Source organism: Lolium rigidum, chromosome 5 (genome assembly GCF_022539505.1).
Source record: "Lolium rigidum isolate FL_2022 chromosome 5, APGP_CSIRO_Lrig_0.1, whole genome shotgun sequence".
In the NCBI taxonomy this organism is placed as follows: domain Eukaryota; kingdom Viridiplantae; phylum Streptophyta; class Magnoliopsida; order Poales; family Poaceae; genus Lolium; species Lolium rigidum.
The window spans coordinates 237,275,465-237,418,305 of record NC_061512.1 but is presented as its reverse complement, the minus strand read 5'-3'; the positions used below and the strand labels follow the sequence as shown (position 1 = coordinate 237,418,305).

The following is a 142,841-nucleotide window of genomic DNA, read 5'->3' as shown; positions in this document are numbered from 1 at the left end:
ATATGCCGAGCGCACGGAGAAAACGCCCTTGCGCTCATAGTGCCAAGCCCAAAAATCGTCGTGTCTCCTGCTGGATAAAGGAATCTCCTTAATCACGTCGACATCCATTGGTAAGAAACACTCCCTAAGCTTCTCCTCGTTCCATGTTGCAGAGGTCGAGTCGATGAGATCAGCCACTACAAGAGGCGGGTTCCTGGCCAGGCACGCCATAGGCCGAAGCATCCCATCTCTCGGTAACCAGTTGTCATTGCATGGATCTGTATGTTCCCCCGTGCCAATTCTTCTCACCAAGCCTTGTTTCAGAACTTGTATCCCTTCATGAATTCCACGCCACACCTGCGAAGGGGAGGGGCCTAACACAGCGTGCAGCATATCATTTTCAGGAAAATACTTCGCCTTTAGTATCCTTGTGCTCAACGCCGTCGGGCTCTGTAGCATGCGCCACCCCTGGCGTGCAAGGAGCGCCAAGTTGAACAGCTCCATATCCTTAAACCCCAAACCTCCCAAGCTTTTTGGTTTGCACATCTCCCTCCAGGAAACCCAGCAAGGCTTTCTCTCGCCCTCGCGACTCCCCCACCAGAATTTCCGAATGAGACCATTGATGTGATCACACAGCCCTCTAGGCAAGAGAAAACACGCCATCGAAAAAATCGGCACCGCCTGAGCCACCGACTTGATCAGGATATCTTTCCCTCCCGCCGAAAGGAGCCTCTCCATCCACCCTTGGATTTTGCTCCAGATTCTATCCTTGATGTATTTAAACGCTCTCCCTCTTGAACGCCCCACATCAGTAGGCATTCCTAGGTACTTCTCCTGGAGTGTCTCGTTCTGGACACCCAAAACAGCTTTCACCTCTTCCTTCGTCCCGCTCGGGCAACCTTTGCTAAAGAATATAGCAGACTTGTCCCGATTAATCCGCTGGCCAGACGCCATACAGTACCGATCCAGAATAAGCTGGACCTTCTCCGCACTCTCCGAATCCGCTTTGAATAGCAACAGGCTGTCATCCGCAAAGAGGAGATGGCTAACCGCTGGAGCGGTGGGCGCCACCTTTAGTCCGTGTAGCTCCGATGATAAACTGTGGTGTTTTAAGAGGCACGAAAGGCCCTCTGCTGCCAACAAAAACAGATATGGGGAGATAGGATCCCCCTGTCGCACCCCTCGTGAGGGAGTAAAAGGCTGTAGCTTCCCTCCATTGAAAAGAACCTGGAAAGAAACCGTTGTTACTAGTCTCATAACCATGCGAACCCATAACCGGTGGAAACCCATCTTGATCATGACGGCTTCCAGGTAATCCCATTCCAACATGTCATACGCTTTGCGCATGTCCAGCTTAAGCGCACAGAAGCGATTCTTCTTCGCCTTATTCCGCTTCATAAAATGCAAACATTCATACGCGGATATAATGTTATCCGTGATCAATCTCCCCGGCACAAACGCTGACTGTTCCTCTGCGATTATGTCTGGTAACACCACTTTCAGCCTATTAGCCATCACCTTGGACGCAATCTTATAAATGACGTTGCACAAGCTGATAGGTCTAAACTGACCCAACTCCTCTGGACTCGCCACTTTCGGTATTAGCACAATAAAAGTTTGGTTCACTTCCCTCATGTCATCCAGGCCCCTGAGCACCCGAATTACCGCTGAGGTCACTTCTTCTCCACATATTTCCCAATGAGTCTGGAAAAAATGTGCCGGGAAACCATCCGGCCCCGGCGCTTTGGTGGGGAACATCTGAAAAAGGGCAGTCTTCACCTCTTGCTCCTTAATGGGCTGCAGTAGGGCATCATTCATTTCTGCAGACACAGATGAGGGGATCACATTGATAACCTCCTCCATATTTGAGACCCCTTCCGATCTGTACAGGTTCTCATAAAACCTTGTAGTCACGTTTGCCATTTCACGGTCATCCTCCGTCAGAGTCCCATCGGGCCGTTTCAGCCTGATGATTCGGTTCCGCTTCTTCCGCTGGCTCGCCCTTAGATGGAAAAAGCGAGTATTCTTGTCGCCCTCAGCTAGCCATTGCACTCTCGACCTCTGTCGCCACATCACCTCCTCCCTTTCATATAATGCAATGAGCCGCTCAGTAACCTTCGTCTCCTCGTATGACGGTTGCACCCGTTGGGGCTCCGCTCTTAACACCGCCAATCTGTCATTCAACTGGCGTATCTCTCTCTGAACATTGCCAAACGTGTTCCGGCCCCAGCTGCCCAGGGACTCGGACACTCGCGCCAGCTTGTCCCGAAGTTGGGACATATTAGTGGCCTTCCCATCCTCCTTCCAGGCATCCTCCAGGAAAGGTTTGAACTGGTCATGAGTCTCCCACATCAGCTCATAGCGGAAGAGCTTGTCCTCTGTCGCTCGCCGCTCCCTCCTTGATTCTCTCCATCGCAAGAAAATCGGTCCATGGTCAGATGACGCGCCAGTGAGGTTGCGCACAACCGCCAGAGGGAACCGATTTGACCACTGCGTCGTCGCCAAGGCACGGTCAAGACGTACCCTGCAAAACGAGCCTCCCGCCACCCGTTTCTCGAATGTCCAGGCGTTGCCTTCGTACCCCAGATCAGCAAGCTCACACACGTCAACCGCGTCACGAAAGCCTGCTATTTGCGCCAGGCTTCTCTCTCCCACACCGTCGTGTTCATGTCGGTGTAGTACTTCATTGAAATCCCCAATGCACATCCATGGCAATGATGAGGTTGGACGGATCCTTTTCATCATGTCCCACGTCTTGTATCGCTCCGACGTCTGGGCCTCCCCATACACGCACGTCAATCTCCAGGGCTCGCCCTCCCCTTCAGTTATCCGAGCATCTATGTGATACCGAGAATACGGCAAAACTTCTAACTTTATTTCATTGTTCCAGAAAATACCCAGGCCGCCACTGCGGCCCGTACTACTTACAGCAAAGCCATTATCATACCCTAGAGTTCTTGCAAGTGCTTCTACCCTCGCTTTTGGCAGCTGCGTTTCAACCACGCAAAGAATGGTTGGACGAAATCGCCTCACGAGGTCCCGGAGCTCTCGAACTGTCGCATCGCTCCCCAAACCGCGACAGTTCCAACATATGCAACTCATTGCTCCTGGCGGCGCCCCTCCACGGAGCCCGCCTCAGTAGCATTGTTTCCTGACATTCTTGGCCTTTTTGGATCAGGCTTCCCTGGCGAGGCAACCCCCGCCTTGGTTCCGTCCACCTCTGCTGCCAACACAATTGCCAGATTCTTCTTTGCATTGGGTTCCTCCTTCCCATCATGCAGCATTAGCCGGCCGTCCGACCTAGGGGGGTCTTCTTCTCCCTCTCCTGGCCGCGGTGGTGTGGCAACCGGCGGTCTTTTCCGAGAGTCAGCCACCCCATGGCCCCGGCCTCCTCCTCTTCCACCTCGAAAATTCTCCCGTGGCGGCTCCCTCATACGCACACCCGAAGAGCTCGGATGCCAGTCCTCCATCGGCGCAATCATCCACGCCCCATACTGCAATGCCGATTGCTCATGCACACCGTCCTCACACTCCTCAACGCCATGACCAAGGAGCCCACATACATCACAGAATTTGGGTAGCTTCTCGTATAGCACTTGGAACATCATTCGTTCACTTCCTTCCGGATGCAACCCAACCACTCTGGTCAGAGCCTTGTTTACATCTAGCTTGACCCTCACCCTCACGAAGCTCGTTCCGCTGGCTCCCAGCGCATACATCTCTGCTCCAAGCACCTCTCCGATCCGTGCGGCCATGTCACGCACAATGTCATCCTTCCGAAACAACGGTGGAATCCCTCGCACCTGAACCCAGGCATGGAGGCGATTCAGAACCACCGAGGCCGGGTCTGCCACCCCATCATACGGCTCCACCATCACTCCCATCTGGCGGAAAATCCAGGGGCCATCATTCATCACCCTGTTCCAGTCTCCCAGGCAAGACACCTGGAGGATAAACAGATTATCTTCTACAGGCCGTATAGTCCATGTCTTGGCGAATCCCCAAGCTACGTCCATCTTCTGAAAAAAAGGCTGATTTCCAAAATGCCTAGCAGTGTGCACTCTGACCACAGCCATCCACCGAGCACCTTCCCTCAGGTTCACCACCTCCTCCTTCGGAAGGACGACATCATCAAGCTCCTCATCTTTCAGGACTAGCTTCTTCAACATCTCCTGCAGGTCTGCCGGGGGTTTTGATCCCGACGCGCCTCCCTCTTTTGGCATCTTTGCCGCCATCAGGTCCTCTTCCCAGATCGGATCGCCGCCGCTCAAACCCCCCTTCGTCGTCCGCCGCCGCCAAGGCCGGGTAGACGTGCCAGGACGTCCCCTTGGTCAGCCCGAGCGGAGCGGAAGGCAGGTGAGGAGGAGCAAGACGTCGATCGGAGCCGGTGTCCCCTCTCGCCGCGGTGATCGCCTGCGAGATCCAAACCCTAGACGCGAGAGGCGAAGAGGTATATAATAGCCCGGTGCAACAGCCTCTCATAACTACTATATATAGAGTGCTTCGTCGTAACAGCCTTCCACAGAACAAAGCGCACACACCAACACTTCCTCCAACATCACGCAGACAGGAGCCAAGGTAGCTACGTACTTCAGCTGTCGGTTAATTAAGCTTATTCTTGCTTAAATCCACAGCCAGCGCGCGAGCTCCATCGTTGCAGCGAATCAATCTGTACTTATCGTCCATCGCACGATGCCGCCGGCGTCGAGGCCGCTGGTCGTTGCCGCCGCCGTCCTCTGCTTCTCCCTGCTGTTGTTGGGGGCGGAAGCCAAGGTGCGTCACTACGATTGGGAAATCTCGTACCAGCACAAGTCCCCCGACTGCTTCGAGAAGCTCGCAGTGGCCGTCAACGGCGAGGCTCCCGGCCCGACCATTTATGCCACGCAGGGTGACACCGTCGTCGTCACCGTGCATAACAAGCTCGAGACGGAGAACACCGCCATCCACTGGCACGGCATCCGCCAGGTACGTACAGATCAGTCAGACATGGCAGGAATTGCACCGGCATTACTGTTCCCTATTCAGGACTATATGTTGACGTACAGTGCCGCGTTGCAGATAGACACGCCCTGGGCTGACGGCGTCGCCGGCGTGACACAGTGCCCCATCCTGCCCGGCGAAACATTCACCTATAAATTCGTGGTCGACAGGGTAAGAAATTGAACTACGAAATCTACAATACTCTCTCCGCCCTAAATTAATTGGCACCACCATATACTTACTATGTCTGATACAAGTGTATCCTTGAACTGCGTCAATTAGTTTGAGTCCAAGGAAGTACAATGTTCAACAAGCGTATAGAAGCTCGTCGTTTTCTACATATGCATGATCACTGAACGAAGTGTTTGCGCGATTTTCAGGCGGGAACGTACTTGTACCATGCCCACTACGGCATGCAACGCGTGGCGGGGCTCAATGGCATGATCGTCGTGACCATGCCAGAAAGCGTCAGGGAGCCCTTCAGTTACGACGACCAGCACACCATCCTCCTAGAAGACTGGTGGCACAAGAGCGTCTACGACCAGGCCACCGGACTCTCCGCCAAACCCTTCGTCTTCGTCGGCGAGCCCCAGTCTCTCCTCATCAATGGCCGAGGAACGTTCAACTGCTCGATGCTTGCTAACTCCACCGGATTGTGCAACAACTCCCATCCGGACTGCGCATTGCCTACTCAATTCACCTTAGTGCCGGGGAAGACCTATCTCCTCCGCATCGGCAGCCTCACGTCGCTCTCGTCGCTCAGCTTTGAGATCGAGGGCCATTCGATGACAGTGGTGGAGGCTGACGGGCACTATGTGCGGCCATTTGTGGTAAGAAACATCTTCATCTACTCCGGTGAGACATACTCTGTGCTTGTCAAGGCTGACCAAGACCCGACGCGGAACTACTGGGCCACGTCCCATATCGTCGGCCGCAACCCCAAGACTCCAAGCGGCAAGGCCATCGTGAGCTATGCCGGCAACGACCCGCGGAAGCAACCGCCCACTGCACCACCGACTGGCCCGGCATGGAACAACACAGGTATTAGGGTGGAGCAGAGCAAGGCCATCATCGCTCACCCGGGCTACGTCGTGCCAGTGCCACAAAGAGCTGACCGCACATTGCTCCTGCTCAACACGCAAAACAACATCAATGGCCACATCAAGTGGACCATCAACGGCATGTCCCTCCACTTCCCGGCAACACCCTACCTCATCTCGATGAAGTACGGCCTCACCGATGCGTATGATCAGCGCCCACCCCTAGACACGTACGACCACAGGGGCCACGACATCTCCTCACCGGCGATGACAAACGGGACTATTGGCAGCCCGGTCTACCGGCTGGCATTTGACTCCGTGGTGGACGTGGTGCTGCAGAACTCCAATGCGCTTAACAACATGAGCGAGACACACCCGTGGCACCTCCATGGGCACGACTTCTGGGTGCTCGGCCACGGTGACGGCAAGTTCAATCCGGCATCGGACACATGGAGGCTTCTGAACGTGAAGGATCCGATTATGAAGAACACGGTGCCACTACACCCAAACGGATGGACGGCGCTAAGGTTCCACGCGAACAACCCGGGGGTGTGGTTGTTTCACTGCCACGTCGAGGCGCATGTGTTCATGGGCATGGGAGTGGTCTTTGAGGAGGGCGTCGAGAGGGTCGGCCCCCTCCCTCCATCCATCATGGGTTGTGGACATTCCAAAGAACTTCATTGAGTCAATGAGCTAGTTGTGAAGATAATACAGGTGATGGATAGATGCAATTGGCTCATTTTTTCTCTTAATGTATTTAAATAAATAATGTATTAAATGAATTTTTTGAATTATAAGTGATGATGTTGTAATGTCGGAACGATATGTGAAAACGTATATACATATATATGTCCATCTTCGGTTGTCTATATGTTTTATATTTAAACTTTGCATAAAGGTGGGCACTCCGTCGGGCCGGGAGGTTCATCAACCTTTTCAGAAAACATATTTGTTTTTTTACGTACTTACTCCATTCGTGAATAAGTGGTTTTAACTTTATTTTAAATCAATATTTTTGAAAGAGGATGACGCTTCGGCCTCTGCATCGATACATTGCATGTGGCGTTTTATTACTTTATTTGTGCTCAAGTTTAAAAAAGACCGCATCATGGATCGCACAGGATCGATACATATGTGAACCATGTAAAGTAGAATAACATGAAATGACTCAGCATCAATGTGCTACCCTAAGATCAAAATGCCGGCTACACTAGATGTGTAAACCACGCGCACCCAGTTTCAGCCGGTTGCACAAAGTATCCATATTCATTTGTTTCTTAGTGGGCTGCAGGTAAGATGACATTAACGAGTAGTCATAGGTATAACCTGCATGAATAAAGTTGTTGTTTTTTGTACATTATAGATGTATTCATTATGTACGTTCATAAAGCCCATAATAAAGCACAAACTTCTAGTCAGATTTAAAGTTTTTTTTTTTGTTACCAACTCCTCTCAACCAGTTACCAAAGAAATGAGTAATATTATTTGGGGTTGTGATGTTTTTTCTTTTTTGAAGTGGCATGTTGCGATGTTACGGCTATATGTACAATCCACCAAACAATTTTTGCAAGAGGACAAGATGTAAATAAATGTTGGATTATTTCATCTTAATCACAAAAACAACATTTCATAGTACCCTGCCATTTTCTTTTGAGAAAGTTATTCTTTGTAATTAGCACCTTGTGATATACGAATCACACAGAAATCCTGATTTTAAGTGGTACCTTAATTTTTCATAAATATTTTCTCAAGAAGTTAGTATGATCATTCATATAATCTAAATACATCGACTTGACTGAAAAATATCCCAATATTAATGAATGAAAAAAAGAGAAAGTTCCTTTAGCTGTTAGCCTAGGCACAATATGACATCTCATCCATTTGCACTCCGTTAAAGCCGTCTGAAAAATACATTCATCGGTGCTTGGGACAAAACATGTGTCAGTGAGTCATCTTTGTTTTAGACAATATTATATAATGATGGATATTGGAATTATGGTGAATTTCCTAGCCACATAACCTGCCAGCACCGCGTCTGCTCGCCATCACCAACATGAAACAATCCTCTATTAAGGAAGACATCCTTCACTTTTGTTCTTGGTCGCTCCATTTTCATCCATGTCTCAAAGTCCATCACGAATATCTAGTTGTTGTTTTTTTGAAAACTCAAAGCTATTTAAATCTCCTAACTTTATGTCAATTTTTCTTCCCCGATTTCAGAAGGTTACATGCTTGTAGATGTTGGTATTAGGTGTTTGCAGTTGATGCTAAATATTTCTTCATATTCTCAGTTTACGCACAATAGACTACAAAGTTGGTAGTCTCCTAGACAATATTTAGTATAACTTATGCTAAATCAGTGACAAGCAATATGGATCGAAGGGAGCACAACATTTCGGAATACATAATATATTATGCTTTTGTAACTTAATCTAGATATCCGTACGATATAAACAATATTATATGTAGAATTGACTTTATATAGCCACTCAATTAATAGCATCACATCATCCATTATCATCATCATCATACGTACGGGGTACAGCTAAACTTGCACCGCGGATCATGGAAGGTACAGGACTGTACGTCACTTATTCGCAGCAGCAAGCCTACGATACAGTGCATAGGCTGTATGATACTGCACTGACGTACTCCCTTCCTACCAGACTCTTTTGGGCATCAAGCAAAGCAAGTAGTCTTGACATTACATCGATCACAAAAGTTTTCATCACACAACAGACAGAACTATGGACGCGATAGTCGCTACCTGGCCGGAATATACGTAGGTAGGATGCGACGACTGTAAAGCGTCGTCGTCGCATGTATTTATTAGTTTGCTGGATCGTGGTCGATCACATCCCCCTTACGTCTTCAAGGTAGCCATGTCTGCATGAAGGACGTCACGCACGAGTTGCTCAGCTGCTCTTGAGTGTACCTGCAAAACTTGCGAAATGTTAGCACGGTAATTAACAGCATCGTTTCAGGATGAGAGAGAGGTGCAAGCTGTATACACGTACGTACCCAATTTGCAGTGTGGGCTCGGCGGCGGCGTCCAGAGGGTGGAAGAACCCGTTGCCGGCGTGGTGTTGCGGCTGCTGTGGGGACTGTCGCTGGTCGTAGCCGAGCAGCAAATTGACCCCGTGCTGCTGCTCCCACATATGGTGGCCATGCACCTGCTGCTGGCTGCTCTCCTCCAGCTTTTCCTCGCCAAAACAGATGAACAGATCAATCATCTTTCATTCAGTTACTTTCTTACATTTTACTGTGCATAAAAAGTAATACATTGATGCAAATTCCATGAGTACAAAAATCAACAGATGTACTGATGTCCTAATTAATATGCTAATTCCATTAGTACAAAAATCAACAGATGTACTGATGTCCTAATTAATATGCTAACTGAATTCTGTTTGGCCTTTGAAGCATTAGTTTGTGTAATGAACCTGCACTATTTTTAGATGTGTAGACATGTTTGTACCGTCCTTGGTGTGCCTGCGTTTGCAAGCATATGCAAAAGAAGCAACTGCCAGACGACACTTATGTACAGTGTACTGTTCGCAGCATTCAGTATATATAGGTTCGAAACAGGTAGTACCATATATGACAGGTACATCCAAACATAAGTACAGATGGCTTCAACTTCAAAACAAGGAAACCAGATGCATGCTAAAGTACCGAAATTCAGTTAACTTTATCCGTGGGAAAGAAGTTAACTGAACGTGTACGGGGCTAGGGGCAGGGAAACTTACTTTTCTTCTAAGGCACTTGTTTGCTTCGCACAGCATTTGCTCCTGCAAAATCATACAGTGGTATTGTTGGAACAGTAAGCTCTATTTACTGGAAAAAGCAACAAAGATTCAATAACATAACTCATGCCTATTTGTTTTTGTCAACAGCATACCTTCCTTTGGAGGTCAGTGAGCTGATCAAGCATGTGTTGTGTCTGCAAGATTAGAATTTTGATCAGAATTTTTGTAAAAATGTTCCAACAAAATATCCAAACATGAGTATAGATAGCTAGAGCTAGCTAGCATATACTCGATAGCAAACTCCAGGCTGACTGAAGCAAATTGTGTCTAGTTTTTCAGGACATGTCTGACTGTATGATGGTTAACATTACGAGATCAAATTTATTTAATGCACAACTTTGCATCCCTGAAAATGATGGCGTATCAAATAATTCAGACAAATACGGTTCAGTAAATAATTATAACCTAGCAGAGTTGCAACCGATATTTTAAAACTGGTAATACCCAGTGCCAGAAATGCATGCTAAGGGGAAGTCCTAACGAATTTGGTCTGATGAGAAATAGTTCATTACCCTTGTCGATCTTATGTGCCTCAAGGATGAATCAAGTTGCTTCTCAAGCTGCTCGAGTTCTTTGATGCCGAGTGTTCCAAGATCTTCACCAAGCAAATTCCTGTGATTGCCACCAAGTTAGACGATCATTATAAGTAGTTCCACACAATTAATTAAAACATACAACAACTACAGCAACTGACTACAACATATGATGTATATATTTCTCCTGGCTTTATTTTGTTTTTTAGGAGCTTATCGCGATCTATGTAAATCGTCTTAGCGACATATGGATATATTCCAGTCCATGAGAGTAGTGCGTAATAAAAATGTGTGTATATATGTTTTGATTTTGAAACATTCCTCTTACAAATGTGAATGCTCATTAAGTTTAATTCCTAATGAAGGATGCTATAGGTTTGCCCTTTCAGAAGATAATTTCATGTCACAATAACTAGTTCCTGGTAGTATCTACATTTTTTCCGAATCACTGGTAATTAACCAAATAAAATATGCCAAAAGGTGCAAGCATTGAGTTTTGGACTTCAGAAAATTATTTCACTGAATGTATCTTATTTCAAAGTTCAGATTACACTTTATTTATACTATTTCCACTGGACTTTTTTTTCCAAGTTAAGTTGGATTAGAGGGACACTTCATCTTTCAAAAACTTAAGAATTTAAGTAAGCAACTTACCTTTGTGTTCTCTGTAAATTTTCCACTCGGGCTTTCAGCTTGAGATACTCGTTTCGACTGCTTGCCACTAACTGAAAAAAAAGTGCTACTTCAGTAAAAAAAAAATAGTTTAACAAATTGCAAAACAATAGAGGAATAAAGCCAACAATTTGTATATGTGCATCCATTGAAGCAAACTAAGCTTACTTTACATGAAATGCTATTAGTTCAACAAACAAAAAAATCTGACCATGATTTTCATCTTTCATGACAACTCAATGCATGGTCACATCATTCACATTTTGTTCTGTCATAAGTGATTCTAGTTCATCTTCAGTTAGTGCAGATGCAGTATCACACAGAAAGAAAGAACAATGTGCACTAATAAACTTGTAGAAGAAAAAAATAAACCATTGGAACTACACGAAATTAATGTTCAACTTATCAAAACCAGCATATATGTTTACTCTTGAAGCTTAAATTCAAATTAAGAAAACATTGAAACAAGGTTTTTTCTTGTTGTTGTACAACATAGTTCCTGCAGTGCTCTCATTCCACAGAGAACTTCAAGATCTTTTCTGGAGTGTAGTTCCATAGAGGTAGGCAGTAAACATTGCTTGTACTTATTAACTACCTAATATATAGTTAAATGTCAGTAAACTGGTATAAATCACTTGTAATCTGATCCATTTATACTAGATTGAAACTAGGTTGCTTAATGAAATCAGCAAACTAGCGGTATCTTTTAACGAAAAGGATTTTAGAGCACAACTTCATCTCATGCGCTTCATCAGAACTCACCACTAAAATTATCACGCATAAAAAATGATCAGAACTAAGTAACAGAACTTACCTCATTCTCCTTATTCTGCAATGCAGTATCTGGACCACCATAACTGCATTTTTGGTACCTCTCAAGTGTTTTGGGCATGCTACAAGTTCAAAATATGAACAAGGACCAATTAAAAGATATATATTAGTAAAAAATATCATGGTGTTTGAAAATGTGGAATTTAAACATACAGATGGCAGATTCCTAATTAAGTGGAGCTAGATGGTATGTGTGCCACTTCTAACGAAATGGTGCTTGAGAAGGGGACAAAAAATGTAAAGCAATAAATATTATAGGGCTATAACAAAATTTTGGTTGCACGTTAATTTGCTAAATATACTTGGCAGGCCACAACTTTGAGGGCACGGTACTGTTAATTATATTGGCATTGGTAATTTATGTTCATAGATAATGTTTCCATAATCTTTAAAATTTCACTGATTTTGATAAAAAATAATTTCGAAATGGAGGAATAGCCCCAGCCTCTGCATCCAAAGGATGTTTCCATAAACTGATTTTGGTAAATGTACAGAGAAGTAAAACAACTGGAAATAAAACATAAAACAGTATGAGTTAATAACAAGAGAAGAAGTACAAGAGATCGCCAACTGTCAGAGTACTACCAAGTTTCAGATTCAGAGGAGCGTACTGTGAATTCAGCTTGCTGAGCAGATTTCTAGACTTCTAGCTAGCTACGGTAGGCGTTGACAATATGCTGATCTGCCAGCATAAAATACTGGAGCACTGGGTAGCAATCGTATAGGTTCTGAAGTGACATCTGATAAAAGTATATTCTCTTCTAACTGAAATGAAAAGACTACTCGACCAAGAGAGCTGGGCTGACAACTGAAGCCCGGCATATTACCCTACATGTACTTCGCAGTCAGTCCTAGGAATCTTGTGTACCATTACCTTAATTATCCTGGACTACCCCAGGAGCCTTCTATATTAAACAGGTGAATCCCTCTAAAATTATACAGTGCCAATATAGCCCAAAATTCTAGACGCAATACAACCAAAAAAAAGTTTGAGTGCAGATCAAGCATTTCTTTTATCCACATATGTTGGTAAATCTAACTAATATGGGAAGGAAGTGCTACTCTATTAACACTACCCATTTACGAAGAGTAATACACTACCCTGCTTTGCAAAAAATGAAGCCCACATACTTTGGCTTATCATGCCTTTGGAGCCAAAATCAAGTTAAATGGTGCTAGGTCTGGGCACAGTACTATAGTAGTTTATTATGGCACCTCATCAAGTTACTGGTGTGCAAAAACAGTGAAAACACACACAAAATCTGAATACACATTGAACATGTAATAAATGTTAGAAATATCTTTACCAAAAATATATGCAGCAGGGATATGGACTGACAAGTCATTTATGAGGAAAAGTTCTTTTTTGATTTGTAAATATCAGGCAAACATAATATGTTTTCCTTAAGTTTGAATATGAATATCTCAGATCAGATGAAAGCATGCATGCATGAAATGGGGCATCAAGTACTGCATAAAACACCACATATGAATCCTCTTAATTTTTCCTATGGTGCTCACTGAATATGAGTTCTGTTTGTGAGAAAATAGTGTTTAATTACCAAAACCATAGTTGAAGAGAAATTGTCCTGAAAATATCATAAGTGAAGAGAATTCCACATACATAGTGACGATTTAAGCATTACTACTCCAAGATTATACCAATTAAAGCTATGTCAGCGACTTCAACAAAACACAAAAACACAGATTTGCCATTTAGTCAAACAGTGATAGACATAATTCATGTCATCATATGTAGGGATACCCACATATAGGGCCCTATTTAAATTTGAGATATTTTCCTATTCTTGCAGTTTTTTGTTTTAAAAAGCATTTACATTTTTTATTAGAGAAACTCAAATTGGATCTATGAGGAATTTAAAATATCGCCCAATTTGTTTTTAACGTAAAACACTTTTACATGTTTTTTAGTTAGGGAAACTAAAATTGGAGCCTACGTGGATTTTGAGGAGCTGATATCTTGTGTGGTGACATTCCACAACTCATGTTTTCCCACCAAAGCGAACTAGGTTCACTTCATTTTCCCAATTCTCGTGTATATGGATTGACTTCTATTCATGTTATGGAATATTTGTACATAAACAGCAACACTTCCTCTATCTAATCAGATGGCACATCGAATGCTTTTAACCTGGCAAAAGAGATCATGAATCAATTTTCATTAAGGCATATTCCTGTCTGAAAGTAGACCAGTGTTGTGATTTAGCTACAGAGTTGGATACATATTTTTTGTGTGCCTGAAAACCAACTCGTGTGGACCATTACTAGTAATGCCCATTTCTATTTATATAATTTTTGTGAGGGAAGACACATGTACATGGTTAGATTTTCTTGCTTATTACAATACAAGCATTCTAACTAACTTGACAACCGCAAAAGAATTTCTGTATCTTGGATCGAGGATCAGAAAATTTTATTGTCAACAAATGTGCAAATGTTTTTTATCAGTTAACTGAAAAAGGAATATATAGAAGGTGTTGATATCGCTTGATTTGAGGTAGCTAGCCACACAACACAAGCAATAACTCACATGAAAGCTCAAAAAAAATCGAAAACTAATTCTCCCTGGAAACCGGCAGCAAACCAGCGACACGACATGCATGCAATAAACGATGCTGCGAACCTCGATGCAAGAAACTAGCAGGGGTATGCTAAGAATCCATCAGTCGCCACACGGATCCGGTATCTAGGTGACGCGATGGCTAGCTGAAGCTAGCACCAGAGCGAAATTCACATCCTAAAATACTTTTGAGCAACGATTTGACCAGATCCCAAAGGAAAAACGCTGTCCAATCAGGAGATCGGTCCAGTAATAGCACAGTAATCACGTAACCCCTGCTTATTAAATTCGCTACAGCTCTCCCATGCATGCAAAATCCAACGAAAAAACGCAAGGAGCGCGCGCGCCATCTCTCGGATCGGGCCCATGGATTTGCAACGGCCATGAGAGCCGGATCCGCAGATCTAGCGAGCAGATCGACGATGGAGGCAGCAAGTAAGCAGCCTAAAACCCTGATCCCTGGAAGAAACCCAACGATTTCCCACTCCCAATTGATTCCCGGGGGGGAAAACGCGGTGCCTGATCGATCGAGCTTGCCCTCACACGGATCGATCCGCCGTCTCTCACCCCACCCAGATCCCCCAGCTCGGCCAGATCTGCTGGACGCCTCGGCCAGCAGAGTCCATTTCATGCGCGCGCCTAGCTAGCTAGCTTTGAAAACACTACGCGCGCGCTCAGAGAGCTTCGCTCGGTATAATATACCTCTGGCCGCTGCAGAACTCGTAGAGCTTGCCGCGGTTGGAGAAGATGATGAGCGCGACCTCTGCATCGCAGAGCACGGAGAGCTCGTAGGCCTTCTTGAGCAGTCCGTTGCGGCGCTTGGCGAAGGTGACCTGGCGGTTGATCTTGTTCTCGATCCGCTTGAGCTCGACCCGGCCCCGCCCCATGCCGCCGCCGCCGGCCCCGCCCTCCGGAACAACCGCCGCAAGCTCCAGAGCTTCGCCTCTCCCGCACGAGGTGCCGCCGCGCAGCTGCTCCCACACCACCGCCGCCAAGTCAGCCAGCTGGGAGAGTAGAGCAGAGCGAGGAAGAAGAAGGGGAAAGCTGGGGAGGGGGCTGGATCGGATGGGGTGGGGAGGATGGGGGGAGGTGGGTTAAAAGGGCCGCGGTGGTGCGGAGTGATTAGGGCTCGTTGCCATTTTCGGCATGGTGGGAGCCCCGAAACCCTAGAGCGGGCAGAGCGCCGTGCCCTCTCTCGCGATGAGCTCCAATCAATCAGTCCGTCGCTGTCGCGGCTCGTACTACGTACACGCCACCTTGCTCGCTCGCCACCTTTTTCATCTGTGGCTGCTGACATTTCTGGGTGGGTGGACGAGTCGGGACTCGACAGGTGGAGAGAGAGAGTGGGAAAGAAAAGGTGGGGATGGAGGAGGGAGAAAAGTCTGGGGCTTTTCCGGATGGAACCTCGGGGAGTTGTGATTTCGGGCAAGGCCCTCCTTCGTTCGTTCCGGCACGGCGGAAAGCTGGGATCCGTCGGTCGATGTATTCCCATTCCTACCTGGTATACTATACCTATCCGTGAACTGAACTCTCGCTCGTGATGCTGCACGGGGTTACCATAGTTTGCGCAGACAGCAGGGGGCTCCTCCGCGAGAGCGCGTCAGTCTTGGCTCCAGAACCAAACTTGCCGCGATCTAGCTACCTGCTGCGTGTGCGTATGTGGTATTTTCTGTGCAGTTTCGCGGAAGCTCATCCGGAACCGTATGGTCTTGGCCGGCTTCCGTATTGGCGTGCGTCCAGTGCGTGCTCCGTGTTCTGAACATATCTACTTTCGGGTCAAATTGATCTACCTGGCTAGGACATGGCCATGCATGCATACTCACTTGCTGTCTAGTAGTGTCTACTTACGTGTTAGTATAAGTAAATTAAGTAAGGCTCCCAAGCGACACCTTGTTGCCCTATTCGTTTTGCCTTGTCTCGGTAATTTTACCTTGTTGTTATGAAGGACACACCTTTTTTTTTTGACCTACCTTGTATGTACCTGATATCTGATTACTGGTATTAATACTTTGTACATACAATGGTAAAGTATTTCCTTAACGCAACGGAAAATTAGGGGAGAGAGATAATTACTTTTAAAAGTGTCAATATTGGCTCGGATGAATGTTTTTATGTTCACAAAATGTAGGGAGGTTAGAGAAATAACTGCGCAATTTATAAAATTTCATAATAACCATCGGTTTGCTTTTTTATGTATACATTTCATTACAATAAACAACGTAACAATACATAACAATATTGTATTTCCTAATTCGGTCAATGTTTTTTTGTTTCTATCATGTCTAGATTTTCTTACTAATAATACCATATGATTCACACGTATTCCGGTTAGGGCAAACAAGGAACTGCCCTTCAATGTGAACCTTTCTTGCATCTCTAGACCTAGGAGTTTTTTTATGTAAATATGGATGCACGCATGAATCCTTTGCGTTGAATTTTATGACTTTGATGCATTGAACTTTTCTTTGCTCAAATTATATTACACATTGTTGGAACTAAATGCATGATTAGAACCATATGCACGAATGCGGTGAACACTTCAATTACGTATCATGATCGAAATGTCTAATCCTAAGTGAATTTCTAACATAGCATATGTAAATACAAGGGAATGCATGTTTGGTTTGGCTAAACTAAAATCACGAAAAAAAATTGGTGTTCTCTTAATCCCTCTATTTTTATTTAGTTTCCCTTCTAGGATTTGTCAAAATCAATAGTTGTAAACTTTGACCTAGAATATAAGAAAGAATATCAAAACATATAATACCAAATATATATAATATAATAAAAACTTTATGATGATTTGAACACAAAAAATGTTGATATTTTTTGTAAATATTTAGTCAAAACTTTTTAAAGTTTGACTTTGACCAAATCCAAAGCACGAACCAATTGTGAACGGAGAGAGTATGAACACTGCATGCAAAGGCACTAACACACATGGCATGTTAATTAGTAAACCTGTTATGCAGGGCTTCAAGATTGATGAAGTCATCATATACACTAGTAGGAAACTTCTTATAGGGGTACGCATATCGATAGCATGGCCGGTCCTCCATGGGCCACCAGTATTACCGGTGGCACGATACTATCAACTATGTCACCGCTAAAGCCATATTGGTGGTGCGACAACTGTGTGGGCCCTACATGTTCATATGGAAGGAAAATGTTAGTGGTGCGGATTTTATTTCCAACGCCACTAACTTTTGTTAAACATTATTGTGGCCCTGTGACACGCCACTAGGTTTTAAATAATTTATTGTTTTCATGGAAAATTAATTAAAATGAAAAAAGGAAAAAAAAAAAGGAGAGATAGTGAACTGGCCACACACGTGGATCACACAACTCCTCTCCCATTTATCTCTCAAACGCTTCGCAAGCACCATGTCGATGCCCCTCTCTGATTCCCCTCCACTCTGTCACCTCCCATCATGTCGCCGCCATCGCAAGCACCATGTCGATGCCCCTCTCTCTTCCCCCCCCCCCTCTTCAATCCTCTTTTCTGCCCTGTGACACCGATGTCCCCTCCGCTACCTCTTCTCTCCACCCCCATTGATTCGTTTCGTTGTTCTCTCAGAGCCACCGCCGCCCCATCGCAGCTACCGCCCAATTCTTTCTCTCACTCTCCTCTTCGCGCTACCCTCGCTATGTTGCCGTCCCTCAACCCTCCGCTATATCTTCTCTCTGCTCTCGTCGATCCGTGCCATCGTTCTTTCGGAGATGCCGCCGCCGCATGTCGAGCCACAGCCCCATCCTCGTCAGCATCGGTGAGACGCACCTCTTTTTTTTCGCGAAAACGCAAAAGACTTGCGTTTCGATGCATTGATAGATAGGAAAAAGGTTATATGTACAAATCCACGAAGGGACCAACACCCCGCACTACAACTCGACCCAAGAAAGAGGCCCTAGTCTAGGGGATGATCTGGCGGACGCCTCGGGCCCCCGCGCTCACCCACTGTTGCGCCTCGGTCTTGATGTCGTTGAGCAGGGAAGGCACCGAGGGTTGTGCGTTATCAAAGATCGCAGCATTCCGGTGCTTCCAGATCCACCATGCCGTGAGCATGATTACCGACGATGTCCCTTTGCGCAACTGGCGGGGAGCGGTCCGCACCGCTTGCGACCACCACTCCACGAAGTCCCCCTCCGAGTCCGGAGGCCCTGCGGTAGATCGGATCCACGAGAGGACCTCGAACCAGATCGTCCTGGAGAATGAGCATCCGGTGAGCAGATGCGCCATAGTCTCCTCGGATTTGTCACACAGCGGGCATCTGGGCGCATGTGGTAGACCACGACGCGCCAGCCTCTCACCCGTCCAACACCTGTCCAGACAGGCCAGCCATAAAAAGAATTTCACCCTAGGAGGCGCCCAGGATCTCCAGTTCAGCTCCCATGATGCTGAGGTGATCCCCCCCTGAAAGAGGGACTCATAGCAAGAATGGGATGTGTACTGGCCGTCCGTCGTCCACAACCAGGCCATCGCGTCTTGCTCCTCCGAGAGCTGGACATCCCTCAGTCTGACCCATAGTTGCACATATTGCCATAGTGCTAGGGGACTCGGTGCTCCAGCTATGTCGGGGATCCAAGCGCGGTCTACCAGTGCCTGACGCACCGTACGCACCTTCCTGCGCCGCTTAGGAACTAGCGCGAACACCTCTGGCGCCATCTCCTTGATGGACCTGCCGTCCAGCCATCGATCCTCCCAGAAAAGCGCGGACTCCCCATTACCCAGAATCATCGAGGTGGAAGCCGCGAAGATGTCCAGCTCCGCCTTCGAGAACTGCATGTCCAGCCCGCGCCATGGCCGTTGGGGGTCCGTGCGCATCCTCCATAGCCAACGCACCCTAAGGCTTATGGCCATCCGTGCAAGGTCGGAGATCCCCAACCCCCCCAGGTTAAGCGGCCGGCACACCCTTGCCTAGTTCACGTGGCAATGACCTCCATTGGCCTCTGCCCGGCCCACCCAGAGGAACCCTCGCAGGATCTTGTTGATCTGTTTGAGGGTCTTCTTGTTCAGGGCCAGTACCATAAGCTGGTGCAGCGGGATTGCCGCGAGCACCGCTCGGATCAGCGTCAAACGTCCAGCTTGCGGCATCATGGATGCCCGCCATGTCGGCAATTTGTCAGCTAGCCTGTCCAACAGCGGCTGGAAAGTCTCGACCGACAGCCGCCTAATGGACAGGGGAATGCCCAGGTACTTCACCGGGAACGGCGCTAGCTGGCACTCCATGTGCCCCGCCGCAGCCACAGCAACCTCATCCGAGCAAGCAATAGGAGACACCGAGCACTTAGCGAAGTTGGTGCGTAGACCGGAGGCTTGCCCAAAAAGCTCCAGGATCCCGCGGACCGCACCCAACTCTGCCTCATCCGGGTGACAGAAGATCACCACATCATCCGCATATAGCGACACCGAGGTCGCCAGGTCCCGTCACGCCAACCGTCGCAGCATACCCAGCTCAGCTGCCTTGGCGAGCACCTTGTTGAGCGAGTTCATCACTAGGACAAACAACGACGGCGACAGGGGGTCCCCCTGTCTCAGTCCCCTCCGATGCCAGATCGGGCGGCCTGGCTCGCCATTGAGCATCACCCGGGTACTAGCCGTGGCCAGCAGTAGAGAGACAATCTCTCGGAACCTCGGCCCAAACCCTAACTTCTGGAGAACCTCCATGAGGAATCCCCAGGATACTGAGTCGAAAGCCCGAGCAATGTCCAGCTTCAACATCACCCTCGGCTCCTTCCCTCTATGTAGGAAACGAGCTGTCTTCACGTACCAACATGAAGTTGTCATGGATGCACCTTTGCGAATGAAGGCGCATTGGTTGCGATCCACCAGCGACTCCATCCGGGGTGCCAGCCTAGTGGCCAAAGTTTTCGCCACCAGCTTGGCAAAGATATGAATCAGACTTATCGTCCTGTAGTCGCCTAGCGCCATGGCGTCCGGGCGCTTGGGCAGCAGGACCAGCAGGGCCTGGTTAAGGCCTTGGAGTCCGCGCCCGCACATCGTATAAAGCTTGTTGAAAGCCGCCATGAAGTCAGCCTTGACCACCCCCAACATTTCTGGAGGAACTCAGCCGTGAACCCGTCGGGGCCGGGCGCCTTGCCTGGTGGCAGGTGCCTGATTACTTCCCACACCTCCTCCTCCGTGAACGCTACCTCGAGCTCGGATAGGTCCTCTGGTGTGGTGCCCAAGAAGTCCAAATCCAGCGAGTGCGCCCTCGCCACCGAAGTGCCCAGCAGGCCCTCAAAGTGCGCGAAGGTAGCTTCAGCCATGGCCGCGTGGTCGGCAAGAATAGCGTTATCCACCCTCAAGCTATGGATCACGTTCTTCTGGCGCCTGTAGGCCGCATGCTGGTGGAAGAAGGCCGTGTTGGCGTCCCCTCCCTTAGCCATGCTATCTTTGCCCGCTGGCGAGCCATCGTCCGCTCGAGTGAGGCCAGCCCTAGGTAAGCTTGCTTGAGGTGTGCCCGGAGTCGACGCTCATCGGAGGTGAGCAGTCGGGATTCCATGGCGGCGTCCAACCTCAAAACCACCTCCCGCGCTATCATAAGCTGCAGTTTGATGCATCCAACCTTTTTGTCGCTCCAGCTCATAAGACGGCGCGCAGTGAGTTTCAACTGAGCGGTGAGCCGCCGGAAGGGATCAGTGTCACCTTGGACCACATCCCAGGCGCTCTGGACCACCTCGTCGAACCCATCAATCCGCAGCCAGAAACGTTCGAACTGGAACCTCTTCCGCCCCGTCGACTGCGTGGTGCAGTCAAGGAGGAGGGGGCAATGATCAGCCACAACCGTCGCCAAGCAGCGCAAGCTGTAGCTACTGTGGAGCTCCTCCCAAGCCACCGTGACAAACACCTGGTCAAGCCGTACAAGCGTGGGGGTTTCACGCTCGTTCGACCATGTGTACCGACGACCATGCAAGTAGATCTCCTTCAACTCTCGCAGTCATTCAGGAAGCGGCGAAATCTGCCCATCATCCTAGATTACCGTTGTTCTTGTCCTCCGCTCGGTAGATCATGTTGAAGTCCCCACAAAGCGCCCATGGGCCTTGGTGGGTTCCGCGAATATCGCGAAGCTCATCCAGGAAGGCGATCTTGTCCGCCTCCGCCTGTGGCCCGTAAACACAGGTAAGCCACCACCATGGTTCCCCTCCCAAGGGTGCCACCCTAGCAGTGATACTATTAGCACCTATGTGGGCGCTGTCGAGCTGCACCACCCTGCTTATTGATGGCGTGTATTTCACACGTTCGTTGGGCAACCCCAAGAGGAAGGTATGATGCGCACAGCAGCAAGTTTTCCCTCAGAAAGAAACCAAGGTTTATCGAACCAGGAGGAGCCAAGAAGCACGTTGAAGGTTGATGGCGGCGGGATGTAGTGCGGCGCAACACCGGAGATTCCGGCGCCAACGTGGAACCCGCACAACACAACCAAGCTACTTTGCCCCAACGAAACAGTGGAGGTTGTCAATCTCACCGGCTTGCTGTAACAAAGGATTAACCGTATTGTGTGGAAGATGATTGTTTGCGAGAGAAAACGAGTAGAAACAAGTATTGCAGTAGATTGTATTTCGAGTAAAGAGAATTGGACCGGGGTCCACAGTTCACTAGAGGTGTCTCTCCCATAAGACGAACAGCATGTTGGGTGAACAAATTACAGCTTGGGCAATTGACAAATAAAGAGAGCATGACAATGCACATACATATCATGATGAGTATAGTGAGATTTAATTGGGCATTACGACAAAGTACATAGACCGCCATCCAACCGCATCTATGCCTAAAAGTCCACCTTCAGAGTTATCATCCGAACCCCTCCGGTATTAAGTTGCAAACAACGAGACAATTGCATTAAGTATGGTGCGTAATGTAATCAACAACTACATCCTTAGACATAGCATCAATGTTTTATCCCTAGTGGCAACAAGCACAACACAACCTTAGAACTTTCGTCACATCGTCCCATGTGTCAATGCAGGCATGAACCCACTATCGAGCATAAGTACTCCCTCTTGGAGTTAAAAGCATCTACTTGGCCAGAGCATCTACTAATAACGGAGAGCATGCAAGATCATAAACAACACATAAGCATAACTTTGATAATCAACATAACAAGTATTCTCTATTCATCGGATCCCAACAAACGCAACATATAGAATTACATATAGATGATCTTGATCATGATAGGCAGCTCACAAGATCCGACAATGATAGCACAATGGGGAGAAGACAACCATCTAGCTACTGCTATGGACCCATAGTCCAGGGGTAGACTACTCACTCATCACTCCGGAGGCGACCATGGCGGTGTAGAGTCCTCCGGGAGATGAATCCCCTCTCCGGCAGGGTGCCGGAGGCGATCTCCGGGATCCCCCGAGATGGGATCGGCGGCGACGGCGTCTCGGTAATGTTTTCCGTATCGTGGCTCTCGGTACCGGGGGTTTCGTCACGGAGGCTATTTGTAGGCGGAAGGGCAGGTCAAGAGGCGGCACAGGGGGCCCACACCACGAGCCGGCGCGGCCAAGGGGGGGCCGCGCCGCCCTAGGGTTTGGCGCCCCGTGGCCCCTCTTCGTCTCTCCTTCGGACTTCGGAAGCTTCGTGAGAAAATAGGCCTCCGGGCTTTTATTTCGTCCAATTCCGAGAATATTTCTTTACTAGGATTTCTGAAACCAAAAACAGCGAGGAAACGACAAGCGGCACTTCGGCATCTTGTTAATAGGTTAGTTCCAGAAAATGCACGAATATGACATAAAGTGTGCATAAAACATGTAGATAACATCAATAATGTGGCATGGAACACAAGAAATTATCGATACGTTGGAGACGTATCACTTATCCAGGCCACAATCAGAGACGCACCTCTTATATCCTCTATTTTAGATTATTTAGATTCTTGTTGTTGATTTAGAGATGATATATATGTAGAATTAATAGACGATATTGGTAGTTTGTTTATTTAGATTATTATTGATGATTTAGAGATGATATATGTCTGGAATTAGTAGCTGTTAGCTTTTTTATTTAGATTATTATTGATGTCCTAGATAATTTGGTGTTAATGTCTTAGAGCATCTCCAGTCGCGTCCCCCAAACCGTCCCCCAAAGCGATTTGGGGCGCGCCGGACAAAAAAAGCGTTCCAGCCGCGTCCCCCAAAGCCCATTTTTGTCCGGCGCGCCCCGATACGGTGTCCGGCGCCCGAGCCCGTCCCCGTCCCACGGGGGACGCTCCGGGACGCCGGACACAACGAAACGCGAGGCCAACCGACGCGGGCCCGACGCGTCAGCGGCACGGAAGGCTAAAACCCCGTCACCTACCTTTGGTCAAGCGACGTTAATGGCGTCCCTGTTTTCCCAGGCGACGCAGGGACGCGTCTCGTCGTGCATGGCCGCGTGGCCGTCCGCGCCGGAGTTATTGCGTGCAACCACCCGCTGCCGCCGCTGTTTTAAGACGCCCTCCGGTTATCGCCGCTCATCATAATCCTTCTCGTCGCCGCCGCCTCCCTTCCCGCATCCTCTCCTCGCCGCTCAAAAAATGTCGAGCTCGTCCTCCCGCAAGATCGCCGCGGCGAACGGCTTCGGCCGCGGCAGCCTCACCGTGGCGGAGGCGTGGGCGCCGTACCACGCCCGGTATCCGGCCCCGCCGGACATGCGGCCGCTGGCAGCGGTGGCTGGAAGATGGCCGTGAACGGCATTGGCGTTCCGCCGCCGCCGAAGCCGCGCACGGAGCAATGGTGGGACGCCGTCAAGGCCCGTCGGGCTCAACTCACCGCCCAGGAGCGGTTGGATCCGACGTGGGCGGCCAAGGACAACGACGACTGGTGGGTCACGTACTTCAAGGCCAAGTACGACGTCGAGATGCACAGCACCACCGGCCTTAAAATTTACATAGTATAAAATTTACATTATATTAATTAAATATACGGCCTTAAGATACGCGTAGGATTATGCGTTTTGGTCACTGGCGAGGCCGGAATGAATACTGCGTGAACCAAGGGGCCCTGTCCTGACACCACCGCCGGTGGAGGCGTCAACAGAGGCATGCAAGCAAGAAACCGCCTCGCATAGCTGGGCCATGCATGCACGCCTCGGTCCGGTCGCGGTCGAGACCCAACGGTCCGGGCGGTGGCGCCTCAACCGTTCTCGCTCGCTAGCTCTGACGTTGGTACGGCCGGCCGGCCGGCCGCGCTCCCGGCCGAGGAGATCAACAGGAGATATTTGGCTTGCGCTGGCTGGAGACGGTGGCGACCGGTGGAGTGCGACGTGAGCGTGACTCGGCCGCGGTCGATGCTACGGGCCGACGTGTCGACCGCAACGTGTCGACCGCCGGACCATGCGCCGGTGCCCATCCGACGGCGGCGCGCGCGCGCGCAGACGCCAGTCGCGTGGCGTGGCGTGGCGTTGTGACTTGTGAGTGACCTTACATCGGACTCCACGGCGCTGCTGCAGCTCATGATCATTCCCGTCGATCGATGCCACCAGCAGAGAGGAGGGATACGCGCGCGGGTGGGTGGCTTCGGACGGACCGCGGGGTAGGAGAGGGCGCTCGCTACCTTGCGAGTTGCGACGTCGTCTAGCGCGTCCCGCCCGCTGCGGTGCTGGCTGCAGGGTGGACTGTGGAGGGAGCGTGGGATCCGCCGGGCACCGGGCAGCTGCCGCGTCGCTCTCGTCGCTTTAATTTGTTTCCTTCTGTTGTTGCTTGCGATCAATCAGATCGGCGTCAGCCGAGTCATTTCCACCAAGACAAAATGCGCGCGTGTCACCACTCCACGGCTTCCTGGCTGAAAATGAAAATCCTTCGTCTTCACCTTCGTGATCACCGATCAGCGTTGTGGTGTAGCACTGACAGCTCTTTTGTACTAACGTACGCCTATGGCCCGGCCCGCCCGTAAAAAATGTATCTGGCCTTTCTGGTGTTTATTCCAGATATTGTAGTACGACCCACACGATGCCCAGACCTCTAGGTTATGGAGAACCAACCTGTGGAGGAGGCACGAAGAAAAACACTATAATTAACTTCATTGAAAATTACAGATTAACCATAACAAGTAGAGGAGGCAGGAGGAAAAAATCATCTAATTAACTTCATTAAAAATTACAGATTAAGCACAACAAGTGGAACACAAATGAACATCAACCATCTTCACAAACTATCTCCCTTCACTCTTCCTTCGAAGTTCCGCCCGAACCTACTTCGGTGCATGCACGCACCCCCATCTTTGTTCTAGCCAAATGAAGTTATTCTAAGATGTGCCCCCCCCCCCCCTCTTCCAGGATTCACCCCCCTCTATAACATGTCATCTTTGTCAACGGCATCGATGGTGATCAAGTGCATATGGATGTCGATGATGACGTAGGCGGTGGTGTAAGGGTCGGGCACCACCCACATCACTTCAACCTTCCAGACCTCTGTGTGCACCACCCCCATGATATCGCCGCTGAGGTTGTATACGATCAGGCCTACTACCGTCTCCTTGGATATATAGGGAGGCCCTATAATGCTAGCCATCATAGAGTACTAGTTGGGTTGATTCCGGCCATGGCGTGGACGCTGAGTGGAACTGGGAATGGGGTAGGTTGATAGGTGCGTGGATTGGCTTGGAAACGGGGGGAAATATATATAGGAAGGAGAGCTCGGTATTTCGTAAATGGTCATCAGTATCAATAAGTCCGTCAGTGAAGCATCCCCGATACTCCCTCCACCACCAGGATATTTGAAGGGCTCCTACCACAAACATGTCTATTTCTTGAAACAACATTAACAGCGGGTGCAGTACGTGTCATAGCCGCGGTTTGAGAGCTTATGAAAACGTACGTCTTCTCAAAGTTCTAAGACAAAGCCTATATAAATGAAGTAAAGTATCTACGAGACTACAAGACCATAAAAATCAAGTTCATAACAAAACTCTTGGTACACAAATCGCAAACTGTAAACCTAGATCACTATATATAGTAAATCTCAAATTAAATGAAGAGAAAAAAGAACAAAAATCAAGGTGATAATTTTGGCAGGCCCTTGGTAATGTCCGTCAGTATAGCTCGAGACTGTGACAGGCATGATTAAGCGCATGTCAGAACAGGTATCTTGGCAGACCGGCCTCTTGCAGTTGCATGTTAGAAACTGTGTAGGTTTACGTATATGTTGTTGCATGCTAGTTTAAACATGAATCTCTATTGGTATATATTTTTACAATATAGTTTGACAGAAAAGTTATAACACATTTATTGGTTGTCTGAAACATGAGCTCATAGTTCAGAATACTTATGCCAAGAGTATTTACATATTACTTTTCACATACACGGTATAAGGAATAGATTATAATCACTTCAAATCAAGTTATAACTGTTGCAATGGTCACATTCCAAATATATATTAAAATTATATCATATTTATTAGACTAGTGAGAATAACTTCTCAAAGTTCTAAGTCAAGGCCCAAATATCGATGTAAAGTAGTTATAGGACTAAAGTTCTATAACCCATAAAAATCAGGTTCGTAACAAAGCCATGGGCAAACAAACCCCAAATAGTAAACCTGAACCTCTATAGAAAATTTCAAACTTAATGTAGAGCGAAAAACAATTGTTTTGAGTTTTATTGCTGACAGGCGGCCGATAATGTCCGTTGGCATACAACAAGACACTGACGGACATGGTTAAGCTAGGGCCTGTAAAAAACTGTGTAGGTTTACATATATGTTGTTTCTTCTATGCAAGTTCAAACACCAATTTCTATTGGTATATCGTGATATAATGTATTTTGAAGCCAGAAACACTATAACATATTTTTTGGTGTCTAAAGCATGAACTCATTGTTCAGATATACTTATTATGCTAGCTACATAATTTTTCACATACACGACACATATTACCATCACTTCAAATCAAGATATAACATTCAATGGTCACATATCTAAAAAAATATTATACCCTTAACCCCTTTAGAAATCCAATACGACAATAGACAAAAAGAAACTATATTGACTAACATGTGGTTTGGTGTGACAGTCTAGTGTGTCTAACAATAACTTGGTTCGTTTTCTCATATATAAGCAGGACTTGGTGAAGATTTTACTCCAGCCTTGCGCGGACCTATAAAAAATCCTAAGTGTCTCCCCCCAGCTCCCGCGGATTCCGCCGGCCGTTGGAAGTTGATCTCGTTGGCCTGCGCTGAGGAGAGGCTTGTGGGCTTCGATTCATCCATTCTTTATGCCTCCTACCAATGCGCGGAGATGTATCTAGGATGTCCCGAAGTCTCGTGGTTGCCACGGCCGCCGGATTTGTGTGCCCCACCAGCGCGGATGAGGATACCTCGCCATCACACCACATGGTTTCCATGCACCCTACTTCGACACCGCGGATCCCCGACATGCCGAGATCCCACGGACGCCACGGCCACCGAATTTGTGCTCGCCGACCGGCATGGAGGAAATGCACCCCGCCATCACTTCGTCAGTTTTATCCGCCTTGTACATGACCTCCTCTTGACAGTACGAGCCTTCTAGACTAGATATCATGTTGGTGGCATGCAAATGCATTAGTTAGCTGTATATATGTGTTTTCTGTATGTTGTGTTAACATGCTAGAGTTGTCATATTTTGGTTATTTATATGGTTATATATAGTTGATTCCCATGTTAATATAGTTTAGTTAAATGCCAAATTCTTATGTTATAGTTAGTATAGTTCATTTCATCTTACAGTTAATTAACATGCCACATTCTTATGCTATAGTTAGTCATTTACATATTACGTACAGTTAATTAACATGCACCATTCCACGATATAGGCACTATATCTCATTTACATATCTTAGTTGATTAACACGACATGTTCTTATGGTATATTTAGAATAGTTTTTTTTACATGTGATACTTTTACACTCTAGTTATCGGGGGGACTGTTTTACTATCGTTTATCCATCTGTAAAGTTAGTGGTATCTAAAATCTAATAAAAACAGGAGGCTATTTCGGTGACACTGTATGAAAGAGATTTGTTCGAAGCGGAAGCATGGTAAGCTGGAGTTGTTGCCAACACAAAACAACATGTTGGTGCTCCTAGGGATGAATGGTAGATGTACCGTCCAGATCTACCAAGAAGAATGCCCAAGAAGGATTAGTCTAGGATTTGTTGTTAACGGTAATTGAACTATCTTTGAACTCCTTTTGTATTTAAATTTCTATTGTGCATCTTCATCAGTAGCTTGTGTTGCTGATAGGATGTGCAATTGAGGCTGCACTTCCCCACGTTTTTGGACTAAAATGTACTGCCAGCATGAGGTGGCAGCTATCTACCGCAGACCCAATGACGTGAGAATACCATAGATGGGCTTGCACAAGAGGGGACTTGGGCCGACTCATACCAAGTCGGTTCGAAGGAGTCAGCAACCAGGACGCCAAGGAGACTTGCCATAGAAAACAAGTAGCATAGATCGACTCATACTCGGCTCCAAAGCCCCATACCGACTCGGGTTACCATGTAATCCCCAAGCTATTCCCTTTACCAGATGGTGCAGGACGACAAAAGCAATAGATATCACAACTCACCTTAGCGCTATACATTTAGCCTAAGTCGGTGAGTAACCTTCTAATCGATATACAATCAACACAATTTCAAATTTAATGTAGAGCAAGGGGCTAAACACATAGTGTACTGATCCCGTCCATGTTTTTTTTGTGGGTAAAAGAGGATATATTAAGCAGTAGGGCTTACAACGAGATCATGATCAAGGGCCTGTCTAACACAGTCAGGACCCGAGCCATGCCACACCATAGTATGAGCTTCTGCCCTCGCAAAGTTTGCAAGGCAATGACTAACCCTATTTTGCGAACGATCCGCTTTTACAAGGGAGATATTCCTATCACCACTAAACAAGAATTTAACAGCTGAAATCAGGAAAGCAAATGGAGATCTGTCTAGTTCCTTGTCCAACACCGCTGCGATCAAACTTGAACAGTCTGTTTCCACTTCAATTGGTTTGTTACTCAGTTGTAAGGCTAGCTTAATGTGTTAGTACCCAATGACTTCCTTCCCCAAGTCGTCATCTCGGTGATTGCATATGCGGTGACTTTTCCACAACACCTGACGTGGTGCCAGAACTCCCGGATCGTATAAGATCAGTGATGGCCGCTTGAAACTGTAACCGTCAGAAACACGCCCAGTTATCAGTACCAGTCGGAATCTCCGGACAAAACACCAGGCCTACCTACATTGCTCCAAGCCGGAAGCTACCCGGTGTCTGCGGTCAATACTGACTCCGCCGGCTCAGTCTTCCGAAGGTGCTCATAGGGGTGGGGTGTGCGTGTGTGCGTTCATAGGGGTGAGTGTATGCGCGTGTATGTGAGCGTCTGCGTTTGTACTGTGTTTCTCAAAAAAAAAAAAAAACCTAGCAAAACCCTCCAGAGGCAGAAATATAGCTACGAGGTTTTCCGCTGGTCAGCAACTTATGTCATATCTGACAAGGTCAAGGTGACGAGCAACTTGCCCGTTGGAGCAAGGTCGTTTCGATAAGAGCAGGATGTAAGCAGAAGAGATCTGTACAAGACTCATTTAGCTGTTTCTGTTTTGTTCAGTTAAATATGCTTTCACGTATAATTTCTACAGTGAGTCCAAGCTGATTACGTGGTAATATATTAACAATAGCAGAATTTTGTCAAAGATAGGGAATTTTGACATGGGAGTTGGGACAACTAAAACAACCGGCATTTTACAATAAACAGACATAGAAGAACCGGCATCCTTCTACAGCATAAAAGTACTCATCGGATTAGCAAAGTAGCGCCTTCCAGAGTTGGATGGTTCTTTATGGTGAGATGTCTGTTGCCTCAAAATACACTGCAGCATGGTGGGAAGAGCACTGGGCGCAGGCACCCCAACATGAGCAACATATAGGTGTTTATCAATCGTCAGCTTCCCCAGCAAGGTCCTGCATGTCTGCACAAGCATTTTAATAACCAAGAATATAGTACCAACAAGCATGCATATATAAATAACATACATATATTACCTGAGGATTCAGGACATCCATCCAACGGATAACGTCCTCCTGATACACATCCAATTGCATATATAAAACTTCAGAAAATCACAAAATAAGGAGGTATAAATTAACTTAAATAAACACACACACACACACACCTCTGAAATTCCTGGATACTGCATGGCGTATCCAATTATACGACGGCTTAAACCTTCGTAGACAGTGCTATTCATGCTGCCATCACCATTTATCCACGGCAATATTGGGTGATAAGTATTAGTTCCGCAAACACGACAACAACAGTGCCAAGTAGATGACGACCTTATATCATCTCCAGGATTTTGACCATGCAAATTAGAGCTTGACGTTCTTACAGCATTAACAACTGTCACAGTGTGCCCCTCGCCAAGTTGCCTTACAGTCCCATGCAAATTAGTAGGTTTCTCTTTCAGCATATTTCTGGTGTCTCCAGTCGATGCTATTTCAGAAGCCGGAGCTCCCAAACAGCTGCAACAACTGTATTCAGCAAGTGTGGTTATATGATACTTTGACTTATGTAATGAGTCAACAATCTGCACACCGTCATATGCATTGACCTGCCATTGAGCAAATTTAGACTCCTATATGTAATTCATGTGGTGGAAATAACGAAACTACTTGATGTCCAAAATCTTCAAAATGATGTTCTACAAGTTCAACATAATTTTGTCCGTGGTGGTTACCCATACTTAATTGCATCATTAAGTAACTTCTTTCACCTCATGCACGCTTTAGAGGATTAATTGAGGGTTAGATGAGAATTTTATCTACCTTCTTAGTTCATGTGCCCAACTCTAAAACAAGCATTGTGAACCAGAGGGAGTACATATTTAACAATGTTGATGACCATTGACAGTGCTATACTCATATACAAGGAAAGGGAATATCACTATCCGTCAGTTGAAATTTATGCAGAACTAGTAATAAGGAAGAAAAGGAAAGGGAAGAATAAAATAAAAAACAAAAGTGAACTTTACTCAAGCCATATTCACACATCTACCTTAATGGCCAGCTGAAATCTCTCAAGCGTATCAACAATCAAACTGATAGATTGCAGGCCTGCAAGGGGATAAAACCAAGCAAAATGAATCCTTAGCAAAACAAAAAAAAAAAGATGTAGCTTTATGCACTCCAAAAACTACACAATTTTTTATCCTCGTGAATAAGGAGTACCTAGTGGATGCAGTGCCAGTGACATTTCCCTCAAATTAACCCCTTGTTCACCAGTTTGATGAATAATACAAAATGCATCTCTGAACAGGTTAGAAGAAAGAATGAATGGTCCATTTTTATTACAAGATAATGATGGTAACTGTTCGGCATATAGTTTCATAGCATCCCAAGGCCATCCGCTATAAGAATTCTCCAAATGAGATGCTGATAATAAACAGCGACATGAACTCAGACACATGTCACGCCTTTCTACCTGGGAGTCAACATCCCTGCTGCTCATTTCCCTAGCTAAAGTAAACATAAGGCATTCTTTATGATGTAACACTTGCATCCGATTGTTTGTTTGAATCTTCTCTTGATTCAAAGCCACTTGGATACCAGGGAAACCTTTCTCTCGACGGTAGCAGAAGTCACTACCTATCTTGGACAAAGGTTTGTGTTTCTTAGTCCTACTGCTTTCCAACTCTGTAGCCTTGCGTTTGTTAGTACGGTCATCCAATTCAGTGGCATCCTCGATTAAAGGACTGAAGCTGTTAGGTTCATCACCCTCACCAACTCCTTCACTTGGCAGGGAAGGGGAAATGAGCAGCTCTCCTGACAACACGAGAAAAAAGAGGTGAACAATTTCCCCGCATTGTAGATCTGAATGCAAATAAACTGTACTATCCACAATATTCTTTTTCTGCCCTCCAAGCCATTTCGAAAATCCAGAAGCCTTTTTCCCTGAACCAAATGGGAAAGGTGAATAAGAAGCATCCAAGAAAAAATGTTTAGAAAGGTTTACAGGTTTCATTCCATTTCCAGCAACCTGCAAAACAGGGGTATAGTATGTAAAAGTCAAGCACAACGGTGCAGGGATATAACTACAGACATTTATACCCTTTATACTTTGGCTTAACATAGTTCCAGCCATCAACATGAGAACCCAAAGTCAACATCCACCATAGGTGACCTTATATTAGTGCGTCTAAGTTGTACGAAGCTAATCTCCTAAAGGTGGTTTGTGATGACCACATTTTAGACATTTATGTTCAATCCTATGAAACTGCTACCTATACGAAGAAATAGGTCTCTCGAGTTAAAGGCACAGTCTTATTTTTCAGTTAAAGAGGATCAACATTTGCATGTAAGATAGAGTACTAAATTTAACAGGATATTATCAATGCATTTTTTTTTCAGATGCAGGTCCCAACAACAGGAGGTACCACAGATCAAAACGTCAAGAGCATAGTGAACCAATGAATAAAAGAGATTTGATATACTGATGGATAAGTTACACATACTAACCACGAAGTTCTTCTCTCTCAAAAAGGAAAGGGCAGTAAAAATTTCGCTCTCTGAATAAAGCTGAAAGGTGGCTGTTAATGCAGCATGCGCTTCTGAACCCGATGATGAGCTGAGAAAAAACACCTTCAGGAGCTCTAATACATTGGCGATTGCCAAGGATTTGCATACAACCCTTTTAGTAATTTCAACCTTGTTGAGTTTAATGGTGTTTTCATGAACTCTGCCAGGAATTGCCACGTTTTTACTTACATGGATTGAATTGGAACGTCTACACAATTCCACATTCTGTGGAACTACAGTGCTTCTGCTGGTTGCACATTGCATAACCTGATTATTCCAAGGTGAAAAATTAATACTAAATAATATGTGTTGGCTGAGAAGAAACATAAATTACTGACCGGCCATACCTGCTCAGCTGGAATTTCCTCAGCCACGTCAGTAGAATCATTGTTCCTTTCATTCTCTGGGCTGATCCGCTTGGGCTGGCCCATTTTTCCTACTGGAATGAATTCAAGGATTTCATCAAGTGCATTTCTTATTTCCGGATCATCAAAATTATCCCAATTGAATTTCTGAGAGTCTGAATCTGCAAAGTTGTTGCAACTAGAATTTGATAATGCTTTCACTTTTGATATCCTTTCCTTTTCAAGGTACATCTTATACCGTATAGCAAGAATATTGCAGATTTGGTTCACAGCTTTTCTAATGTTTGCTTTAGCTCTTAAGGTTAACATCCTTTTACAACATGCAGCTGGTGGAGCTGGAAGATCAGAGATAGAGCTCCAACCTACACGGGACATTTTTGCTCCATGTGTTGTACGGTATCTAGTGTATATCACGAGCAATTTTCTGGCAAGAAAAAAACAACAAATCAAGCCCCAAGCATCATGGAAAACTTCGAATCAGTACCAAGTATATAGCTGAAAATTTAGACCAAGACAATGTCAATAAAGGAATACCTGTCAGATTCAGATGTCCAAAAGGATTTTTTCTTTCCCATGCATCTTTTGCTTAACAGGGTAGACTGACTGACCAGTGGGCTGCCCTCATTATCTTTAAATGTATGCACAGGAGTACCAATGTTGCATGTGGGAGTGCTGCCAGTTCGATAAAGTTTTTCTGATAGGCCACTGAATGATGGAGAGTTTCTCTCTGTCGCTTCTTCATCCAGAATAGACTTGCCTAACCTCTGTGAGGATGATCCACTAGCTACAAATTTTTGCTTAATAAAATTCATGGCAATCTCATCAGCAGATCTTTTCCTTTTCTTACAGGTTGGTCTAAAATTTAATTTTCGCTGATTTTGTGTACCAGATATGCTTGCCTGTCCATGAAGCTGTCTACTCTTGGAGGAAGCACAAAGCACCTTACATCAGCAACAACCAGTCCGGTCAGTGATATTGAACAGGAAACATGGAGAGAAGTCCAATTGACCCCCCCCCCCCCCAGCAGTTCAGTTTACAACCCTTATCTCTGGTTTGGTTCAAATTTCACCCCCGAACTCTAAAAACCGGTCGGAATACCCCTTTTAACAGTTTTGCAGATTTGATGATCCACGTTTTTTTTGCTACTATGTCATTGGTTTTAATCTATATGCCAATTAAGCATATCAATCAAAATATCCTGAACATATACATTTGCATATCTGTTAATACAAAGTACAACTCATGCACATATCGTCTCCAACGCGAGAAACCTCGATCGCCTAGGCCGCGGCCCCATGCTCAAGCAGCTGCCGTAAGTGCCTCTGCACTTCCTCAAGTCGCCCCGCATCCTAGACCTTCCTAGGCTGCCAACGTGCCCCCGACCAGGCCACATCGTACTCCAGCCCTGGTCGCCGTCGTGCACGGCAGCTGCCCAGGCCGCCGCCCTGCACTGTCCACACCCTGCCTAGCTGCCCGCTAGGGCTGGGACTTTCTTGCCGCATGACGCTGGCGTATGGTTGGCACCTGCAAGATCAGCAGTCCTGGTCTCCCGAGTGTTGTGAATGAGCAACTAGTACTCATAGAGGGTCAAAGGCCACTACATATACAGGTGTTACAATGTGCATGTAGGCCCCTCATACACTGTAATACAAGAAAGAGGACTATACAACTCTAACACATCCTCTCAAACTCATGGTGGATCAACAACCAAAATGCCTTCATCTCGGGGAGAAGCCTGCACGACAATTTCGTCTTGGTCAGACAATCTGCGAGACTACTACATCAGCTCGGCGCGCCTCGTGTTCTGCTCAAGCTGGACCTGGCGAAAGCTTTTGACTCGCTCTCATGGCCTTTCCTTTTGGAAGCCCTGAGACAATATGGTTTTGGAGACAGATTCTTGGAGTGGCTGACTATCCTGCTGACCAGCGCCAGTACCCGTGTGCTTCTCAACGGCGCACCCGGACCACCGATTTGGCACCGGCGAGGTTTGCGCCAGGGCGACCCGCTGTCCCCACAGCTGTTTGTGCTGGCAGTTGACGTGTTTGGGCGCCTCTTCAGGCGTGCCGTTGAGGCTGGAATCATGCAACAGCTGCACCCGACCAAAAGGATCCCGTCCATCTCCCTGTATGCTGATGATGTTGTACTTTTCTGCCATCCATCATGCTCGGACATGGAGGCCGTCAAGGAGATCTTGCGCTTGTTTGGTCGCACATCCGGCCTGAATGTTAACTTCAGCAAGAGCTCGGCCACTCTACTGAAGTGTAACCACGACGACGTCGCGCCAATCATCGCAGAGCTGGGGTGCCCAATAGTGCAGCTGCCCATCACTTACCTGGGCATCTCCCTTTGTCTATCCGGCGACCCACCGCCGCTCAGCTGCAGCCCGTCATCGACAAAATTGCTGGGCGGCTGCCCACCTGGAGGGCCGGCCTCATGAATAAGTCTGGACGCCTAGCCATGGTCAAATCTGTCCTCAGTGCAATTCCAGTGCACCAACTCTTGGTCCTTGCGCCACCGAAGAAATCCCTGAAGGCAATGGAGAAGATTGAGCGCGGCTTCCTGTGGGCTGGACGTGCTACCGCCAATGGCGGCCACTGCCACGTCAATCGGAAACGTGTCTGCCGGCCCATCTCCCTCGGAGGCCTGGGTGTCCGTGACCTAGAGCGTGCCGGCCTCGCCTTGAGGATGAGATGGCTATGGCTATCACGCACTGACGACAGTCGCGCCTGGAGTGGCCTAGACCTGCAGTTCTCGGCTGATGAACGCGCGCTATTCTTCGCCTCCACTACCATGGAAGTTGGCAATGGCCGCAAAGCGCTATTCTAGGAGGACCGCTAGATCAACGGGCAAGCCGTGTGCGAGATTGCACCGCTTCTATATACCTGCATTCCCAAGAGGAGAAGAAAGCTTAGGACGGACGGTCTCCATGAAAACAGCTGGGCCCTTGACATCCAGGGGGTGCTCGGCATTCATGAGATTGGGCAGTATCTGTTGCTTTGGCAGAAAATTCAGGGCACAGTCCTTAGCGCCCAGCCTGACCAGCTTGTTTGGAGATGGACCAGCTCTGGCACCTACACAGCCAGCTCATGCTACCTATCTACCTTCCATGGATCAACTGCTTGTTTCTCCTGGAAGCTGATTTGGTAAACATGGGCGCCACCTAAGGTCAAATTTTTCCATTGGATGGCCAACCTTGATAGATGCTGGACCGCCGAGCGCCTAGCTCGCCATGGGCTACCTCACCACTCCAAGTGCCTCCTCTGCGATCAAGAACCCGCGAGTCGATGCGGCACTTGATGCTGGAATGCCCCTTCACCAGGCAGGTGTGGCATGAAATCCTTGCCTGGCTCAGAATGACAGTCAGGCCACCTAATGGCGAGCTATCCCTCATGGAATGGTGGCACAAAGCAAAGCATGACACCCCTAGCCCCATGCACAAGGGACTAGCCACCACCACCCTGCTGATCCCCTGGATGACCTGGAAGCATAGGAATGACTGTGTCTTCGAAGGCGCTCAACCTTCTGTCCGCTCCCTAGTGTCTACGATGAAAGAGGAAAGCAGGCTCTGGGCGCGGGCGGGCGCGCAAGGACTTAGAGTAGTCTTGCCTCCCACCTGATCTTTTCTTGTTTTTTCCTGTGTTTTGCCTCCTAGGAGGATGTAACTCGAACTCTTCCTTTTCAATGAAATGAAACGCAAAGGTCCTTTGCGTTTTCTCGAAAAAACAACACTGAGTTTGGAGAGGAAGAACCCATGTTGCGCTCTAGTCTGGGCCTTCGTGAAGAAGTCAGCGAGCTGTAACTTGGAAGGCACATACTGTAGAGCCATAACCTGATCATGCACAGCAGTACGCACAAAGAAAACATCAACACCTATGTGCTTGGTGAGCTCGTGCTTCACCGGGTCACGGGCAATGCTGATAGCACCGACATGAGAGGAGTCGGTGCGTCAGCAGAAACACCAAAGTCCTCCAATAACCATCGTAACCACGTCACTTCTGCCGTCAAGAGAGCCATCGCTCGCAACTCAGCCTCTACACTCGAACGAGAGACTGCGATCTGCTTCTTGGTTTTCCAAGCAATGAGAGAACCACGAAGAAAGACACAATAGGCAGGCAGAAAGAGACTTGCGATCCGATGAATCACTAGCCCAGGTAGCATCGGACTAGGTTTGGAGCCGTAAGGAGCTGGAACTAGGAAAGAAGAGACGACGGGAGATGGTGCCACGAAGATAGCGTAGGACGCGAAGGAGATGACTATAGTGGATAGTAGTGGGAGCAGACATGAACTGACTCAGAATGTGGACCGAATAGGAGATGTCAGGACGGATGACAACAAGATAGACAAGGCTCCCGACCAAGTGACGATAGCGAGTCGGGTCTGGTAGAGGATCACCATCAGTGGCACGGAGATGGACATTCAGCTCCATAGGAGTCTTGACAGTGCGCTCATCACCAAGAGCGGCACGAGTGAGAAGGTCCTGAATGTATTTCTCCTCGGAGATATAGAAGCCATCGGAGGTAGAAGAAATCTCAATCCCAAGAAAGTAGCAAAGAGGACCAAGATCAGTCATGAGAAACTGCTCACGAAGACGGACCTTGATAAAGGCAATGTACTCAGGGTCGTCACCTGTGATGATTACATCATCGACATAAAGAAGAAGGAGAGTCCGACAACGAGAAGATGTGTGGACAAAGAGCGCAGGGTCATGCGTGCTAGGGACAAAACTAGCAGAGGTCACCAAAGAGGCGAAACGCTCAAACCAGACGCGAGGAGCTTGCTTAAGGCAATAGAGAGAGCGCCGGAGACGACAGACCACCATGCCATCGGGAATAGAGTACCCAGGAGGTGGCTGCATGTATACCTTCTCACGTAACTCGCCGTTAAGAAAAGCATTCTGCACATCAAGCTGAGACAAACCAGTGACGAACAGAAGCAACATCAAGAAGAGTACGAATAGTGGTCATGTGAGCCACTGGAACAAAGGTCTCGTCATAGTCACGGCCATGCTCCTGCTGACCGCGAGCCACAAGACGAGCCTTGTAGGGCTCAAGAGAACCATCGAAGCGAGTCTTGATCTTGTAGACCCACTTGCAGGTGATGGGACGAACAGAGGGAGGAGGAGTGACAACATCCCAGGTGCAAGTACGCTCGAGAGCAGCAATCTCCTCAGCCATCGCTAGCTGCCATTCGGGATGAGCAACATCTCGATAAGAGGTCGGCTCAAGGACAGCAGAGAGACCGTAGTGAGTGGGAAAATAGCGATTAGGAGGAGGACGAGGACGAGCACGCAGATTATGAGTTGGTTCAGACGGAGAGGGCATCACACCAGAGGTGGAGGGCATGTCAGGAGGAGCATCATCATCCTCACGTGGACAACGGGAGTAGTGAAAAGGGTAGGGAGGGAGCACCGTAGGCGAGGAAGGGGACATGGGGGAGGAAGATGTTGAGGGTGGGGAAGGCGGTGAGGGAGGAGGAGAGGGGGTTTGATGGGTGAAGGAGTAGAAGGTGGTGAGAGACTCGACGGAGCAGGCACGGGAGGAGGTGAGTCAGGGAACATGAGAAAAGAGATATCATCCACCGAGAAGGAAGAGGAGGAGGGACGCGGGTAGAAAGGACGGGACTCATCAAAAGTGACGTCCCAAGATATGCGCATCCGACGACCAATAGGATCCCAAGACATATATCCCTTGTGCTCAGGACTGTAGCCAAGAAAGACACACTCAACAGATTGAGCAGCCAGCTTGGTGCGTTCGCGTGGAGCAAGAAGAACATAGCAAACGCAACCAAAAAGACGAAGTGTCGAATAATCAGGGCGCGGCCAGTAAGACGCTCAAGAGGAATACCACCCTATAGGGTCGTGGAGGGCTGAAGGTTGATGAGATAGGTGAAAATAGACACAGCCTCAGCCCAGAAGTGAGGAGGAAGAGAGGCGGCGATCATCATCGCACGAGCCGTCTCAAGCAGGTGGCGATGCTTGCGCTCAGCCACGCCATTTTGGGCATGGGCGCCAGGGCAGGAGAACTGGGCAAGAGTGCCCTGCTGAGCAAGAAAACCAGCAACAGCTGGGAGATATACTCAACGCAACCAAAAATCCGAACTGATAGGAAGGGCTAGGCAATCCACTTACTCACGTGTGACCGGAAGAAGAGAAGAGGAGGTCAACACGTGGAAAGCAGAATAGCACACGTATGAATGATTGTATACGCGGCGGACATAGGGGTGGGCAAATATTGCGGAAGCTAGGACTCGAACTCGAAACCCTGAGCTCTAATACCATGTTGTGAATGAGCAACTAGTATTCACATAGGGCCAAAGGCCAGTACATGTACATGTGTTACAATGTGCAGGTAAGCCCCTCATACACTGGGGAATACAAGAAAGGAGACTATACAACTCTAACACCGAGCACCCTCCTTATTGATAGATTTTTCGTAGATGTGAGTACGTAAGCGACCACAAATACGTTAGTTATGCATGGTTATGTCAGTTCTGCACATTGTAGTTTTGTGCTAGTCTCTCGGCTGCTCTCCTCCTAAATAATTGAGTTCCCCTAGTTGAACGATTGAATCAAACAATCCCTTATTTAAAGCGTACGTATCAATCAATTCTCTACTCAATCTTACACATCCCGTGGGGGCAACGACGACCTCATCACGTATGTACGTCATCTGCGGCACGAACCGTTCTCTGGCTACTCGCTTGCCTTCAGGCACCACGCTGACGGGCGGCGGCCCGAGCCGAATAGCTCCTGCCCTTCCCTGCCCGCCGCTGTGCCCCTACCAAGGCCGCCGTCTTGCTCCAGCCTAGGCCGCCCGCCGTGGTCCTGCACAGGCGGCCACACTTACCCTAGATCGCCACTTCCTCGTTCCAGGTTGGCAAGCATGCATGTATAAGGGGATCATGTGCTGAGAGTACATGTATTAGTATGTTCTAAGTTAATTTTACTAGTATGATGAGTTGGTATTTGACCTGGGACATGCACTAGTCCTTTTTTGTATTTGTAATGAACTGAACCTCCTAGGAGGCGTGTACCAAACTCTACCTTTGCAATGAAATGAAACGCAAAGATCTGAAAAAAATGATGAGTTGGTATGTAGAGAAAAAAACCGCAGACTTGGTGAGAAAAAACAGCTCAAATCGGTGGAAGGGGTAATTATGAATGGTTTTTAAGTTTAAGGGTGATATTTGAACCAAATCAGAGATAAGGGTTGTAAACTGAACTCTGAGACAAGTTGAGGGGGTAAATTGGACTTCTCTCAAACATAAGAGATGGTACAAAATTAGAAGTATTACCCAAACAAAAAGATATCAGCCACAAGATAGCGCAAACGGAATGTTCTTAGTTACAAAAGAATAATGTAAGCACACGATATAAATAGCAGTTGGATTGAAGTTTTATTGATTCTTTAATGAATTTTTGTTGATCCTTTCTTTTATTATACTTTGGATGGATCTTAATAATGTGTTATATGATAGGTCAAGAAAAAGTATTAGCACAAAAGTTGAATAGAAATGGTAAACAAAAGCAGAGTAATCCATACGAATCTCCAAATGGAAATGGGCGAAATTCAAACACATACCTGCTGCACAGAGAGATTCAAATCATTTGCAATTATACGGCAAACTTTGTAAGAAAGTGTCCTGTCCTCACTTTCATTCCTAAGGCGCTTTTGTAATTCCAGACGTTGTTCAGTAGTCATTACTCTTACTGAACTCCATGACCGTACATGAGAAACCTACATGGACAGTTTCATATAAGAACTATCACCAAAAAAGTGTCAGATAATTACTTCTGCAGATGAAAATCGCAAGTTCACAACTAAGATCTGACAGATCTCAATAAGCTTGCAAAATAGCTAATGCCAATCAAATGTTGCTTACAGTGGGCATAACTGTTGAGCCCATACAAATAGCAGGAATAACTACTAGAAAAAAAACTCAACAACTAATAATGTGCTTGCAGCTGATAATATATGTAATTAAAGAGTACTAAAAACAAGAAATAGTGTATATCAAGATACATGCAACTAGCCAACTCAGGTTTCGATAGCTACATTGGGGGCAGCAGCACTGCAGCAGACAATCATTAATTGAAGTGAAACAGTCGATACCAACAACAGCCACATAAGGTATTGAAGTCATACAGAGCTGGCAATAGTGGAACACCATGAAACTATGAAATGACATGGATGCAAGCCAGCACAGCTCAACCAAATACCACATGAGAATTTTAGCAGAAATGATGTTGTAGAACGGAACAGTTTACAACAAGAGAATGAAACAAAGGTTAGTGTCAAAACCATATCCATGAATACATGGGATCAATCAATCACCTACATACATCAGGGGCCTCACCTATGTATTCTCCTATAAAAACAATCACATATATATACTCAATAAAGAAAGCATCTTTTTGCATATGATAATGCAAACATCACAAAAAGGTCTATAAATGTGCAGCCACAGTAGGTGTTCAGGAGTAGGTGGTGGGCGTAGAACACACCATCACTCCCAGCTCCCTCTTTTAATAAGGTAAAAAAGATAAATATAGTGCAACGATGTGTAGCACTGATGACAAACCTCAGGTACACAATTGCCAGGAAAGGCACTTGAATCAGCCAAGCCTGCTGTTAGATAACAGTACTTCAATGTTTCCCAGTAAGCATCCACAGACTCCTGCTTTGAAAGCACAAAATCATGCCGCAATTTTGGATGATGGTTCACACCGACGTGTGATGACAGAACGATTCTCGGTGTAGGTTCTTCAATGTAAGGCCTGAGCTCCAGCGAATACGTAGGTACATTCCCTGGTTGCACATCAGAATCCTCTAGATGTTTGTTTACAAGTGCAATCAACTAGCAAACACAAAAAAAAAGGTCAGTGTTGTGCTCATGAGTCAAGATAGCATGCAAGCTGACTTGCATGAAACATGAACAGGAATTGATATATAACAAAATATCAAATACTTTTGTAATGTGTTTTAAGAACACTTAATTGAAATTTTTACAATATTAATTTCAAATATCAAAGGAAAATACTACCTTGAGCTTGTCTAAAATATTTATTAAGCGTGAGAGACGACCCTTGGCATGAGTACCCATGAGCTGATTATATACGCTGGTAGGAATCTCTGAAAGTGTTTTGCCAGAAGACTTAGTTATAGTGCTGTCAATTTTCGCTGATCCCACAACTTGTAGAAAGAGTTCAAGAGGCATTTCTTTTATAGCTGTTGTGATCGAAAACAACTGACACGGTTGATTAAGGTTCGTGCCATGCCGCCCTTCTTTGGCACAATCAGATAGTTTGCACCAATCTGGCGAACGACTAACATATTTCCACAGAAATTTATGCAACAGCTTTGCCCGAGTCATCTTTGCACCTATGAATCCATTGGCATGAATAGCTTCTGACGTTGGTATTTTTTTAACTTTGGCTCTGCATTGAACACTCAATCCATGTATGGCAGCCATACGCTGCTTTTGCTTCGATTTAGCTGCTGCGCCTGAACGACTTTGAGAATCAAATTTCCTTAGTCTGTTCCTAATTTGATCCACGAGTTCCGGTGACATGACCTTGACAGAAGGACTCAGTATTACATCAACAGAACGACTGCCAGTGTAGTTTGTAACTACAGGGACGTTAACTTTGGTACATTTACAGCTACCCTCTTGCTGAAGTTTATTCAAAGTGCGAATCAATGTCTTCCTGTCCATTAATTTTCCATTTTCCTTTTCAAGTCTCTCTAACCATTTACGTAACTCCACCATCAGTACAAAATTCCTTTTCTGCATAGAGGAAGGAAAGTTGTTATAAAAGATGCACATATATGCAAAGAATATTTGTACACAAGGTGTGCGCATGAGAGTAACGTGCGAGCTGGCGACACACACACACATACTGCTCCTCGCCATTCTGATTAGGATAAAACTACAGATTATTCTCTTGTAACTGCACCATGTATTCTTCTTTGAAGCAATAAAATAAAATAAACCATTAATCCAGTTTCGCCCAGATGAAAAACATGAAACAGAGAAGTAATCATCACTGCAAAAGTTGTCACACTCAAAGAAAATAGTATGCTGTAAGCAAACATGCCTGGGGAATATAGTGCCCACTACCTGCAGATCATTTAAATTAAAAAGGATTTAACAAATAAGAAGTGCGTAACTGAGCCTGTATAAGTCATATTGGATTATCAACATGCCCCACAAATCATGTTATCATGTATAAATACCACATATAACTCTCATCGTCTGTCATACAATCTTGACATATTAGTAGTCATACAACTGTCCCAATTAACACATGGACCTACTGAGGCATACACCAACAGTACCACAGTGAAGAGGGAGGCTATAGAGGACATAATAAGACACCTGGTGGACCCCATGTATTCATGGCTGCAGACATGCCGCAATGTCATGAGACTCATGACATGTATCAAGATGAGAAAACCGAAGAGTATTCATATAGGAAAATAACTTATAGGGGTGTCAATGAACCATAAGAAGCTTGTCTAACAGATGTATATTTCAAATGATTGGTGCACAAAGTGAATAAGTGACTGGGGTCGTCTATAAAGGGTATAAGTTGCACAAAGTAATACTTACTAAGTACGTAAAGCGCTCCTATAAAGTGGAGAAAATGCACAAATACCACCGACATTTATATCAGTGCATCTAAGGCATGCACAGATAATGCAATTAGAGGTATGTAACAGGCCAGAGACAAATCCCATGACCCTATAAAGTTTATCAACCAAGACCAAACTTTGGAGTCAATTTTTCATAGAAATTCGAGAACATATAGAAAAGAGCAGTGATTCCCAACACATCAGTAATTGTGGCAGATACAAGAAGATTGATTGACAGATACTTAGCAAACAACCTTTAATATGTGAAGAATCCTTTTCTGTCTCCGATCATCTGAAGTGGGCCAGCGATGCCTCTTCTTCGGAAAGGCAACTTTATCTAGAAGGGGAAAAAATAAGATCACTTCAATTGAGCAGAGCTTACTCCTTTTCCTCTTAAGGAAATGCAGTACGGGAGACACCTACTATGCTAGGTATACATCCAGTATATATATAATGGAGGAATAAAAGGATTATGCAAGAGGGGAAAGGATAAAAACAAAAATTTATAAGTAGTTGCAATCAAAACTATATTCTCCTTTTCATGATCTTTGTTGGTGAAAAAACTATAAAGTTCCAATCCAAATACATAATAGTAGTCACGTAGATTGACAATTGAAATTACTTCCATTCATATGCGACCGTTGCATCAAATTATTGAAGAATCATCAAAGAATTAAATGTTCAAGTTACAGTTTTGTAGACCATGCCAAGTCAAACCGCAAGTTATAGAAGCCAATAAAGAAATCACATAAAAGGGAATAAAGCTTCACATAAATCAAAACAAGTTAACAAAATCAAGCAGAGCAGTATGTTTCAATCTATTGATCTCTAATAATTGGAAGAAATATAACATTTAAGGCATACAAACCCCTGAACCTGTAAGAAAAATTGTTTTTAGCTACCATCTGACTGTGAGGCCCCTCAGCAGAATGTGCAGGGTTTGAAAATAGATCATACGGCCTGATTACATATTTAGCTGAGTGGAATCATGAAGCCATTTGGATCAAAGCCAAATTAAGTCAAGTTTCAGGTACCATAAATAGCACAAGCTCTTCCAGCAGCATGGAAATTCCCAAAGAGACATTGCTGTACCTTGTTCAGCTAGTTGAGAAACTCCAACAGAAGCTTCATAGTTACTCAAGAGATGATGTACGGCTGGTTTATCAGGACGATCTTCTCGAAACAAGAGTTTGTCATCAACAAATGAATCACCTTGTAGGCTAACAGAATCTGATTCTTTAGATGGAACGGAAGACCACAAATTAGAACAATTTTGCAGAGCAGTATTAGCTTTATACAATGAGAAATTTTCTGAAGTCCAAATTCTGTTCTGTGTTGTTTTATCTATGACTTCAGCCTGCTTAGTCAAACTGAATTTTCCAAGCATAGACTTCACTCGTTCACCAAGCTCTTTCGGATTGATATACTTTCCCCCAAGACGTCTGCCAAGCTGGTTGGAAGTTTAACGAGAGCATGAGTTGCTAATTTCAATAAATTAGGAGACTAATAACATGAGATAAGCAGCAATAATTCTTATTACACTGGAAAATGTTCCATGATTTGCGAGTTGCGATGGATCTCAAATTAATATATACTGTAAGTTACAGAAGCCCAAACAAAAAATAATTTGCCTCTCACTGGAAAAAAAGATGCATAATACAGATTGCACCACTCAACCTGCTTTACATAATAACTGTCTTCATGACAGGGAGTTTTGCGCGATTTTCATAACGGATTTGAATCAAGACAGATAATGTAATGGCAAGAATTTCATGTATTTATCTCATTTAAGTTGGGCAGTCAAGAAAATTCTAATGTATTAATGCTACTGAAGCTCAAAAGAAAATATTGTGATGCTACATGCTAGAAATTAGCCAGGTACAGCCCAGAAGTAAGGATGCAAATATGCCACTGAGACACCTGTTTACATGCAAGTATGCAACTATATTAAATACTCCGCGCCTGACGAGAACTGACCAACATCTTGTGATAAGCTGCACCTCAATAAGCTGTAGGATTGCCTGTTACTGGCCATAAAATATTAGGTAGAGAGATTAATGATAGAACAGATGATAGACCATCGCTCTGTTAAAGGTCATTTTCTACCACAGAAAAAGAGTTTTTGGTTTCTTTGAGCCTTTACCCCTTTGTTCCAGACGCACATCACACTTACAAGCTATACAAATCACGTGTCTAGTGAGGCCGATGGCCAAGTCCCAGTACAATTGTGGCTCATAAACAGCAAGGCTTGAGATCTATTTCTGGGATTTAATCCCTTGTGAGACACACAAGTCATCCCTCGCGATGTTGTTGGTGCTGGTGTGATGTAAGCTGGACTTTTGTGGATGGAGATATGTAGACAAGTGTATCACTTCTAAAATGTTTAAAAATAATTACATCATAAACATGTGTATATGTAGATGGCCAGCTGATATGATTCATACAGTTTTAAGATTTCAACTATAATATGGTCTACCTAGTACCTAGTTGTGAACAGCTACGACAAGTTAGGTGAAGAATATGTATTACTGAAGTAAAACTGAATAACACTCTGAAAACAAGAAATATGAAGGCACTCTTGATGCTATGAAGAAATTTAGCATATCATTAAAAGAACATAACACACCAAATTTCCCAGCTGAAAGTTTGAGAGAGGCACCTCAACAAGAGTTACACCTTTTGTACCTTTAGCCTGGATCATATCATATATAGAGTTCTCTAATGGAAGCTCCATAATTTGATCAGTTGCCAGGCATTTCTTTCCAAGTTTGTAGTTTGAGGCTGTACTCTTTGGCTTAAACTCGTCTGGATTAAACTTCTTCAGAAGACGCAAGCAGAGAACAACCTGGAAAAATGAATAATTTATATAGCTTATAGGTTGCACAAAGCATGCAACTGCATAAATGACTGAAGCTCGAATGGGGCACTACCGACTGAATGAATTAACTGTGTTACTATATCGCTTTCATAGCGGTTTTGAAAGAAGCTACTGCGTGTGCACTTGCAGTTCCACAAAAGATCAGATTATTATAAATGGAACTTCTACGATCATGTGGGCATGCTGCTACCATGGTTTATGTTGTTCTTACTTCACTGTGAGTAGTGTGTGAACTCATACATTTCTATCACCTTATTCAGAGTAGTATAATGGAGAACAGGACTGGAACCTATCCTTTTGAAAAAGAAAATCATCAGCATGTGAACCAGCGTACTGAATCATGATGATACACTAATTATCGTTTAGGAAGGACCTAATTTTTATTAGCCTTTTTTTCTAAAATAAAAATTATGTCAATTTCTTGAATTTCTCATCCTTAACAAGAAGCACCATGAACTAGAAGAATTAATCCCAAAATATTAGGAAAGGGTATGAGTATGACATGATATTTAGAAAAATGAAAACAGAAGGGCAAGGTCACCTGATCATCAACTTGTGCACCAATTTCTTCAACAAGCTTTGCATCTAAAAGCGTATGCAGTACCTAAGAAAAAGTTGTTATCCCAGATGTAGAGAGAACATATGCAACAAGTGATTCCAAGAAGACCTACACTTCTCCATGCCCTGTGCCCACTTCGCTTCCTGTAACCGAGATCCTTTTTCATATCTGCCACAGCAAGAACCTATACATAGAACTAGCTGCACAAAGTTAGAAAAATGAAAATATAAAGGTATAATACGCAAACAAAAGGAAGAGAAGAGTTGACCTTTCCGCTAGCTTCTTCAAGTTTGTCACACACGGCTTTCATAGCTGGAAGATAATCATGAACAGAAACATGGCTTTTGTTGAGAGTTCCATCTTCCTCTTGTAAAGCATCTACGTTGATCTCTTCATCGCTCCCAGGTTCGCGTTCTGTAATCTCAATTCTTTGATAGGAGCTCACATTCGATTGTTTGGCATATCTCGAGAGATGTAACGAGTTGGTGCTGACCACTTTCATCCCACCCACGGCGCTATTCGACTTTACCATCGCTCGGTTTCCGACAACTAACCCCCTGGACTGAAGACTCTTCACGATATAACAGAACTTCCCTGCTTCCAGGCGAAAGCATTTTCCCAAAGCTGTTTGCGTGACACCACAAGTCCTGTGACAGATACAAGTAATTGCACACATTACCATCAACAAAGGCATTGTCATATTTTCTTGGGAAAATTTGCTACAGGACACCTTCCGGTCTTTGCCTAAACACAGTGTTGGAAAGTGTCTTTGCCAAGTACCATTACAATTTCGTGGCACATTTGCTAGAACAACACCATATAGCCAAAAAGGGAAAGTTTTCACTTTTGGCGCAAGAAATTACCATCCTACCCTTTGGAAAATGTGCCCAGAGTTTTGCAAGTCCTTTTTTAAGCCATTTTTTCCCCTTCATCCAAGTCCCACCGCATTGACGAAGGAGACGAAGCCCCGCAGAGCAGCGAACCCTAGCGCTGTGCTCCTATCGCTGGCCGCCAGTTCCCTGCCTTCATTGCGCCCACCGCGGCATCTCTCAGCCCTTCGAGCCTACCTCCCTCGCCTCCAAATCCCGCAACCGCCCCTTGTGCAGTCCGGGCCCTGAATTTTCTCACCGTTCCGTTTCCAGTTCATGTGAAAAGACAGCAGTAGTCTCTAATTCAGGACGGTGGTAGTCTCTAGTTCATGCCCCTATTAATTTGCATATCATAGACAATAGTTAATGCTTGATATGTGTTGGTACCCTTTGAACCTCTGTAGTGTAGGGTAGGGTTTTTTGCCCCGCAGCTTGGTTTTCGATGCCGAGATCGAGCAGCGGGTTTTCCTACCACTTTGTTTTCCTTTGCTGGGCATGGTCTGTCCCTTTCTTTTCCTTCTCCTGTTTTGTTGTGGAAACTGAACATGTGTATTTCCGTTATGCTTGTAATGGAAAAGGGAAAAAGTCCCAGTTGGAAAAAAAAAGAATTGATATTTGGGTGTGCGCGGATGCTGAATTTGGTGATCATGGGACACAAGTGTGCCATCCAACTAAAGATGAAACTCAAAGACGTAGACAGAGATTTTGGGAATTGCAAAGATTTCAGCGAAAAACTTATCAAGAAATAAAACATGGACCTAATCAGAACTTCAAGGAAAACAATTTGTTCAAAACCAGACGCCCAAGCACGTGATGTCAACCTTGCCATTTTAGTTGATGTGGTGTGTTCTAGCAAATATACCACGCCATAACATAACATAAGGGTGTCCTCTAGCAAATTTTGTATTTTGGAAGAAGCATGTGCATAGCGCACCTGGTCGCTCCGACATGTTCGAGCGTCTTCCTCTGGTTGTCACTTAGCCTGGAAGCGGAGTAGCGGTGGTCGTAGAGGCCGAGGAAGTTGTCCCTGAGATCCGGGGTGGCGACCAGTCGAGCGCCGCACCGCTCGGCGGCCTCCACGTCCTCCTCCTGGTTCTTGTCCGGCGTGTCCGGGCGGAGGTTGATGACAGGGAGCGCGATGAGCCGGGCAAAGAGGACGCGCCTGACGGGCAGGTCGGGAGGGAGGCCGGCCGCCCGGAACGCGCCGGAGAGCGCGGGCCAGAGGTCGGCCACTGGGATGCCGTGAGCGGGGCGGGCGCACAGCTCCTCCAACGCGGCCGAGACGAGCGCATCCATGATGGCCGCAGTGCATGTTCGGCCCGGTCTCCGGTGTGGCAACTGGCGGCGGCGGCGGTGGCTTGCCCCTTTTTTTCCTTCTGGATTTTGAGGAACGTATTGTGGGCTTGTGGCTGGTTGCTGGGCCTATTCCCAGCCAGGCTTGGAAGGGTTGCTGGGCCCAAAGCCATGGTAGTTGGGCTGCCTAACCGAGTCAAGGCACTCAAACAGCCATGGAGTAAAAGATTCTCAAAAAAAATGGTGTAAAAAACCAGCAAGCTGCGTCTTCTCGGGCGCCGGCAGCGACACGCACGCGGCACGCCCCGCACGAGCGCCGTAAGTTGCCCGCCGCTCCCCGGACGGCGAACCCGCCCGCCCGTCCGCGAGGCGACGCCGCGACGGCATCATGCGCCACATGCGAACGCCACGGGGCTTCGTCCAGCTCCTCGCCGGCGCCAAGGTGCCGCCGAGCCGGTCCGCCGCGGGGCAGTTCCACGCGGCGTCCACCAAGCTCGGCTTCGCGGCCAACGTCTTCGCCGGCACCGCCCTGCTCAACCTGTACTGCCGCTCCCGCTGCCTGCGCGAGGCCCAGCAGCTGTTCGACGAAATGCCCGAGAAGACCGGCGTCACCTGGAGCTCGGTCATCTACGGCCACGCGCGGTCCCGTGAGCCCGGACTGGCCGTGGAGGCGTTCGGACGCATGGTGCGGGCAGGCGTCTCCCCCACCGCGTCAGCCATGTCCAGCGTCCTGGTCGCCTGCGCGACGATGGAGGACGCCCCGGGTGTCGGAGCGATGCTGCACGGCGTCGCCCTCAAGTGCGGCGTCTGCTGTAGCAGCGTCATCGTAGGAACAGCGTTGGTGGACATGTATGCCAAATGCCGTGATGTGTCAGCTGCCCGGCGGGTTCTCGAGGAGATGGACGAGAAGAACGTGGCTACTTTCACAGCGCTTGTCAGCGGGTTCGCCTCAGCGAGAAAACCTCTTGACGCCATGGTGCTGGTAAGGGAGATGCAACAGTACGGGGTAGCACCGAACGTGATGACGTACAGCAGCCTTCTTGGCTCGTTCGCGAGACCTGAGGACCTAGATCATGGCAGGCAAGCGCATTGCGCAGTGGTAAAGACGGGTCTCGAGCGCAATCCGTATGTCTTGTCCACTCTTCTGACCATGTACTCCAAGTGTGTCAGCTTAGAAGATTTCAGGAAGGTGCAGACGGCTGTTTCATGTCAGGACCAGGTATCACTCAATTCCGTGATCTCGGGACTCTCCTCTTTGGGAAGAGGCGACGAGACGTTTCACCAGTTCATGGCGATGAGAAGGAATGGCGCTGACACAGATGTGTTCACCTTTACCAGCATGCTCAAGGCTATAGGTAACTCATCCTCATTGCTAGAAGGAAGACAAGTCCATGCTCTGATCCTCAAAACAGGACATGAATCCGATGTCAATGTCCAGAACGGTTTGATCTCCATGTACGCCAGACACGGCGAGATAGGAGAATCCACTGATGTTTTCGCCTTCGTTGGAGCGCCCGACCTGGTTTCCTGGAACTCTCTTCTGTCAGGGTATGCTCAGCATGGGTATGGGCAAGAGGTGGTTCAGGTGTTTGAACAGATGAGGAGACTGAATGTTCAGCCAGACCACACAACCTTCTTGTTGGTGCTCACAGCTTGCAGCCGCGTCGGTCTGGTCGATAAAGGGTTAGAGTACTTCAACCTGATGAAAACTGATGGGTTTCTCGCAGGGGCAAGGCAAGAGCACTACGCGTGCATTGTCGATCTTCTTGGTCGAGCTGGCCATCTCCAAGAAGCTGAGTCTTTGGTCCATGACATGCCCATAGAACCCGGTGTGTCGGTGTACAGAGCTCTGCTTAGCGCCTGCCAGATCCACGGCAACCTCGAGATCGCGATCCGGGTGTCGGCACACCTTATCGAGCTCTACCCTCATGACTCGTCTGCTCATGTTCAGTTATCGAAGGCCTTTGCTGGCGATGGGCACTGGGGTAATGCCGCTGAAGTCAGGGAGGCCATGGCTGGGAAAGGGATAGTGAAGAACCCTGCCTGGAGCTGTGTCGAGAACCAGATGCAGGTTGCATAAGAAGGTTGACATTGCATGATTCATGTTGTTTAGCAAAACAATTTGCCTTTGCTGGCCTGGAGTGTGACTTAATGGTCGCTCATAAATCTGATGAACCCCTGAACCGTTTTGGAGAACAGATATCTCATTGCTTGCTGTATTTATGCATAAGGACACAAATCATTGCCTTCACACAAAGTTAACTTAATGGTAAACATCACAGCATAGTAATAATTGTAGCGAAGTGACAAAAGATTCTGACATTTTAAGGATTTGTGCTAATGGGACCAAGACCATCAGGACCCAAATCTTAAGAAACAGGTCAGTACATCGGCACCTTACTTGTTTATAGGAAATCAGTGCCTTTGCTTGTTTCTAGAGAAATCAGCACCTTTGTGCTGCTGCGGCTGCTCTCTGTCATCTTCAGGTACTGTTGGAGGTTGTTGCAATGGATGATGTGGGTTAACGCATGCTCTAGTGTAGATAGTATGGATTGGGAGATAGAGATAGGGTCACTTTTCTTTTGAATATATGATGGATTATTGCATGTTGTAGTCAATTCTTGCTGAGGTGCTGATCCTAGAGTATTTTGATTTCTTGGATATTTTCCTTGAAATCACCTTACAAAATTGTAGCTGTCAAGTTGCATCTCCTGAAGAAAGTCTAGAAATTATATACAAAGTCTGAGCTCAGCACTAGTAGACATTGTGAGAAGAATTCATACTCGACCCCATTACATTCTTAGCAAATTCTCTTGTTACTTAGTTCACTATCAAATCTGTATGCATAAAATATAGCTTGTTATATCCTGCAAAATTTGCCAATTTCTGAAACTGATACTACCAAGTCAAAATGTCTGTTCTGTTTCCACGGATCTTTGCTATTGCATATGTTATTTAATATATTGAGATAGTATTACACCAGATGGCTACATCTTCAACCGTGCTAGCTCTTAATTTAATAGCTGACATATAGGCACTATGGTGAAATACCAACACCTGTAAACAGTATAGAATATGAATGTGCAGGCCTACAATAATGTAACCACTATCTGCAGACAGCTCCAGTAGATTTTCAGAGACCATGGTTCTAGAAAAATAGCTATGGCCTATTAAACAGCTAGCTTATGACAATCTATATATTAGTTTTTTAGAAGAGGGCGACTGCTTCTTAGTTTTTGGCTCAGATCAGCTCACCTGACAATGAAGAACCGCAAACTGCATTTAAGAACAGATTGTTGTTCACAAATTGAAGTATTTTGTTCTATTCTTTGCTCAGTTGCTATGTAGCTTTAGTATTTGTAACATTTTCTCTATATGTGAAAGGAATAAAGTAAAGGCTGAGCTCCTTTAATGTGTTCTTGCTTGAGATACACAGCTTGTGCAAAAAAAAGTCACATGTACTCTCTTTGCCACTTTGTTTCTACTCCAGATGAGTAGTGACTAAATTGCAATTTTTTCTTGGCATCTCATATAAAATAACCAGTAGGACTAAATTGCTTTTGCTATAAATCTTCTCTTTATAACATTTACCTGTACGGCCTCATTGTCTGACCTGAACAGAGAATTATTATTTTTTGCTAGCGAGAATGATTTTTTGTTAAATATGTTGCTGAATTTCATTTTTCTGCTTGTTGATCATTTAAGTGTGAGGCATCAGCATACTTGTTGACACTAGTTTTCTTATTCTTGTTCTTATGGATGATCACTAATTGATTCGACATTGATTTTTTCAGTGTTTTCTAGGCTTACATTGACTAGTTGCAGTCGCCGCCTCGGTGGCCCGCGCTCATCCCCCACCATTGCAACTTGTCCTCCTCAACGCAGGCAATCGCCTGCCGCCACGTCACCACACCCTCCCACCACGCCAAGCTCGTCCGCTGGCAAGTGCTTCATCCAGCCACATAGAGGGAGTAGGAGGAGGATGAAATATTTTGAGACCATAGTATCACTACTACTGCATGCTTAGGTGCTGATGAACCAGGACTACTTCATGCTTCTTCCTTGAACCAGTATGATCAAATTCATTTGCTCAAACAAATAGCCAACAGTCATGGGCTCGTGCCACTCAACTGAGGTATGTAAAAAAGATGAACTCAAGGCAGACAAACCCGGAAGTATCTGAAAGAGATTTGCTTCTGAATCATGCAAGGTTTATTAACTCTGATGATGCCGAGAGACAAATTCAAGATACACAAAGATGAAAAAAGAGAAGGAATGAACACTGAGCAAATGGGACACCTGATCACTAGAAGAAAAGGCCACAGCTAGCTACTGACAAAAGAACCCAAGAACAGCTTCTGATGTTACACTGAAGATTACTACTGCCACGAGAACTGCAGGGACGGCGACGTGCCATCTGAGGAGCCTTCGGCGCCGATGTGGAAGATCCCGTGGCAGTTCATCTCGTTGTCGTTCGAGCTTGGGACGAGGTGGGCGGTGTTGTTGAGCTGCTCGCTCCCCATGCTGGGGAAGGCGAACCCAGAGCCGTTGGAGGCCTGGGAGCAGGCGAACCAGGAGGAGGAGCTGCTCCCGAAGTGCTGCAGGTTGGGAACGAGGTGCTGCTGGGCGGCCACGGCGGAGGGGACGTGCTCGGTGGGGCGGACCATCCGGCTGACGTCGACGATGCTGGAGGAGTTGGCAGAGGATGACAGAAGAGAGAGAGCACAATCAGAGTCGAGCATGTTGTGCGTCAGCCGTCCGTCTGAGAACATCTTGTTGCTGCTGCTGCTCTCGGGCGGCGGCAGTGGAGCAACAGCGGCCTTCAGGAGAGGCTGGCAAACGGGGATCTCGAGGGTCGCTGCCGCGCCTGTGCTGAAACTCAGTTGGTCTCCTTCGTGGAGGAAGGGGAAGCGCCGGCCTTCTTTCGAGTATGACGATGACATGGAGCCCGTGAAGTTATGCCTGTTGCTTACGGCCTGATGGGTGTAGTATGGGTTGGCGTCCTCGGTTTTGATGATACCTGACCAGCTTGGCTCTGGCCTTGGTGCAGGGAACGACCCAAACCTTGTCCCTGCGTTTGAAAACAAAGCTAAATGGCCGTCATGAAACAAGCGCGAGATTGCTACTCAGTTATAACAATGTAAAGCATTGAAATGCAAATGCAATCAGTCAGTTGATTTGAATTCTCACTTACAACAATGTAAACATTAGAAATGCAGCATTGTGCAATCAGCTAGATATTATGCTTATTATCGCTTACCCAGGAGAAAATATGTCCCAAGTAAATTGTAAAACCTTAGATTTATAGGCTAGATGTACATAAAACTACAGCCTACAGCTTAGCAGGAGCATTTTGTGTGACGGCTTACTTTTATTTGAACACGCCTTAAGTGTGTCATTTTCATTAAGAAAGCGAATAAGGTAGCTCGAACAACCAAAATATACAAAAGGGAGAAAACGACTGTCCTCAGTTTGGTGAGGGTTTGCATTTGAATTAATCAGGTTGTAAATAAAATTTATGGGTCTAGCTAGAAGAGCTTGCTATAAAATTTGTACATCTCAGTTATGTCAAAGTATCAGTCAAAAGGCTAACAAGAAAAGTTAGACAAGAAAAATACCTTGATGGGTTGTCATGAAGCTCCCAGAATTCATGCTATCAACCTGTGGCTTCCTGCGGCGTCGGTTGTGCCCATCGAGGCGCTTTCTACAACTCCGCTTAGCCTCGTCAAACTCCACGAGTAAGTGAAACCTACAGAAACATAAGTTCATGATAAGAAACATAAAAAAGTTTAAGTGAAAAGGAGTCTATAAGAGCTAGCCATTTAAGAATGGTAATAATCAGTACCACGCTTAGTGGCATACTGCCACTTTTAATGACACGGTAAATTATTATTCTAGCAAGAAGAGAGAAACTCATAGTACACTTGAAGATGTTGGACATAAGAGTTTGCACAACCTTGATAATTGATATAAGAAAATAAAGGTAACTCTAGGTTGCTTGTCACTCTAACAATACAGGCAAGTGCTACAATGACATGATATCATGATCAAATATGTCAATAATTAAGTATGGCATACAAGATCAGAGAGAATTGCATGCAAGTGCACCACCTTTATGCTTAAAGCATGCATGATATTCTAGGAGAAACAACGTAGGTTATCCACTCAAGACCATCACTATAGATCTTAATGCACTTGTCTGATATAATTAAGGAACATGGATAATTAAAAGCTACTCCGTACATGGGACTAACAGGCCACTCAACGTAACAGAAAAATCCAAATATTTAGTTGCTCCATATTAAAATGGCCACGCGGAATGATCTTAATGTATTTGTCTGATATAGTAATTAAGGAACATGAATAATTAAAAGCTACATCGGACGAACATGCCACTCAACCTAACAGCTCCAAATATTTAGCTACTCCATATTAAAATGGCCACACAGATTCCCTGAGGAAACAGTACACAAGCTGGACCATTCAGATTTCAGTGCGTCAGTTAAACAATTTGAGTGCATGGGGCTTCAGTTCATAAAGTTCTACACTGGGCCTGTAAAGCGCAGAAAATTAGTGCAACTCCTGTTGTACATTTGGACCACGGTATTGGTTCCAACACGTATATATGGCACTATGGCACCAGCCTGTTGGAACACTGATAAAGTCTGCCAAGCAGTATGCTGATCCAAATTTTGCCCCACTGAGTAAGCAATCATTGGAAATACCTCCCACTTCATATAAAATTTCTAGGAGAACAAGACCAAATGATTGATTGACAATTTTGTATAGTTTCAACCATAATTGCAAACGATATTAGTTAGTTGGTAACTATGGATCAGCAATACCACAAACTCAACTGAAATAGTAAAGTTTTCAGCTCAAATAAACCTAAAAGTATTTCAACTCAACTGAACTAGAAAAGTTTTCAGCTCAAATAAACCTAAAAAGATTTCAACTCAACTGAACCTACAAGGATTTCAGCTCCGTAAAATTGTGAATAAACCTGAAAAAATGTACGGTAAAAACATCTGAATTATCAAGCACCACATTTGCTCAGAGAGTATAAATTCCATTATCCGACAAATATATCTCTTTTTTCGTGGAGTAAAATTGTAGCGGAAGATCAATCAGACATAATACAAAATATAGGATTTACAGAAAGTTCAGAAGTTAAAATGAAAATGTTTCTATGGGCAAAAATTCCAAAAGAAACAAATACATGAATAGTCTGGCTAGAAAGGGATGATCATACTAAGAACCACTGTTTTTCTTCGGTTCAATAATCGAACAACAAGGTTTTTGTTAGTCTCTGGAAAAGACATGAGTTAGATTTTGGAAGTTAAACGTAGCTTTTAGCGAGCGTCAACCTTAAGTGCAGGTTAACCTAATAATTCAGCTAACTGATGAGTAGTACAATCATTCTAAAGAGTCCCTAGAGAATCGGCTCCACACAAAATGCAATGTGTGGAATGTATTTAGCAACGATGTTTCAAATACATGCTTTAGTGGTCCCAGTATCACATATGAGAAAACAACGCTAGAAACATGAAGCAATCAGGGAAGATGTGGTAGGCCAGTTTCTGCCAAGAAATAAATAAAGCAGGTCATGTGTTCAGCAACATCTTTAAGGATGAATAGTCCCACACAACAAATACTGGTGCACACAAGAATCCACGAGGAAAGTGAAACAATTCTTATGGATCTGGTTTACCAATACAGCAAGGGAAGGAGATTATGTCAGGGGTGGGGCTTACCATTCAGGGCATACACCCAGACCCTGAGAGTAAAAATTTATTGATTCTGAAGTACCTATGGTTAACCATGGATAAATAGATATGCTTCTGAACTCCCTGTTTGCTTGCTATTTTTTAGCGGGGATTCCACAGTAGAGCACAGAAGAAAGAGCCACTTTTATTTGCCAGAATAAAAAGTAACTTCTTTGTCAATGTAAAAAGACGCAGAAAATCTAGTTCATTTAATCATTTTTCAAATTCAAACCAGAACAATGGGGAAAAAAGGGACAATCCAAGGGCAAGTTTGAACATGTAGCAGGCTAATCATAAAAGAGACTGCCCCACCTGATGTTTGGCACATGGAGTGCATGCATCAGCCACTTTTCACTGGTAATAATTCACACCTATGGGTTAGAAAGTTACTAGTACAAAAGTAGGAAAAGAGGAGTGATATAATTCAGGTATACAGGTTGCCAAAGTTAAGGGTAGTAGCAGGTAAATAAAAAGCTTGGGGGTACATCCATATGTAAAGACTGAAAAGTTAATGCCAGATAAAGGTAAAGCTGTGTATCCTTGAAACAAGACAGGGAGATACGCATACTCATCTAATCCAGTATCAGCAGTGTTTGAGATGTGAAAAGAGCTGATTTGAGGCAAGAGAAAGGCAAAGCCAGGGTTCTAAGAAAGAAAGAACTGGTTTGGCCTATATTCACTTTTAACAAAGGGAATAATGAGCAGTAAAAAGAAAATGGTGTGGAAGAAATGACTTGACGGCAATCGTCTGTCGGTTGTTTGGACCGGCCGATTTCCCATTGCCGCAATTCGAGCAATGGTCTTTTGGCAAATCACAATCAAATCAATGCGAGGGCGGCGCCGATTAGGAAACTTGAAAGTGATGTGGCGGATGAGCTAAATTGAGCATGTGCGGGTGGAGAATGATTTGTTGATATGAGATGGAATTGCAGAATTTGGTGCATGGTGGTGAAGTATGTGTTTGTTACCTGCTGCACTGCTGGCAGAAGCGCATCTCCCGGCCGGCGACGACGACGAGGGGCGTCTTGGAGTGCGCCTCGCAGACCTTGTGCCGGCGGTGGTAGTCGCGGCACCTGCTGAGGTCGGCCTTGCAGCCGTCCACGGCGCACGACGGGCAGTGGCCGCTGCCGCCGGCCCCCGGGCGCGGGCGCTTCAGCGGGCTGGCGGACGGCACGACCGCCGCAGCTGCCGCGGCCGACACCGGCACGACCGGGCCACCCCTCGCCGCCGGCTCCTTCATCGCGCCGCCGTTCGGCGCCGCGCCGAACTCCCCCAGCCCGCCGAGCTTGAGGTCGACGGAGCACTCGGGCCGGCTCGGCGGGCCGCGCGCCGCGGTCACAATGCTCGAGGCGGGCACCGCGGGCGCGGGGGCGGCGATGGCGGGCACCGCGTCGTGCTCCAGCTCGGCCAGGTCCCAAGAAACGGGCATCTTGAGATCCCAATCCATGGAAGTCGCGACGCCACAGAGCTTCTTGGCCACACCGTACCACCACGGACACAGAGCTTTCTGTTTCTCACAGGGTCAGGTCACTGCTCGCCCGTTTGTCGTCTCCCCCGGCCGGTCGCTCTCACGCCACAGGCATGCCGCGACGCGCGACGAGGGCGGCAACCAGCTAGCTAGCGACCAAGAATCATTGCATGGTGACCACCATGAGCGCGCGCGCACACACACACGGGAAGAGCGCGCGCGAGTGCACCAGATGAGCAGGGAGCAAGCGCAGAGCGGGCAGCTTATCTTGATAGGGATGAGAGAGTGAAGGTAGCTAGCTGGGTAGTGGAGGAATGGGGGCAGCACACGGACGCGCGCATGCAACACAACAAAAATACCGAGGGACTGGAGCTGGACTGGGGGAGCAGTCAGTACTTGCTCACAGAGGCAAGTGCAGGTGTGGGCGATGGAGCAGGGACAGCCATGGAGATGGAGGGGCTAGTGGGTATAGTGGTAGGCAGGGGAGGAGGAGAAGGGGTAGTATAGCATTTTTCTTTTTCTTTTCTTGTTTGTTGTATTGGGCTATTGGTTGTTTGCTAGAAGCCACTCATCTTCATCAAAACCCTGACAGGGATTCTAAAGCAGGAACAATGAATGGGGAAGGGGCCCTCTCAGCCTCAGTGCCATGTTCATCCTTTAACACCAGCATGGAAGCCTTGTGCTGCAATTATTGGAGGGTGAGAGGTTTGGGTTGCTTGGGGCTTGGGCACTTGGAGGGAACTCTTTTTCTTACCACATCACTTTTTTAGGGCTCCAACAAAAAGTGAAAAGAAAAATATGATATTGAGTTTTAGCAACTAATCTTACTACTAGTTAGCGGTTTTGCTTAATTAGCCCCACGAAAATGACACAACATTTCTCAAGATTCTTCAACAAATGCAACTTTCATTGGCTGCATTGCCGTTTTTTCGAAAAATGGAAATTGCACTGGCTTTTCTTAAATCTGCAACATTCGGATTGGCGTACATCGAATCAACCCATAGTTTTGCCGATGTTGAGTGCTGATTGTGTGTGGACGTTTGGTTCGTATTTGATTGTTAGCTGTCAAGGCTAGAAGGTATGGTGTTGTTGGCCCTGTTCTCTTCGACTAGCATGCCTAGTTGTGTTTGGCAATGGCGGTCTTCTTGTTCAAGGCATTGTTTGGAGACTACTATGATCAGCTCTCTTCGAGTTGAAAATCGATTATATCTGGTATTCAATGGTTGGATCAGATGACAATGGTGCACACATCTTTCCTCTCCAAGAGGCATTACCTTTGGAGAACATTTTTCGCGCCCCGAGTGTTTGCCAAGCATGCTGGTAGATATCCATGATTGCCTAGTGAGTGTGATGATTTGATATTGCATCACATTTAATTTGACTGTAATGCCACTACTTTTTTTTGTATTTTCTTCTTGCAAGAACTTGAACATACATGTGCATTCTTGATATCCAACCTACCTCTTCATAAGTACATACTATGTTGTTTCAATATCATATGCGCTTAATATTAGCTTGAAATTAATAAATTATGTATATAAAAAATGGTGATAAAAAAGTACTAGTGATGTAAAAGGACTTAGTATCTTACGCGGTGTTTTGTGATGAACCATGACACCACATGCCAGCGAGACAATGGTGAACATGCTATTTTCCGAGCAGAAAATATCCAGTTTTTTCTTACTACGCAATAATGTTTCTTAATGGATTAATACTGTTTTACATTATGATTACTTATTGTCTATTTTTTAGGGAAGTCATTGTCTATATGAGTGTGTAATTAAATTAAGCCTAGTTGATACATACTGTGATGTTGAGGGAGTCAGAGGAATATGGTTTCAATATCCTAGAAAGTAGACCTCCCGTAGGACTAGGATAGTTTGGAAGGCAAGGCTAGTTTTTTCCTTTGACAAATCTGGCCATGTGTTCATACGGTGGATCGTGACTGAGCTTAGCATGACGAATTTGTGACTGCAAACATACAACGACATGCAGTTTTGTATCGCATGCCGTGTTGTTATTTTCGTTTACGACTTTGCAAGTTTGATTCCTACTGTAATTTAGCTGAACAGTTCACGGTGAAATTGTTTCACAAGACTCCTACCTGAACCGATAAATTACTTTTCAGGAGGAGGAAACGACACCAGTTTAATACTGGAGTACTAAACTATTGTTCACATCGTCCTAAACTAACTACGCGTATTTAATTCTGGATTGTGCGTAGACCACACGATTCCTGACTTCTATAAAAAATTCTCTGAGGAAACTTGCACTTGCACCATATTTATTTAAATCTCCCACCCAAGATATGCTCTCTCTAGGCCCTGATCCAGTTTGATCTGAAAAAACAGTAGCCGATGGTCCAATTATCCATCACAAGTACATAATTTATTCATTTTTAAATACCATATCAGTTAACACTCTCGCCACATGAGGCACTTCACCAACATGAGATTTGTGGTTTTATATACCAAAATCAAAACCATAATATACCAGAAAAAACAATATTGTAAAGTGTTTGGATGCTTGCTTGATTGGAAGGGGCCGGGGGCTGTGGGAACCTGATCTGTGGCTCTCAATGCCATGATATGCATGGGCTGGTTTGCTTGTTTCTTTGCTCCTTTTAGGTGCTCTTGACGTGTTGTGGAGAGTGGATTGCAGAGGATAAGGAGCTCTACAGAGGGGAGAAATTCGGACGTGAGATGATAGGTGAAAGATTGCACTAACATGATAGGTGAAAGATTGCACTATCGTGATAGGCCACCTTGTAGCTGTAGTCCCTAAATTTGCAAAAGACGCATTGCGTGAAGAATGATTGATTGGAAAAAGTTCTACCCCTACCACCGAGGGCATATCGTGTCTTTTATATTCTTGTGGAGTTGTGGTGCACTTGTGCACAGAAACACCCACCAAAAAATTGTTGATGGTTGGTTTCTAAAATATGGACACAACATAGATGTGTCCTTGCATAAAATTTCAAATCCAAATTATCAAACAGCACTGTGTCATCGCATATATAGAGATGACACTAGTAGGAAAACCCTTATAGGCGAAGCTTAGTTCTGTGGCGCACCGTTTTTGGTGCGCCACAGAAACTTATTTTGTGGCGCACGAAGCTCGGTGCGCCACAGAAATAAGCTTAATTTTGTGGCGCCACTGCTAAACCGTGCGCCACAAAAACTTAGTGGGCCCCACACCCTGTCACCCCCAATCATTGGTTTTACAATTTCTATAGGCGCACAAACCTCGGTGCGCCACGAAATAACTTCTTCGTGGCGCACGGCGACGGTGCGCCACAAAAATAAGGTATTCACGTAGCGCACCGTATTCGTGCGCCACGTAGATAAGTTGTTCCGTGGCGCACTGCGGTCGGTGCGCCGACGAAATAAGCTATGTCCGTAGCGCGACTGTGGTTGGTGCGCCACGGAATTAGCGAACCAGATCTACAAAAGTGAGCAACCTCCCACCTACCACACTACACAAGCCATTCTTCTTCCTCCATCTAGCTCGTCCCCCCTTCTCTCTCATACCATTTTGACTCCACTTTTCACTTGCTTGGGTATTTATTACACTTACTTTGGTTGATACTTAATTGGAGTTGAGGAGAAGGCTCTCCATACTCTCTCCTCCTCTCGAAGTCATCGATCGCGGTCTCGTCTCGGTATCGAATCTAGAAGGTGAGTAGTTGGAGGAGACATACATATGCTTGGAGGAGACATGCATATGCTTGTAGATCTTGTGTGGCCGTCGTGTGTATGGATGCTTGTTGCAGTGTGAAGCGCTTGTGTGTGTGCCGGTGTGGTGCATGGATGTTTGCCGAAATGTTGATTCATTTCCGTTTCGGCAAGTTTTGCACTACCCATATGTCCTACTTTGAGGAGAGGTCATGCCGAATTTTTCCACTCCATGTAATACCTTGAGGAGAGGTACGGCCCATGCATGTGTGTGCATTTGGTGCGGTTCTAATTTCTGTTCTATGTATACCATTTGCGGGCAAGCATGGTTCTCTCGATGAGTTCCGCTCGAATCTCTAGATACAAGATAGACGCGAAGGAGGACATGATTCGGAACAATAGGCGCCGGATAAGATGTCCGTGTCGATCATGCAAACTCGAGCGCTGGATCAACCCCGATTCCGGACAACCGGAGGAGCACTCGCCGAGGCGCGGTTTCATGCAAGACAACCAGGCGCGGCCGGCCCCATCAAATGGTGCGCATGAAGACCATGTCGAGCGAGACGACTATCATCATGAAGAAGACTATCATCATGCCGACGGGGACTATCATCATGAAGAAGAAGTCGACGGAGAAGATCATCATGAAGAAGAAGATGCCGGCGGAGAACATCATCATGATGAAGAAGAAGATTCCGGCGCGACCACGCTAATTTCGGCCTTGCGGGACTCTCATGTTCAAGATCTGCTCCTCCAGGAGACGAGCAACGATAGAGTTGCGGCTAGAGAGAGAGCCAAGGCTGTCGCAAATGGAGAAAGACGGGATGACTCCGATCTTTCCCGGGTGTCGTCCGCAGGATACGCGCTTGCATGTAACGCTTGATTACCTGCGGATGAAGACGCAGAACAAGTGGACCGATTCCAGCTTCGGCAAGAGCTTAAAATTCCGGCACGATCGTCTCCCGGAGGGGAACACATTGCCAAGTAGTACCGAGGAGGCCAAGAAAGTCGTGTGTCCCCTTGACCTACCGCACGAAAAATACCACGCCTGCATTAATGATTGTGTGATTTATAGGTGCGAGTACAAGGACGAGAACCACATGTCCGGTGTGTGGCCACGGACGGTACAAGGTTGGGAACAAGAAGGTACCTCGAAAGGTGGTATGGTACTTTCCTATCACTCCCCGTACGCAGCGGTATTTCGTGGACCCTAAGGAAGCAAAGCTCATGCAATGGCACGAGGAAAGGCGAAGCCCGAAGAAGATCCGGAGATGGGCTATATGTCGACACACCCTTCGGACGCCGGACGGTGGCAAACATTGGACATCGCCTTCCCTAGGTTCGGGCGACGCAAGGAACATCAGGCCGGGTATGAGCACCGATGGACTCAATCCGTTCGGCAACCGGAGTAGCACGCATAGCACCCGGCCGTGTTTGTATGGCCTTACAACCTACCCCCGTGGCTGTGCACCAAGCAAAGGTACATACACCGAGTATTCTCATTCGGGGGCCGAAACAACCAGGTGTCGACATGCATTTGTATCTCGGGCTGCCGAAAGAGGAGTTAGACACGTTGTGGAAGACGCCACCCCGTACGTGGGACGCCTACACTAGAACTTATTTCGATATGAGAGCCGCGTTGATCACGACGGTCACGGACTATCCCGGTTACGCATATGTATCCGCCCGGGTGGGCCACGGATTCAACGGCCGTGTGAAGTGCATGGACGATACCCCGCATCTACAACTACCAAGGGATCCCGGGTCCTCGAAAACCGTCTACCCGGGTGCTCGAAGGTGGCTTCGCTTGGATCACCCGTGGAGAAAACGCGGTGATCCGTTCAATGGTAAAGATGAGCCCGATGGACCCCCACGCCCGAGGAGCGGCGCAGAAATCGATGATCTTCGAAAAATTGGAAGGAGTGCCCAGCGCCGGGAAAGAAGCGACCGAAGCCGAGCCGCTGCTCGGTGTATGGAAAGCGAGGTACTGTTTTCCACGACTTGGAGTACCGGAAGGTCCTCCACACGCCCCACAGCCTCGATGTCATGCACATTACGAAGAACGTTACCGAGAGTCCGCTTGGCACTCTTTGCAACTCGGAGAAGTCCAAGGATGGACCGAAAGCAAGATACGATCTTAAACATTTTGGCATCGGGAAAGATCTTCAAGCCCCGATACCGACGATGATGATGATGATGATGATGATGATCGGACGGAAGGGACTCAACGTCTCCGTAAAAGGGCTAAGAAGAACGCGGTGCAGCTTCCCGCTGCTCGCTTCACAACGAGTCCGGAGGAGCTCGAGCGAGTTTTCAGGTGCCTCCTAGGAGTGAAAGTTCCTCACGGTTACTCGGGGAATATAAGCGAGATATCTGGACGTAGCGAAGAAGAGGTTCACCGGGATGAAGTCTCACGATTGCCACGTGCTAATGACGCGAGATACTTCCCGTTGCGATCCGAGGCATAATGGACGAGCACGTCCGTGATACGCTGTTTGGCCTATGCAACTTTTTGACGTTATCACCAGGAAGTCGATCGGCGTGAGGCAGCTCAAGATGCTACGAGGATGAGATCGTGGTGATACTATGTGAGCTCGAGATTTACTTCCCGCCTGCATTCCGTGATATATGCGTCCATCTCCTTCTCCATGTCGTTGAAGACATCAAGCAGCTCGGCCCAACGTTCCTCCACAACATGATGCCTTTCGAAAGGCGGAACGGTGTCATGAAAGGATACGTTCGCAATAGGGCCCGTCCGGACGCAAGCATGGCCAAGGGGTTTCTAACCTACGAGTGCATCTCCTTCTCGCCGAATTATCTAAGCACCGAGGACGACGAGGATCATGTTGGTCTACCACCCGGGACGCACCTCGGGAGGCTCGCCGGAGTCGGTCACCGCGAGGGCTACCGCTCGGTCCATGTCGGCATTGAAAATCGACGCGACGACTTTGACAGGGGCTCACCGGGTCGCGCTACAACACTTAAAACTGACCGAACCTTTCGTGCAAGAGCACAAAAGCATGGTCGAGCAGAATTACATCGATATGGGCCGGCCGAGGAAGATGGGAGACGTAACCAAAAAGCACAACTCCAGCTTCACGCGTTGGTTCAAGCAAACTCAACCGGTTGAAGCACGGAGAAATACGCCTTCTACCGAAGATGAAAAACTCATATACACCTTATCACAGGGACCCGCGCATAACGTAAGGACCTATCGAGGGTACGACATCAACGGTTACAGATTCTACACCGAGGAAAAGGACAGAAATAGTGAAAATCAAAACTCGAGGAGTAACTATGCTCGTCATACGCCGATGACGAGACTAATGTCAAGGAAAGATTTTTTGGAAGGATCGAGGAGATATGGGAGCTCAATTACTCGTGGAGAGACGGTGCCAATGTTTCGTGTGAGATGGGCCAAGAAGGTCGAAAAAGAAGGCCGATATTTCACAACCATGGTTATACCCGATGCAAAATCGAAGAACGCATCCGCGAAAAATGAGCCATGGGTACTCGGTAGCCAAGTTGACCAATGCTTCTTCATCACCGATCCGTCGAGGCCTAGCCGTGTTGTCGTGAGGAGGGGCAAGAGGAGCATCATAGGAATGCAAGGAGACGCCAACGAGGAAGACTTGGACAAGAACGGTGACCCGAAGATGGAGGAGGAATTCGACGAGCACTTCGACATGCCTACTACTAGTAAAGTAAGAAGGAAGACCTCCCTACCCTCTAAAGGTTGTCCATTCACGCGAAGAAATCTCAAGGTGGCCGGTATAAAGTATTCAACCGCCAACAACCGAAAGGGCAAGAAGATTGCGAAGAGACGGCGCTAGAGCTCGGAGCCGGGACGAAGAAGATCTTTTTTTGGTGTATGTGTGTGTGACAAGTACATGCATGTGTGTGTGAGAGAGACAAGAACATGTGTGTGTGAGACAAGTAATTTGTAATTGAAAATCTCTAGTAATTATTATTAAATGTTGTGTTGTTTCTTGAAAATGTAACAAAAAACATTTTTAAAAAGGGAAAAAGTAGGGGCAACCGGGGTTCGAACCTGGGTTACCCAAGCCTACCAGATGGGCTTAACCATCGGGCTAATGCTGTGTTTCCGACGAACACGACATTAGCCCAGCTTGTTTACCAAGTCGTAAGTACGTGGCGCACCTAGTACGCATGCGCCATAGAATTCCTTAATTCTCGTGGCGCATGTCCCGCTTGGTGCGCCACGGAATTAAGGAATTCTATGGCGCATGCACAACTAGGTGCGCCACGAATTTACCGACTTGGTGAAATGAGCGGTTCGCTCTTCCCCCATCTCTCTCTTCCCCACTCCCCACACTAGCGGCTTCTTCCCACACCCTAGCGCAACCACCGCCGCCACCAAGCGCCGCTGCCGCCGAGGAGGAGGAGGAAGGGGACCGCCACGCCGCCGCCGAGCGGGACGCCCAACCCCGAGCCGCCGCCGCAGATCAAGGAGGAGGAGGACCGCCACGCCGCCGCCGAGGACGTACCCGAGAAGGAGGCCGCCGCACATCGAGGAGGAGGAGGCCGCTGCACCTCGAGGAGGAAGAGGAGAGGCCACCGTCGTCGCTACCGTCACCATCGGTGAGCTTCCCTCTCTCCTTCCCTCCACCTTCCCCCTCCCCTCTTCCCTCCCCTCTCCCCTTCCCTCCACCTTCCCCCTCCCGGCTAGGGTTCCCGCTAGTTAGGGTTCATTGGAGTTCATAGTCTCTGTTTGCAAATTGAAATGCTTTAGGGTTCCCGCTAGTTAGGGCGAATTCTCATGCTCATGCTCATGCTCACTAGAGATTTTAAAATGCTACCGGTTGCAAATAAAGATTTTGAAATAAAGATTCTCGCAATATTGTGGTCAAATGGAACGAAACAAGGGACAAAGCAACATGATTGATCCATCTATCAAATGCCTAATGCAAATGCAAATGAAAATGCCTAATGCTACTTGCAAATGAAGTAGGTACTTGGTTGATATAGCAATAAGTAGTATTTTTTAAATGAACAACCATATTGCAATTATCAAGTGCATGATTATGCCAATACTATTTAGTGTGTTACGGTAATTAAACCAAGTGCATGCTTGCCATAAACTGCTATTGCTTATTGGTGCTGCTGTGGGCATGCTGATGCTCATAACAATAATGAAATGAAAAAATGCTTGCTCATGCTCATGCTTGCCATAAATTGCTACTGGTTCAAATTGCTTGTGATAGCAGCTTTTGTTTTCTTTATTCATTGCTTGCTGTTTGTTTTTTGGGTGAGCTGGATGCTCGCTTTATGAGTGACTAGTAATAAGTAAATGACTTATGTTGCTCATGTTGCTCTCTCGGTTAATAAAATGAAATTGCATCATGCCGCTCTCGGTTTGAAACTAATTTTTTGGTTGAAAATGAATGCGGTAGGAAATGCAAAATGAAATGGTAAGCAATTTATATAGTTGGTTTAGTTGGTTTAGATGAAATGCAAAATGCAGTAGCTAGCTAGGTTCATTTAGTTGATTTATGTTGGTTTAGATGAAATGGAAAATGCAGGTAGCTTGGTTCATATATAGTTGCTGCTATATTAACTTTACTTCGCTTCCTTTTGGTCAAATGCATGCTACTGATCCAGTGGTACATAAAAAATTGGAATGCTATTTAATTATATCTCGGAATAATAGCATTTTCATTTGAAGTCACATGTTGGCGTAGCTACTTGGTTGGCTTGCTCTATAAGCTTGTATGCTTGTTTATGCTCTATAATGCTACTAGTACATGAAATGCTACTACTATTTGAATTCATTTAATGTACTCTGGTTTTTGTAGTGCTCCGGGTTGTGTAGTGCTCTAGATTTGTAGTGCTCCGGTGGTAGTGCTCCGGGTGGTAGTGCTCCAGATTTGTAGTGCTCCGGGTGGTAGTCATTGTTGTTGTACTGCTCCAACAGAGTTTATGTTGGCTTTTGTTTGATGTATTGTAGATGGGCAAGTTTGTATGGTCGATATATGGTGGATATTTTTGCGGGGATTTCATTGAGTTGCCCATTTCTCCCGAAGCGTTGATTAACTTCCGTTTCGGTTGAGAAATGGGCACTCCTACGTAGAAAAATTAGCAAAAGTCATGCCGAATTTTCTGGTTGACTTTTGTACTAACTTGTTGCCTCTTTTTAATGAAGTGCAAATAAACATGTCGGGCAACACTTCTAAGCCCAGGAGCCGTAACGATGAAGCGAGAGAGGCCAACAAGGACTTCGGGAGGGCTACGAGCAGCCCCGAAGGCCGCCGCCGAGTCGCCCGACGATGAGGAAGAGGGCCGGGACGCCGCCTCCGAGGGAGAGGGCCGGGACACCGCCTCCGAGGGAGAGGGCCGGGGGCCGCCGCCGACACCGGCGACGATGACGATACCCGGGACGATGCCGCCCGGACCGGTGAAGAGACGGCCGGTGAAGAGAACGCGGCCAACCGCACGGAAGGTGATAGCGGCGGCAACCCTCGGGAGGGTAAGAAGAAGAGGACGGCGAGGAGGGCAAGGAGGGATCGGAGGCCGCAAGTGCTCGCCAACGTCACCGATCATTTCACGGTAGTCTCCGAAAGTGGCCTACCCTTGGAGCCTTCGTGGGTTGCCAAAGGGTACGGCATGCAACTAGGGTGCATCGTCCGTGAAACCGTGCCGATCCTAACTCGGGACCTCGAAGCAAGGAGAACGAGGCTATCGTCCAATCCCTCCTCCGAAGCTTCACCAACGATACACGTTCCCGGAGCCGTTAAATAAGAAGGTGGACTCTTTAGCTCTCACGAAGATGAGCACCGCCTTGAGCAGGCTGGAAGAACCGGGCTGAAGGGAAAGATCGAGGCCGGTGAAAGCCGGGAGAGGATAAGTAGCAAAGACCCGTCGCTCTCCTTAGAAGACTTTAATGCATTCAAGTCTTACTTACAGAGTGACGCTCGTTAAAAAATGGACCGCCCGGGGAAGAAAATGCGGGATTTGAACTTAGGGACCCACCATTGCGGAAGCGGCGGTTACCGAGGAAAACAGCCCACTTGGGACAAGGAGGATGCCGAGATGGTACGTCCGGGGAAAGAAAACCCCCGGCACAAAATCCAGGATGAACAGGCTAGGAACTTTGTCCGGTCCCGCTACTACTTAGACTGGAAGACGGGGGAATTTATTACGGATCACGAAGACGTGAAGGGTTTCGAGAAGTACCTGGTAAGGATAGTTCTATATTATTTCGCTCATCTTATTAGGCAATGAAGCCAAATGGGCTAACCTTAAGTTCCTTTGTCTAAAGGATGAAGAGTTGACGAAGGCCGGCCCGTCGTCCCGGGGTCGACGGAACCGTGGGACACGCCTTTCAACAGGGCGATGAACAAGTACAAGGAGAGGGAGCCAGACAAGCCACCGACGTCGGCTGGCCGTGTGTCCGGCTTTGGCACAAGTATGAAGCTATCCGAGTACTACGGATCGGATGCCAAGACGAGAAAGTTGGAGAGGAGGTCATCGGCTAAGGATAAATCCGAGGTTCGAGGAGCTGAAGAAGAAGGTGGAGTCACTAGAGAAGCTGGTGGCCGAAAAGCCCGTGGAGAACACGGAGATGATGAACAAGTTATTGGACGAGAAGATCCGGCAGATCATCCCCCCTGGGTTGATTGAGGGGTTAGCTGCTTGGAATGCGGGAGGTCAAGTGGGGCCGATACATGTGCCCAGCCTTAGCGGCAGCAACTCAAGCTTCCACGTGTCGCCGACGGTGCCGCTCCACCCGACGCCGGCGTCGGGGCTCCACCAGACGCCGCCGCAGCTCCAACCGCCGCCGCAGCTCCAACTGGTCGCATCGACGCCCCCAACCGCCGCCCTTGTATCGACAGTAGCCGAGATCGACGCCATCAAGGAGGTAAACTCATTAGTTACTCCTTCGCGTCATCTTCTTTAACTATATATGCCTTTCGTGACTCGCCATCTCACGATGCCCAACATGGCGCCCCGACTCGGGATGAACAATGCATATTTCGCAAACGGTGGAGCCCGGCGGCAAGTTGGTGGAAGTTGCTAGCGGCTTTGTCATGGCTTCCCGCGTTATGCACGGCGCTACATTGACGGAAGACGTGGCGAAGGTCAAGTTGGTAATGGTAGTGCCGGAGTACCGCTACGCCATCCCCCCTTTCAACCTCCGGGCGCGAGAAGAAGGCGAGGTTTTGTCCCTTGGGGATTGCACCTCATGGCTTATGAAATGGCCGAAGAACCAGATTCGTCGCGGGGGGTCTTCCGAGTTGTAAGAGAAGCACCGGCGCCACCTCCCCTATCATCCGGCCCAAGATCGCCAACGCCGACGACACCCTTAAGGAAACGGCGGTCGCCGCCCCCACTACCCCGAAGGAACCGACGGTCGCCGCCGCCACCCGGAAGGAACCGACGATCGCCGTCACCACCGTACGCCACAAACAGTTGTTGGGAGCGCTACCGCAACGACCGCCTACTAGACGCACGGTACGCCAAGCGGCGGCATCGCAACCGCCACCACCTAAGGTCCAGGACATGGCGCCACTTGATGGCAATGATGTAGATGATGATGATGACATCGATGCCTACATCAACACTGGCGCCTGCAGCCAAGATATGTACATGCCTCCTATGGATGAACAAGCCTTCCGCACACACGGCGATCAACTTAGTCGTCCCCCTACGGTCACGAAGCGGCGCTCGGTCTTCACGGGTCTTTCTCAAGACACTCCTCCGGAGGCTAGCAATCCAGCTCAAGTCAAGCCTCGCTACCGTTTTCAGCCCTAACACGCTGCGTAAGACGATCATCGGGGATCCACCCAAATCAACCCCAAGCAACCTCGAAGCACCACCAAGCACCCGAAGCACCACCATCGGCACCACAAGCACCCCCGATAGGTCAAGTGAAGAAGGGAAGGAAGAGAGGAGCCAAGAAGGGCGCATCTTCGAGCCAGCCTGCTCCTAAGAGGATCCGGGCCGACGACATGGTACCACCTACACCGGATGGCTTGCCCCGGTGTCATGAAGCCGGTAAACCTATACCGCCTCCGGACATGGAACACCTCGCAAGTGGACAAATGCTCCCTTTGCAGCACTCTATTCATTATCAAGAGAGCGTCCTTCTTAAAGAAAAGGATCCAAATTACCCGGTGTTCTCGGTCAAGGTGCCGTCCAACCAGAACTTCGTCAATGAAGACCCCGCGGATATCTTCTTCATAGCGTTCGAGGACGTCTTCAATCTATTTCACTCGAAACGGCTCGACTATAACTTGGTCCGCCTATACGCGATTAATCTTCGGATGAAGATCAACAGAGAGAGACCCCGCCACATCGCGGTAGCGGATCCCTACTACATGCGCGATAGCCAGCTCCGGGACGGCTCAAGGACACGGACCAAGGCGGTGCGGTACCTCCGAACTTCATGCTCATGCACAAAGAGAGCAACACCATTCTTCTCGCCTGTCTTTCCCGAGTAAGTACACATCCGCTCACGGCCGTCGTAACTTATGCTTTCTTATATATTTCTTCCATTGCCGATCATTTCCAACATTCCATTTCAATTGCATGTGTTGAGCGAGGGACAAATACCGCACACTCATCATCCTAGATCCAAAGTGGTCACTAGCCCAAGATTTCGACTCGTCGAGTACGACGACGAAGAAAGACTACACGAGAATAAGGGGTGTTCTCGATGAGGCTATCCTTGGCTACTCCAAAAGTGGAGGCACCTTCGACAAGAATGGGCAACATATCGGGCCGGACACTAAAAAGATCGGGTTCAAGCACGTGATCAACTTCCCTTGTATCAAGCAGCCAGCTGGCAGCATTAAGGAGGCCTTCTATGTCCTCCATCACCTTAAAGGGTTTGTCGAGGATGCGAGAGATGATGTCTCCGCCACCTAGTAAGCGAGACCCCATTAAAATGTCGGGGAAATCAGTGATGATGATCTTAGAGAAGACTTCCATCGCATCCAAGTAAAGCTCTCGGAAATTATCTTACAAGATGTATCCAACGGATCGGGGCTCTTACACGTAGCCAGAGCGTTGCCTAAGAGGGATATCGAAGAACGCCTACATAAGCAGGGTGATGGAAGGACGTGGACGACGAAGGACTTGTACAAGCCGTTCCCGGAGCCGCTCAAGAAGACGTCTCGTTGACCGAGGCCGGTGTGCCTAGCATTACTTTGAATCGATAGACAATTTGCACCGTGTTGTAAACTAAACTTGCTTAATTTGCTCGAAACGGTGGTCGTCGTTGTTGGACTTCAGTTACTATTGTAGTCATTATCGTTGAACCATATTACTTATGTGATACCGATGCTATATTTCTTTTAGGTTTATTATTATTTCCTTGCTTTAATTCTTGTGAATATGTATGCATGTGAACCCTCTAACTCTTTCCATTGCGTTATATACTAATATGCCTTGTGTCCATAGAGATGACGTACTACGTCGTGTTCGAGGGGAGGGTTCCGGGAGTGTACGAGGAGTGGGAGGAGTGCAAGAAACAGTGCACAAGTTCAGCGGCAAGCTGCTACAAAGGGTACCCGACTAGACACGAGGCGGTTGCCAAGTGGAGGGCGCACCAAGCTAACAAGAGCAAGATGAAGACCTTCCTTGTGCTCTCGCTCTTGCTCACCATCGTCGCGGCGGTACTCTATTTCATCCTAGTGTAGGCGGCGGCCGGTGTCACTTCGTTTGTATCTAGAGATGATGAGAACTTTCTTAATTTGCATGGATTATGAGTTGTATGGAGCTATATGTATAACTCGATCGGGCTCTAAGTAATGTGATGATGATGTGATGATTATATATGTCCATATTATATCTGTCTATATTATATCGGTATATAACTCTGTATACGGTGTATAAAACCGAGTATAAAACCCGTATAATACACCAGGGAGCACAAAATCGAGTATACCCGTACATAGTTCCGTGGCGCACCAAAAAATAATTCCGTGGCGCACCTGTTTCGTGGCGCAGCTACACCACATGCGCCACGGAACTACTTATTTACGTGGCGCACCGGGCCGGGTGCGCTCACGTAAATCTTATTTACGTGGCGCACGACCGGGTGCGCCACGTAGAGCTTATTTTTGTGGCGACGTTTCTGTGGCGCACCACCCATGCGCCACAGAAGCCATTTTTGGTGCGCCACTGATGAGGCTTTTCCTACTAGTGTGAAAGCAAGATCTCAGTGAAATCCCACTTGTAGTAAATTTTACGATTCGGTACAAAATTCAGCTATAAAATTTAAACTAGAATTGAAAAAAAAAACTATAAGTGGAAGTTTGGCGATATTCCACCTACCTTACATACATATAGACATGCCGTTATGTAGAGATCCGTGGCGTGTTTTTATTTTCGTTTTCCTACTTTAATCACTTTGCAAGTTTGCTTTGCCACGGTATTTGGGTTGAACAAGCCATGGTAATTCACATAGCTCCTTTTGTCCACACAATACAATAAACTCATGTTCACCCAATCCCAAAATAACTTTACACTATTTTATTCTGGGATGTGTAGACCACACGATTCCTGGCTCCTTAAAAGAAATTCTCTGATCAGACATGCACTTGCACACATTACTTACTACTTTAATCTCAAGATACTATTGTCCCAACTGTGCCTCTCTCTCCAGGTCCTGATCCGTTTGATCTGAAAAAACAGTAGCCGATGGTCCAATTATCCATCGCAAGTACATTATTTATTATTAATTTAATACACCACCTGTTTAGGACTTTGTCGTCCCATGGGCCACCACATCATGTTCACCAGCTTGGGAATCTTATGGTTTTGGTTTTACATACAAATAAAAGAATATTGCTGGGTGACCTGACCTCTGGTTATGAAAGTCACAATTGACAGTTTGACACGAGGCATGCATACGCATGGGCAGGTTTGCTCGTTTGTTTTCTACTTTTAGGTGTCCTTGACATTTTGTGGAGTGTAGGGGATAAGGAGCTCTTCTGAGGGGAAAAAAATATAATCGAGATGATAGGTGAAAGATTGCACTACCGTGATAGGAACAACCTTGCGGTTGTAGTCTTTATTTTGCCAAACAAATAGGGGTGGGATGATTGGTAGGGAAAAGTTCTACCCCACCACAGAAGGGGGTATCCCATGCACCGTGTCCTGTGGTGCAATTGGCACACTAGTGCTCTGACACACATACTCAAGCAACAGGAATTTTCTTTTACGGTATGGGTATAATTTGCATCTACTGTGCCACATATATTCAAATCTAAATTCAGAACATAGTACAATAAATAAAGACATTAAGTCCAATTATCATACTGGGTCAAGTTAGAACTAACTACTCCCTCCATTCCGGCGTAAAAGTCACCCTCGTATTTTGATTTAAACTTTGATCATAAATTTAACAGAGGAAATATAAGTTATACGACAGAAAAATCATGCAATTGGATTTGTATTGGGCAGAAGTTTTCAGTGGCATAATTTTTGTACTATAAAACCTAAATTTTGTTAGTTAAAATCATGGGTCAAAGTTTGACTCGTAAAACAAGGAAGAATTATACACCAGAATGGAGGGAGTAATACTCATAGCTTATGTTCTCTGTTTTTGTTTGAAGAGATATGATATGTACTCAATTTTTTTAAAGATTTTTTGGCAACTTGTAGTGAATAGTTTCAGCATTGTGTGCACCACAAGGTCGGGTGCACCACATACTTTGTCCTTACGACCGTACATCGGCGTTGCGCTTCTAAATATTCTCGATTGTTCTTTGCCGCACTGACATAAGCCATTTGTATTACGTCATAAAATTTGGACCAAATTTCGATACTCACAATAAAATAATTATTGTGAGTAGTAGCCCATTAAGATATGGTATTCATTTTTTATTTTGTTCTTCTCATCTCGTGCCCTGAAAATTGTAGCATGTTAGTTACATCTGTATGAATCAAGTTAATGTTTCGTGAGATATTATTTTGGCGCTATGTGTGTTGGTAACACACCAACACCACATGGGGAGATATTATAACCAGAACATTCCCCGTGTGATTGCTTATATGATGGTCCCTTCTTTGCCAAATATCAGAGATAAGATGCGAAATATCCTCCTTTTCAAAGAAATGAAGATGTGAAATATGAATATACCCAAGCCAATTGTATAAACTGTGAATTGCAATGAAAGATAAAACAATGTCTTAGTTTTTTTCAAGTCCTTTTGGCATCGACAAAAAGTCAATTTGAAATTACCCTTAAATCTGCCTTTCATGCAATTCATAATGGACAAATTTTTGGTCACAGATCACGCATACATTTTGCTCACTTGTTTCGTAATTTCACCTCATCCATTTTTGCTTTTTTCCTACCCCACAAAGAAAAAAGATAGGAAGACTTTCTATACTGTACTCACAATTGTTGTCGGATCTACCGGTGATTGCCAACAAGGCATGTTCACAAATGTATCGGAAGAAACAGCCAAGCCGTACGAGTGAAATTGATGTCTTTTCTCTGTTGTCAAGATGGTAGGTATTGTCACTGAAAAGCTCTAGGAGAATCCAACGAGATCCAATTTGTTTTCTTGTGGATGAGAATCTCGACTCTGAATTATTGACGCAGTATAAAATGATCAGAACCCAGCAACTTATAAGTTATAACTAATTGCGTGCATAGGCCTTTGTGATTAGGTGAGACAAGATCCTTGTTAATCCACGGCATATCAATTCCGTTAGATGACAGGGCATGGGGAGTGGCCCAATCATCATCTGCTTTAACTTGCACGAAATGGAAATGTGATGTACTATCGCAGGGTACTTTGGTGGTGCCTAAGCCGTGGGCATTATGCTTTGGCTGCTACATATGTAACTATCGAACTGTAGTATCTAGTAGGAGTACAAGCTAGCAAAGTATTCTTCAAGTTATTTCCCATTTTTACTTGAGAAAACAATGGCAAACACGATTTACCTTTTACTCCACAATTGCGCATTGTGACACCATTTAGAGATATAATTCTAGGAAACTTTGAGCATGGCTTTACCTCTATTTTATTTTAGCATTCTGCATGTTTTGTTAAGTAGACCCCCAAATCTTAAAGCAGTGTAAACCTCCGAAGAGTTATCATGGTTTCGTTTAATCTCAGCCATCATACCCCTAATCCCGAATAGGTATCGTTTATTCCCAGTCGTCATTATGTTTCACTCACGAAGATACCTCTTTGAGGATTTACACTGTTTAAGATTTAGGGGTCTATGGAAACACAAACCTGTTAAGTAAAACCTACATGTTAGGTTGATGTAGTGCGTAAAAGCTCGAGGATGTTATCGCTGATCATGTCCTGAATTATCCTCACTATATGTTCAATTCAGCATATGATTTCGCGGCAAAATATTGTGGTCTTGATATTTTCAAGCCTCGACCATCACCTCACCCTCGCCTAATTATAATTTTAGTAGATGAGGTAACTCTTGTCACAAATGCATAAGTAGACATACAAAAAATTGAAATGTACTAAGAAAGACCCATGATCTGGCGAGCGGCCGGCCTCCCCGCCTCCCTAGCCCTCGCCACCGGTGGCACCCACCTGAGCGCAGGATCTAGGCGACCTAGCGATGGCGCCTTCTTCTTACGGCTGGGGCTGTGAGATGATCGGACGCCGGCGGCGCGAGGCGACGTGGCTGCTGCACATCGTGGCTCCTCCGGCTGCTTCATCCGTAGAGGTCGGTGGTTGGACTTGGGGCAGCGGGCCATGGTGGTTCTTGACGGTGGCGGTTGGCGTTCTGCGCGGGACGACGCGATTGCTGGAGTTGGAGGTGATGTTGTTGCTCATAGTCGTCCCCTAGCTCCCGCAGTGACCCGGCGTGGTGTCGGTCTCTCTAATGATGCGTGTCTGGGGAAGGGAGCTCGGCGGTGCTCCTTCTGGCATGGTGCTGGGTGGAGTTGTCTTCTTCGATCTAGTTTTGCCTCCGCGGGGTGCAGTGCTTCCGAGATGGGGTCTATGGGTTCTCCACCTACAATTTTGTTGGTGCTGGGAGTTTACTAGCGGGTTGGGGGTCTGCGAGTCTTGCGAATAAAGATGGTGGTCCTTCCTCTCTTGTCAAGATGAAGATCTACTTGTTGCTTTCCCTTTTTGATCTGGCTGGATTGTCGAGTTCCAGAAGGCTCTGTCGGTGAACTCCATTGCGTGCATCATGCCTGGAGCTTGCTGGATCGGATCGTATTTGGTCGTGCGCACCCGTGTTTCTACGACAGTTTAGTTTCAGGGGGGTGGCGTGAAGCTGTGCTATCTGTTGTCATCTTGGGACATGTCTTGTACATTCCATGGTGACGTCAGAGGCAAAGAATGTCATGGAAGCCGAGATCTATGGCGCGGTCCTCCTCTTTAAAAGCCAGTTTGCCAGTTGTTTGTCTTTAGTGAATACCTGATTTGTTTGTCTTAGTAAATACCTGATTTAGGTAGCCCTTTCCGTCTTTGTAGCGTCCCCTTTTTGAGTGGGATGCAAAAGAAGAGTAAGAATATTAAGGGATACAGTACTAGACTAACACCTAATTCTAACTAATACATAGTTTAGTATAAGTAGTTTAATAGTCAACTAGAATAATAATTAAGTAGTATTAATGGTGGTTCGAGTCCTTGAGGCGACGAGGAATTTCCTTGGTGATTCATGACTGGAAGTAGTGGTATGCAAGTGGGCGACAACATAGGAGAAGTTCAAAATCTGATATTTTCAGGGTGAAAATTAAAGCTCTAGCATTAATTAGTTGTGCCTGGAAATAGCTTTGTTGAAGGCATTGTTTTCAGAGTGTGGATTTCTCCACGATGAAAACCTATGATCTATGATCGGGCAACAACGGCGTGTGTGCACTGTTCCCTTCTTAGAGACATCTCTTTTCAAGAATTTAGACTCCGGCGTTGTTTTGGTGGTGTTCGTCAAGAAATAGATCATTGTAGCGGGACTTGTTTTTAGCTTCTTTTTAGGTTTTGTACGTATGTAGTACCATTATAATGTTGCGTTGTCCCAGACGCTAAGTGTAATTAGTATCTTCACAGTATTAATATATTTTATTTATCGAAAAAAGTATATATAGTTATGATTGCAGACCGTTTATGACACACGGTGATACTCGTGGAACGAAAAAGAACCACACGTACATGACCGTCTAGAGAAGTATAGGACTAAACAGTTAATTTAGAAAGTTTGCGCGTGACAATTCGCAAAAAGAAAACGTTTGTGCGTGACTTGACTGAATAGTCAACTTTTTCACCGACGCAGTGGAATTGCCGCATGGCGGGGTCGATCGTGACTAACGAGACGGAAGCACGTGCGGTGCCCTCCAATAAGACGGCGAGCATGTGATTCGAGGAAACGCATGACTATGCGAGGCCGGCGGTGGTTGCTTCCCACTGTGCATGCAGACTACTACTAGGGCAGTTTCCCATCTCTTTTAATGTGCTCGTCGAGTCATTGGACATTGGCGATCTCATCAGAAACCACAGAACAGCTACTATTAGAGCATCTCCAGTCGCGTCCCCCAAACCGTCCTCCAAACCGCGCCGGATTGAGCGTTTGGGGGACGTGTTTTGTTCGTGCCGCGTTTGGGGAACGTCGCTCCCCAGCCGCGTCCCCCAAACGCCGCCCCCAAACATTTAAAATAATTTTTTTAACACATAAACCATTTATATCAAATGTAGCATATGAAAAAATGTTTTCGAGGATTATTTTCAAATTAAATTACAATAAACAATAAAACAAGTAATCAAATATAATAAAAAGGGCTAGATGATACATCAAGGTGCCACGGTATTTCCTTTGATCCTCCACAAATGCTCAACGAGATCAGCTTGAAGTTGCTCATGCACATTGCTGTCACGGATCTCTGCGTGCATGGCGAGAAAATCGAGCAAAATCTGCAGGCAACTCATGATCAACCTCTGCGAGAGGGCCTTGACACTCATAGGGACCAACATGTGACCTAACATGATTCTTGCGGTCATCCTCGATGATCATGTTGTGCATGATCGCACAAGCCTGCATCATCTCCCACATTTGGTCGTGAGACCAGCTTAGAGCAGGGTACCGGACAATGGCAAATTATGCTTGAAGCACACCAAATGCCCGCTCGACATCCTTCCCCGCAAGCCTCCTGTCGTGTAGCAAAGTGAGAATTCTTCGGACTCGATGGATTCGAGATTGTTTTGACAAAAGTGGCCCATTTTGGATATATACCATCGGCTAGATAATAGCCTTTGGTATATTGGTGGCCATTGATCTCATAGTTGCATGGTGGAGCATGCCCTTCCACTAGTCTCGTCGAACACGGAGACCGCCGCAACACGTTGATGTCATTGTGTGATCCCGCCATGCCAAAGAAAGAATGCCAAATCCACAGGTCATAATCGCCACGGCTTCAAGCACCACACTGCAATATCCATGACGCCCTTTGTATATACCTTGCCAAGCAAACGGGCAGTTCTTCCATGCCCGGTGCATGCAATCGATGCTTCCAAGCATTCCGGGAAATCCTCCGGCAGCATTTTGTGCCATGATCCTTGCGATCTCTTCCTCGGTTGGCCCTCTCAAGTAGTATTTGCCAAACTTTCCCACCACAGACTCGGCAAAACTTGTACATGCACTCAATGGCAATAGACTCACTCATGCGAAGGTAGTCGTCCTGTGTATCGGCAGGTGCTCCGTATGCAAGCATCCTCATGGCGGCGGTGCACTTCGAATGGATGAGAACCCGAGAACGCCTACGGCGTCGAGCTTGAGCTTGAAGTAGGGGTCGAACTCTCGAACGCCGTGGAGGATATTCATGAACGGGCCCTTGCTCATCCCGTACCGGCGCCGAAAATTGTCGGCATGTGTTGCCCCGTCGGCGAAGTAGTCGTTGTGCGGCATGGCATGCCCCTCCATCCTCTGCCGGGGCTTCGACTTCCTTCTTCCCGGCCTTGATCCTCCGCGGCGCGGCCTCTTCCTCTTCTCCGCCTCGGCGTCAAGCATGTCCCGGAGGGACGCGATGATCGGCAAATGCTCCCGCGGTCGTCGTCGAACGCTTGCTCGTCCTCCGGCAGCAGGGGCAACCATCTCATCGTCGCTGTCCATGGCTAAAGCAAAATCAATGGTTAAAATTGCGCCGAGGCGGACGACGCAACAAACGGCGACCAATCGCGCCTACACGGCAAGTCGTCGAGCACCTTCGTGCGCGGAGGTGGGGCGGATTTGACGGCGCGTTACGGGAGGCGCCGGCGACGCGGCGGCGGCGGCACGGCCGGCGGGAGCCCCGGCCGCGACAACGGTGGCGACTCGCAGGCACGGATCAGACGCCCAAACGGCCGGGAAATCCAGCGGCGGCGGTGGGGTGGGAGGCGCGGGAAGGAAGGAGCGACGAGAAAAGAGGCGCGAACCAACGATTTATGCAAATAGTCGCCGACATGTGGGAGCCCGCCTCGCGTTTCGTTGTGTCCGGCGTCCCCGGAGCGTCCCCTGTGGGACGGGGACGGGCTCGGGGCGCCGGACACCGTATCGGGACGCGCCGGACAAAAATGGGCTTTGGGGGACGCGGCTGGAACGCTTTTTTTGTCCGGCGCGCCCCAAATCGCTTTGGGGGACGGTTTGGGGGACGCGACTGGAGATGCTCTTAGCCCTAGCCCAAGCAGTGAGTGCACCCATCCAACAGAGATACTAGCAGTGGCTCCAACCAACGTTTACCTACACCAGTGCTCCATCTCTTCTCCTAGCAAGATGGAGACTTGAGAGAGCAGCAGCGATGCAACTCCAAACAGATGCTCTTCGAACCGCCGTCGTTGGACCCGCTTGTCAGCGGCGACTCGCGTCGTCATCCCCTGTCGATGAGCGGCCGTGCGCGGCCACCCGCTGCCGGAGCAGTGGTCCGGAGGGGGACGGGGTATCATCGCTCCGTCGCCCTCGTCGAACACATGGGCGCTTGGAAACTGGTCTGGGCGGCCGGAAAACGACGGCACCCGGTGGGATTTTCCGGAGACTTGAGCGATTCTCGGCGAGCCGGGGATCTATCTATTCTACGCTCACCACCTCTACCTAACTGGTGACGGAAGATTTTCGTTTATTTTCGGCAGGAGAGAATTTCCACGATGCAGTTTGTCAGCGTTCTGATGCACGATTCGGTCTGGTGGCCCGCCCGCAGGAGATCGCAATACAGTTCGAGGCATCTCTAGCGAAATCTGCAGGAGTTCAAAAAGATTCTTGCAAGCTGGACAAAAAATGCGCAACGAAACAAAAGAATGGCGAGTTTTGGCTTAACCTTGCCGGCAACCATCCTTCTCTGATGTTAGAGTACCAATTTTGACAGCCAAGTTACGCGCGCGATCCATCCGATGACGGGTTCACAGCATGTGTTCGCGATTGTTACATTTGAATCACTTCAAACGAACCATCATTTGGGTCAGGAATTGGATTAGGGACCAATTTACATCAGGTGTTAGCGATTCGCCACGTTCAGTATACTTAGCAAGGCATCATTTGGCCAAAAGCTATTGGCCAATCGCAGCCTATGAACAGCAATGCCAGTGATTTAGCAGGTAGTCCGTACAGTTCTATGAGAATCCCATGAGATGCACTTCGTTTTTTTTTAATGAAGATCTCGACTCTGAATTATCATTGCACGCAGTTCAAGCCTTCTAGGTTAGCAACCAGCGATTTTTCCACCAAATTCAGTTATGTGCTTCTGTACTCAGTTGACTATGGATTATTCCGTCAGACGACAGGACTCCGGGAACAGCCAACCATCCGCTAAAACTTGTAGGAAATGGAAATCTACGTGTACTACCTCAGGGTTGATTGGCATTATACATCCTTTTGCCGCACCAAATGTAACTATCGAATAGTACATGGTAGTACTCCTGTACCAGCGAGGTACGGTCATACTCATAGTTACCTTTGCCCTTTGTACTTGAGAAAATAGAAGCACTTCCTTTCTTGTTTGGTTGCTCGATCAGCAGGTCTAGCTAGATCCATCTCGGATCAGGCTCCAAGTAGGACTACCAAAGATGCGCCTGCATGAGTCTTTGAGTTTACACTGACTAGACTCTAGAAAAGGTCATCTAGTGACAGAATTGGTTTTCTAAAGTTAGAGAATTGATATACTCCGTAGTACGAGTATTGAAGTTTTTTCGTTGCTTTGAGTGCTCTAGTTGAGAATACTATGACTTGTGGGCTAGGGCATAGTACCGAGTGCGTTGTTTTGGGTCCAGGGCTCCATGGAGCCGGAATTTCTTTTATAAAATATATTTGGAGCCTCCAAAAATTTCTGAAAGTTTTGTGAGCATGCCTACCAATATGGTCTACATATTACAAATTTTTGTTAAGAAATTTGTCATATTTTGCACTACACAAAAATCACATTTGTCTGTTTTGCGTAGATCACCGATGACAATATATTTAAGTGGTTTTACCTTTTGGGCATAGTACGTCATATACTCATATATGTGGGATTGAACACATGACCCGGTACAAAATCATTCAACAATACACGGTATCACTTGCACATCCCACCTCCTTATAGGACGATCACACCATGGTTGTTCTAAAACTTTTCTTTTTTGTTTTCTTGTAGGACTAGACTGTTCTTTATTAAAATTCCCAGCCTCTCATTTGTTACATGGTTAAATTGTTTATATTGAAACCGCCTGCCTTTTTATCGCTGTGGCCGAATCGCATAATATGAAAAAGATTGAACGAGAAAGGGAAACCATATGCATGTGTCCAACGACACAAGAATTTCATCAATAGCGAGAACTCATTTGTGCACATGAACAAACTTATCAACACCAACTTCCGCTATGTCTACCTACTTGCCACTATTATCTACAGACTGATGATGGAGGCCTTAGACGGGTGGTTCATGCGTGACAACTTTTGCACGTTTTTCACGGATGTTGAAGCTCAAGATTTTCAACCTTGTCCACATAATGTGGCCGCCGTGCCGACGAGACTATGCCTAGTTGCACCACTCGCTTAAGTCTCTCCACGTCTTAGTCACCAACCTTCGAGAAAAGTAGATGGTGCCCCCGGACCCGGCGAGGACTCTGTATCCATGACACACGACACACGCTCGGCCCTTCCGCAAAGCCTCTCATGATATAGTTTGAAAACGGAGCGAGTAAAATTAGATTTATTTATACTAAAATTTATATTTATAATTTTATTGTGTATCATACTGTTGTATTAACAATCATATGTTGTATATTACTTAGTTAGCATTGTTATGCCGTTAATTATAATGTATATCATTGAAAAATATATGTTGTAGTGCTAAAAAAATTTCCTTCCAAAACGTCCCTCTTCACAAGATATTGAAATAGAACAACATTGAATGTTGAAATAATAAGATCACATGCCCCGCTCAATTAATTTTGTACTGTTGATTAATTTTATGGTGTACATGCATATTTCTGTCTGAATTTTTTCTTTGTATTAATACTATTAATTGAACTAGAGATATTTCAAAGCATATGGTTCAAAAAATATCTTAACAGAGATTTATAGTGTATGATTAAGTAAGAAATATTTGTAGAAACTTCTAGAGTATAAATTTAACTATGCCCATGATTATTTATTTGTGGTAAAAATATGTCTTTCAAGTTATATCTAACATGAGGACACACTAAAGAAATAGATGGAGAAAATGAAGATTGCCCAAGAAGGATAAAATTATAATATTGTTCACGTCAAATAATTGAAATTTTCTTACATACCATATGTTCTTATTGTGAAATGTAATTTGCCTTGTTCTTTGATCTCTTGCTCCTTAATTACAATGTATTTTCAGTGTGGGAAATGTTCTTCATCAACACCTTGGGCTACTAATAGGAAGTACATCCCTAATTGCACTTCTATTAGGGTTTTAGAGTGAAAAGTACTGCAAAGGTTGCAGCTCTCTATCGTGGACCGGATGTGGTGTCGGAGCCTTCAGGGCTTTATGGCAGTCGTTAAAAATGAACCATCAATGTATACCATGATCCGGTGTTTCGACACATTTTTAGATAATTTGTGGATTTGAAGGACATGTTCGGAGGCTCCACGAATCTCCATATTCCACTACAACACTAGTAAGAAAAGCCTCATCAGTGGCACACGAAACATGATTCTGTGGCGCATGGGCGGTGCGCCACAGAAAGTTCGCCACAAAAATAGGGTTTCTGTGGCGCACCTGACCATGCGCCACAGAATTAAGGTGTTCTGTGGCGCATATGGACATGCTGCGCCACAGAAATAGGTGCGCCACTAAATTCTATTTTGGTGCGCCACAGAACAATGTACATGTATACTCGATTTTGTGCTCCCTGGTGTATTATACAGGTTTTATACAGGTTTTGTACACTGTATACATGTATAATATAGACAGATAGACAGATATAATATGGACACATATAACATAGCAACATTATACATCATCATCACAGTACTTAGAGCCCGATCGAGATACATATATAGTGGCAAGTGTCAAATGTTTTGCATACAACTCTTAATTCATACAAATTTCACAATTTTGAGATACAAAGTAGTCTTCATCCGGTTCCTCCTTTGCTCCCTCCTCTCTACCCACCAGGCTCGCTTGCATCGGGGTCTTCATCATGTTCCTACTATGATTAAAATGGAAGAAAGTGAGACCAACAAGTCCAATGCACAAGAGAAATGGAATAAATGCCTCATACATTGTTGGTCAACACAAATATTAACATTCAGGGATGGCGTAAGTGAGACCAAGTCCGATGCACAAGAGATTGATATTTGTGCTATCTTACCAGGCTCACTTACGCCACCCCCAAGTGTACGGTGACCAAACATTTTAATCATCGACATTTTGAAAATACCAAAGCAAATGGAATGACAAAATGGAATAAGTGCCTCATACATTGTTGGTCAGAAACCATTTCTGTGGCGCACCACACCGTGTGCGCCACTGAACAGTTTATTTCTGTGGCGCACCACGCCTGTGCGCCACAGTTATAGTGGAATCTATGATTAGGGCTGGCAGGGTGTGGGCCCCTTCTTGTTTCTGTGGCGCACCTATCTTCGCTGCGCCAAAAAATAAGCTATTTTTGTGACGCACCGAGCCAGGTGCGCCACAAAAGAACTTTCTGTGGCGCATATTCGTCCAGTGCGCCACAAAAATAAGATTCACCTATAAGGCTTTTCCTACTAGTGCAAGCATTGGTAGGCTCATTTTTCTATAAAGGAAATATATTAATATCGCGAAGATATCAATTACGTCCAACCTATGCATCAATAAGATATCCAAAGACATCAAGCAGGCACACAACCAAAAAAAAAATAGAAAATGAAAACAAAGACCCCGTCGCGGTGACATGCTCCTAATAAGATCCTTCCAAAGATTTCCTCTTCAGCATGCCCCACGATGGCCTTCACTATGATATATGAGACATAAATCCCATTAGCGATTTATGTTACCTCTGATAGGGTTTGCACCAATTAGTGATACTGATTCATTTCTGACAAACACATTCTGATGGGCGACTAGCATGTCGGGGAACTAGCATGTCACAACACGGGTTTAAACGCCCATTAGAATCAACTGATTCTATTCTAGTGGAGCCATGTAAGGTCAGTGTTGATGTTATGAATTGGACCAGATGTGTTGGGGCCGTCGGCCATGATCAACTTTATTAAATATTGTTAAGAATCTCAATTTCCGTGTGAGTTCTAGCGAGCCTTAGTAGGTTAGAAGATAAACATATATGCTCAACTGACGTTGTTCCCTCGAATCAAGGGGTTGGGGTGTTATTATGGTTCTTATGTTTCAAAGTTTTGTCACCACATGGTCGATCCTCATGGATGGATGAGAATACCATGTTTTATTGTCTTAATCTAACACTGTGATTTCAGTCCTCCATTGCTCTAGAATGTTTTGTATTAGTGTTGCACCATGTATTGTTATTCTGGATTTTGAACTTTTAGGATCTCGTAAGGTTGTGAGCATGTTGATACGCGGAGTTTGGATGTAAGCTATTTTTGGTTGTATTGCTCAACTCGATATGACATTATCTTGTTAGAGGCAATAGAATCTTCCTTTATGGAAAACCAATAGAAAGACGGTCTAGACCAACACATTGTTGGTATGATCAGACCATGATTAGCAACAAAAAAAACCCTCCTGAAAATGCATCATATGTGTCAAATTGAATGTGTGCATCTGCTCTTAGTGATCCTTGAGATTGTAAACTTTGAATGAATCTTTGCAATAAAATTGGATACATATTAATTGATGCAGAGCCCGGGGACAATGCCTCTTTCCGAGAGAGAAAAAAATTACGAGAGAAATTGATGGCATGTATGATCACCGTGGAGTTCTATGAGAGTCCAACGAAATGCCATTTGTTTCCTTTTTGATCAAGATCTCGACACTGAATTATCATTGATTGCTATGGTTTCGGCAACGTCAGGATGCTAATAATCAACCAGAGCCCAGAGGCGTGTCTATTCCGTCAGATGACAGGACATGAGGAGCGGCCCAATCATCAGCTAAATCTTGCAGGAAATGGAAATCTACATGTACTACTTGAGGGTCGGTTGGTGTGTGGCTAAGCCGTGGGCATTATGCATCCTTTTGCCGCACCACATGCAACTATCGAATACTAGTACGTAGTAGTACTCCTGTACTGCCCGCGAAGTACGCTCATACTCAAAGTTACTTTACTCTTTCTACATGAGAAAATAAAAGCATGTCCTCTTTTGTTTGGTAGCTCGATCAGCAGGTACCTAGCTAGATCCATCTCGGATCAGGCTGCAAGAGTTATTGGGTTTCCATCAAGGTTTAAAATAGCGTGCTAAATGAAATAGGTCTCCTTCAAACGCTATGGACGCTATATCGTGCTAATTGCGTGCTATATTTTAAATAGCGTTTTGAAAAAATATATCAAATATAGTCTAAAAATAAAGGATTACGATAAAAAGTTTGGATATTTAGTTCAAAAAATGGCTGAATCATACATACATAGCCACATACAACAAATAGATCTCGAATTTTTCAGAAGGCTAACATCAGTATTCCACAAGGCAACAACATAGTATAAACTATTTATTAAGAATCATCAGCATTAGCGATATTAAGTTCTAATCTAGAAGAGGAACCAACATATTGCAGTTCAACATCACGAAAAAGTGAAAGTAACTTTGCTTGAAAAAATAGCACGCTAACGCTATTAAGTTTTAGCACGATATATCATGCTATTTCACAAATAGCGTCATAGCGAGTAAAATTACTAAAATTTAGCGTAGACCAACCAAATATACTATTGCGTGGTATTAACGGAGAAATAGCGCGCTATTTTAAACCTTGGTTTCCATTGTCTACAAGCAGTCATCGATCGAGTTCCATGCACTGTCGTGCAGTTTTTTTGCAGGATTTGAAGAGAAAGATTATCATGGGCTACTTTTTTTTTCTTGAAACGGGGAGATTAATCCCCACGTCTACATCAATTGATATATGTACAGCTGTTTTATTGCAAAGTTCAAATGTTAAAGAGTTTTACATCTCAAGGATCATAAATGGCGTACATAAATACATAAAAATCAACCAGAGGAAGCAAATTCAAATGAAGTGCCTAAGCATCTTGAAATCTTTTAGAAAGTCGCCAGCCGCCCTGGTTGTAGGTAGCATGAGCAACCGTTTCCAGAAGGATGCATCTAGAATCCATATGCTCCCGCCGCGTCTCCGAAAGACAGTAGGACCATTGGTGGAACAAACTGTAACCATACAAATAACCTGTAAAAAATGAGTATTCGTACCCTTGTTAAACACAATATCATTACGATGATTCCAAATAACCCACATCAAAGCATAAATACTCGTACTGATTTGTTCCTTAGATGCTTTATTAACTAAATTTCAAAAATATTTGTAACATTATTTGGTGAAGGATTATTAAAAATGTATTGAATAATTCTCCAAATAAGATTAAGAAAGGGGCAATCCAAAAATAAATGGTTCATAGGTTCGTCAGTTTCACAAAATGTATATTTCTTACAACCATTTTAATTTCTTCTTTTAGCGAGGTTGTCTTTACTGAGGATCGCCTTTATGTAAAGGAACCACAGTCTTAATCTTTAATGACACCTTAATTTTCAAAATATACTTCCGCAACAAAATAATATGGCAATTCATGAAATCCACAACAGAGAATGTGCACATCAGGAGGCCCTTGTAAATGTAATCCATGGGGCTAGGTGGAACGGGGATAAACAACACCATGAGTTTTACTGGGATTGCTAGAAGTTTCTCCGGTAGGTTAGCTTTAATGTTTTCGTAGTACTACTGCAATTGCAAAACCCGAGAACCTCTCAATGGTTTCGTTTCACGGAGGGAACCGGCGAGTCACAGTCCCTGATGACCTACACAGTTTTCTTTTCTCGATGTTCCTATTTTGTGCGGTGCTAAACAGTCTTTTTCGAAACCCTCGCGCCTTCAACGGCCGCGGTCGAATCGTGTTAACAGTAAGGTGACTGCACGAGAACGGGGAACCCACGTGCAGGGGTCCAATAACCAGGCGAGCATGTGATGATGTGAGACGCAGCGACAACTCGTCAATGGGGGCGGGTGGCTGTGCATCGTGCAGGAGACACACGGCTCTCCCTCCACTCCGTTCACTTGACACTGGTGGTGAGTGGTGGCGCTGAGATGGACGGGGTCACAAACACAACTAGGCCCTAGGCGCTAGCAGTAGTAGCAGAACGAGAGAGATCGATTGGTGACGAATTAATATAGTAACCACACGGTACAACTCTCATCACAAACTCGTCCGAACGAAACTTTTTTCGATAAAGGGAATATATTAATATCTAGAGATACTAATTACACCCAGCCTCTGCAACAACGCACCATCCTAATGGCACTACGGATGCACACAGCCAAAAAAACGAAAAGAAAACTAAGAAACAAAAGTCCCGCTACAGTATCACGGACCTAACAACAACGAATACATCCACCACCATGACAACACCTGAATTGCGTGACTCTCCAAAAACGACGCCTCCAAGAAGGGAACGAGTGCTCCAACACCGTCGTCGTCCGATCAAAGATCTTAGGTTTTCACCCCGAAGATAGTCCCCACTCTCAAAACAATGCCTCCACCAAGGTCACCGTCGAGCACAACCAGTTAAGGCCGGACCTTGGATTTTCACCCCGAAAGGTAGGACTCGCGCTTCACATGTGTTGTCGCTCCCACTTTCATACCGCTGCCGTGAAGCCCGGACACCAAGCAAGCCCCTCAACAGCGCGGAGACTTGAACCTCCCTTAGCTAGTCCTCCCCTCCGGCCTTCATGAAATTCTCTTCTTCCGACTTTCATCATGGATCCATAGTCACTTGATGTCAACACGGAAAAAGAGCTTCGCCCCGCTCCCTCCGTAACCAAACGGTCGGAATAAACGCATGGGTGCGCACGACCGAATACCTCCGATCCAACGAAACTCCGGGCAAAGCACTCGTTTCATTCGCCGGCGGAGCCTTCCGGAACTCAACCCTCCGGCCGGATCACGAGTCCAGGCCTCCGGTAGGTCCTCCTCTTCACGCAAGAGAGGCCCTAGGACCGCCGCCTTTATTCGAGGCCGGACCCCCACGTCGGCGACCATCCCGGCTGGCCAACCCAACCCTCCACCGGCGACACCATCGCCGGCTTCCATGCACCTCCATCTCACCGCCGGCCGGCGATGATAGATCAAAAATCCACCACCACCAACCGCAGCCGACCCTCTCCGGCGAAGAAGAGGCCACCTCCTCCGTCAAACCCAAGGCTGCTGCCCGGGCGCCCTCGTGTCGCGGAAGATGCCCGAGATCGCCTCCACGCACCAACGAGAGGCGGGGGTGGATGGCATGGCGCATACCGAGGGTCCGGCCGCCGCCCACCACCAACCCCTGCCGGAGTGCTCGCGGGAAGCCGGCGAGAAGAGGGAGACCGCGGCGCCGCCCATCCCACCCGCGCCGACCGGTCCGCCGGGGACGACCGACGGGAGGAGGGCCGCCGCCGCCGTCCCCCATCTCACGCGCGTCTGCACCGCCAAGCATCGAGGAGGTGGGGATCCGGCCGCCGATCTGCACGCGGCGACGAGGAAGGGCCCCCGTCGCCGCCACGCCCCGAGGGACTTTGCCCCCGGCGGCGCTACCGGCGGTGGCGGCGGCGGAGGGCGGGGTGCGGGGGGGTTAGGGTTGGGGGCGGAGGGTTAGGGTTGGGGCCAATTCTCGTCCGAACGAAACTAAGAGAGAAAGAAAAAAGAAATGAATGTTAACAAAGTTAGATCGGTGAAAGGCTCGCTGATAATCCGCAACCGTTGCGCCTTCTACAGAATTCCCACCACCCTTTTAGCCATCTAAAACGCCACATACCAAATCAACACCTTCAAGAAGGGATGTGACGATGATGACGTTGTTACCCGGACAAATCCTAGGGTTTCCCCCGGTACGAAGGAGGGATGTGCGGAGGGGGGACCCTGGCGCCCTTCAAGAAGGAATGGCGGTGCTCGCAGGCGTCACCACGTTGGTGTCGGCCATCCGACATGGATTTCTCCTGTCCGCGAAGAACGACGACCCCGGACGCTTCATCACGCTCCGCCAACCTCGCCGCCCACCAACTCGCACAACCACGGTCTTGCCTTCACCACCGCTATCTCACCATGGCCGAAGTAACGAAGACCAACGGAATGGAGAGGACCCAGCCAGGGCCGAGGAGCGACTGAACAGCGGCCATGCGTGAGGGGACAACCTCCACCACCACCTACGGTAACCGACCGAATGCAGCTACAGGAGCAGACCAGGCCCTTCTGGCCCGGTCGAGCCCGACGTGCTCGTGAAACTCCCATGGCCGCTTTGTAGCCAGCGCGCCGCCGTCCTGACCACCCTCAACACGAGCCGCGCCGTCGACCGTCGAAAATGACACAGGAGCAACTAGACCTAGCCCGCCTAGACCTAGATGGGGACCAAAGGGCCCAGATATGGGTTGAGAGAGCGCCTCCGCTAGCTCCCCTGTCGTCCCGCCGTCACCACGCCACCCGACGGTGCGCAACCCAGGAAGGTGCGCCGCCGCCGAAACCTTGTCCACCTGGGAGCATCGCCGCCTGCTGAGGAGATCCCAGCGCCTCCTCTCCAAGCGCATGGGTACATGCATGGCCACCGCCAACACCGCGCAGGTGTTGATCCTGCACCGACGACAACGATGTAGGGAGGAGGAGGAGGAGGGGTTAGGGCTTTCAGCTATCACACCCGAATCCGCCGGCGGGGGACGGTTGGGGACGAAAAGTTTTTTTATGTTTTGCCCACCTACCACCCCGATTGGTGACGACTTGTCGAGGGCTAGTGCACCATGTGGATGCATGATCAGTCTGGTAGCGAGGTGATTCACGAGTATAGCTAGGCATGGGCAGCTCAACCCGAAAATCCTGGCCTGGGCCAAACTTGCATGTCGGGCCGGGCTAGGGTCTGATTTCTAGGCCTGATGCTCGGACTAGGCTCGGACCTGCAAAATACGTGATTTAGGGAAGAGTCAGGCCGGGCCAGGCTTTTACGTGTTTCGGGCTGGGCTCAGGTCTGCTTTCTAGGGCCGATGGGTGGGTCAGGCCAGGCTCGGGCCTACGTTTTTAGCTTCAGGCTTTTTTTGGCCCGGCCCGACTTTTGCCATATACTCATGAGTAAATCGTGACAACAAGTTCTCAAAAGAAAAAGGTAAATCGTGACAACGAACCCAGAGTGGTTCCTAGATCCTAGCCCACACGCTCGGATCTGGACGATATTCGCACGTCATAGCCGACGAGGGCGTTGAGTTTGGCAGCGGCTCCTTTCGCGCCACATCGCCGTCGACCTCCACCGCCGAGCAACGCTGACGAACAAAAGGCGATCCTGTTCGAAACCGAACCGTCAGTTCAAACTTGCCCCGTCAGCGATGGCGATCTTGCCGTCCGGCCTCCGCCTGCCGGAACAGCGGCCGGGACGGCGACGGGGCATCGCTCAGTCGCTCTCGGCGCACATGCGCTCCTGGAAACTAAGTGCGTCCGGGCAAGGTGGGCGCACGAGAACGACGGGGACCGATGGTGGGATTTTAGGAGGGACGGCGATGATCAGGCGATCAGCCACAGGTAGGTGGCGCTCCCAACACGTCGACCTAGCCGTACTGCTTCTGCCGCAGCTGTTCGAACAGTTTACAGCAAAACTCGTACTCTACTAAGAAAACTCTCGTGCCAAAATGTCGTTTGCTTTGATAACTGCTTTCTTAGAGAAGAGACATCCTAGTTAGCTCTCCCTGCGCCACTGAATGCGTTTCCTGTATAACTTGTCTCCTAGTCCCTAGGTCCACACCACACTGGCGCCAGAGTTGCAAGTTGGGGCATGAAACAAAATACGCAACGAGACAAGAGAACTGGCGAGTTTACCTCGCCATGCGGACAGTCACCGGACTGTGTACCCTCCTCCGAGGTTAGCGTGACTTCACATCAAAGTTACGCCACCTGATGCAGGGTTGGGTTACTTCAGAAAAAGCATCATCATTCAGTAAAAATAAAACAAGAGGCCGATTTAGAGCATCTGTCAGCGATGCTTCACGTTCCGGTTACTTCACGGAAAAAAATCAATCATTCGGTCAAAAAATTACATGGCAAGGCGCAGCCCCTGGACAGCAACGTTTGTGAATTGGCGTGGTTCCTTCTCTACATGTTATCATCAAGATAAGTAAAAACATCACAAAACAATTGTAAATGTAGGAACTACACTTTCGATTCACTCAATTGCGCCACGAAGCAGTGTCTCAGGCTCCAAGTGTCAACTGATCATGTTCAATCAAGGACTCGGAAGGCATGCACGTGGCAGTACCAACCAACATGCTCAAGAGGACTTTACGAGACAAATCTTCTTGGAAAGGGTTCCACCTTCTATTTACTGGGGCTGATTGGCATCCGCACATGCTGCGAAGCTACAGATGATCTCTATTCAACCATGTGCCGACTTTCCGTCGACCGCGATCCAGAGTGTTGGACGGAGAAAAAAAGCAGCCTGCTGCAGCACCCTAGCAGATGTTGTACGGTAAACTGTGACCACAATCTGCAGACGCCAAACAGTAATGGAAAGTCAGAAACAGTTAGTAGTTGTTTAAGTGCATTTGAAACAACATAGCAGGACCATCTACGGGTACACAATTTCACATTCAATTGCATGTGGCATATCTGATTTCAGTTATGAGGAAGCATCAGCTAGTAGTACATGTTTTTCTGTTTCTCTCTTCAGAATCCAGATAATGCGTTATGTGACGACAAGAGAGTGCATCTGCTTATGGAGTTTTATTTTTCAAACATAATCTAGCGACTGTCTGTAAAATACACATATTTTCTTGTTCTTAGATACTGGGATATACAAGCCAATAGCTCTAAATTATGTTTTACTAAATTTAGTTGGATCATATGGTCATACCATAAAACTATAAAAGCATCTGGCAAGAAATTGTACATCTCCTCACTATTCTACAGTACTGTCAGGCTGTCCATCTTTATTAGGACCTGCACGCTGCAAGTTCACGCACAAGCATATGAGACAACTGTCCGAATGCATAATCAGCATACAAAGAATAAAGAGAAGTATATAAGTATACCATGAATATCATCCAAGGCATACGTGGACAAACATATAATAATGTGAAATACAAATAGGACAGGAATTATCTATGGTCCATCTCGATTTCTCAACTAAACAGTAAGAATGTTACAAATCTCTCAATGCACTCCATGTTTTCTTCTAGCATACAACCACATAACGAAACTTCACTTCTAACTGCCTTACGACTTCACGGAGGTGAAACAGTTTATCTTAACTATTACCGTAGTCATAAGCCTCACTAAACAACATCGGTGAAATCATGCAGTTATGGCACATATGTTGCTTCTAGCAGGAATCGGGAGAAATCAAACAAGTAACAAAGCAATAAGAGCAGTTTTGGTCTATCAATAATAAATAAATTAATACTACCAAAGAGCGGAAAATTCTATATTTCTAAGTGTTAAGAAGATAATAAAGTTTTTTTCACCCAATCCTTAAGGCGGTCAGAAGAAAATCAGTGTTCTAATCTTAATGGTTTAAGACCATTGACTGAAGAATAACAAAAGGTCAGAGATTACTTGCTAACACACTAAAATCGTGAATACCAAACTAAACGTACAGGAAAGGCTGGTAAGAAAATGAGAAAACACATTTACCATCCTTTTGCTGATATATGGTTTTATCTCAGGAGATAGCTCAGGATTGTTCTTCTCGGGAAGCTTATGTTTTTTCTCAAAGTCTTTCAACGATTCCTTTCGCGAACCAGATTGCCAGACACCACCAAAGTTTGGGAGCCAACTAGAATCAGACGTTTCTGGAATAGCTTCACCACGCTTTTCCATTTCCATTTCAGCTCTTCTTTTCTCTGCCCATGCAGCTCCAACACGCTTTGGGTTAAGTTTTCTTGATTTTCCTTTCCCAGAAGATGGAAGCGCATGGCTGCCGAGTGAGCCATTGTTTGGATCATTCTCACTAGCTTCTAACCAAGGAGGAGGAGCACCAGTATGCACATTTGCTTTCAGGCCTTCATGACACAATGTTATACTATAAAATTTCACGCATGGATCAAGAAGGAAATTACTAGATATATCTTCTATTGCTAAAGCTACAGAACTTTCACATTCAGATTAGTGCAAGGAAAATATATACTACAGAAAGTGCAGCGTCCAATACCCTGATTCAAATTCCCGCCAGAGTGGCTCTGTTGGACCTGCAAGGGAAAATATTTCATCACAAAATCAAACAAAACAGTACACCAAAAGATAAAAGAAACTAGATACCAATCATGCACACAGAACAGTGATGCATATATAAACCATTACACAAGATCATTTAAGAAAACATCTGTGTGTATATTTAAGAAACAAAAAACATAGAATAAAAACTTTTTATTACAGGAAAAGAGAAATTGCTACATTTTGTTTGACATTAATATTGTGTGAGTTGTGGAGAATGGACTTTTGTAGCTCAAGCTACATGTAGGCCACTTTTTGAACCTATGAAAAATTCATTTTAAACATGTCAAAAAAAATTCGAAAAAAATACTGTGATATAGAAAATATTGTAATCTTCAAGTGTGTAAATTTTCAGATTGCAGTATGTTGTATTTTGAGCTCAGCAAAAATAACAAATCTTGATTTCAGCATTGGTGAATAGTAATGAACAGTACACTACAATCTAGATTTTGTCATTTTGTGAGAATTTGTTATTTTTGCTGAGGGCAATATATGATGTATTTCAATCTAAAAATTTACACACTGATAGATTTCAACAATCTCTACGTCTACATATTTTTTTCGAAATTTTCTGAAACTTTTAAGTCAAAAATTTTGAAGTTTGAAAAAGAAAAAGCAAAACCGGGCTACATATAGCCCGGGCTACATTTAAGGTTTTCCGTGAGTTGTGCTAACATATGACAGCATGGCAATAATGTTACTAACTACAAAGGAAGGTAAACACATGTTTTCAGACATGCAGGAACAGTGGAGGGCCATGAGTAGAGGCAGGTGACAGATCAGAACATAAATTTAATAGCACATGTGACATGTCTGATGTACTCACTCCAATACCATAGTAAGAAGATGGCATATGGTTTAACTAGTTTATGTGACAACTTCCCTCGATTAGCCCTTCTGCTATTCAGATTCAAGATAGATAAACATTGTGATACTACATCAGATAACATTGACCAAGCATGCATTTCCTTTCCATAAATCAATACACTCCCTTTGTTGTTATCACTTCTCAGCACTTTCATGTTTCCTAGCTAATCTTATTTACAGAACAATCACAAAATAATGGACAAAAATACACACCCCTGCATGCCTTTTTTTTACAGTTTCAATGTGTGCTTTCCACACGCACATGTGTGCATGCACAGATTACACACTTACATGTGCAAAAGAAGAAGCCAGTGGGTTTTGTCCATTTCCGGTGAAAGTAGTTTGAGCAACTGTAAAGGGTTAAAAGATCAGCCAAGTACCAACTAAGCTGCACAATTTTACAATTACAAAAGTATAGGGCAAAAGAGATGTGAAAGATCTGTCAGAATTTTAGCACTAGTGCTCACCTTTCATTTGTGCATCAGCACCACGAAACATGTTTGTACTCGTCACACCATGGTGTTCATGTGTTGTGACCCAGGGTTCGATGGGCAGTCCGGAAGTACCGAGCGGAGCAGAATAAGCAACACTTTGAGAAGCAGAAGGTCCATAGCACGCTGTACTAGTAGGGTGATAGGCCCCATTGGTAGGACTTTGTAAAGGCATAACAACACAGGATGCAGTATTACTATAAGATGGAATGTCAGTTTCAGCAAAACTATCCATAATTTTAGAGGTAGTTTCATTTTGGATATCTTTGAACGGCCCCAGAGATGGTCCGATCAGGCCCCTGCTCAATGACTGCGCTTCTGTACTCGAGGACTCGCAGCCCTTCTCCCACTGAAATTGTAAAAACACAACGGGTCAACAATTCGGAGATCATATCCATCTTCTTATTTCCGAAGCACATAGTAATCTATTTTCACTTGCCAATATCATGTCTAAATTCCAGATATAGAACCTTTTGATATAACCAGAGATGCATGTAATTCTTACGATAAAATGCAAGCACAGAACAGACAGCATCGCACCTTTGAAAGCTCATCCTCTGAAATCCTAAACGAATCCACCTGGTCCATGCCGCCCCCATGCTTCCGCAGGAAATCCTTAACGCCCTTCAGGTGCTCCTGACTCGCGAGATGGTAAATCGCATTGCTACTGCAATGACAGAATAGATCTGGGCTTATTTTTCTCACATAAAGCTAGGTATGTCTACAGCATTTGGAAAACCTTTACTATGCCTTGCATGCAACAATACCCTGATCTGAATGTACTACTAGTGCCCGATCGAATGTTCAGTCGGGCCATCCAAAGTTCAAACTACTGTAACTAGAACAAGCGTATGTAGATCAAAACCCTAGGCGTGTGGGGACGGGTACGAGGAGTAGGCGGAAGGTACCAGGCGAAGCGGCTGTCGAGGTCGACGAGGTCGGCGGAGCAGAAGGGGCACCAGAGGCGGGAGCGGCCGGGGGGCGCGGAGGGCCGGAGGAGGGCGCGGCGGAGGTCGGAGAGCTTGGAGCGGAAGCCGGAGAGCGCGGTGGCGAGGGCGGCGCGGTGGGCGGGGAAGTAGCGGTGGCGCCGGCCCTGGTCGTGGTTGCGGCGGCACAGCTCGCAGTACTCGAACCCGCCGCCGCCGGCGGGCTGGTTCCTCTCCCGCTTCGGCGGCATCGCGGTCGCGGTCTGGGTCTCAGCGATTCAGGAGAACCCTGTCTTCACTTTCATTCTTCAGTAACACTTTCCAACGTGTGTGTTCAAGTTTTCAGAAAGAAAATCAGATTTTCGTTTTTTTCAGACTTTTAGAATTCTTTTGTTAGTTTTGAAAGGAAAATTCAAAGTTGCGGTTTCTTGCTGTAGGTAATTTTGTGGTTCTACAAGACTGAAGCGTACGACGCGTAAATTGCAGTGTCGTGGCTAACAGATGGATGCGATTCTGGACTGGTTGATCTGTTCTATCATAAGCAAGACAAGCATATTTCACCACAAGATTTGTTGAGTTCGCCCGAAAATAGAGGCAAGGCCTTCTTTAGAAATTCAGGTACCCTGAATTCATCTGACTTACAGTTTGGAAACATTGTTTGTTATGCAGATATAACTACCACAGTACAGTAGGTGTTGTTGATAACATCGCAGAAAAACTTGCGGCGAGCAGCCGCCAACAAGGAAGGAACTGCACAGACTCAGCACGGCCATAAGCCCATAACTCTAGAGCACAGGTGTACTAATCCAACACGATCCGTGGTGACTGCCTCGGCCACCAATTCAATGCCACAGCCCCAGGGGAGAAAGAAAATGCTGGCCGGCTGAGGAGCCCACGGTACCCGCCGGCAAAGCAGACAGCAGGCAGCAATTGCTCGCCGGCGTACAGATCATAGAACAGTACCAACAGCAAACAAGCAGTGGAGTACCAGGATAGCAGAAAAACTTACTCCCAGTCCTATGTAGTGATCTCAGTACAGGACCAAGCGATTAGAGAAGCGAATAATAATGATCCAGCCAATGTGTATAATTAAGATGCTACTGTCACGTTTCAGCAGCAAGGCAAAGTGATTTCAGTACATTCTCACGTGGAAGTTGAAACAACATCATGGACAAGATCTTTCTATTACCAGTATCAACGTCAAACCAGCAACTTATGCGAGGAACAGAAAAATACCACTTGCTACAATTAATGAACTATACACATTGCAAACAAATAAAGGCCGGCCAGTCTTGAAGTTTAACTCTGGAAACGAAAGAACGCTGCAATGAAGACTCGACCTATCATACACTGTTTAGAAAAAAAAAAGATTGGACCGTTCAGATTAGGGCGACACTACAGTGCTAATAAACTTATTTATGGAACTAAATAACATAGCACCGGTCGCAGGGCTTCACAACATTCAGATCAACTGTAGGTGGAGCTATTCCCTCGATATATGTTCTTATTGCCAAGATTGCTTTCGGAATTTCCTTGTGATTACTCATGGGATAGCATTTGGCTGACCCAGTGAGACCACACCTATAATGGCCTGCAGTGGATTCCAATGTAAGGCACTCGAGTGATGTTGCATTCTCGAGAATATGGCATGCCAGCTCAACCAAGCTCTTTGCTGAATAGAACCTAGCGATATTCACTCTCTTGAGCTTGCCATGGCGGTATCCTGGCACTCGCCGAAAAGGTGAGGTGTCTCCAAAAATAGATTGACATTCCACACGCTCTGGAGGTATTAATACCTGAGGTTAAGAAAATAATTGGATCAGTTCAGCTATAGGCACCGATTATATTTGCAGGATTAAAAGTGACTTACCTTAAGTATGAATGTTTCCAAGGATGGGGCAGCATCAAGAAAAGAAACCAAAGATAAATAATCATAGGTGCAACAAAGAGAAATTCCCAAGTACTTTAGGTGAAGGAACTTGCTAGGCGCCATTGTTGTGGTGAGCTTCTGCATAAAGATGGCACATTAATATTCCAAGGTATGACTACTGATATATTCATATTGCTAGTCATTAGTGTAAATATATATACCTCATATGTAGAATATATGGTAAGACTTTCAAGATTCGGCGCACTGGATGGAAGCTCTTTACATGCATAATAGATAATACTGTGGGAATAGTCAATGTTTAGGTTTTTCAACTGCAATGACTCACCAAGCAAGAGCTTTAGTTTGCCACCACGAAACTGAAAACTGGAAACAGATGGAGCTTCGCTTTTTATCATTCGCAGGTGGCGGCATTCAGATACCTGCAAGCAGCTGAGCTGCTGAAGCAGGAAAGGTAGCTTCAGGCAAGTTATCTCAGAACATTTCCTGAGCTCCAAACGCTGCAAAGCAATACAGCTGGAAAGAAGGCACCCTAACTCATCCCCGGTAATACGCACATCACACAGATGCAGTGTCGTCAGGCTTCTCAGCCTACCAAGTCTGACTGTGGGACGGAAGGTGCAATTCACAAGGCGAAGATACCGAATAGAGCTTTCACTTTCGTCAGACAGAAGTGAGCATGGGAAGTTGTACTCTCCCTTCCTTGAAAACATCTTAAGGGAGAGTTCTTCGATTCCTGCTGTAATAACAATTCGAAGCCAGCTATCAATACAGCTACTGGCCTTGGCATCGTAAGAATCAGTAAAATCAAGCTTGAGTGTCTTCAAGCCATTGCCTGAGTGGTTTTTCAGGATGGGGTCAACTCTGCTGGTAAAACCCCTGCCGATTCCAGGACAGCCAATATTGAGAATATCAAACATGAGGTGGGGATGGCTTCTCCAGGAACGAAAGAAGGCACGAGACACGCAAGCAGCGCGAGCAGCATCTCGCAGCAGCATTAGGGAATGTATGTGACACCAGATGTCCTGGATACACAAGCATCGGAGAATAAGTTAAACACAGGAATTGCAAAGAAATGGCTCCCCAATAGAAGTATACAAAGTAAATTCTAGTAAACTGGGCACTGTATAGTGAAGTTCTCTCCCCAACTGTAATTAGTTTGTTGCCCCGCCAAGGTATTACATATTTACTAGGGTGAAATATACTCTTACTTGAATTATATGTGGAGCTGTCAACAACATTGGTTTCTGTGCAAGCAAGATGAGTGGAAGATGTTTTTTGTTGCACAATATCATGCTATAATAATCAATAATGTCAATGCAAAAAAGAAAGAGGCCAAACACATTAATTTCACAGAGATACAAATTGTACAGCAGAAATAACACCCAGAAAGTCAACAGCTTTGACAGATAACGAGCAATGCATGGCATAAACCTAGGTAACAAAGATGCGAAGATAATAGGTTGAACAGACCTATACTAGACTAGATTGAACAATATTCGACTACAGTATGCGGCTTCACAAGAACCCAGCATATACAGTGGGACTACTACGAATATTTAGTAATATCAATTGTCTAGTTGCAAACTGTGAGGCCAGCAAAAAGTAATGTGCAGATGAAACACAGATGCAAATTCTCTTGTCTTGCTGGACTTGGTACACTAACAAAAACTGAAGTTACCGAAACAGTGAAGTAAAGTATCCCACTATGCTAAAGTTATCAAAAATAACTATCTCGTCAAATTTTCTATTCTCAATATGCATACTTGATGACACTCTTATTCCAATACACATAGCTACTAATACAGCAGGACTTTCAGAAATTGCAGCGCTAATGATCTGTTAGTTTTTTTTTACTTAGCAAGCATAAGTCAACAATTGGCGCAGTGGAGTGGTCATGATGATTTTGTCCTTGCAGTGGGTGATTCAAAATCACTACTTAATAGTGTACCTCTGGAAGTTCTGGCCCTGAATATATCATTCTTTTGCTATCGTGAGAATCATCATCTTGATGGCAGGGGGATCCATTCCTTATAGCCGAAGCAACCGATCCATCTGCAATACATAATAGTTAAGGTAAGCACAGGCACAAATGGAACAAACAACAAAATCAAGCATTTCCAGGCATACAATAATGACCTGAACATTTGATTCAGTTAGAAAAACTAGATCTGGTCATTTGTCCTTTTTTGCATGTTGCAATTTCCCAGAAACCTCAAACTTGTTCAATCCTTTCATGTAACTATTTTTGGTTAAATCATCTCAGTCTTAAGAAATGTTCAACCATTTCATCTCAAAATGCGTTCAACACAACCGACCATTCCAATGGAGCACATAGCCAGCGAGATATATATATCCTCTCCAAACAGCCATTGCATTACTCCATCCAAGTTTCATCTTCGCACTCATAGTGGCTAAACAAGGCATTGGCCTCCACGCATTGTTCAATCTTCAATGCAGTGTTGTAGACTGTCATGCATCTTGACTCCTTATACAACACAGATGATTGGTGGGCTTTTTTCTCAATGAGCTGGGGTCCAAAGGAATCGTAAGAAAGGCTAGGCCAATGTATTCAGCAAGGAGAGCCACATGACCTGCATCAATCAGAAAAACATAAGCAACAGCCTGTTCCTTCCTCTAGTTCATAACCCCCCTGCCGTGAAGGATTATGGCCACCTACAGCCGAGGCACCGCTGATCACCAGATCAGTTCCTCCTTGCTCACATGCCGATGCCTTGACCTTCCGCCCCCGCGGCAAGCCCTAATCGCTGCTGGATTCCCAGGGTGTCGATTATTGAAGTCTTACACAGTTGTTCACCTCTTGTTTCTTTTTTTATGTAACTTTATTTTCCTCGCCCTTATGTTATAATGAATGTAAGTGATTTATAGGAAATTGTTCATTCTACTATCGTACTGTGGGACATAGTCTTTATGTTGATATAAATAGCTAGCACGTTGGTAGCATAATATGCTTCTGAATGAATGTTCGACAAGGTGCTTGAATATTGAACAGTGAAAGGAGAGAAGAACATGTCCATAAAAAATATTTTGGGTGTGATAAAGCTCCAAGCAATCATGATCTGTCTCGTAGTGTATGAAATGCCCAATAGTGCTATTCTATAATGCGGTATTCGATTTTCAGGACAATTTTTTAGAACTGATCAACATAGACATAAGAAAACAGAACAAAATATATCATATTTCCAGTTTATGGACATATGAATAAGAAAATCCACCTTAGTTATTTTTCGACACTTTCGTGTTCTAGAGTGTACAATATTTGCATGCGAGGGAAATTGAGGACATCATCGATACCATATTATTGGATTTTTTAGCTTCTTTTTGTATATGAATGGCCCTGTGTAATTTCTCGGTTCTGAGTTTGGTAGCATGTTTACGTTCTTTTTTGGATTCTTTCTTTGAAGCTCTTAACTTTATATCATTCCAGTGATAGACTACTTTCCTGCCCTATTTCATGGTCTAATCAAGATTTTGATTCAGCTCAATGTCTTCATGTTGCAGGATAAGGTTCATGTGCCTGAGATAAATTTAGCCCTGGATGTATTCCTTACATCCTATTTCCCCTACATTTTGATTGGTCTATTTTTTGGATATAAATCCATTTTTCCCTACATTTTGATTGGTCAATATGCTTTCAGATCTAAATCCATCATGTGTTTTCATCTAAAATCGATTTTGAAGTTGGTATGTAGATCGATTCAGATCACGTCTTCCTATTGTAGCAAGTTCATGTTCTTGAGATAATATTACTTTCAAACCAAACTGCCGCATGCCATGCCAGTCTGAGATGGTATGACGAGCCAGCTCCTTGCATCTTTAAGCAAAAGAGAAGTCCCGACGCCACCCAGCAAAAAGCCAGGCGAAGCCCGTCATGAAAAGAAAAACGGCAACAGCAAAAAGAATGGCACAGCAAAGCGAGCAGGGTCCTTCTAGTCCTATGCTAAACTCTAATCATTTTGCTATCCCAACACCTATGCGACCCAGATACTTGGAGAAGGTGTAGCGTCCAGTATGTGCCTGGGGAGCGGGTGGTGGGCTGACAAAGCACGACCGCCACGCCAACCAGCAGTAGTAGCTCACATGTGGCCCACCCCCGCAGATCATGTTGTTGAGCTTGAGTATCCTTTGCCTCCCCAAATTGACGTATCCTACCGATGCATCCTGCATAGCTTACCTTGTTCCCCGAACAAATAGTTATGTCATCTGAATTGACTACCTGCTGATATGGATATAGCAGAGGCTTTGAGTGATATGCTGCTGACTCCTCGGGTACAGTAATAGACATGTACAATCAGCACAGATATTTTGTTTCTCTTGAAAATCTACCCACAAATTAAAAAAATCATGTTGTTCTTCTTTTGGCGTAACCCTAAAAACCAAATTAAAATACCTAGAGATTGAGATTTGCGATGGTGAGATGGAGACCTAGCCCAATCAAACAGAAAACAAGGAACAATCTTTCGATACACCAAAGTTAGAATTTGGCTAGCCGACTTAGATCGAATCAGTTGCTTCACCAGGAAAAAAGATGTAACCTTTTTTATTACTGATTATATCAATCTAAGAGATCCAACTACTAGAGAAAAAGCCAGAAAAGCACACATGAAAACATCAGAAGCAGCAGATATGGAGCAAAGACAGTATATGAGGCAGCTTACTGCGGATCTGGAGCAGGCGAAAACGCTGCATCCCCTCCATGAACTCCAGCTGACCCATGATGGGAAAGCGAGCGATAGGCAACAAGGCGTCGACCTCCGCTGTTTTTCCTCTACATCTTTTTTTTTTCCATCTTTGTTTCTACATGTTGAAACAATCCCAGCAGGAACTGAAGGCGGACGCGCCAACGGAGCATATCCCGCTCCCTCTCGAGATCGGAATCCGTATTCGAATCAATCCCACCAGGCGGCGTGAGCGGCCAGGGAACGAAATCGGGGAGGGGGTGGAGCGGGGAGGCTGCTGGGGGAAACACGGTGGTGCGGAGATGAGCAAACCGAAGAAGAGTTTCTCTGGCCGCGTTTGGTAGCCTGTTTACGTGTTAGAGCATCTCTAACACAGCCCGTCCGAACCGAACTTTTTCGATCGATTTACGGGTTCGGCCGAATGTGTCGCAGAATGAAGCCCGAAAAGATGAGCCGGCCCTTAAAATAAGTTCAGGGGCCCGAACAACCCCGCATGGTCCCTATTAAAAGGGTTCGCGGACGGGAGTTTGGTTCGCAAACCTTACTCCCCTCCGATGTTCCTCTCCCTCCGCCGCTGCCAAACACCATTTCCGGCGAGCAATCCAGCGAGCCCCAGGCAGCGATCCACCGCCAACGTTGTGCGATGGCATCCCGTGGCGGCTCCGAAGGCTGTGGCGCCGGATTGGGCGGCGGCAACTCGCCACCGCGTCCACCCGTCTTTCGCACCGACGCGGAGCGGCGCAAATGGAACTGGTCGGAGGACGCGCGCAAGCGCAGTGCCCGCCGGTGGACGAACTGGGGGCTCACGCCCCTAGGGAAGCTCGCCAGGTACGGCAACGCCGGTGAGGGCTCCTCGTCCGGCCAGTCAAGCCGCGCACCGCGGCTCCCCATCGCGGACAGCAGCGACGACGAGGACCTCATCCCCGCGCGGTCGCCCACCATCTCCGCCGGGGACTATGTCCACGGCAGCGACGAGGAGGAGGCCGTCCTCGCGCAAACCAAGGCCGTCAGCGCGACGGAGGCTGATGACCCACAAGTATAGGGGATCGCAACAGTCTTCGAGGGAAGTAAAACCCAATTTATTGATTCGACACAAGGGGAGCTAAAGAATATTTGTAAGCCTTAACAGCGGAGTTGTCAATTCAGCTGCACGTGGAAACAGACTTGCTTGCAATAGTTTATCAGTAGCAACAGTTTTATAGCAGTAGCAGTAGTGAAATATAAGCAGCAGTGTAATAAGGACAACAGTAGTGATTATAGTAAACAGCAGGATTAAAATACTGTAGGCATAGGGATGGATGAACGGACGCTGCATGGATAAGATAACTCATGTAATAATCAAGACAAGGCATTTGCAGATAATAATAAAACAATATCCAAGTACTAAATAACCATAGGCATGTGTTCCGTATATAGTCGTACGTGCTCGCAATGAGAAACTTGCACAACATCTTTTGTCCTACCAGCCGGTGGTAGCCGGGCCTCTAGAGAAACTACTGCTAATTAAGGTACTCCTTTTAATAGAGTACCGGAGCAAAGCATTAACACTCCGTGAACACATGTGATCCTCATATCACAGCCTTCCCCTCCGGTTGTCCCAATTTCTGTCACTTTGGGGCCTCGGGTTCCGGGCAGCAATATGTGTATACAACTTGCAGGTAAGATCATAAAACAATAAATATCATCATGAATCAATAACACGTTCAGATCTGAAATCATGGCACTCGGGCCCTAGTGACAAGCATTAAGCATAACAAGTTGAAACAATATCATAAAAGTACCAACAACGGATACTAGGCACCATGCCCTAACAATCTTGTGGCTATTACATGAACAATCTCATCCTATCCCTACCATCCCCTTCAGCCTACAGCGGAGATTTACTCACACATGGATGGGGGAAGCATGGATGGTTGATGGAGAGGCGTCGGTGGCGATGCTGGCGATGATCTCCTCCAATTCCCCATCCCGGCAGGGTGCCAGAACGGAGTTTCTGATCCCTAAATAGAGTTTTCGATGGCGGCGGAGTTCTTGATGTCTTCTGGCAAATTGGTCGAACCCCCATGCGTTTTTAGGTCAAGGGCTTTAAGTAGTCCAGAGGGGAGCGCCAGGGGCTAGCCGAGGCGGCGTCCCCATATGGCGGCGCGGCCCAGGGGCCCACCGCGCCGCCATGTGGTGTGCGCACCTCGTGGCCCCCCTCCGTCTCGTCTTCTGGCTCCGTAGGTCTTCTGTGAAAATAGGCCCATTGCAATTATTTCCGGGGATTTTCCTGGAAGTTGATTTTCTGCACAAAAATAAGACACCAGGGTAATTCTGTTGAAAACAGCGTTAGTCCGTGTTAGTTGTATCCAAAATACACAAATTAGAGGCAAAACAATAGCAAAAGTGCCCCCAAGCTTAGCTTATTGCTTGTCCTCAAGCAATTCAGTTAACAACTGAGTGCGATAAAAGAACTTTCACGAACACATTTGCTCATATGATGTAAATATTCTCATTATATGGACGAGTACTTAGGCAATTCATAATAAGATAAATGCAAATAAAGTCATCTAGTAGTTATGTCAATCATGAAAAAGATACCAACAAACTAATAATAAGCATCATGAAACATATCTATCAGCAGGATTGCAATGTTCATAAAAAGATATGATAAAGTGGTATCTCGCTTGCCCGTATTTGTACAGCAAAACATAAATGCCCAGGCACCTCTGAATTTCATGGAAACACTAGAAGTAAAGATTATCAAAAATAAAAGCATCAAAGTTATACCACAGTTAACCATATTCTGGGACAAACATATTACACTAAGAATGACAATTATGCTCTCAAGAAGGTGCTCAAAGAAAGATGTTTGACACGAAAAAGAGGACGCTAAGGTGAAAAGCGTCTCCCTTACACCGGGGAAAAATAATGCGGGCGTGCCAGTGTACAAGTACACAAAAATAAAAGGGAAAAGGTACATATTAATCATCACGACTAATAAACTAATCCCGAGTGTGCGCTCCGTGTGGCCTGCTGGCGCGGCCAGTATGACTAGGCGATTGTGGTTTCCTGGTTCCCGGGGCCTCGGAAGACACCCGGTTAATTACTCCCGCGGATAGAACCGCGAGACACCTCCGATTAAGCTGCTTGGTCGTCGTCTTCGGTCTTCGCTTCGCGTTCTTCATGCATGGTGGTGGTGTGTGCTGGCGACGGCAGAGTCCGTGTACTAGCGTGTACACGCGCCGTGGATAGCATGGCCTTTGCTCCGGCCATGCCCGCCTCGCCGTCTTGCCTCGTCGGTCTTGAACGGCGTCGGTGTTGGAGTAGAGGTAACATGCATGCTTGAGCTTCGCTTGACGTCGCGACGGCTTTGTAGTTTGGTCGAAAGTGCGAGGGGTACACCCGCAGAAGTAGATGTGATCGCAGAGTAGAAATAGGGGAAGAAAACGGCTAATGGCCGCCGCGTGGGCCGATGAGAACGTCGGTCCAGGCGTCCCCTGTAAAGGGCCGAGTGTGGCGCGCCGTTGACCTCAGCGGCGGCTGCCGAGGGCAGAGAGCCCAACTAGCTAGCAGCATCATCAGCCGGCGCTCGACTTGCTGGCACCGCTGCGGGATGTTACGTTGCCTTCTCGTGGCCGTGCTCCACGCCATCGAAAGCGCATGCGCGTACGTAGGACAAGCTACGTTTGAGGTGTAGCTTTGCACCTAGCACGCTGCACAAGCCATGCATGTGCATAGCTCCATACGTGGAATTTCCAAAGTGCCAAGCTTCATTGCTTAGCTCAGGTAGCAAACTAGCACGTCGTGTGTGCATGTCCGGCCAAGCAAACCAGCTGGCTCGCCCAGCTCGTCCGTCGGCAGCCCATGCGACGGCATCGCGCGGGTAGCACTGATTACCCGACGCCAGCAACGGGCAGCGGCTTCGGCAACTCACGATGATGGTGACGGCGAGCAGCAGGTCTGCCTGTTGCCGCGACGAGGCGAGAAGCAGACCATGGCCACAACAGTGGCGAGAAGAAAGCCATGGCCCTCGCAGCGGCGGGCAGCTGCTCCGGCAGCTGACCCAACGTTGTCCGCTACGGCTGGCGGGCGAATCGTCCAACTCAAAAGTCGGACATCGAAGAACGCGGAGATGACGTCCGCTGTCGTGTTGACGACCACTGCCATGTATGGCGAGCTGGGGCCGCCAATGGCGTCCCCGTCGACGGAACCAATTGTCCCTGGCGGCGAGCATGCCGCGACCAACATCGCCGCCACCAATGGCGACGCGCGAGTGTGCGCCGGGTAAGGCACCACCCCAGCGGCGTGGCCAAGGTAGCGTCCGAGGTAGAGGAGGGCCGTCGTAGCTCGGTGACCACCGACCCGCCGACAGCACCTCTGTCAACGGTGCAGATGGTTCACACAACGCACGCGGAAGACACATCCGGCAAGATCATCTGGCGACACGGCGATCAATCCGCGGCGCTGGCCGCGCCTTGACCGATCGGGAGATTGGTACCGCCATGCTAGATACAAGGAAGAAAAAGACATAAATATTAGCGTTGCTTCTCACCCTTGGCGAAAACGACCGGCATGATCTTGTCGATCTCCGCAGCAAGCTTGTGCTCCTGATGATGTCCACCAAGTCGCCTTCTCCTCTCGGCCACCTGCACGAGAGGAAGGCGAGGTCCTTCGTGGGTCTCGAGGCGAGAAGCTTGCGGTGTTCTGGCTTGGGTGCGTATGCGTGGGGATGGTCTCTCTCTGCCTGGGTCTTCGTTTTTTCTGCCTGGAGATTTCTTCCGTCCACCAGCGTGTCGCTCGTGGCTGTTTATATAGGCAGAGGGTCTGGCCTTTAGATGGTAAGTAGAGTATACATGGAAAGTACATACGTGACCATCTTTGACTCCTCAAATTTCCTTCGTGAGCTGCAAGTATAGAGTTTCAATATTTCCGTCCGCGCAGGTAATCCTAGCAGGCCTCTAATCTGATTCGACCGATATGTATGGCACCAATATGGCTGCCCAAACAGTTTGATACGCACGTACAAGACGCCGCGTCCGGCCGGGTATTAATCTGGTCTCCAAGACCGGTCACGTACATATTCATGTATGCTGTACATGGATGGAATCCACATCACCGACCGATTGGGCAGTTAATTAAATATAAATATGGCCAGGCTTGATCCATTAAGCTCTAGCCCATAATAAAAATATTGTATGCATGAAATTATTCTTTTTGCACCCGCGTATATTTACATGGCATTTTGAATAAAAATTTCCGCAGGCACTTGTCGCTCCGTTCGCGAATGTACAAAATATAATAAAGCTATTTGCACAAAATATCGTCAAACAAATGCCCCCACACCAAGTCAGGTTCGAATGCGAAGCAAGTTGAATTTGACTTGGTGTAGAAATATTTTTGTCGTGGATTAGCCAGCTAGCAAGCTAATTAATCAGCTCGTCATGACCCGTAGACTCCACTTGCTTGGATTTTGAACGTGGAAAGGCCTCACGTACATCAGAAATATATCCTTGCAAAATACTATCGAACAAATGCCCCCGCCGAGTTGAGCTTGAGCGCGAAGCAAATCAAACTTAACTTGGCGTGAGATAAATCTAGCTACCAATTGGCGCAATAATTGTCATTGCGGCCCTTAAGCATGAACCCTGCTGTTGTGGTTCGCAGAGATGTCATATATCATGTAGGAGAAACATTCTATCGAACTTGGCGAAATGTCATGCCAAGGCCAATAGAGAAGTCGGAATACTTAGTTGGGTCGTATAGCAGCCACGACGCCCTAACAACAAAGCATCCTTGCGTCATCCTCAATTTGCAGCGAAATCCGTGCCGCTCCTTGAAGGTGTTTATCGATCTAGTCGCGACCGTCTAGCTGCCACGGTGCCAGCCGACCAGATCGAAGGGTTTCGCAGCTTCGCGCTGGCCGCATTGGCGCGCTACACTGTTCCCGTCATGATGAAGACATCGGAACATCCGTCGATATCTTGGGTACCCGTGCTGCGACGGGTGGGGTGGTAATATTAAAGGCATAATGTTGCCCCCGGATGCCGCCGAGCTAGACGGCGTTTGGTGCCGTTGTTGTAGTTGACGCAGAGTAGATGTTGGGGCGCGTGCCCCCAATGGGGTTACGGGCGCCGCCGAGTCAGATGATGACCGGCGATGTTTGGCGTTGTTGTCGGGGAAGATGTGTCGCGGCGATTGGAGGCACGTGCCCCCAGCGGCGTGACGGACGTCGCTGAGCCAGGTGACGACCAGCGACGGTTGGCGTTGTTGTTGTCGAAGTACAGCTTGTGAGAGGAGTGCCCCGCGTCGGGGCGGACGCCGGCTTGTAGTTGTCACGAGTGCGCGCTGCGCCCGTTGTTTGTTGAGTGCGCACTGCCCCCGGCTCCCTTGTCGAGGGGCGATGCGGGGGTTTGTCCGCCGCGTGAATGTTGACGGCGAGGCAAACGCCCTGGGCAGGGAGTACGTTTATGGTTGTAGATGCGCAAGCGACGCTGGACGGTGTCACGTGATTCACACCTGCTGCACAGAAAAATAGAACGTAGCCAAAGAGGCTGAACGGACTACCACATTGCACCGTGCAGGATGCCTGGAGAGGCAAAAGTCAACCAACGCATGGGAAAGACCAAATAGAGGAAAGAAAAAAAAACGAGTTTGTGGTTTGTTTTTTTTTTAAATGTTAGCTTTTCCGTTACCCTTGCCATGAGAAAGACATCGGAAAAGGCTGCCGAAGGACTAAAACATAGGAGCCGTCGAAGTACCATGACGCTCGTGAGTGTGATGTGTATGAGTATGATGTGGTTGGACGAATGTCTGAGAGGCGACGTGAAAATCGTACCCTAGCCCATGTGGGTAACGAGTAGCCCCCACAGCTCCGCCATGCTCCCTTCCGTGCCTCAAGAACGCAGAGTCATAGGCGAGGCAACGGGGCAATTTGGTTTGTAGGGAAACGGCTTGAGGGTGTGTTCATGCCTGAAGGGTGGTGGACAACTGCCGCCCGCCTTCCCGTGGTTTGGCGACTGGATGTGGACGCCGGGCGCCGTTGAACGATGGGAGGTGTTTGACTTGAACGATCATTTTTTTCTTTGACTCTTCTTTTTTTTTTCTTTTTTTTTTTTTTTGCTCTTTTTTTTTTTTAAACTCGTACTTGACTTGCTTGCCGATTGCTGATAGGACGCTGACTTGCCGCTGTGGCGTTTCCTCGGGGGAACCACCTTGAGAACTTGGTTGGCAGCCGTCCACTTTGGTGGACTACGACCCCCCTCAGGCATATTATCCGGAGCTTTTGGTGGCATGCCCCGGGGTGCCACATAATATGGTCTTCTCCTAGCGTTTTCCCCGGGGCATGGTGTCTCTGTGCCCCGAGACACCTCCGGCAGAATGGGGGTGTGCGGCTTCGATATCCACAAGTCGCCCAGGTAGTCGTCTCCGCCGCCTCTCGGAGCCTGTGAGGTGTGTTTGGGTGTCGTGGGTGTAGGTGCCGCTCCACTTACCCTCCGTGCTTCCGTTAGCATAGTCGTAAGGCAGCCAAATCTTCAGTCGAAGGCGAAGCGTTATTTGGAAAAGCCGTTTTTGTGTAGGACTTAAAAGTCCGGGAAAAACGAGAAAAACACGGACAAGTCACATGATGCAACGGGAGGTGCATTATGGACTTGCTAGGCAACAGAAGAAATCCCCCTGTTTGCAAAGCGCTCAGGGGCAAGAGAAAACAAGTGAAAGAGAAAAGAAGAACAAGAAAAGAAAGAAAAAGAAAGAAGAAGAAAAAAAAATGATGGAAGGCGCAAACGTTAAGCAAAGTACTTCTTCAAAAACCTTCCGTTGATTGGGGGCATAGGCCGGGATCCTTGGTGATCGACCAGCTGATATGCTCCCCCGTCGTAGGCCTGTTCAATGACGTATGGTCCCTCCCACTTCGGCTCAAACTTCCCTCGCGTCTTGTGTGTAACGACGATAGGGCGGCGAAGCACGAGGACCAGCTCGCCCTTCCTGAAGACCCTGCGCTTGACGAGCTTGTCGTAAGCCCGCACCATGTTTTGGCGGTACAGCTCCAGATTTTGAAGCGTCTCGAGGCGCCCCTCTTCCAGGGCGTCCAACTCTTGGTATCGTAGCCGAATTTGCTCATCTTGTGTGAGCTCTTCGTGCACAGCCACCCGTAAGGAGGGTAGCTGAATCTCTAGCGGCAAGACCGCCTCACTCCCATACACGAGAGAATAAGGCGTCGCTTGTGTTGGGGTACGGACGGTGACCCGGTACGCCCACAATGACTCATAGAGACGGTCGTCCCAATCCCTCCGGTGTCTTGTCACCGTCTTCTTGAGTATCTTGCCGAGGGTTTTGTTGAAGGCTTCAATCGCGCCGTTGGCTTGTGGGTAGTATCCGGTGGAGTAGCTCCACTTGATCTTGTATTTCTCCATAAACCTGTACATTTTGCCTGATCTGAAGGCCTTGTCGTTGTCGGAGGTGACGCGGTATGGTATCCCAAAGCGGTATATAATATGCCGCTCTAGGAAGTTGATGACGTTGGCGCTCTTCACCTCCCTAAGTGGGACGGCTTCCGCCCACTTGGAGAAGTAGTCGGTTGCCGCGAGTATGAAGCGGTGCCCCCGGGATGAGGGCGGCTCGATTGGGCCGATGACGTCTATCCCCCAGGCGTCGAATGGCCAGGAGGGGATGGTCGGATGTAGAGGCGCCGGTGGTTGGTGCTTGAAGTCTCCGTGGACTTGGCATCCATGGCACGACTTAGCCACCTGCAAGCAGTCGACCATGATGCCCGGCCAGTAATACCCGGCAAGCCGGATGCTGTGGTACATCTTGGCTCCGCCTTGATGGCCGCCGCACACCCCATGGTGCACCTCTTGCAAGATGCGGTCAGCTTCCCCTCGGCCGACGCACCGAAGGAGCATCTCGTGTCCATAAGACCGTTTGTACAAGACTCCGGCCTTATAGACATAGGAAGGGAGTCGTCGTTGGAGTTGGCGCCTCTCGGTTGGATCGTCGGGGAGACGTCCGTGCTGGAAGTAGTCGAGGAATGGCTGTAGCCATTCTCCCTCCTCCACCACGTTTGTGGTGATGGTGTTCACCTCGCAATCTGCGGGTACGAGTTCCAAGACGGCGGGTAGAAGCCATCTTTCTTCAACGTTAACCTGCGTGGGTTTACCATCTGGTAAGACCAATGAGGACGCCAGCTTTGCCAACGCATCCGCTGGTGCATTTCTGCTCCGCGGTACGTGGGCGATTTCGATATGCCGAAACTTGTCCATGAGCCGCCGGGCCGTATTATAGTATGGCACCAGCTCAGGCTTACGCACCTCGTAGATGTTGTTCACTTGGCGAACGATTAGCTGGGAATCCCCAAGCGCTCGCAGCGAGCGCACCTCCATAGAGAGCGCGAGAAGTAGGCCGAAGATGAGGGCCTCGTATTCCGCCTCGTTGTTGGAGCACTCCTCCTTCATGAGGGAGAAAGAGTGATAAATCACCCCTCCTTGTGGAGTCTTGAATACCAAGCCGGCGCCCGCTCTCCGCCTCGGAGCACCGTCGGGGTCGGTTTCGGTGCGCGAGGCACCGTCAAAGTACAGCTCCCATGGTGCTTCCGGCTCGATGGCGAACACCTCCTCGTCGGGCAAGTCGGTGATGAGAGGGGAATCGTCTGGGACGGGATGCGCCGCGAGGAACTCCGCCAAGGCTTGCCCCTTGATCGACTTCTGCGGTACAAAGGCGAGGTCGAATTCCATCATGAGGAGCGCCCATTTTCCAAGTCGCCCCATGAGTGCGGGCTGACTTAATACGTACCGTATGGGATCCGCTCTTGCAATGAGTTGGATTTCGTGGTTTAGCATGTAGTGTCGTAGTTTCCGGAGAGCGAACATTAGGGTCAAGCACAACTTCTCTATCGGAGAGTAGTTGCGCTCAGCCCCCACCATGGTGCGGCTCAAGTAGTAGCACGCCACCTCCTTGCCTTCGTCGTTGTGTTGGGCGAGCAAAGCGCCCAACGAATTGGGCAGGGCTGCAATGTACAGTATGAGTGGGCGCCCTTTTAAAGGAGCTGCCAGTACAGGTGGGTTTAGCAAGTACCTTTTAATGTCATCGAAGCCACGCTGGCAGGCTTCGTCCCACACGAACGGAGCACCTTTCTTGGCGAGGTGCGAGAAGGGCTGAATGCGCCCTGAGAGGTTGGAGATGAAACGCCGTATGTACGCTAGCTTCCCTTGCAAGGTCCTCAGCTCGCCGAGGTTTTTGGGCGCCGGCATGTCGAGGATAGCCTTGATCTTCTTTGGTTCGACCTCGATGCCTCGGTGGCGCACCACAAAACCGAGGAAGAGGCCGGATTGTACGGCGAATGCACACTTAAGTGGATTCATCTTGAGTTGGTGTCGACGTAGTCGTTCAAAGACCACGCGAAGATCCTCTTGGTGGTCGCGGCGGTCTTTGGTTTTGACCACCAAGTCGTCGATATAGCATTCCACCTTATGGTGGAACAAGTCGCCAAGGACGCGTGTCATGGCACGCTGATATGTAGCGCCGGCGTTCTTCAATCCGAAAGGCATGACGGTGTAGTAGAAGTTGCCTTTCGGTGTCCTGAAAGCGGTGTTGATGGCGTCGTCCGGGTCCATCTTGATTTGATTGTAGCCCGACGAGCCGTCCATGAAAGACAACGCGCCATGTCCGGTGGTGGAGTCGACGATGATCTCCGTAATGGGTATGGGGAAATCGTCTTTAGGGCATGCACGGTTCAGGTCGCGGAAGTCCTGACAGACCCGCACCTGGCCGTTTTTCTTCTCCACAGGAACGATGCTGGAGAGCCATTCGGTGTATTGGGCTTCCTTGATGAAACCTGCAGTGATTAGTTTGTCTACCTCTGCGATGACTTTATCTTCAAATTCCGGCCGCAAGTGTCGTGGCTTTTGCTTGACTGGCCGAAATTGGGGTCAATCGCCAACTTGTGTGTGGCGACACGGGGTCAAGCCCCGGCATTTCCTTGTAGGTCCAGGCGAAGCAGTCCCGGTACTCCATCGTGAAGCTTCGATAGTTTTCGCGCTCCTCTTCCGTCAGTGTGGCACTGACAAAAGTAGGGCGCGGATCGTCTTCCGTTCCCAGGTTGATTTCCACCAGCTCGTCGATGGTGGGTTGGCCACCGTCTTCGAGCTCTTGTGGCGCTGGTGTAGCGCCGACGTCTTGATCCCGGATGGGACGTTCGTCATACATGTCGTCTCTCGAGGAGACGGAGGTGGCGTGGCACGAGGCTTGTACGTTGCCCTCATGCTTGACCTCTGAGTTGGGGATGTAGCCGAGCCCATACTTGGGCTTCTTCTTGCCCTCCGTCTCGTTGAGGGCCTCCGATTGCCTCCACCACTCCTCGCATATGGAGGGCGGTGGCGGCATCCTCGTTGTTTTGCCGGAGCGTGATTCCGGCGCTCGCCAAGAGTCGAGCCATCCTAGGCTCAACTTTCATCGTTGATAGCACTTCCTCTGTATCAGAACAATGATTAGGGAGTTCAAGTATAAAGTCACAATGTTTCACTTGGGGAACTTTATAGAATAAGGTTTCAATTCTCGACCCGGACGAGTTAGGTATCGCCCAAACTTCAAGTGGGGAGGTTACCGAAATGTAGAGGGAAGGGGGCTGCACGTATGTAGCTCCCCTTAGGGCCTCTTTGATGACGCCTTGCTTGTTAGCCGCTCCTACGGAAGGAGCGGGCTTCGTCTTTGGCGCACCTCGTGCTCGAAGTGTTAGCGGCGCACCGCTGTCGGCGTTCAGCGTGCTGCGGCCTTGAGCACCTGTAGAGCGAAGTGTTAACTCCCGGAACTCCGACGTTGAGGAGGTGGAAGGGTCGTGGCGGGTCAGCTTAGTTGTTGACCTGCTCGTCGTCGATGTAGGGATCCTCGCTTTTAACAGCAAGGGCTTGGTCGGGGTGGGCGTAGAAAAACCTGCCCCCGTCATGTGGCCACCATCTTGAGCGGATGAGCCTCTCATGTTTGCGGGTGAGGATGGCGTGATGAGGCTCTTTCCCTCAATGGCCCGAGTGGCGCCGGCCTTAGGCTGAGTGTCGGCTACCGGTGCAGCTCGCCCCTGTTTTTGGCCGTTGTTGTCGACGGGGAAGTAGTATTTTGCGTCGGCATGATGCGACTCCTGCACGGTGTAAGGAGAGGCGTTGCCGACGATGCGTTGCTGCGTGCCGTTCCCATCTAGAAACTTGAGGCATTGGTGAAGCGTGGATGGTACCACACGGTACTTGTGGATCCACGGCCTCCCCAAGAGTGCGGAGTAGGATGTGTTCGCCTCGATGACATAGAACCGCACCTTGAAGCTGAAGGTGGACATTTGTATCCTCACAGGTGATGGCGCCCAAGGTGGGCTTCCCTTGGTTGTCGAAGCCGCAGATCATCACGTCGGTGGGCTCCAAGTCGCTCGTCGTGAAACCTGCCCGCGTCAAGCTCTTGACGGGCAGAATGTTCACGGCGGAGCCGGGGTCGACGAGGACTCGCCGCAGGTGGGCAGTCCCTATGTTCCCTTCCATGTAGAGGGGCCGATTGTGGTCTCCTTCCTCTAAGAGACGGTCGTCGTCGTCGAACGTGATCTCATTCACGTACAACGTGTTTGAGAGGAGGCGATGCTTTGCCATGGCCACCTCGTACAACTCCGGTGCTTGCAGTGCATGTATGAGCGCCTGACGTAGGTCCGGCACTAGCATGAGAGCGTCGTAAACACTCAATAGTGCAGGAACTCGCTTCAGGTGGGCGATGATGTTGTAGTCGACGTCTTTAGACGTTAACTTTTCTTTGTCTTGGGGGAGTTGTGCATCTTCCCTTAGTGGCGCCTCTTTTGAGGCAGCCGTCTTGTCCGCCCTTTGCGGTTTTGCTTTCGCTGCTTCGGGTAGAACCTTGCCGCTGCGCAGGTTCATGTTGACTTCCTGCAATAGGGGCTCCGTCGTGGAGCCCTCGGCGCGGAACACCTCCTGCTCTTGAGAGGTGAGTACATCGTCGGCCTCGGAGCTGCTTGCATTTCCGCAGTCGAGGACCACGTTGCAACTTGCTACGTTTGACGACTTCGAGGCATTGGTTTCTTCTTGGGCGTCCTCTGCTGCTCGAGTTGGACGTTGCGGGAAGAACTGCCCCAAAGTGGGCAATATCCGCCCGCGTCGAGGGAAAGCCTCGTCGCCCTCCGACTTGGGCACGAATCTTGGTGGCGGGCGACGCTGACTTGGATCAAAGCGTCTCGGGACCGTGAGAGAGGTACGTTTCTCAAACAATTGGTGAGGGAGTCGCGAGGGCACCGGCCTTGCGTGCGTCCGGCGCCGCACCGTGCTCCAAGGCTCCTCACCGCGGGAGGGCCTACGGCCCCGTTGTTGACGGAAGGTGCCGAGGCTGAAGCCATGACGAGGCTCGAAAGTTGATGCTCAACTTGAGAAAACGGGACCCATGATGCCCCGCTCTTCGTCGTGGAAGAACCCACGCTCACCATGTTCACGGCGTGGTAGTCGGGGTTGATAGCATCAGCGTCGAGGTTGATCCTCTTCTCGTTGATGGCTCTTTGGAGCCATTCCTTGAAGGAGATACAATCTTCTATCTTGTGGCCCACATACCTGTGATATGGGCAATAGAGAGGATTGTCAACCATATTTACCTGGTCAGGTCTTTGCGGATCCGGCAAGTTTATTGCGCGGTGTTCCATTAGCTGGTTGAACATATCGTGCACCAAGTCCCGACGGAACACATATTGTTTCTTGAGGAGCTCTTGCATGGATGGTCGTTGTCTTCCTCCTTGATCACCCCTTGCGCCTACGAAAGGCGCATTGTTTCGTGGGGCGGAGGCGAATACTCTAGTGGCATTCGTCTCCACGCTCGCCGTTTGCTTGCTGTTGTTGGCGGGTGGTTTGGACGTTGAGTTGAACCTCTTCGCGGGGTCGTAGGCGGTGGCGTTCTTGTAGAGCTCCATGATTTGCGGCGACTTCTCAAACTCTAGCTTTGTGGCTGCCACAGCCGAGCTGAGAGCGCTGAAATTTCTGGGCTCGCGCCGAGAGACTTCAAGCGACCAGTGTTGCAGCATGCCGTGGACGCACATTTCAATGGCATCCTCGAGGTGCATCTCTCTAGCGAGGCGCACATAGCTGTTGCGGAAACGGACGATGTAGTCGTCGATGGACTCCTCTCGCCGTTGTCGCACTTGCGACAGCTTCGACAATGGAGAAGTCTTTCTTCATGGCGACGAAGTGTCGTTTGAAGACCTCCTTCGTGCCCGCCCAGCTGCTGATCGATCCCACCGGAAGGCGGCTATACCAAGTGGAAGGCGGGGCCGCTTAATGACCCCGAAAATTGTCGGAGAAGGAGCGACGAGCTGTTGGCGGTGTCGCCACATGCCGCCTCGAAGTAGGCTAAGTGCTCCCTTGCATCACCAGTTCCGTCGAACTGGCGAAACTTGGGCGGATGCCACCCAGCGGGGAATGACACTAGATCATGCCATGCTTCATAGGGCTTCTCTAGCTCGTTCTCCGAGGAACGAGGCGCCTGGTCAATGGCCATCTGTTTGAATTTCTTGGTGACCATGCTCTCAACAAGGTCGTAGTAGCCCTTGAGGTCGCTCGGACTTGGCTCGCGTGCGCAGGGCCGGATGGGGCCAATGGTCGAGCGTGCGAGCCCGAGTCTTGTCGCTGATTTCCTTCGTTATGGAGGGCATCTCCGCTTCGCCGGATAGGAGTTCCTCCTCCTGTGGGTCGGCCACCTTGGTATTCTGCATCATGAACGTCATGAATTTGTCTAACTTTGACGTTAGCTCGTTGAGTTTGCAGTCTTGCCGGCGCACTTGATCGGCTAAGTTTTCGTCACCGAGAGCTTCCTTGCTGGAAGAGCTATCGAGGATGCCCTTTTGCGCCGCGAGCTCTTTGGCCTTTGCGGCTGCCGCCTCTGCGTCTTCGCTCTCCGTCGCCATGCGCACCGGTGCGGTGTGGAGGTCTTGTAGGTAGGACTCGTCGTCCGAAGGGACGGATGCGTCCATGTCGTCATATGGCGGGGTGGGGAGCGTATCTAGTGAGGAGGAAGAGGCGGCGTCGGAAGCCTCCTCGTCCCCACTTTGAGCTTCGATAGGATCACCCAAAGCTAAAACGCCTTTCTCCATGCCTTGAAGCGCCAGTGCTTTTAGGCGAGTTCCGGCTCTGGCCGGCCCGCCACTTGTTGTAGCCGGGCTTGATCTTCGGGAAGCCTCGACGCCATGTCGGTGTACCGGACCGGGGAAATATCCCGGTCACGTTTGGAGCACCTAGGCTTCTTGCCACCTCCGGTCGTGATGGGGAGGGAGGAGGCTGTCGATCTTGCCTCTTCTTCTGAGGTGCTTGATTTTGCTGCAGCTTCGGCTCCCTTGAACCATGAGCGAACATGGCCGAGGCCCGGCAGCAGGGCTGTGCGGAAATTAGCCCTTGGGTTTGGCACAATCTCCTCGTCCGAAGAGTATGTAAATTCGTGGGTGACACTTGGTGGTTGCCACCCTGCTTCCTCATCACGCGAGCGCACTGCTAGAGTGCCGCATGAGGCCGTGTTCTTCTTCGCCTCATCCTCCCCGCGGTGCAGGGCCGTAGTCTCGCCTTCCTGTTCCTCCGTGTTGAGAGAAACCTGAGCAGGCGCCTCCTCCATGGGTTGAGGAAGTTCGAGGGCAGCATTAGGTTGCGCCTCGACGGGTCTGGTCTCGACGCCTCCGTCTAGGGCGTCATCGGGACGCTCCTTGGGCATTTTTTCAACTCCCTCCATGGGAGAGGCATCCTCCACTCCCTCCATAGGAGAGACGTCCGTCACTCCCTCCATGGGAGAAGCATCGCTTCCTTGTTTGAGGATCGTTGGAGGAGCGGCCGAGGTGACCCCTGCGGCCGGCGTGATCCCCGCTCCTTCTCGTTCCGCGGCACCGGGTTGTGCCTTGCGTGGTTTTGGCGTGAGGCGGCTCAGAAGGTAGGTATACCTTTCATGCCGCTCCAAGTCTCGGGGAGATGCGGAATGTGATTCGGTCGTTCTCTACGACATCGCCATCGCTCCGAAGGCGGACGTGGGTGTGCCGGAGCACCAAGCCTTCAAGCTCGTTGTAGAGGACTTGTCGATTCCTCCGGCGCCGTTCGCGCTTGCGTTGGTTCTCGGTAAGAGCACCGAGAACTCTTGGTGGAATGGGCGGTGTAGGTAGGAGAGGTGGTACACCTCGCCGGGTCGATGGAGCTGGTGGGGCGGTCGGGTAGTTTGTTGCCCGCTCCCACACCTCTTCCCGTCTCACCTCCTCACGTCGAGGTGGTGATACTCTGGTGGGCGCTGGCTCGCGCCTCACGTCCTCGCTTCGAGGCGGTGGTACCCTGATGGGTGCCGGCTCGCGCCTCACTTCCTCGCGCCTTGCAAGTGGTGGTGCCCGGGTGGGCGCCGACTCTCTCCGTGGTCGCCATTGTTGCATGGGGCGGTGGTCTGCGGCATCGTCTCGAGGCCACCTACTGTCGCGTGGCGGGAAAGCATGATGCCCCCGAGAGTTAAGGCGTGTAGGAGAAGGACGTCGTCTAGGCGCCAAAGTTTGGCGCTCATGTTGAGGGCGATGGGTTGGAGCAGGGCGCCTATTCCTGTTCGCACCTTGCGCCGATGATTCAGGGCGTTCCCCTTGTCCATCGAGCCTCCTTTGAAGGTGGCTCATTTGGTTTTGGAGTTGACGCAGTTCTTGTCGCAGGTCCTCCTCTCGCGGAGCGGGCGCTTCGCTCCGAAGAAGCGAGAACCTGTTGTTGGCGTTGGCGGAGGGCAACCCATCTCCCGCCGAGGTATGGAAGCATGGGGCCCACATACTCGGGCGGAGCGAGCCGTCGCTGATCGAGTCGAAGGCGACGGTTTGGCCCGGCAGCACGGGCTGCCTTCGGGGCGCCGCTTCCAGCATTCCCGCATGATCGCCCGGCGTACGAGCTCCTTGATTTTGGATGGCTCATTCCCGCATTGAGCGAGGAACCAGCCATCCGGGGAATTTAGGGTGTCGCACATGAACACCTTGTGGGCGAACTCCGTTGCGCCAAAAGACCAGTCCTCATCGAAGACGGCCTTTTGGGCAATGCGGGAGCTCATCGGCCGATGAAGACGTTGTACCTTTTGGTACTTCCTCCTGAGGTTGCGAAGGCGGTGTGGGCTCCGTGATGCACGGGCGCTTGCCTTGAGACTCCGCAGGTTAGCGGAGACAGCCTCAAGAGCCTCGAGAAGCTCAGCCTCCGTGCGCTGTCCAGTCCGCTCGGTAATTTCCGGTTTGACGCCGGATACCAAGACTGAAACTGAAGCGTTCTTCAAGAGGGTGCGTGCTTCAAGCATAAGCTCGCAGCGCACCTTCTTAGTGTTGGCGAACGCCCTCTCTCGGGCTTTCTTTGACTCCGCCTCTTGGGTGGTATCCTGCACCTGGCGGTTGTCCTCAAACTTGGGGATCACGGACCCAAACTGGATTACCACGTCGGCGAGGTCAGGGAACAGACCTGCAAGACGATGCTTACCATCGGAGGAATGCCTCCATTGACCCTTCATGCAACATGTCATGCAAGATGCAATGCATTTGGAAGACCAAGCGAAGACCGAGCCGCGACCAATGTGCAGCAAAGATGGGAGGAGAACCAGGTCCCACCGGGCGTGCCAATTTGTTTGACACGAAAAAGAGGACGCTAAGGTGAAAAGCGTCTCCCTTACACCGGGGAAAAATAATGCGGGCGTGCCAGTGTACAAGTACACAAAAATAAAAGGGAAAAGGTACATATTAATCATCACGACTAATAAACTAATCCCGAGTGTGCGCTCCGTGTGGCCTGCTGGCGCGGCCGCATGACTAGGCGATTGTGGTTTCCTGGTTCCCGGGCCTCGGAAGACACCCGGTTAATTACTCCCGCGGATAGAACCGCGAGACACCTCCGATTAAGCTGCTTGGTCGTCGTCTTCGGTCTCGCTCGCGTTCTTCATGCATGGTGGTGGTGTGTGCTGGCGACGGCAGAGTCCGTGTACTAGCGTGTACACGCGCCGTGGATAGCATGGCCTTTGCTCCGGCCATGCCCGCCTCGCCGTCTTGCCTCGTCGGTCTTGAACGGCGTCGGTGTTGGAGTAGAGGTAACATGCATGCTTGAGCTTCGCTTGACGTCGCGACGGCTTTGTAGTTTGGTCGAAAGTGCGAGGGGTACACCCGCGGAAGTAGATGTGATCGCAGAGTAGAAATAGGGGAAGAAAACGGCTAATGGCCGCCGCGTGGGCCGATGAGAACGTCGGTCCAGGCGTCCCCTGTAAAGGGCCGAGTGTGGCGCGCCGTTGACCTCAGCGGCGGCTGCCGAGGGCAGAGAGCCCAACTAGCTAGCAGCATCATCAGCCGGCGCTCGACTTGCTGGCACCGCTGCGGGATGTTACGTTGCCTTCTCGTGGAGGTTGCCTTCTCGTGGCCGTGCTCCACGCCATCGAAAGCATGCGCGTACGTAGGACAAGCTACGTTTGAGGTGTAGCTTTGCACCTAGCACGCTGCACAAGCCATGCATGTGCATAGCTCCATACGTGGAATTTCCAAAGTGCCAAGCTTCATTGCTTAGCTCAGGTAGCAAACTAGCACGTCGTGTGTGCATGTCCGGCCAAGCAAACCAGCTGGCTCGCCCAGCTCGTCCGTCGGCAGCCCATGCGACGGCATCGCGCGGGTAGCACTGATTACCCGACGCCAGCAACGGGCAGCGGCTTCGGCAACTCACGATGATGGTGACGGCGAGCAGCAGGTCTGCCTGTTGCCGCGACGAGGCGAGAAGCAGACCATGGCCACAACAGTGGCGAGAAGAAAGCCATGGCCCTCGCAGCGGCGGGCAGCTGCTCCGGCAGCTGACCCAACGTTGTCCGCTACGGCTGGCGGGCGAATCGTCCAACTCAAAAGTCGGACATCGAAGAACGCGGAGATGACGTCCGCTGTCGTGTTGACGACCACCGCCATGTATGGCGAGCTGGGGCCGCCAATGGCGTCCCCGTCGACGGAACCAATTGTCCCTGGCGGCGAGCATGCCGCGACCAACATCGCCGCCACCAATGGCGACGCGCGAGTGTGCGCCGGGTAAGGCACCACCCCAGCGGCGTGGCCAAGGTAGCGTCCGAGGTAGAGGAGGGCCGTCGTAGCTCGGTGACCACCGACCCGCCGACAGCACCTCTGTCAACGGTGCAGATGGTTCACACAACGCACGCGGAAGACACATCCGGCAAGATCATCTGGCGACACGGCGATCAATCCGCGGCGCTGGCCGCGCCTTGACCGATCGGGAGATTGGTACCGCCATGCTAGATACAAGGAAGAAAAAGACATAAATATTAGCGTTGCTTCTCACCCTTGGCGAAAACGACCAGCATGATCTTGTCGATCTCCGCAGCAAGCTTGTGCTCCTGATGATGTCCACCAAGTCGCCTTCTCCTCTCGGCCACCTGCACGAGAGGAAGGCGAGGTCCTTCGTGGGTCTCGAGGCGAGAAGCTTGCGGTGTTCTGGCTTGGGTGCGTATGCGTGGGGATGGTCTCTCTCTGCCTGGGTCTTCGTTTTTTCTGCCTGGAGATTTCTTCCGTCCACCAGCGTGTTGCTCGTGGCTGTTTATATAGGCAGAGGGTCTGGCCTTTAGATGGTAAGTAGAGTATACATGGAAAGTACATACGTGACCATCTTTGACTCCTCAAATTTCCTTCGTGAGCTGCAAGTATAGAGTTTCAATATTTCCGTCCGCGCAGGTAATCCTAGCAGGCCTCTAATCTGATTCGACCGATATGTATGGCACCAATATGGCTGCCCAAACAGTTTGATACGCACGTACAAGACGCCGCGTCCGGCCGGGTATTAATCTGGTTCCAAGACCGGTCACGTACATATTCATGTATGCTGTACATGGATGGAATCCACATCACCGACCGATTGGGCAGTTAGTTAAATATAAATATGGCCAGGCTTGATCCATTAAGCTCTAGCCCATAATAAAAATATTGTATGCATGAAATTATTCTTTTTGCACCCGCGTATATTTACATGGCATTTTGAATAAAAATTTCCGCAGGCACTTGTCGCTCCGTTCGCGAATGTACAAAATATAATAAAGCTATTTGCACAAAATATCGTCAAACAAAAGAATGGTGACTCAACATAAAAGTAAAAGATTGACCTTTCGCAGAGGGTGATAACGCGTGAAGCACACGTCCGTTGGGAACCCCAAGAGGAAGGTGTGATGCGTACAGCAGCAAGTTTTCCCTCAGTAAGAAACCAAGGTTATCGAACCAGTAGGAGTCAAGGGCCACATGAAGGTTGTTGGTGACGGAGTGTAGTGCGGCGCAACACCAGGGATTCCGGCGCCAACGTGGAACCTGCACAACACAAATCAAAATACTTTGCCCAACTTAACAGTGAGGTTGCCAATCTCACCGGCTTGCTGTAAACAAAGGATTAAACGTATGGTGTGGAAAATGATGTTTGTTTGCGAAGAACAGTAGAGAACAGAGTTTGCAGTAGATTGTATTTCAGATGTAAAAGAATGGACCGGGGTCCACAGTTCACTAGTGGTGTCTCTCCGATAAGAAATAGCATGTTGGGTGAACAAATTATAGTTGGGCAATTGGCAAATAGAGAGGGCATAACAATGCACATACATATCACGATGACTACTATGAGATTTAATCAGGGCATTACGACAAAGTACATAGACCGCTATCCAGCATGCATCTATGCCTAAAAAGTCCACCTTCGGGTTAGCATCCGCACCCCTTCCAGTATTAAGTTGCAAACAACAGACAATTGCATTAAGTATGATGCGTAATGTAATCAACACAAATATCCTTAGACAAAGCATTGATGTTTTATCCCTAGTGGAAACAGCACATCCACAACCTTAGAACTTTCTGTCACCGTCCCTGCATTCAATGGAGGCATGAACCCACTATCGAGCATAAATACTCCCTCTTGGAGTTACAAGTATCAACTTGGCCGGAGCCTCTACTAGCAACGGAGAGCATGCAAGAACATAAACAACACATATATGATAGATTGATAATCAACTTGACATAGTATTCCATATTCATCGGATCCCAACAAACACAACATGTAGCATTACAAATAGATGATCTTGATCATGATAGGCAGCTCACAAGATCTAACATGATAGCACAATGAGGAGAAGACAACCATCTAGCTACTGCTATGGACCCATAGTCCAAGGATGAACTACTCACACATCAGTCCGGAGGCGATCATGGTGATGTAGAGTCCTCCGGGAGATGATTCCCTCTCCGGCAAGGTGCCGGAGGCGATCTCCTGAATCCCCCGAGATGGGATTGGCGGCGGCGTCTCTGGAACTATTTCCGTATCGTGGCTCTCGGTAATAGGGTTTTCGCGACGGAGAGTATAAGTAGGCGGAAGGGCAGAGTCGGAGGCGGCGCAGGGGCCCCACACCATAGGCCAGCGCGGGCCCCATGCTGGCCACGCCGCCCTATGGTTACGGCCCCTCGTGGCCCCACTTCATATGCTCTTCGGTCTTTTGGAAGCTCCGTGGAAAAATAAGACCCTGGGCGTTCATTTCGTCCAATTCCGAGAATATTTCCTTTGTAGGATTTCTGAAACCAAAAACAGCAGAAAACAACAACTGACTCTTCGGCATCTTGTCAATAGGTTAGTGCCCGAAAATGCATATAAATGATGTAAAGTGTGTATAAAACATGTGAGTATTGTCATAAAAGTAGCATGGAACATAAGAAATTATGGATACGTTTGAGACGTATCAGAGGGAAGCCGCGATTAACATGTGCTAGAGCTTTTCATTTTTAAAAACAGAAGTAAAATTGTTTTGAGAGGTGTTTGTTGTTGTCAACGAATGGTAGTGGGCACTCTAACTACCTTGTCAACCAAACTTTCAAGAGCGGCTCCCATGAAGGATGTTATCTCTACCAGCAAGGTAGATCATCCCTCTTCTCTTTGTTTACACATGTATTTTAGTTTCATTATGGATGACACTCCTCCCAACCTTTGCTTACACAAGCCATGGCTAACCGAATCCTCGGGTGCCTTCCAACATTCACATACCATGGAGGAGTGTCTATTTGCAAATTAAGTTGCTTACTGATAAATCAGGGCAAAACATGTGAAGAGAATTATTAATGAAAGTTAATTAATTGGGGCTGGGCACCCCGTCGCTAGCTCTTTTTGCAAAAAAATTGGATAAGCGGACGTATATGCCACTAGTCCATTGGTGAAAGTCTGTCAGGAGTAAATGACAAGGTTGAAAGATAAAACACCACATACTTCCTCATGAGCTATAAAACATTGACACAAATTGAGAAGTACTTTGAAGGTTTTAAAAGTAGCACATGAAAATTTACTTGGAATGGTTTGAAATGCCATGCATAGGTATTTATGGTGCACACTTTGGAATAACTTGGTTTTCAGGGGTTTGGAAGCACGAGCAACATTCCCGCTCAGTACAAGTGAAGTCTAGCAATAGACTGGAAATCGACAATCAAGAGAGCAATAACCGTCATAATCATGCTTGCGACAAAATAAAATTAACGGAGACATAAAAGTGATACAAGAACTCTGAAGCAAAGTAAATCATCGAGGCTTAATTGACTTTTGTTTTTCAGTCATATGCATGCGTGAGCATGTGCCAAGTCAATTCAAATGAATTATTCAGAGGAGGATACCACAATGTCATACCTATCTATGAATAAAACAATGCAAGCAAATAGTTATGACATGCTACTCATTATTAATAATTAGAGCTAAACATGAGAGATCATGAACTACTAGACTTTTACTAGTACATCGGTACGTGCATAGCACGTCAATTCTGTGCATGCATTTTGAAAAAAAAAACACGCCCCCCGGAGAAATCAATAAGATAAACCATTTTTGTGTTTATATATAAAGCTACTGCAATGAATTACTTAATTGGTCGTTTCATGCAGTGTACATTATGTTTACATATATGCCAGAAGTAATTCCCTCTAGTCAGGTTTGTTCTTAGAAGATCACGATTTGTTTGGCTGCAAACCTTTGAAATATGACAGCAAGAGATTTCATATCGATTATAAATACATACACGTGGAGGGCAAGTGTTAAACTCTTTTCCTTTTTTAATATAACAACAAGTGTTAATCACAAGCAGGCAAACGAATGTACTCCATCGGTTTGAGAATAAGTAAACGTTTTCCTTTTTTGAAAACCAAATATTTTTAAATTTGACAAAAAAATTACACGAAAATAGCAACATACATGATATCAAATTATATATATTATTAAACTACATGTCAAGATAAATCCAGCAATATTAATTTGGTATTATAAATATTGCTAGTTTTTTCAAGAAAAAATTTCAAACCTAATAAAGTTTAATCATACACTTTTTTGAGGCGGAGTGAAGTAGTTTCGAAGTCCGCCCTATTTTATGCAAACCTAGTATATGAAGCTTGGCCAAAAAGAAGAATCTGGTGAATTATTCATGACTGACGAACAGTAGCACCATACCACACCCACTGGTCACCTTCAAGCTTCTCGCTGGTTCTTGTAACTGCTAACCGTTAATCATCCCGGTCTACACATCCTCACGTTTGGCCAAAGCCACGATCTGAATCTGGGGCCAAACCGGCCAGGCAGGCAGGTGTCTTGTCCTAGGCGAATCTTGCAGGTGTCTTGTCCTAGGCGAATCTTGCAGGTGTCTTGTCCTAGGCGAATCTTGCAGGTGTCTTGTCCTAGGCGAATCTTGCAGGTGTCTTGTCCATCCGCTCATCCAACATGTGATTAGGAGTCAGCTCTTACTCGCTAATACTGCAGAATCGGGGCAAGGGCGATGCTAGAGGTTCCGGATATCTCCAGAATAATCCGACTTGACTCGCTAGTACTGTAGACGCGAATCCCTTCATTCTGAACCGTAGGATAGGCCCACATCAACGGTTGCAATTACGAAGCTTGCTCAGGATTCAAAATTTCAAAACTCGTACACTATATAGAAGTATAGATTATATGGCATATACCTCACATGAACCAACTAAGCATGCTCACATGGATGAGTATATGTACAAAAATGAAAACAAATAGAGTTCATACCAGCCTCTCACCACAGTAGAGTTGTCGTAGATCGTCATTATTGCCTTTCACTTGTGTTGCTTGAATAATATGAAATGAAAACCAAGCTCCAAACACCTGAGACCGCTGAACTCCATAATAATCTTTACAAAACCGAAGAAGAACAATAAATATTTTTGGTGTTTTCGAATTGGAAACAAGAACGAAAGTAAAATCTTTTTGGATTTTCTCATAGCAAACCAACGATAGTAAATAAAGCAAAATAGGAACAAGAAACCAAATAAATAAATGGTGTTTTAGAAAAGAAACAAAGCAAAAACAAGAGAATGAAAACTAAAAGAGTCACATAAAAGCAAAGCGGCAGAAATCTGCCAAACTTTGACAGAAGTACAGTAATTATTATTTTCGAAAATCTTCTGCTGTTCAACTCGAAAAGTGCTCAACTAACGAAAGTTAGATAATAACCTGGGGAACATGTAAAAAAATTGGCTGCTCAAAATAACGTTCTGGCTATTTTTAGAAAAAAATTTAGTATCAGTCCAGAATCTGTTGTCTTAGACAACACTTCCCCAAATATCATCTTCCTCATATTAGAGGCAACCATCGGCACACAAATAAAATAAAAAGGTAAAAGTAAAGGTTACTACAGTAGTAACAACCTTCAAAAACTAAAATAATAACCTACTGAAATAAAAATAACCGAAAGAGAAACCACCAAAAGAAGCGAAACAAGTATATACAAATGACCGGCAATTGTAATATGCAAAGAATGAGTGATGCCGGTATACCTCCCCCCCCCCAAGCTTAGGCTTTTTGCCTAAGTGGAGATCAACCCCACTGTTCCCATGAGGTGGCACCTCCGTAATATGATGAAGGAGGATCCTGTCCTTGGTACAAGCTGGAGGACGCACCAGGATACGTGACAGTGTACCCGTCGGAGGGCTCGGCGTCCTCGGAGTCGTGCTGCTGGTGAAAACCAAGTATCCTCAGCTGCTCATTAACCTCATCCTTGGAGCGCGACCACGGCCTCCTCACTGAACAAATCGGCCTGCGGCAAAGGGATTTCCCTCTCATCCCCGTCAATAAACAACATTCTATAGACAATATTTTCTAAATTAGAGTTAGTTGTGACAAATTGGTGGCCCTTCATAGCAGCAATATCAAGCTTAATAGGAATTAATTTCTCATCACTAGGATCAACAGAAAGACCTAGATATGCAACAATACGTGAAGCACAATTGCTTCATAAATAGGTCCCTTACTAGCTAAGCGACGAGCAATGAGAGCACCAAGATGATAAGGTGTACTTCCAGTAAGTGCAGCAACCAGAAAAGCAAGATGATAACTAGAAATGTTGCTAGTATTCTCCCTACCAAGAATGCTAGTAGCAAGATAGTAAGTTAAATATCTAATGGCAGGGAGCTGAATGTTCCTTATCTTGCCGCGCTGAATGGTACGGTCATCATCGTTGGTAACTTCTCGATAGAGTTCCATCAAAGCTTTGGGGCGGTTCTCGATCTTCTTTGCTGTAGCTATAGGAGTAATGTCCAATGCAGCACAAAAATCACCCAACTTCATAGTAATAGGCATATCTTAAATCTTAAATATAACTGATGGTGTGAAAGGTGAGTTGCTGAATTTAAAGCTTTCAACAAAGATTTTAGTTAGCCTATAAAATTGATCACTCTCATCTTCCATATAGGTAGACAAGCCCACCCTATTAATGAGAAACAAGAAGTCATCAAGTAGCCCTGCATTACGCAAAAAGTCAGTGCACGGAAAGGATGAAGCATTAGGAATCCCATTGTTCCCATCATCTTCAAAGCTAGGTGCAATGACATCCTCATCATAGGATCGCCTAACTCGAGTGGATGCCCTTGAAGGCCTTGCCACTCTTGTCGTATCCCTCTCGAATACTTCTCCAAAGGTGTGGTTATGCATTTTCCTTTTCTGAAATTTTTCAACAATCATTATAAAAGTTGATTTTAAGACATATAAATGAGGGAAACTACTATAAGAACTTGATAGAGTACTAAACATGCATCAAAATTAATTTTTACAACTTAGAACAAGCATGCAAACTCACTTAACATGTCACCTACAACAGCAAAATACTCAAGATATACTCAACCAAACAAAATTCTATTTGGATAATCGGAAGAGTCACATACCGGAGAACAAATGCCCCAAATCTCAGCGAGCAAAGATGGGCTGAGCAAGGAGATCGAAAATCTCGAGCAAGAACAGCAAGAAACTCGGGTTTGAACAATGGTGGTGTGTTTTCCCGTGAAAAAGAGTGGAGTGGTAGGTGGATGAGTGAGTGGAGGGCCAGGAGGGGCCCTCCCCACAGGGCGGCGCGCCCCCCATGCTGGCCGCGCCGGCACATGGGGTGCAGCCCTAGGGTGCCCCACTGGTCAGCCCCAGGCACTCCCAGGTTGAAAATTTAAAAATAGGACCAGTGGTATAATTTTTGTAAATTTTTGAAAACTTCGAAAAATGCACATTTCTGGGTGTTAAAATAACTATTTCAGGGCAGAAAAAGATTTTCAAAATTTTAAACAACTAAAGCATCTTGCAAAACAAGTAGTACTACTGAAAGTAAAACAAGTGTGGAGAAAGAAAGAAATGTTGTTTAGCTCTTCCATGCATTTAAAATGTACTTGTTAACAAGGTTGATCAAGTCTTGCCACCAAATAAATTTTACATGACATAAGAAGAAATAAACCTCAAATCAATCATGTTACCTTATATTGTATTGATATGGACCCAATCATAATATTTTGATATCCTTCTTTAGGCTCATATATAGGGCAATCAATAACTCCCACTTTGATAGTTCTCAAATTAGAAATTGTATTAACTCCATATACTTTATCAATCTTCTTGGGAAAATAAAAACATTGAAAGTAACTTTTCCTTTATTGCAATCAATAACAGCCCCTGCAGTGTTAAGAAAAGGTCTTCCAAGAATAATAGACATATTATCATCTTCAGGCATTTCCAACACAACAAAATCAGTTAATATTAAGCAATTATTAGCAACTTGAACAGGAACATCCTCACATATACCAACAGGAACAGCGAGTAGATTTATCAGCCATTTGCAAAGATATATCAGTTGGTATCAACTTATCTAAATAAAGTCTCTTGTAAATAGAAAAAGGCATAACACTAACTCCTGCTCCCAAATCACATAGAGCAGTTCTAACATAATTATTCTTGATGGAACAAGGGATAGTCGATATACCTAGGTCTCCCAGCTTCTTTGGAACATTGCCATTGAAAGAGTAATTAGCAAGCATAGTGGAAATCTCCTCATTAGGAATTTTCCTTTTGTTAGAGACAATATCTTTCATATACTTTGAATAAGGAGGCAATTTAATAGCATCAGTCAAAGGGATTTGCAAGAACAAAGGTTTCATCCAATCACAAAATTTATTATAGTGTTCTTCCTCCTTTGATTTTAGTTTCTTAACGGAGAAAAGGCATTTGCTTTTGAACCCAAGGTTCTCTTTCATTACCATGTTTCTTAGCAATGAAATCTTCTTTAGTGTACTTTTTTATTTTTAGCATGCTTTTCAGGTTCATCTTCAACCTCTTCTTCATCAGAAACATCATTCTTATCATTATCTTTATCATGTTCATTACCACTTTCAGTTTCAGAGCATCGAAATAGAAATACTATTAGGATCATTAACAGGTTCAGAAGATTCTACAACAGTTTTATGTTTCTTCTTCTTTTTCTTAGAAGGAGCACTAGTTTCTTTAATTTGTTGAGAATCTTGTTCAACTCTTTTTGGATGCCCCTCAGGATATAGAGGATCCTGAGTAGAAACACCACCTCTAGTTGTTACTTCATAAGCATGTTTTTCTTTAGAAGTATTTTTTAACAAGTCATTTTGCACTTTAGCGAGTTGATCAATTTGAGTTTGAACCATATGAAAATGTTTAACAAGCATCTTAACATCATTGGAGGTTCTCTCCACAATATCATGCAATTTACTAATAGCTTGAGAATTTTCCATTAAATGATTCTCTACTCTCATATTAAAGTTATCTTGCTTAACAACATAATTATCAAATTCATCTAAACATTGACCAGGAGGTTTTGAGTAAGGAATGTATTCTTTATCAAAGCGTTGAAGAGAATGTACCTCAATTGTGGATGAAGGGAGAGTTATCTTACATAAATCTTCTATGGGAGGTAAATTCTTCACATCTTCAGATTTAATACCTTTCTCTTTAAGAGATTTCTTGGCTTCCCTCATATCTTCATCATTTAATTTAATCATACCCTCTTCTTCAATATTGGTGTTGGGGTTGGTTCAGGTGTAGTCCAATCATCATGATTTTGGCTTATTCTAGCCATTAATTCTTCGACTTACATGCGGAGTTCTTTTCCTGAAAACACAACCAGCACAACTATCCAGGTATGCCCTAGACTCAATGGTTAGTCCACTATAAAATATATCAACTAAGTCATGTTTTTCCAAATCATGTCCAGGACGAGCTCTAAGAAGAGAGCAAAACCTTGCCCAAGCTTCAGGCAATTTCTCTCCATCTTCCTGGTCAAAACTATAAATTTTCTGCAAAGCAATATGTTGAGCACTAGCAGAAAATATTTTCGAAAGAAAACATCAAGCAAACCACTTGGACTATCAATAGAATCAGGAGGCAAACTATTATACCAAGTTTTAGCATCATCCTTTAATGAGAAAGGAAAAATTTAGCAACAAAATAAGTACGCTTCTTGATATCATCATAAAACAAGCTACTCAAAGTAGAAAGCTCATTCATGTGCTCTACAACACTTTCTTTTTCAGTGCCACAAAAAGGTGTTTTCTCAACAATAGATATATGAGATAAATCAAGAGAAAAATCATAATCCTTATCCTTAATGTTTATAGGAGATGTGGCAAATTTAGGATTAGGAGATAGTTTATATCTAACAGCATGTTGTGCAAGAAGCTTTTTAATGTTACTTGCACCAGTAGTAGCATTACATTTATCAATAAAATCATCATCAAGTTCCACATAATCTTCATCAAGATCATCACTAGAGTATTCAACAAACTCAGGTGAATTAACAGGTGTAACAGTATTTTCATTAGGAATTTCAGTATTTTCAATTTGTCTAGACCTAGCAATTGTAGCATCTAGAAAAGAACCTAATGAACCATTATCATCAAGAACAGTAGAAGCATCATCAAGATTATAAGAGGAATTTCCAGATTCAGCAGAAGTACCAACATGTGAAGCTTGTGGTGGTGAAACAGTTGACTTATCACAGATGGTGAATCAAGAGCAGCAGAGGTACTCAGGGTTGTACCTTTTCTTGTAGTGGATGGTAATATGGCGACTTTAGCATCACGAGGTTTACCCATGATGGAGGATTTTCAGCGAACAATATCAATTCAGGTGAACTTGCAAATAAAGCTATGCTCCCCGGCAACGGCGCCAGAAAATAGTCTTGATGACCCACAAGTATAGGGGATCGCAACAGTATTCGAGGGAAGTAAAACCCAATTTATTGATTCGACACAAGGGGAGCCAAAGAATATTTGTAAGCCTTAACAGCGGAGTTGTCAATTCAGCTGCACCTGGAAACAGACTTGCTCGCAATAGTTTATCAGTAGCAATAGTTTTATAGCAGTAGCAGTAATGAAATATAAGCAGCAGTGTAATAAGGACAGCAGTAGTGATTATAGTAAACAACAGGATTAAAATACTGTAGGCATAGGGATGGATGAACGGACGCTGCATGGATAAGATAACTCATGTAATAATTAAGACAAGACATTTGCAGATAATAATAAAACAGTATCCAAGTACTAAATAACCATAGGCATGTGTTCCGTATATAGTCGTACGTACTCGCAATGAGAAACTTGCACAACATCTTTTGTCCTACCAGCCGGTGGCAGCCGGGCCTTGATACGTCTCCAACGTACCTATAATTTCTGATGTTCCATGCTTGTTTTATGACAATACTTACATGTTTTGCTTGCACTTTATAATGTTTTATGCATTTTCCGGAACTAACCTATTAACGAGATGCCGAAGTGCCAGTTTCGTTTTCGTTGTTTTGGTTCCGGAAAGGCTGTTCGGGCAATATTCTGGAATTCGACGAAACGAAGACCCAACATCTTATTTTTCCCGGAAGCATCCAGAACACCGAAGGAGAGTCGGAGAGGGGCCAGGGGCCACCACACAACATGGCGGCGCGGCCCCAGGCCTGGCCGCGCCGGCCTACTGTGAGGGGGGCCCAGGCACCCTCCGACTCCGTCTCTTCGCTTATATAAGCCCTTTCGACCTAAAAACGCGAGACCAATTGACGAAACTCCAGAAAGACTCCAGGGGCGCCGCCACCATCGCGAAACTCCGTTTCGGGGGACAGAAGTCTCTGTTCCGGCACCCTGCCGGGACGGGGAAGTGCCCCCGGAAGCCATCTCCATCAACGCCATCGCCTCCATCATGCTCCGTGAGTAGTTCCCCCATGGACTACGGGTTCTATTTGTAGCTAGTTGGTATTCTCTCCCCCATGTACTTCAATACAATGATCTCATGAGCTGCCTTACATGATTGAGATTCATCTGATGTAATCGGTGTTGTGTTTGTTGGGATCCGATGGATTGTTACATTATGATTAGTCTATCTATAAAGTTTGTGAAGTTATTGTTGCTGCAATCTTGTTATGCTTAATGCTTGTCACTAGGGCCCGAGTGGCATGATCTTAGATTTAAGCTCTATACTTATTGCTTAGATTGTATCTACAAGTTGTATGCACATGTCTATGTCCGGAACCAAAGGCCCCAAAGTGACAGAAATTGGGACAACTTGAGGGAAAGGCTTAGATATGAGGATCACATGTTTTCACGGAGTGTTAATGCTTTGCTCCGGTGCTCTATTAAAAGGAGTACCTTAATTTCCAGTAGATTCCCTAGAGGCCCGGCTGCCACCGGCTGGTAGGACAAAAGATGTTGTACAAGTTTCTCATTGCGAGCACGTATGACTATATATGGAAAACATGCCTACATGATTAATGATCTTGATGTTCTGTCTTAATGCTATTTCAATCCTATCAATTGCCCAACTGTAATTTGTTCACCCAACACTTGTTATTGGAGAGTTACCACTAGTGTAGATAGCTGGGAACCCCGGTCCATCTTTCATCATCATATACTTGTTCTACATGACATTGGAAGTAGTATCAACTATTTTCTGGTGCCATTGCTTCTGTGTTACTATTACTGCTGTTGTGTTACTATTACTACTGCTCTCATATCACTGCTACTTTCACATCACCCCTGTTACTAGTGCTTTTCCAGGTGCAGCTGAATTGACAACTCAGTTGTTAAGGCTTATAAGTATTCTTTACCTCCCCTTGTGTCGAATCAATAAATTTGGGTTTTACTTCCCTCGAAGACTGTTGCGATCCCCTATACTTGTGGGTTATCAAGACTATTTTCTGGCGCCGTTGCCGGGGAGGCATAGCTCTACTCATAAGTTCACCTGGGGAGTACACTCTACCTCTCTCTCTGTTTTACTTTATTTTGTTTTGCTTAGTTTACTTTTGTTTATTCTATTTGTGCTTAGTTTATTTCTGTCTAGTATTATTTTGCTTAGTTTACTTTTGCCTAGTTACTTTTTGTCTTGTTTTATTTTCCTCATATACCCGAAAATCCATAAAAAATTGAAAAATCAAAAAATTAAAAACTGCTATTATGGGAGAACCTACAACCTATTTGGAGCTTATAGAATTATATAATAATTATAGAGAATCAAGAACGGGAAAAGTTATGAGTGCTGTGATAGAAAAGCTGAATACAATTGCTAATATCTTGCTTAAACGCCATGATATAAACTGTTGCTCTCAACAGGATACTAAACATCTTAAATTTCAATGTGGCTTTAGTGAGGAATTTTTAATTAAGAACTATAATCGGAATAGCTATATTCATTTTGGGTTCGTAGAGGTAGAACAATTTGTCTTATTTATGGGAGCCTCTGAGATAGAATCCTTCATTGCTAAAAATTATGAAACTTGTGTTGTTTGTAAGGACCTTAAAGATTATGTCTCTTCTATCCTTAATTTTTGCATAGAAAGCTACAGTGATAATCCTTATATCATTGATTATAAAGAGAGACTCATTAATGCACAAGAATGCACTCACAATTTGCGGGAACCAGTGGAAGAAGAAATTGATGAACTCGAAAGCTCATTGGATGAAAAAGAGGAGGAAATTGATGAACCTGAAAGCTCATTGGATGAAAAAGAAGAGGAGAGTGATGAACAAAAGGAGGAAGAATGGATTAGCTACCCATGCCAACCTTCTAATGAGAGTAACTCTTTATCTCTTACACTATTTGATTGTCCTCCATGCTTACCGAAAGAGGATGAATGTTATGTTCCTGTGGATTCTCTTGAAATAGTACCTATAAGTAAAACTTGTGAGAAGAATTATGCTACTGTTATTTATGATAATCCATGCTACTTCGATAAATTTTATGATAATGCTTTGTTTGTGCCTGATGTCGATATGCATGGTACTAAAGAGTTTTGTTTAGCAAATGTTTATGATAAATCTCTAGATGATGGTCCTATGATACTTGATAATATTAATTGTACTACTAATGAAAATGGGATTGGAGAGTTCTTGACTTTATCTATGAGTCCCATATCTTTTGAGATTGATCAATCATCTTGTTATATTATTGATAAAAGTGGATTTGAAAGTTTTAATCCTATTATTTCTGAGCTTGATAAAAATTATGTGTTTATGGATCATGAAAGACATGCTGTATGTGATAGTTATGTTGTTGAGTTTGTTCATGAAGCTACTGAAAATTATTATGAGAGAGGAAAATATGGTTGTAGAAATTTGCATGGCACTAAAACACCTCTCTATATGCTGAAAATTTTGAAGTTACTCTTGTTTTATCTTCTTATGCTTGTTACTTTGTTCTTCATGAATTTATTTGTGTACAAGATTCCTATGCATAGGAAGTGGGTTAGAATTAAATGTGTTTTGAATTTGCTTTTTGATGCTCTCTTTTGCTTCAACTCTTATTTCTTGCGAGTGCATCATTAAAATTGCTGAGCCCATCTTAATGGCTATAAAGAAAGCACTTCTTGGGAGATAACCCATGTCTTTATTTCGCTACTGTTTTGTTGTGTTTTGGAAGTTGTTACTACTGTAGCAACCTCTCATTATCTTCATTTTATTGCAATGTTGTGCCAAGTAAAGTCTCTAATAGAAGTTTGATGCTAGATTTGGATTTCTGCACAAAAACAGATTTCTTGCTGTCACGAATCTGGGTATGATTCTCTGTAGGTAACTCGGAAAAATCTGCCAATTTACGTGAGCGATCCTCAGATATGTACGCAACTTTCATTAGTTTTGAGTTTTCTGATTTGAGCAACGGAAGTACCTCTTAAAAATTCGTGTTTACTGGTTGTTCTGTTTTGACAGATTCTGTCTCTGTTTTTTTGCATTGTCTCTTGTGGACTTTAAGAAAGGTTTTCTAGACGTGGAGAGCTGTAGCTAATGTTTTATTGAGTTTTTGCAATGTGTCACTACAGGGCCAAGGTGGATTAAAGTTTTTTTTTAGTACTAACCCCTCTAATGAAGTTTATGAGAAGTTTGGTGTGAAGGAAGTTTTAAAGGGTCAAGAGAGGAGGTTGATATATGATCAAGAAGAGTGAAAAGTATAAGCTTGGGGATGCCCCGTGGTTCATCCCTGCATATTTTAAGAAGACTCAAGCGTCTAAGCTTGGGGATGCCCAAGGCATCCCCTTCTTCATCAACTTATCAGGTTTCTTCTATTGGAACTATATTTTTATTCGGTCACATCTTATGTGCTTTACTTGGAGCGTCTGTGTGCTTTTATTTTTGTTTTTTGAATAAGATCGGATCCTAGCAATCCTTGTGTGGGAGAGATACACGCTCCGCTTTTTCATATGAACACTTGTGTTCTTCGTTTTACTTGTTCAATGACAAAAGTTGGAAGCTATTGCACTTATTGATATTTGGTTGGAAAAAGAAAATGCTTAATATTGTCTTGGATAATTTGACACTTGGCAATTGTTTTGAGCTCTCAAGTAGATCATGTTTCTCTTGCATCATGTAGTTTAAATCTATTAGTGGAGAAATACCGTAGAGCTTGTTGAAACTGGTTTGCATGATTGGTCTCTCTAAGGTCTAGATATTTTCTGGTAATTGTGTTTGAGCAACAAGGAAGACAGTGTAGAGTTTTATAATGCTTGCAATATGTTCTTATGTAAGTTTTGTCAGCATCGGTTCATACATGTGTTTGCTTCAAACAACCTTGCTAGCCAAAGCCTTGTACTGAGAGGAAATGCTTCTCGTGCATCCAAAACCTTGAGCCAAAACCTATGCCATGTGTGTCCACCATACCTACCTACTATGTGGTATTTTACGCCATTCCAAGTAAATACCTCATGTGCTACCTTTAAACAATTCAAAACTTTATTATCTCTTATTTGTGTCAATGTTTTATAGCTCATGAGGAAGTATGTGGTGTTTTATCTTTCAATCTTGTTGGGCAGCTTTCACCAATGGACTAGTGGCTTCATCCGCTTATCCAATAATTTTGCAAAAAGAGTCAGGCGGGGTTCCCAGCCCCCAATTAATCAACCTTCATTAATAATTCTCTTCAGATGTTTTGCTCTGATTCATCAGTAAGCAACTTAATTTTGCAAATAGACACCCCTTCATGGTATGTGAATGTTGGAAGGCACCCGAGGATTCGGTTAGCCATGGCTTGTGTAAGCAAAAGGTTGGGAGGAGTGTCAACCATAAATAAAACTAAAATACATGTGTAAACAAAAGAGAAGAGGGATGATCTACCTTGCTGGTAGAGATAACGTCCTTCATGGGAGCCGCTCTTTGAAAGTCCGTTTGGCAAGGGGGTTAGAGTGCCCACTACCATTCGTTGACAACAACAAACAACTCTCAGAACTTTACTTTTATGCTCTCTATATGATTTCAAAACTTGAAAAGCTCTAGCACATGATTTAATCCCTGCTTCCCTCTGCGAAGGGCCTTTCTTTTACTTTATGTTGAGTCAGTTTACCTACTTCCTTCCATCTTAGAAGCAAACACTTGTGTCAACTGTGCATTGATTCTTACATATTTTCTTATTTGCATTCATCATATTACTTTATGTTGACAATTATCCATGAGATATGTATGTTGAAAGTTGAAAGCAATTGCTGAAACTTAAATCTTCATCTGTGTTGCTTCAATGCCTTTACTTTGAATTTATTTCTTTATGAGTTAACTCTTGTGCAAGACTTTTGATGCTTGTCTTGAAAGTACTATTCATGAAAAGTTTTGCTATATGTTATCTATTTGTTAGCAACTATAGATCATTGCCTTGAGTCACTTCATTCATCGCATATGCTTTATAATAGTATGATCAAGGTTATGTAAGTAGCATGTCACTACAGAAATTACTCTTTTTATCGTTTACCTACTCGAGGGCGAGCGAGAACTAAGCTTGGGGATGCCGATACGTCTCCAACGTACCTATAATTTCGATGTTCCATGCTTGTTTTATGACAATACTTACATGTTTTGCTTGCACTTTATAATGTTTTTATGCATTTTCCGGAACTAACCTATTAACGAGATGCCGAAGTGCCGGTTCTCGGTTTCTGCTGTTTTTGGTTCCCGAAAGGCTGTTCGGGCAATATTCTCGAATTCGACGAAACGAAGACCCAACATCTTATTTTTCCCGGAAGCATCCGAACACCGAAGGAGAGTCGAAGAGGGGTCGGGGGCCACCACACAACATGGCGGCGCGGCCCCGGGCTCCGGCCGCGCCGGCCTACTGTGAGGGGGGACCCAGGCACCCTCCGACTCCGTCTCTTCGCTTATATAAGCCCTTTCGACCTAAAAACGCGAGACCAATTGACGGAACTCCAGAAAGACTCCAGGGGCGCCGCCGCCATCGCGAAACTCCGTTTCGGGGGACAGAAGTCTCCGTTCCGGCACCCGCCGGGACGGGGAAGTGCCCCTGAAGCCATCTCCATCAACGCCATCGCCTCCATCATGCTCCGTGAGTAGTTCCCCCATGGACTACGGGTTCTAGTTGTAGCTAGTTGGTATTCTCTCCCCCATGTACTTCAAAACAATGATCTCATGAGCTGCCTTACATGATTGAGATTCATCTGATGTAATCGGTGTTGTGTTTGTTGGGATCCGATGGATTGTTACATTATGATTAGTCTATCTATAAAGTTTGTGAAGTTATTGTTGCTGCAATCTTGTTATGCTTAATGCTTGTCACTAGGGCCCGAGTGGCATGATCTTAGATTTAAGCTCTATACTTATTGCTTACATTGTATCTACAAGTTGTATGCACATGTCTATGTCCGGAACCAAAGGCCCCAAAGTGACGAAATTGGGACAAGCTGGAGGGAAAGGCTTAGATATGAGGATCACATGTTTTCACGGAGTGTTAATGCTTTGCTCGGTGCTCTATTAAAAGGAGTACCTTAATTTCCAGTAGATTCCCTAGAGGCCCGGCTGCCACCGGCTGGTAGGACAAAAGATGTTGTACAAGTTTCTCATTGCGAGCACGTATGACTATATATGGAAAACATGCCTACATGATTAATGATCTTGATGTTCTGTCTTAATGCTATTTCAATCCTATCAATTGCCCAACCGTAATTTGTTCACCCAACACTTGTTATTGGAGAGTTACCACTAGTGTAGATAGTCGGGAACCCCGGTCCATCTTTCATCATCATATACTCGTTCTACATGACATTGGAAGTAGTATCAACTATTTTCTCGGTGCCATTGCTTCGTGTTACTATTACTGCTGCTGCTTTTATCGTTACTATCTGCTCTCATATCACTGCTACTTTCACATCACCCCCGTTACTAGTGCTTTTCCAGGTGCAGCTGAATTGACAACTCAGTTGTTAAGGCTTATAAGTATTCTTTACCTCCCCTTGTGTCGAATCAATAAATTTGGGTTTTACTTCCCTCGAAGACTGTTGCGATCCCCTATACTTGTGGGTTATCAGGCCTCTAGGGAAACTACTGGTAATTAAGGTACTCCTTTTAATAGAGTACTGGAGCAAAGCATTAACACTCCGTGTACACATGTGATCCTCATATCACAGCCTTTCGCTCCGGTTGTCCCAATTTCTGTCACTTTGGGGCCTCGGGTTCCGGACAGCAATATGTGTATACAACTTGCAGGTAAGATCATAAAACAATGAATATCATCATGAATCAATAACATGTTCAAATCTGAAATCATGGCACTCGGGCCCTAGTGACAAGCATTAAGCATAACAAGTTGCAACAATATTATAAAAGTACCAACAACGGATACTAGGCACCATGCCCTAACAATATTGTGGCTATTACATGAACAATCTCATCCAATCCTTACCATCCCCTTCAGCCTACAGCGGGGATTTACTCACACATGGATGGGGGAAGCATGGATGGTTGATGGAGAGGAGTCGGTGGCAATGATCTCCTCCAATTCCCCGTCCCAGCAGGGTGCCAGAACGGAGTTTCTGATCCCGAAATAGAGTTTTCGTTGGCGGTGGAGTTCTGGATGTCTTCTGGCAAATTGGTCGAACCCCCGTGCGTTTTTAGGTCAAGTGCTTTAAGTAGTCCAGAGGGGAGCGCCAGGGGCTAGCCGAGGCGGCGTCCCCATATGGCGGCGCGGCCCAGGGGCCCATCGCGCCGCCATGTGGTGTGCGCACCTCGTGGCCCCCCTCCGTCTCGTCTTCTGGCTCCGTAGGTCTTCTGTGAAAATAGGCCCATTGCAATTATTTCCGGGGATTTTCCTGAAAGTTGATTTTCTGCACAAAAATAAGACACCAGGGTAATTCTGCTGAAAACAGCGTTAGTCCGTGTTAGTTGTATCCAAAATACACAAATTATAGGCAAAACAATAGCAAAAGTGTTCGGGAAAGTAGATACGTTTTGGACGTATCAGAGGCTCGCGCGCGCTTCCGCCGGGAGGAGGCGGAAGCCGTCCGCCAGGTCCGTCAATACGAGGTGGCCCACCGGGAGGCCGGCGTCCGCTGCGTAAAGCTCGAAATAGTCGAGCTTGACGCCGACGACGCGTGAAGATCATCCACGACAGCGTCGGCGCCCTCTGCCGCCGAAACGGTGCGCCACCACCGGCATCGCCGCGCGCGTAGGTCACTATATTGGCCGCATTTTGCTTTCTCTAAGTAGCGCTCGCCGGTGTGCCAGTAATGTAGCTTTAATTTGTCGAATAATGTATGTTTTGATGATCAATCGGAGCATCAATTTCATGTCGAACTATGATCATCGCCTAATTTACCCGCGCCATTTCGAATTCCGTTTTTTAGTTCTATTTTTACGGTTTCTAATCTGCGCCACTGCCAAAATCGAACGAACTCACGTTTTTGGAAGACTGAAAACCACTTTTTCGGGCTCTGTTAGAGATGCTCTTACCAGCCCTAGCGATCGGATGCCGATCCCTGCTTCCCATCGGACAACTAGGGGCGCGTATGGCATGGCTCGCCGCACTAGCGAGATGGGCTCACCTGCGCGTCGTGAATGGGTCATGAGCATAGAAGCCGGGTTGTTTGGTAGGCTATGTGGCCTTTTGCGCGTCGAAGAAGAAAGTCAGGGCCCATCGTTTAGTTACATGCGAGCCCAATTCTAGCCTCACCATTTATCCACATGGTGCCTCTCACCTCTTTGGCACGTCGACGAT

At 46.7% G+C, this 142,841-nt stretch overlaps 7 protein-coding genes across 10 annotated transcripts; 2 read left to right on the top strand and 5 right to left on the bottom strand.

The window, feature by feature from the left end:
- The first annotated feature begins 4,671 nt into the window (after positions 1–4,671).
- On the top strand, positions 4,672–6,683 carry LOC124651396 (L-ascorbate oxidase-like). The gene is made up of 3 exons (XM_047190486.1): positions 4,672–4,944; positions 5,038–5,130; positions 5,340–6,683. Exons 1-3 carry the CDS (start codon positions 4,672–4,674, stop codon positions 6,681–6,683), a joined length of 1,710 nt encoding a protein of 569 aa, XP_047046442.1.
- Positions 6,684–8,870: 2,187 nt separating this feature from the next.
- Positions 8,871–15,312, bottom strand: LOC124652350 (MADS-box transcription factor 8-like). Its single transcript, XM_047191371.1, has 8 exons — positions 15,128–15,312; positions 11,828–11,906; positions 10,996–11,066; positions 10,321–10,420; positions 9,901–9,942; positions 9,749–9,790; positions 9,021–9,196; positions 8,871–8,934 (listed from the first exon to the last, which is right to left on the bottom strand). The coding sequence occupies exons 1-8, from the start codon at positions 15,310–15,312 to the stop codon at positions 8,871–8,873; spliced, it is 759 nt and encodes a 252-aa protein (XP_047047327.1).
- A 14,709-nt stretch (positions 15,313–30,021) lies between these two features.
- Positions 30,022–49,549, bottom strand: LOC124653996. Of its 2 annotated transcripts, XM_047193045.1 has the most exons (18): positions 49,188–49,549; positions 47,653–48,031; positions 47,497–47,568; positions 47,367–47,429; positions 46,607–46,792; positions 45,040–45,397; positions 44,202–44,284; positions 42,356–43,099; positions 41,894–42,169; positions 40,894–41,049; positions 33,848–34,254; positions 33,296–33,737; positions 32,889–33,215; positions 31,602–32,409; positions 31,429–31,487; positions 30,548–30,985; positions 30,417–30,455; positions 30,022–30,343 (listed from the first exon to the last, which is right to left on the bottom strand). In XM_047193045.1, exons 1-18 carry the CDS (start codon positions 49,547–49,549, stop codon positions 30,152–30,154), a joined length of 5,391 nt encoding a protein of 1,796 aa, XP_047049001.1. In that variant the 3' UTR covers positions 30,022–30,151. The 2 variants fall into 2 exon arrangements, with proteins under 2 accessions (XP_047049001.1, XP_047049000.1); XM_047193044.1 differs by lacking the exon at positions 49,188–49,549 and having other exon boundaries at positions 47,367–47,410; positions 47,653–47,703.
- A 679-nt stretch (positions 49,550–50,228) lies between these two features.
- LOC124652949 (pentatricopeptide repeat-containing protein At3g24000, mitochondrial-like) lies at positions 50,229–51,785 on the top strand. The gene has a single exon (XM_047191998.1). It carries the CDS (start codon positions 50,229–50,231, stop codon positions 51,624–51,626), a length of 1,398 nt encoding a protein of 465 aa, XP_047047954.1. The 3' UTR covers positions 51,627–51,785.
- Positions 51,786–53,718: 1,933 nt separating this feature from the next.
- Positions 53,719–58,933, bottom strand: LOC124652950 (squamosa promoter-binding-like protein 18). Of its 2 annotated transcripts, none has more exons than XM_047191999.1 (3): positions 58,281–58,933; positions 55,165–55,295; positions 53,719–54,635 (listed from the first exon to the last, which is right to left on the bottom strand). In XM_047191999.1, exons 1-3 carry the CDS (start codon positions 58,757–58,759, stop codon positions 53,926–53,928), a joined length of 1,320 nt encoding a protein of 439 aa, XP_047047955.1. In that variant the 5' UTR covers positions 58,760–58,933; the 3' UTR covers positions 53,719–53,925. The 2 variants fall into 2 exon arrangements, with proteins under 2 accessions (XP_047047955.1, XP_047047956.1); XM_047192000.1 differs by having other exon boundaries at positions 53,719–54,617.
- Positions 58,934–92,968: 34,035 nt separating this feature from the next.
- On the bottom strand, positions 92,969–97,745 carry LOC124657286 (TITAN-like protein). Its single transcript, XM_047195860.1, has 8 exons — positions 97,477–97,745; positions 97,109–97,235; positions 96,545–96,917; positions 96,369–96,427; positions 95,149–95,185; positions 94,632–94,999; positions 93,861–93,945; positions 92,969–93,486 (listed from the first exon to the last, which is right to left on the bottom strand). Exons 1-7 carry the CDS (start codon positions 97,743–97,745, stop codon positions 93,898–93,900), a joined length of 1,281 nt encoding a protein of 426 aa, XP_047051816.1. The 3' UTR covers positions 92,969–93,486; positions 93,861–93,897.
- Positions 97,746–98,710: 965 nt separating this feature from the next.
- Positions 98,711–104,410, bottom strand: LOC124655607 (putative F-box/LRR-repeat protein At3g49150). Of its 2 annotated transcripts, none has more exons than XM_047194474.1 (5): positions 104,062–104,410; positions 101,334–101,437; positions 99,586–100,407; positions 99,365–99,502; positions 98,711–99,290 (listed from the first exon to the last, which is right to left on the bottom strand). In XM_047194474.1, the coding sequence occupies exons 1-5, from the start codon at positions 104,117–104,119 to the stop codon at positions 98,919–98,921; spliced, it is 1,494 nt and encodes a 497-aa protein (XP_047050430.1). In that variant the 5' UTR covers positions 104,120–104,410; the 3' UTR covers positions 98,711–98,918. The 2 variants fall into 2 exon arrangements, with proteins under 2 accessions (XP_047050430.1, XP_047050431.1); XM_047194475.1 differs by lacking the exon at positions 104,062–104,410 and adding an exon at positions 101,522–102,153.
- Between the last annotated feature and the right edge of the window lie 38,431 nt (positions 104,411–142,841).

What these genes read in the sequence shown, in the direction of transcription:
- LOC124653996 (XM_047193045.1), bottom strand. Translation starts at nt 49,549, where the DNA reads ATGGATGCGCTCGTCTCGGCCGCGTTGGAGGAGCTGTGCGCCCGCCCC. An exon ending in AAGGTGTAACTCTTGTTGAG is followed by an intron (nt 45,398 to 46,606) that starts GTGCCTCTCTCA and finishes ACTTCCAACCAG; the next exon opens with CTTGGCAGACGTCTTGGGGG. An exon ending in GGATTCTTCACATATTAAAG is followed by an intron (nt 43,100 to 44,201) that starts GTTGTTTGCTAA and finishes TCCTCTATGCAG; the next exon opens with AAAAGGAATTTTGTACTGAT.
- LOC124652350 (XM_047191371.1), bottom strand. Translation starts at nt 15,312, where the DNA reads ATGGGGCGGGGCCGGGTCGAGCTCAAGCGGATCGAGAACAAGATCAAC. An exon ending in GAGTTCTGCAGCGGCCAGAG is followed by an intron (nt 11,907 to 15,127) that starts GTATATTATACC and finishes TTGAACTTGTAG; the next exon opens with CATGCCCAAAACACTTGAGA. An exon ending in ACAAGTGCCTTAGAAGAAAA is followed by an intron (nt 9,197 to 9,748) that starts GTAAGTTTCCCT and finishes GGCGAGGAAAAG; the next exon opens with CTGGAGGAGAGCAGCCAGCA.
- LOC124652950 (XM_047191999.1), bottom strand. Translation starts at nt 58,759, where the DNA reads ATGGATTGGGATCTCAAGATGCCCGTTTCTTGGGACCTGGCCGAGCTG. An exon ending in TTCTGCCAGCAGTGCAGCAG is followed by an intron (nt 55,296 to 58,280) that starts GTAACAAACACA and finishes ATGTTTCTGTAG; the next exon opens with GTTTCACTTACTCGTGGAGT. An exon ending in CTTCATGACAACCCATCAAG is followed by an intron (nt 54,636 to 55,164) that starts GTATTTTTCTTG and finishes ACGGCCATTTAG; the next exon opens with CTTTGTTTTCAAACGCAGGG.
- LOC124655607 (XM_047194474.1), bottom strand. Translation starts at nt 104,119, where the DNA reads ATGGGTCAGCTGGAGTTCATGGAGGGGATGCAGCGTTTTCGCCTGCTC. An exon ending in CCATATATTCTACATATGAG is followed by an intron (nt 99,503 to 99,585) that starts GTATATATATTT and finishes ATCTTTATGCAG; the next exon opens with AAGCTCACCACAACAATGGC. An exon ending in TGGAAACATTCATACTTAAG is followed by an intron (nt 99,291 to 99,364) that starts GTAAGTCACTTT and finishes TCTTAACCTCAG; the next exon opens with GTATTAATACCTCCAGAGCG.
- LOC124652949 (XM_047191998.1), top strand. Translation starts at nt 50,229, where the DNA reads ATGGTGCGGGCAGGCGTCTCCCCCACCGCGTCAGCCATGTCCAGCGTC.
- LOC124657286 (XM_047195860.1), bottom strand. Translation starts at nt 97,745, where the DNA reads ATGCCGCCGAAGCGGGAGAGGAACCAGCCCGCCGGCGGCGGCGGGTTC. An exon ending in CTCGACAGCCGCTTCGCCTG is followed by an intron (nt 97,236 to 97,476) that starts GTACCTTCCGCC and finishes CTGTCATTGCAG; the next exon opens with TAGCAATGCGATTTACCATC. An exon ending in CAGAGGATGAGCTTTCAAAG is followed by an intron (nt 96,918 to 97,108) that starts GTGCGATGCTGT and finishes TTACAATTTCAG; the next exon opens with TGGGAGAAGGGCTGCGAGTC.
- LOC124651396 (XM_047190486.1), top strand. Translation starts at nt 4,672, where the DNA reads ATGCCGCCGGCGTCGAGGCCGCTGGTCGTTGCCGCCGCCGTCCTCTGC. An exon ending in ACTGGCACGGCATCCGCCAG is followed by an intron (nt 4,945 to 5,037) that starts GTACGTACAGAT and finishes GCCGCGTTGCAG; the next exon opens with ATAGACACGCCCTGGGCTGA. An exon ending in ATAAATTCGTGGTCGACAGG is followed by an intron (nt 5,131 to 5,339) that starts GTAAGAAATTGA and finishes CGCGATTTTCAG; the next exon opens with GCGGGAACGTACTTGTACCA.